The sequence below is a fragment of the Podarcis liolepis genome (assembly GCF_965112155.1).
Source record: "Podarcis liolepis genome assembly, chromosome: 6".
NCBI lineage: Eukaryota > Metazoa > Chordata > Lepidosauria > Squamata > Lacertidae > Podarcis > Podarcis liolepis.
This window is the reverse complement of record NC_139559.1, coordinates 1,960,490-2,103,862: the sequence shown is the minus strand read 5'-3', so window position 1 is coordinate 2,103,862 and position 143,373 is coordinate 1,960,490. Positions and strand designations below refer to the sequence as shown.

The 143,373-nt window shown below is 49.4% G+C and overlaps 1 protein-coding gene across 1 annotated transcript; it reads right to left on the bottom strand.

The window, feature by feature from the left end:
* Positions 1-23,491: 23,491 nt before the first annotated feature.
* On the bottom strand, positions 23,492-111,427 carry CTNNBL1 (catenin beta like 1). Its single transcript, XM_083507432.1, has 16 exons — positions 111,277-111,427; positions 92,735-92,920; positions 91,951-92,057; positions 87,943-88,082; positions 82,084-82,181; positions 78,442-78,535; positions 76,834-76,925; positions 74,803-74,875; positions 74,439-74,497; positions 73,042-73,190; positions 62,293-62,474; positions 40,627-40,724; positions 38,401-38,481; positions 31,778-31,915; positions 29,142-29,214; positions 23,492-23,731 (listed from the first exon to the last, which is right to left on the bottom strand). Exons 1-16 carry the CDS (start codon positions 111,304-111,306, stop codon positions 23,643-23,645), a joined length of 1,689 nt encoding a protein of 562 aa, XP_083363558.1. The 5' UTR covers positions 111,307-111,427; the 3' UTR covers positions 23,492-23,642.
* Between the last annotated feature and the right edge of the window lie 31,946 nt (positions 111,428-143,373).

The following is a 143,373-nucleotide window of genomic DNA, read 5'->3' as shown; positions in this document are numbered from 1 at the left end:
AGCCTGCAGGATCAGGCCAATGGCCCATTTAATCCAGCATCCTCTTCTCACGGGGCCAGCCAGATGCCTGTGTGAAACCTGCAATCAGGATTCGAACACAAGAGCAGCCCTCTCCCCTCCTGGGGTTTCCAGCAACTGGTATCGTTATAAGAATTTTAAGGTCTTAGATATATAATAAATGTTCATAAATGTACCAAGCAAACACGTACATAAATATATAAACCGCATGTCTGAAAACCCCACAGAAAAAAAGTCCTGAACAAATTGGCCTCAAATATTTCTCTGCAAGGTCAAAGTGGGAAACCTCCCCATTGTCTCTTTCCTCACAAATCCTGTCTTAAGGGCACATTTAAGATATGAATCATTACAAAAGACTGGCCAGGCTCCGCAGGGTATCCAGTCAAGTAAGCATTAACAGGTAACCTGCCAGACAGGAGATAAACAACAACAGGAGATAAACAACGCACTCAGATTTCTGCTGTAGACCGCCCTTTCTGTGATGTAGGTATGATGTGTCTGGGGGGTGGTCTTGAGCTACACCCCTTCTGTGATGTGGGTATGATGTTTCTGGGGGTAGTCTTGGACTCCAGGGTGGGCAATTTAAAATGTCTATATAAGGGCAGACACACCTAGGTTCTGGGTCCTCCTCCTTTCCTGCGTGTGAGGGGAGCACCCTCTTGCAATAGATCAATAAAGATCAGGCTTACTAGCTGCTTTGCTTCTCAAAATTCTCTGGTTGGCCTCTTTTATTTTCTCCTACCAATAGGGAACCTATGTAAGGACTCTATATGGGCTCTTGGATACCCCATAAGGGGAAAGGGGGCAGATTTTTGTTTCCAACAGTATCCAGAAGCATTGCTGCCTCCAACTGTGAAGGCACAGCACAGCCATCTATAACCTAATTCTCCTCCATGAATTTGTCAAATGGTCTTTTAAAGCCATCTAGGTCGGTGGCCATCATTGCCTCCTGAGGAAGCGAGTTCTGCAGTTTAACTGTGAGCTGCGTGAATAAGTTGCCACATTCAAGTTGCCTCTAAAAGTTGCCCCTAAGCTTGGGCTGCCACCGTTCCCACTTGCCTCCTGCCCTGGGTGGGTTTCTGTGTCAGGCTCTGCCTGCCTAGCAGCTGTGCCACGCAGAGGTAGCAGACGTATTAATGATCTATCTCTGGGATCCCGGTGCCGATGTTGCATAATTACATTTAAATGGCTGAAACCTGCTAAGAACTTTTATTGCATAATCAAATGTGCTTAAATCATGCTAGGTGGGAGCAGAGGAGGGCATAAATCGCGCACAAAGTTAGGAGCGTCTCCAGGTGGGGAGCAGGCCTGCTCCCCATCCATCTCCGTCTCCAGAAGATTTCTGCCTCCCCAGCCAGAGGGCAAATGGGCCCGTAAGTCATCCATGGAGGGTTGACTCGGAGGCTACGGCAGCCAGGCAGGCGGCTGCAGAGCTCAGCATCCTCTGCCCAGTGATGAAGACCTTCTGTCATCCCCTCCTATCATACGAGGGAATGGGATTCTGCAGAAGGGGAGGATTCTGTCCTCTTGGAAGCATGCAGGGGTTTCATTCACCCTGTGAAGAGGCAGAGGGCTTGTGCTTGCAGACAGTCCTGGGGGTTATATTCAGAGTGAATTCAGAATGACACTGATGCAGAAGGACAGGACACCCCCACACCCCCACACTTCCAGGAGCTTGTGCATTTGCAAGAACATAAGGAGAGTCTGCTGGAAACTGCAGACTATTGTTCTCCTTCCTAGCAGCTAGGGATGTGAGATGGGGGGAGGCCACCCCCATTTCTTCTATGGCACAGAGCAACTTCTTTGGTGTACAAATCTGTAGGCGCAGACCAACCCCCGACTCAAACTAGTTCGTTAAGAAAAACCCAAAACTCGGTTCAATGGGTGACTCTGGGTCATCTCTCTGCAGTAGCTTATCTTAAAGTTTTAAAGTGTCTATACACTTATCGCATTTATAAAATTTAAATTTATTGTTGTACATTGTTTTAATTGTTTGTTTTCCTTCTGGGACTGTACCCCCAAGTGTGTTTTATAAGCTGGTGTCTGACCATAATAAATTATCTATCTATCCATCTATCTATCTATCTTGACAAACCTAGACAGCATCTTGAAAAGCAGAGACATCACCTTGCCAACAAAGGCCCATACAGTTCAAGCTATGGTTTTCCCAGTAGTGATGTATGGAAGTGAGAGCTGGACCATCAAGAAGGCTGATCACTGAAGAATGGATGCTTTTGAATTATGGTGCTGGAGGAGACTCTTGAGAGTCCCATGGACTGCAAGAAGATCAAACACACCCATTCTTAAGGAAATCAGCCCCGAGTGCTCACTGGAAGGACAGATCCTGAAGCTGAGGCTCCAATTCTTTGGCCACCTCATGAGAAGAGAAGACTCCTTGGAAAAGACCCTGATGTTGGGAAAGATGGAGGGCACAAGGAGAAGGGGACGACAGAGGACGAGATGGTGGGACAGTGTTCTCAAGGCTACTAACATGAGTTTGACCAAACTGCGGGAGGCAGTGGAAGACAGGAGGGCCTGGCATGCTCTGGTCCAGGGGGTCATGAAGAGTCGGACACGACTAAACAACTAAACAACAACAACAATAGATCTATCTATCTATCTATCTATCTATCTATCTATCTATCATCACCTATCTATATCTATCTATCATCTTCTTTGGTTCTTCCAATCACATTGGAGCAGCAAGTGTGAGTTTTACCTTTGCACAGCAGGTTGCTTTCCTCACATGCAACCTGACACCCTTGCCTGTCCTGCAGACAAGCGAGAAGGATGCGTTGTCAGAGGCCAAGGTCCGATTCCAGCCCCAAAGGTGGGTGTGAAGTGAGACTGGCAAGGGGGGGTGGCCTGGGGAGAGACGGTGTGGCTGGGAAAGGGGTGAGGCCCCAGGAACAGCCCCAAGGGCCTGACGGAGAGGCCTGGAGCGCTGCATTTGGCCCCCAGGGCTTAAGCTTCCAAATCCTGACTTAACAAGACCCTCATGAGATGACAGTTCTGTGCTGGATGCCTTGAAGAACTGGTCTGGATGCTGAACCAGGTTTGTAGGGGAAGCGATACGAATTTTGCAGAAGTTATACAAGACAAATCCTGTTTGCCTCTTTTGGGTCCCCATCTGCTTTTCTAGGACAATAAATCCAGTCTCTGCTCCTCTTGCCCTGCTGTGTTGGGGTGTGTGAAATGATTAGATGAACCAGGGAACGAGCTGAGCTGGTTGGGAGGCCCAGGCATTTTTATTTATTTATTTATTATTTTTTACAAGACCTCTTTAGAGATGTCCACAGCCTTGGCTGATCATCTAAGGAGCAAAGATTGTCTCCCCAAGCCTCCTGCTTCCTCTCTGCAAGCCCAGAGTCTCCAGGGAGAGGTTTGGTGGCAGCGACAGCTTGAGGAACCTTATGCAAAGCAGCCTAAATGCCTTCCTAATGGGTTCTGGGAAAAGCTCAGTTTGGGCAATGCAAGCGCTCCGGTTTTGATGTCCCACCAGCTGCCGGGAGCTGGTGAGAGGGTCCCCCGTGGGGCAGCTTCACCGAGGTGCGTATCTGCTCATCTCCTCTTCTGATCCCACCTGAGCGATGCTCTGGAGCCTCGGAGCAAGGAGGAAAACGAGCCGAAATCAGGAGTGAAGAATAATTTTTGGCAGCCTTCGGACGGGGAGAGGAGCAGGGCCAAATGCAAAGAGACAACCGTCGCATTTGGGGGACGGAGGGGAGCGCAGGTTTGCAAAAGCACAAATACTCCCTTCTCCTGCCATTGCTTCCCCTCTGCTTAAGATCTCCGTGGCAAGGAATGCTTTATCCGAGGCCGAGGCAAATAAAACAAAGCGAGGCAAATCGGGCGATTCCTTTCAGGTTTTTGATTCCTGCCCCCTGAAAAATCGATATGTGAAATCGTCACAGAAATAATTCTGATCTGCGGTAATGGGGCATCTTCCGCAGGGAGGCTGGCAGCGAAATACAATGCAGCGGAACCAGCTAAATAAAGGGAAGCGAGGGGGGCAAATTATTCAAAGCAAACAATCTTTTCACAGAGAAGCAGCTTCGACGAAAAGAAAAGGGGTGTTGGGGGGGGGCACAGTGAGCTCAGTAGGTGTCTTTGCCGCATCAGATATTATCCACACAAAGCATGAGATAAGCTTCATCCCGCAGATGTCCTTTGCCCACAAATACTTTCAGCTTGCAGATTCTAAAACTCATAGGATTGTAGAGCTGGAGGGAACCCCAAGGCTCATCTAGTCCAACCCCCTGCAATGCAACCCTTTCTCTCCATCTCTGTGCAACTCCACACCTGCCATTCTGTTGTTCTCCTCTCACAGAACTCAGTTTCCGTCTTGGGCGAGAAAAGGCTGTCCTCTTTAGGCATTCTGGTTGTCACCCTCATTTACCTAACAAAGAGGATATCCTGCGCCTGGCTAGGGATATAAATAAAAAAAAATTAAAAAATACCCAGTAGCATCTTAGAGACCAACTAAGTTTGTTCTGGGTACAGTGGTACCTCGGCTTCAGGTTACAGGCTCCGCTAACCCAGAAATAGTACCTCGGGTTAAGAACTTTGCTTCAGGATGAGAACAGAAATTGTGCAGCGGCAGCAGGAGGCCTCATTAGCTAAAGTGGTACCTCAGGTTAAGAACAGTTTCAGGTTAAGAACAGACCTCCAGAACGAATTAAGTTCTTAAACAGAGGTACCGCTGTATAAACTTTTGTGTGCATGCACACTTCTTCAGATACACTGAAACTGAAGTCACCAGACCAGGGGTCTGCAACCTTTAAGACAAAAAGAGCCACTTGGACCCGTTTCCAAAGAAAAAAAACCTGGGAGCCGCAAAACCGGGAAGGTGACGTCGGGACGGTGCGTGACTAACACACGCACTGCCCCCATGCAATGTCACAGCCATACAGCGCCCGCCACAGTGGGGAGTGTTGGGGCGCACAATGCGCCTCATCCCCTCGCTAGTATGCGCCCCGGAGCCGCGGCAAAGGTGTAAAAGAGCCACATGCGGCCCCGGAGCCGCGGGTTGAAGACCCCTGCACCAGACCCTTATATATAGTGGGAGAGTGGGGTGGGGTTTGGGGCTAGGGAGATGTAATTGTTGGGAAGAACTGGTTTGGCCCTCTTTTTTCTCCAGACCCCAGAAGGCATCCATCTCCCCTCCAACCCTTAACAGACTGTTTCCAGATGTTTCTCCCACTCTTAAGGGTGCCTGCCTAGCCATGATGTGGGAATCAGCCCTGAGTTGTCTGAACTCTTCAGTGGTTCAGTACAAGGAGCTGCTACCTGAGGATTCTTCTCAGAGGTCCAACTAGTCCATACTCCTCTCTCCCAGGTTCTGCAGCAAAGGTATTTTCTCCCAGACCTGCTGCATCTGCTTCTGGTTTGGGGTTCCTTCTGTAAACATTAGCAGTTAATTCCTTCAATGTACAGATTGCCACATCCACTCACAGGCCCTAGGAGATGCCTTGACTTATATCTAGGGTACCAAGAGCCCCTTCCCCACCCAGCTGGATCTCTGCCTCAGCCCAGACACCCCCTCCTCATCTCAGTTCCTTAACTTACAGAATGAGAAGGAAATCTGTGCCTGTCACAGTGCAGGTGTGAAAGACGACAGACAAACACACAAACTCACGCACACACACAAAACTGCAAATACATTTGCCGATGAAACACTTTACATAAATGAAAGGAGCTGGCATTGGCCACTTCCTGCAATAGCACTGAGGATGGAATCAAAGAACGGAATTACATTGCAGGGGGTTGCGTGGCAGGGAGGCTGGACTAGATGACCGTTGAGGTCCCTTCCAACTACAGCTCTAGGATTCTATGAGTCTAGGGCAGGGGACAGAGAAGCAAGGAAGAAGCCAAAGTTTCCGGGGCCTTTGAGGAAATACATGGCATCCCATCACAGCAAACTAACCCAAGAGAAGGTGATTGCAAGTTCATTTGACGTTGTCATTGTCAAGAGCATAGCAGCATAAGAGGTTCCTACTGGATTAGACCATCTAGCCCCTCATCCTCTTCTCACAGTTGCTGAGCAGTTGCCTGTGGAAAACCAGCAATCAGGATTCGAACACAAGACCAACTATCTCCCCTCCTGCAGTTTCCAGCAACTGTGATTCAGAAGCATCCCTGTCTCCAGCTGTGGAGTCAGAGCAGTGCCACCCTGGCAAGGAGCCTTTGACAGGTCTTTCCCTTCACCTTTCCCCCCAGCAGCTCAAGGTGATCTACGTGGTTCTGCCAGTCTTCATTCTATCCTCACAACAATCCTGTAAGATAGGTTAGGCTGCGTTATAAGTGGCACTTTATATCAGCACATGGGACGCGGGTGGCGCTGTGGGTTAAACCACAGAGCCTAGGACTTGCCGATCAGAAGGCCAGAGGTTCGAATCCCCGTGACGGGTTGACCTCCCGTTGCTTGGTCCCTGCTCCTGCCAACCTAGGAGTCCGAAAGCACATCAAAGTGCAAGTAGATAAATATGTACCACTCCAGCGGGAAGGTAAACGGCGTTTCCGTTCGCTGCTCTGGTTCGCCAGAAGCGGCTTAGTCATGCTGGCCACATGACCCAGAAGCTGTACGCCGGCTCCCTTGGCCAGTAAAGCGAGATGAGCGCCACAACCCCAGAGTTGGCCACGACTGAACCTAATGGTCAGGGGTCCCATTACCTTTTATATATCAGCACCAGGAAAATCCAGGCCTCTGCCTCCAAGGAGCTTACAGTTTACATTTCAACGGTGGAGTGAGAGGGAAGGGAGGCAGAGGTAAGAAGCCTCTGTGGTTTCCGTGTCCTTGGGCTTCTATCGCAAGCGCACAATTTCCTCTCCCCCTCCCCCGCCCCTCCAGCCCCCCTTTCCCGAAGTCACCCAATCCCACCAGCGTTTAAATCCATCTCCAGCCCGGCATTATTTCTCCCATTGAATAAATAGGGCAGCTCTCCCTGCTAGCGCTGCCATAAATCCTTGGCACAGCCTTCCTTTTGATTATTCCTTTTATATCTAAAATCTGCCCTTAGCTGTCTCCATGGAGCTGTTATCGTTCTTGTAACATGCTTGTGTAATAAAACGCTGCCTTTTGTTTGATCGCTGGCTGCTGGTAATGCCATCTTGTGATGCACACAGATCTCTGGGAACAAGAGGGGGGAGGGGGACACCCCCCGCTTTGGGTGCAAATGCTGGGGGGGGGGGAGAGTGTCATTCAGTAAGATGAGGGCGGGTGGCATCAGGTCAGACATCTACAGTCACGACAACTTGCCCTTGGTGTCTCGAAGAGGCAGAAAGAGCATTAGCTGGACATGAGGGGCAGCAAAAGGTTGGCGCCCTCTTGGACTGCAGCTCCTTATCTGCACAGGCCCAAGGAGCAGACCACAGCCTTCCCCATCCTGGTGCCCTCCAGATGCTCAGGGCTGCTGCAGCTCCCTCCAGTATCAGCCTCCACAGTCGTGCTGGCTGGGGCTGATGGTGGGAATTCTGGTCCAAAATTTAAATGGGCAGAAATATCAGGTTCTGCACTTAGGCAGGAAGAACCAGATGCACAAATATAAGATGTGCTTGCTAGCAGCACATGTGAAAAGGATCCAGGGGTCTTGGTGGACCACAAGCTTAAAGGTAAAGGTAAAGGGACCCCTAACCATTAGGTCCAGTTGTGGACAAGTCTGTGGTTGCAACGCTCATCTTGCTTTATTGGCTTAGGGAGCTGGCGTACAGCTTCCAGGTCACGTGGCCAGCATGACTAAGCCACTTCTGGCGAACCAGAGCAGCACACGGAAACACCGTTTACCTTCCCACTGGAGCGGTACCTATTGATCTACTTGCACTTTGATGTGCTTTCGAACTGCTAGGTTGGCAGGAGCAGGGGCCGAGCAGCAGGAGCTCACCCCGTCGTGGGGATTCGAACTGCCGACCTTCTGATTGGCAAGTCCTAGGATCTGTGGTTTAACGCACAGCGCCACCCGTGTCCCTGGACCACAAGCTTAATATGAATTAAAAGCATGATGCAGCAGCAGCAGCAAAAAAAGCTAACACTATTCTGTGCTTCGTCAACAGAAGTCTAGTGTCCAGATCAAGGGAAGTCATAGTCCCACTCTATTCTGCCTTGGTCAGACCACACCTGGAATACTGTGTCCATTTCTGGGTGCCACAATTTAAGAAAGATGCTTACAAGCTGAAAAGTGCAGAGGAGGGCAACCAAGATGATCAAGGGTCTGGAAACCAATCCTTACAAGGGGCACTTGAAGGAGCTGGGTGTGTTTAGCCTGGAAAAGAGGAGACTGAGAGGAGATATGATAGACATCTTCAGATATCTTAAGGGCTGTCACATGGAAGAGGGAACAGGCTTGTTTTCTCCTGCTCTGGAGGGTAGGACTTGAACCCAAGGAGATTCTGACTAAACATTCAGGAAAAAAATTCTGACAGTAAGTGTTGTTTGACAGACCCCTTTGGGAGGTTGTGGCCTCTCCTTCCTTGGAGGTTTCTAAGCAGAGGTTGGATGGACATCTGTCAGGGATTCTTTAGCTCTCATTCCTGCAGTGCTTGGACTAGATGACCCTTTAGGATTATGACTACCATGTCCCCAAAGGCCATGTCTGTATGTCAAAAAATAAGAATGTTACAGCCATTTTCATTTCACAATGCAAGACAATGGAATTTCTTGGTGATTTGCAAAACTTAGATCTGCATCTGGTCAGATCAGGTCCAGAATGGTCCTGAACCAGATTTACAAATTGGAGCCACAAACTGGATCAGTGTCTCTGCATTCATGTGGATAGGGAAAATTCTGGAGTTAGAGACTACTCAGCAGCCCAGCTCGTGGGGGTACCAGTCCCCCACGGGTCCATGTGGTCAGTAAAAGAAGGAAATTCCTGCTAAGCAATTTGAAGCAAAACAGCAGTCAGTAGACTTAGATCCTTTATCGTTGCACAACAGGTTCAACAACAGCGAGTGAACCCAGAGCATGGGGTGACACTGACTTTTAAAACTTCCCACCACATCCCAGAATACAGTTCGCACAGCATCATTGATACATCATCTTTACATCACTGACATGTCACAAAAAGGGGAGGGGTAGACAGGGACTACACTAGTTCAACCTTGGCAAACATGTCAGACAAGTCCTTGGTGCATAAGCAGACATGTCAGGGCAAGACCCAGGTATAAGATGAGCAGAGGCAAAGACCTCTGAAGTCCCACCACCCAAAGTACCATAGAACTTCCTTTGCATGTCTGGCCCCTAGGCAAGTCCAGTGATGGGATTAGGCTTTCCTTGGCCAACAATCAGCTCAGCAATTGTCATCTCTGGGCACTTCCTTCCTGGGGTAGGAGGTGTGTATACATGTCTTCATGCTTGGGGAGGTGGCAGGGAAAAGAGTCCTTTTTCCAAGGGAAAAATAGTGCTGAAATGGAGGAAACTGGCAAAGGAGTTGATTTTATATGATTTATAAAGCTAGGTATCTTCCCTGAGCTGCCAAGTCGAAAGGATACATTCAGGCATAATATTTGTAACATTTAACAACTTTAATTTCCATAACAGCGTGTTTGTGTGTGAGCACACAGGCCTCTTATTTGTCGCTTTAGGCCTAAATTTGTGGCTTACTCAAGAAAAGGGCAGGAACTCCTAGAGGCTGCCTGTTTTGGATCCAAGCCCTTCCAGAACCACCCACTCAGTGTTTAGTCTAGACCCGGCAGACAGGCCCTCTGTTCGAGAGTCTGGCACTGGAAAGGAGGGAGAAGTGTCGTCTGTAGCTGCCTCTGCTCCTGCAAAACAGAGCTAAGCCTTCCTTTGCTGACAGAGAGGCTTCGCTAAGCCAGTTTGCCATGGAGATTGGAACGCGCTGTTCCACAAACGTTCAGAGCTGGAGAAGGAGATTCGAGCATCCGATTGGGGCCAAAGGATACAGAATCGTAGGACTGTAGAGTTGGAACAGACCCAGTCCAACTCCCTGCAACAGGACGGAAGGAGTTAATAATTTGTCCTTTGATGCTTTTTGGCAAGCAGAGTTTCCTTGGTGAAAAGCAACCACAAAGTGTGGCCCATCACCTCCTTACAAGAGAAGGCTAAAAGCAGTGACAAGGCAAATACTCAGAAATACTCTGTTCGGGCTTGTTTTTAATTTTCTCAAGGCTGTATGATGATCACAGAGTCAATTTTTGTGACTTGCTCAAAGACCACCAAAGTCCCACCTATCCAAAGGCCAAACCAGCTACCCTCATTAACCAATCTAACATCTCTCTCTCTCTCTCTCTCTCTCTCTCTCTCTCTCTCACACACACACACACACACAGAGAGAGAGAGAGAGAGAGAGAGCGCGCCTAGGCAGCGTTTCTCAACCTGTAGGTCCCCAGATGTTGTTGAACTACAACTCCCATCACCCCTAGCTAGCAAGGCCAGAGCTCAGGGATGATGGGAATTGTAGTCGAACAACATCTGGGGACCCATAGGTTGAGAACCGCTGGCCTAGAGTAAGATCCCACGGTGCTGAGGAACAAGGGAGGGGTAGGAGTGAGGGGCATCTTTGGCCAGCCTTTCCTGACCTGTTGCCCTCTGGAAATTGTTGGATTATAGCTCCTATCTGCCTTGGCCAATGTGCTAAGCATTGATGGGAGCTATAGTCAGACCACAGCTTGCTGTGGACTTTTGCTAACCCTGGTCACTGCCCAAGAAAGATGGAGGCTGGAACATGAGGGGAGCCCCATGCCATCCATTCCATGGATAGGCATGCAAGACTGAAAATCCAGCAGTGTCTGCATGTGTTCCCCTTGAGCTAATTTTTTTAATGGGACAGTCATGTTATAAAGGGACGCGGGTGGCACTGTGGGTTAAACCACAGAGCCTAGGACTTGCAGATCAGAAGGTCAGCGGTTCGAATCCCTGCGACGGGGCGAGCTCCTGTTGCTCAGTCCCTGCTCCTGCCAACCTAGCAGTTCAAAAGCATGTCAAAGTGCAAGTAGATAAATAGGTACTGCTCCAGCGGGTAAGGTAAACAGCGTTTCCATGAGCTGCTCTGGTTCGCCAGAAGCAGCTTAGTCATGCTGGCCACATGAGCCAGAAGCTGCACGCCGGCTCCCTCAGCCAATAAAGCGAGATGAGCGCCACAACCCCAGAGTCATCCGCGACTGGACCTAACGGTCAGGGGTCCCTTTAACTTTACCTTTTACATGTTATAAATGTGATCATTTACAAGCAGCAAGAGCTGGGATTTTGCAGCCCCTCTTGCATTCTGCATACTGGAGCCCTTTTTCTCCTCCTCCTCTTCTCCCATCGCTTCACAGAGGGAGGGTCTGCAACAAGAGGGTTTCCAAATGCCCCCCATTGCCCCCCAAGCAAGCACAACAGCTGCTGTGCAAATGGGCAGGAGCAGCAACAGTGGCCAGGCCACTTCCCTCCCTCCCTTGCCTTCCGCTTCCACACCCCTCGCCTCCAAGTGCTTTGATCAATCATGCTTCCACTAATTAACTTCTAATTTACCTCTTTAGTCAAATCTGCTTACAAGTGGAGACAAGAAAATATGGCCCCAAACAAAGAGGCAATAAATTGGCTCCTTCCCTTTCTCCAGTCCAAGCCCTGCAGGGAAATGGAAGGAGATGGAAGGGGCTCAAGTCAGAGCCGGGCTCTGCCCCTCCCTTGAATTTCTGTCATTCGCAGGATTTGCTTTTCGAAGTGAGAAACCTCCTTCGAAGGAGGGCAGACTTGTGTGCACCTGAACACTTAAAAGACACCTGCATCCGTGCCCCAAATTGGCATCCCTTGAAGATGCTAAATAAGAATGAAAGATTGTTGTCCCTGGAGAACCTCAAAGTATTGTGACCTGCCACCCCAATCTTTGAGCAGTGAGAGACTCCAGGGGTTCCAGGCACTTACCCAGGTTGTGTGGGATGTGAAACACAAGAGCAATCAAGTACAACATTCCTAATAATAATAATAATAATAATAATAATAATAATAATAATTCATTATTTGTACCCCGCCCATCTGGCTGGGTTTCCCCAGGCACTCTGGGCGGCTTCCAACAAAGATGAAAAATACACTAAAATGTCACATATTAAAAACTTCCCTGAACAGGGCTGCCTTCAGATGTCTTCTGAATGTCAGGTAGTTGTTTATCGCTTTGACATCTGATGGGAGGGCGTTCCACAGGGCGGGCGCCACAACCGAGAAGGCCCTCTGCCTGGTTCCTAGAGTGAACATGTTTACACATGGGGAGGAAGGTTTGTCCAGCCAGCAGGTAAACTTCCTGTTTCCTTCTGGGCTGGGACAGACTTCCTCTGCGTGTGACTAGAGGTGGGCGTGGCCTCACTTGTGCAGGTAACGACAAAAGCACAGGGCAGGGCAGTCATCTCTCTCTCTTTGACTACATGCATTGAAGAAGCAACATCTGCTTAGCCAAAGATGCTTCCAGCCGAGAGAGAACAAAGAGACTGTCTCCTGATTAGATAGTTTCTAGGTATATGTTACTTTTCTAAGCTAAGTCTGCCTTCTGGGATCCTATTGTGAACAGAATGATGTGTGAGTAAACCTTTTTATACTTTTATAGAAGACAGTGTCTTATCTTTTATGAGGAAATAAGGGGAAAATACCAGAATAGAGGCTTTAGTGAGCCTGAGCAAACACATCCGCTGCAAGTTTAAAAAGGGGAATGTTACTCTGCTAAATTGTGAACTTGTTAACACAAGTTGGAAAGGCTATAATCAGAGAATATATCCTCTCCTGCATCCCTGAACATTCCCACAGGTTGGAGCGAAGGTCAGTGGAGACTGCGGTGTCTTCAAAATAGATGGTTTTATTTGCAACCTGAGTATATAATAATTTATTATTTGTACCCCGCCCATCTGGCTGAGTTTCCCCAGCCACTCTGGATGGCTCCCAATCGAGTGTTAAAAAACAATACAGCATTAAACATTAAAAGCTTCCCTAAACAGGGCTGCCTTCAGATGTCTTCTAAAAGTCTGGTAGTTGTTCTCTTTGATATCTGATGGGAGGGCGTTCCACAAGGCGGGTGCCACCACAGAGAAGGCCCTCTGCCTGGTTCCCTGTAACCTAACTTCTCTCAATGAGGGAACCGCCAAAAGGCCATCGGCGCTGGACCTCAGTGTCCGGGCAGAACGATGGGGGTGGAGACGTTCCTTCAGGTATACTCTCTACAGGAAGCACTCAAAGAGGGAAGAAATTCCTAGAGACATATAATCACTGTGTAGGAAGGGACCCCTGAGTGTCATCTATTCCACCCCCTGTCAGAAAGGACATCCTCATGCCCAGCTGCAATCTCTTTTCTAAAAATTTGAATCCATTAGTTCAGGCCCTCCCCTCTGGAGCAGGAGAAAACCAGCTTGCTCCATCTTCTATGTGACACCCCTTTGGAGAGTCAAAGATGGTTCTCTCGTCACCTCTCAGTCTCCTCTTTGCCAGGCTAAACATACCCATCTCCTAAAACCAGCTCTGCTGGCTGTTGGCTTCTGGGGCTTGTGCCAGGTCACATTTGACTGAAAAGGTTTCTTTTCCCGGCAAACTGTGCTGTGCTTGTTAGATAACCGAGCATTGTTTGCTGGACGGATTCACATTCCGAACCGGAATCTCATTGCAAATGCAGGCAAGAGCTCTAGTCAGAACATCGGAGCAGGAGATCGCCCCGTTTCCCCAGCAAACCCTCCTCCCCACTGGATGCAAGGCAGCAGATCTTCGCTTGGAATAACTTGCTCTGGGGCCTTTGCTTAATGAACTTGCTGGGGAATTAGGCAGACCAAGCCGGCATGCTTGCCCCAGCGGGGGAGAGGAAAGCTTGGCTCAGCCGCCTTCCCTTCTCCATGCTCAATTAGCAGCAGAAACAGCCAGTGGAGGAGGAGGCACAGCAAAGGCCTCTCCATTCGGCGGGTGCCGTTGCCTGGCGGGGTGCCAAGGAGACAGCCTAGCTGTGGAGAGGCAACAAACACAGAATTCAAATAATGGAATTGTAGAGCTGAAAGGGACCCACCGGGGTCATCTAGCCCAACCCCCTGCAATGCAGGAATCCCAGCCAAAGCATCCTTGACAGAGGACCGTCCAACCTCTGCTTGGAAACCTCCAAGGAAGGAAAATCCACAAACTCCAGAGGGAGACAGTTCCACTGTCCAACGGCTCTCGCTGTCAGAAACTCTACCCTTCTGCAATTTGATGAAATTGCTTTAAGGATTTTAAGTCTCTAAGGATTGGAGAATCTTTAAAGAATATTTAGAAAACTATGGAATAAAAGGAAACATCTTGGCAGAATTAGACTGATCCCTGTATTGTATAAACATAGGTTTGTAGGGAGTTAAAAAGAAATTACATAAGAAATATGTAACTGTGCAGTATAAAGTAATACATAGACAAAGTACAGTGAAATTAATTGGAAGTCAGTTTTAAATTTCTTTTCTATAAATTTTATAATTCTGTTCAATACCAGGAGTATATATGATGATAATTATATTAATCTTCTTATATCTTATAGTGTGTGGTTTGTTTGATTTTCCTGTTATTTGTTTGTTTGATTGTATGTTTGTTTACTTGTATGTACGTCTGTTTTTCATAAGTGTATTTTACATTAATAAAGATATATATTTTAAAAAATAGAATCTACATGGCATGGCTTCAAGCTACAAGAAAGGAGATTCAGACTGAACATCAGGGGGAATTTCTGACAGTAAGAGCTTTAAAAGAGCATCACACACATTTGTGGAGGAGGAGACGGCGATCAATGGCTACTAGCCAGAATGGCTCTGCTCTGCCTCGGAGGAAGATATGCTTCCAGTCCTGAAAGACCTGCATTGGCTCCCAGTATGTTTCCAAGCACAATTCAAAGTGTTGCTGCTGACCTATAAAGCCCTAAACGGCCTAAAGCCCAGTACACCTGAAGGAGCGTCTTCACCCCCATCGTTCTGCCCGGACACTGAGGTCCAGCTCCAAGGGCCTTCTGGCGGTTCCCTCCCTGTGAGAAGCAACATCACAGGGAACCAGGTAGAGGGCCTTCTCGGTAGTGGCTCCCATCATATGCAATGCCCTCCCATTAGATGTCAAGGAGATAAACAACTATCTGACTTTTTGAATACATCTGAAGGCAGCCCTGTTTAGGGAAGTTTTTAAATGTTTGATGTTTTATTGTTTTTAATATTCTGTTGGGAGCCACGCAGAGTGGCTGGGGAAACCCAGGCAGGTATGCAGGGTATGTATGTATGTATGTATATAGAGTCATACCTCGGGTTACAGACGCTTTGGGTTGCACGATTTTGGATTGTGCACGGCGCCGAACCTGGAAGTACCGGAATGGGTTACTTCTGGGTTTCGGCACTTGCACATGCGCAGAAGTGCTAAATTGTGCTTTGCACATGCATAGAAGCGCCAAATTGCAATCCATGCGTGCGCAGATGCGGCACTGCGGGTTGCGGACACTGCGGGTTGCAAATGTGCTTCCCGCACGGACCACGTTCACAACCCTAAGCGTCCACTGTATGTATGTATGCATAAATAAATAAATAAATAAGATGATGATGATGACAAATGTCAGCTCTCTCCAGGACGGGAGAGTTGTTCTTGTGCTCGGATCCTGTTTGCTGGTTTCCCAACAGAGGCATCTTCTTGGCCACTGTGAGAACAGGATGCTGGCCTGGCCTGATCCAGCACTCTTCTTTTATTTTTATGGGGTGGGTCAGAGATTCCGACCAAGAGAGGCCTTGGGAAGGAGACTGTGTGCAGATGCCTCTATACAGAGTTTTCTTGGAGGTGGCGCATGCTCTTTGTAGAATGGCCCTGCGATGCGGCTGGTTTTGTTGCCCTTGCCCACTGGCTGGGCTGCAGCTTCTTCCTTGCACTATTGCACAAGCGAACAGGCAGTGGAGGATCCTCTCCCCCCCCACCTGCCTTTCCAGAAAGCCCACTTTCCCCTCCACTCTGAAGGGATGGCAGGTGTTCAGCCCTTGCTATGGGTTTAAAGGCTTTAATCCTCCCAAGTCAGTCTTCTGCATTCATCCACTAATAGGTTTAAGAGGAATTACACACAAAACTTGCTCCATGCATACAGGGGATCTTCCTCTCTTGGCAGGGGAGGAGGAGGCTGGATTGGGACCTGCGAAGGAGGGCAGAAGAGGGGCCAGGCAGACCTGGCCACGAGCGCCCACTCTGGCGTTCTCCTTCTCCACCAGCCCTGCTGGAATAACAGGAGGATAGAATAGTAGAGTTGGAAGGGACCCCTGAATGTCCTCTAGTCTAACCACTGCAATACAGGAATAGCTGCTGAAAAATCCCTGTTGGATGGATCAGTGTGCATATGATACCCAGCTGTAACTCTTTCAAATCATAACCAGTGAAGGCGGTGAAGGTCCTGTGTGAGTGTCTGGAGGCGGTTGGAGGATGGATGGTGGCTAACAGATTGAGCTTGAATCCTGACAAGACAGAAGTACTGTTTTTGGGGGACAGGAGGTGGGCAGGTGTGGAGGACTCCCTGGTCCTGAATGGGGTAACTGTGCCCTGAAGGACCAGGTGCGCAGCCTGAGAGTCATTCTGGACTCACAGCTGTTCATGGAGGCGCAGATCCATTCTGTGTCGAGGGCGGCTGTCTACCAGCTCCATCTGGTACGCAGGCTGAGACCCTATCTGCCCACAGACTGTCTCGCCAGAGTGGTGCATGCTCTAGTTATCTCCCGCTTGGACTACTGCAATGCGCTCTACGTGGGGCTGCCTTTGAAGGTGACCCGGAAACTGCAATTAATCCAGAATGCGGCAGCTAGACTAGTGACTGGGAGTGGCTACTGAGACCATATAACGCATGTCCTGAAAGACTTACATTGGCTCCCAGGACGTTTCCAAGCACAATTCAAAGTGTTGGTGTTGACCTTTAAAGCCCTAAACTGCCTCGGTCCTGTATAGCTGAAGGAGCATCTCCACCCCCATCGTTCTGCCCGGACACTGAGGTCCAGCACCGAGGGCCTTCTGGTGGTTCCCTCATTGCAAGAAGTAATGTAACAGGGAACCAGACATAGGGCCTTCTTGGTAGTGGCGCCTGCCCTGTGGAGCACCCTCCCACCAGATGTCAAGGAAATAAGCAGTTATCTTATCTTGAAAAGACATCTGAAGGCAGCCCTGTTTAGGGAAGTTTTTAATATTTAATGCTGTATTGTTTTTAACATTCGATTGGGAGCTGCCCAGAGTGGCTGGGGAAACTCAGCCAGATGGGTGGGGTATAAATAATAAATTATTATTATTATTATTATTATTATTATTATTATTATTATTCCCCCTCTCTTTAAAAACATCCAGTAAGAGCTGCTCAAAAGTGGATTGGGCTCCCCGGGAAGGTGGTGGGTGGTTGTTAAACAGGGTACTCTCTGTCAGGGATTCTCTAGTTGTGATTCCCGCATGGCAGAGGGTTGGACTAGATGGCTTCTTGGGGTCCCTCTATGAGCCAGAGCCACGCTTCCCCGCTGGAGGTCGAGGGGATGCCACGGCAGGTGGTGGCTCTGCCCCGAGACCCAGGCAAGGGCCCAAGGATGAGGCCCGCGGAGGCAGCGAGGCAGGCAGCCGGCCCCCGAAGCAGCCTGGCCGGAGATTTATGGCCCTCGCGCTGCTGGAACGCTGCAGCTTCCTTTCCTAATGAATTTTTACTGCATGTGGGAAGGAGACGCCAGCCCAGCCCAGGCACTGTCCCTATTTAGTGATTACCGTTATTTATGGGCTGGCAGCTCCAGGACTGCCTTGCCAGACACACGCTCAGCCACACTGCTCTTTCCGGAGCATCTCTCTCCCTCCTTCCCTCCTTCATGTCCTGCTCAAGACCCTTTCGGTGGAGGAAAAAGGCCTCTTCTCTCTCAATATTCACAAGCTCCTGCATTACTGGCCTGCCTGCACCTTCAGCTGGCAAAGGTGGCTGGGGCGCAGTGGTGTGGCGCAGTGGTTAGAGTCGGACGAGGACCTGGGAGAGAGCAGGGTTCAAATCCCCTCTCAGCCATGAGGTTCCCAGGGTGTGGCCTTGGGCCAAGCACTCCCTCTCAGCCTAACCTACCTCTCAGGGTTGTCGTGCGGATTCAATGAGGCGGCGAAACCCTGTATGGCACCTTGAGCTCCTCAGAGAGAAAAGCGAGGCTTATAAATGCAATACATGAACAAAATAGCAATAAATAAGTTTGGAAAGCGTTGGAAGGCACTCCCTCTCAGCCTAACCTACTTCGCAGAGTTGTTGTGAGGATAAAATGGGAAGGAGGAAGACTGCGCACGCCACCTTGGAGGAAAGGACCTCTTTCCCCCATAACAGCACCCAACACGGGGCAAATGCTGAAATTGCTCTAGCAGGAAAGGAGCAGCAGAGTCTCCTCTGAGTCTGCTGAACGCGACCAATGCAGGTGAAGCTGGAACAGGCTTAACAGTTTCGGGGGGGGGGTGCCTTCCTTGGAGGTCTTTAAAGAGAGGTTGGGTCTGTGGGGGAATGCTTTAGCTGCGATTCCTGCAACGCAGGGGGTTGGTCTAGATGACCTTTGGGATTCCTCCCAACCCTGCAGTTCTGCGATATTTAGCATCCGATTGCACTGAGTATTTAGCATCCGATTGCACTGAGTATTTTGCTGGAGACCCCAGGAGGGGAGAGTGTGGCTCTTGCACCCGGGTCTTGCTTGGGGATGTCATGTTGGCCCCTGTGAGAACAGGATGCTGGACTGAATGGGCCCCCATGGGCCTGATCCAGCAGATGCTCTGCTTATATTCCTATTGCTTTTTCAATTTTTTGAACTGTGATGAAGTGGCGGATGAACATAAATCATTCAGCAAACAGATGCTAAATCTATGCTGGAGCAGGGATAGATTTGCTCGCAGCCTGAACTCTGTGACCCGACTGGTCTCGCCTGTTTCCAGGGCTTGTAGTCAACCGCTTGTCCCCTGTTCCTCCCCTCCAGGGTGGCCTAGTGGTTAGAGTGTAGGACTAGAACCTGGGGGGCAGGGTTCAAATCCCCCCCTCATAGGCCATAAAGTTCCCAGGGTGTGACCTTGCTCTGCTCACTGCCTCCCAGCCTAACCTACCTCTCAGGGTCGTTGTGCTGATTCAATGAGGAGGCGAAACGCTGTATGCCACCTTGAGCTCCTCAGAGAGAAAAAGGTGGGTTATAAATGCGATGCATGAACAAAATAGCAATAAATAAGTTTGGAAGGCATTGGGATTGCAGGAATTTAGCAGCGTTGGTTAGTGACAGCCAGTCCTGGCCCAGATAACAGGAATTGTGTGCTTAATGCCTGCAACATATGGAGCCTCGTTGAGCATCCATCACAGGGACGAGATACCAAGATTGCTTTGTACTCCGATAAGCTATGGCATTTCAGGGTTTTTTTATAATCCCCTCAAACATTTCTTTCATTTGGGAGAAGAAACGCAGAGAGGGGGCGAGGAGGAAGACAACAAGCAAGAATTATCTTTGCAGGCTTTGGGCGGGGGGAGCTCCCGCTGTTCTTTAGAGCCTCCTTCAATGCGAAGGGAAGCACTTTCATCTTGAAAGGTCGGTGCAAAGCACTCTGTGTCCAGAGATCTCGTGTGTGAACTCCAAGGGTCAGAGCAGGTTCTTGACTCATCCTTTCCATTGCAGGGGGTTGGACTAGATGGCCCTTGGAACCCCTTCCGACTCTGCGATTCCATGACTCATTGGAGTTTCTTTAAACAGGTTAGATGGCCACCTGGCAGGGCTTCCTGAACTGTGATTCCTGCACTGCAGGGGGTTGGACTAGATGACCCCCAGGGTCCCTTCCATGATCCCTAATGAAAGCACATGTGTCAAGGAGGTCCCATTCCATAGAACTGGGCTGTGGGGCAGCCCTTTCCTCTGAAAACCTGCCAGGAATCTCCCAGTGGTCCAGAGGCCGACACATCTGTCTCACCAACTTCCAGGAGCAGCTGCACGGTTCCTTTACCTGCAGCTCAAGAGAGCAGCAAGCAACACATGCATGTGGGTGGTTTTTTTTTTCTCCTGGGGTGTGTGTGTGTGTGTGTTGTCAGTCTGGATGATGCCCTGAGTCCTTTCCAGTTCTTGGGGTCCTGTGCCCACTGAGGGTTAGAATCCAATAGAGGGTTCTGTTGTTGAGCTGGTCAGGCAAGTCTCTTTGTGAGACAATGGCCTTAAAGGTAAAGGGACCCCTGACCATTAGGTCCAGTTGTGGCTGACTCTGGGGTTGCGGCGCTCATCTCGCTTTATTGGCCAAGGGAGCCGGCGTACAGCTCCCGGGTCATGTGGCCAGCATGACTAAGCCGCTTCTGGCGAACCAGAGCAGCGCACGGAAACGCCGTTTACCTTCTGCTAGGTTGGCAGGAGCAGGGACCGAGCAACGGGAGCTCACCCTGTCGCGGGGATTCGAACCGCCGACCTTCTGATTGGCAAGTCCTAGGCTCTGTGGTTTAACCCTCAGCGCCACCCAGTTAAGTGTCCTCATCAGCATCCCAAAAGAACGAGCTAGGCTGCAGGAGCTGCAACCCAGTTAGCAAGGTCCTAGTGGCTGGTGCTGATGGGAGTTGTAGTCCAAAGCATCTCGAGGGCACCAGGTTGGGGAATGCCAAATCCAATTTCTATGTGTGCCTTAGGGCATTTTCAGCTATTTGATCTCCAAATATCCCTTAGCTTGGAGAGAAGTTGGAAAAAATGCAGTATGGCCACATCTTACACAGGGGTTTATGTTGCAGATGGCGCATATGCTCAAACTGCCCTCACGGGAGCATCCCTAGTGTGCTGGAGACGGTGGCACGAGAAAGACTTGCCCCCCCCCCCAATCCCTGGACCAGAGAGCTCAAAAGCTCCTTTTGCGCCAGGTTTTCCTGGCAGGAAAAGCGCTTTTAAGCTCCCTGCCTTGCTTGCATTTAGCTGGTGGAATTTCAAGCATTCCTGCTGCTAATGGTTGAAATCAAGTGAGCTTAATGCACTTAAGATGCAATTGTTCTGAACAATACTCTGTCTCTCTCTCACACAAACACAGGTACTCATTCCATATTAATCAGTATTTTGCTTTTCTGGACGCTGCTGCTTGACATGTCTGCAACATCTCCGAGTGGGCAAGACGCAACCCACGCAGAAATGCACAATACGGGTCCACACCTCCCCACCATCTGGTTTTCTCGTGGTTCTGGAAGGAAATGAGTTGCCTGTGGCCTCATTCAACATGGTCCCAGGTTCTTTTGGAGCAGCTTGCAGCTGCCAGTAAACAGCACTGCGTGGGGAGGCCACGGGGGTCTCTCGCATGGACTCCCTCCAGCGCTCCAAAGAATGGAGGGAGGTTATTTGTACAGAAAGAGGAAGGAGAGAGGCAAAGGCCCCGAGGGCCTCCTTGGAAATGCTTCCACTGCTTTTCTCCAGCCAGTGGACTCTGCAGATCCCAGGCTGGTGACCAAAATAACAGCCTCCCGGCCTGCGATGCCAACAGGCGCCTCTAAGCTTCCCTGACAAGGCGTTTTTTTGCAGATAAGGAACAAATGCTGCCAGCATGTAAATCTCTCCAAATGAGGCCCAGCCCAGGTCCACGGGAGATGGACAGGGACAACGCCGAGAGAGCGGAGGCAGAGCAGCTGCGGCAAATCCCCTCTGCCCCACAGGGGCACCTTGAAGGGAAAGGCACAGGAGGACCCACACCCAGGAAGGAGGCCCACATCAGGAGCAGGGCTCTTTCCCTACCCTGGAGGAAACAGGGCAGGATCAGAAGCACAGGCTGGACAGGAAGGTCAAAGCTCTGGGAGGGAAAGAGAACGCTCTATGGCATGTGTAAGCAAACTAAGGCCTGGGGGCTGGATCCGGCCCAATCACCTTCTTAATCCGGCCCGCAGATGGTCCGGGAATCAGCGTGTTTTTACATGAGTAGAACGTGTGCTTTTATTTAAAATGCATCTCTGGGTTATTTGTGGGGCATAGGAATTCATTCATATTCTTTTTCAAAATACAGTCTGGCCCCCCACAAGGTCTGAGGGAAGGTGGACCAGCCGCCTGCTGAAAAAGTTTGCTGACCCCTGCTCTACGGGGACGGCACGAGCATTGGGGGGTGGAAAGCGACTCCAGAAAAACCAACCGCAGCAGGAGAAAAAGTTGGTTTGGGCTCTGATCCTTAAGGACGTTTGAATCATAAGAGTCAGAAGGGACCCCCAAGGAACATCCTAGTCTAAGCAGCTATAACCAAAGGAGCAACAGACACATCTTATGTTCAGCATATGCATGAAAAGTGTGTGTGCCAAGACCCTTGGAGCTTCCCCCGTGGCCAGTGGGGAGAGAGAAACCTCCATACTTCAGGAGTCCACATACCAAGCAGGCCTTGCAAGCTCTTTTTGCCAGGTCTGGTCGGGGTTAACCAGCGCGTAAAGAGCCTTAAGGCTCTCTGCTTTCCAGGGAGTGGGGTGGGCAAGGCTCGCTCCGCATGGTGGCTAGGTGATGCTTTCGCTGGACCTTGCCAGGGCCATATCCAACTTCTCGGACGGCATACCAGGGCAGCCCTTGCCCGCACCAGGAATGCAGAGAGCTTAAAAGCTCTTTCTGTGCTCAACCGGCCACTCCAACCAGCAGAAATGGTGCTGCTACAGAGGCCACACAACATGTATTCCACTTCTGTACATTTTGATCATTTAGTGTGGCAGCGCCTGCACTTTGGAACTCCCTGCCTATTGAAATAAGTGTTCATTTTGGCACCTGCTAAAAACATTCTCGTTTAGACAAGCCTACCCAAATGATAAGAAAGTTAAGGTAATTTGTATATGTTTTAGTATTTCATATTTTGTAAGCTTTTAAGTAGGGTTGTACATTTTTTATTTTACTGTTTTCTCTTTTGTAAACCACTTGGGAGATTTTTTTTCAGAATCAAGCCATGAATAAATTTTATGAAATGAATAAATATTGTTTACTGATTGTTTAGCAGCTGGTTTTGCCTTGTGCAGTTTTGATTTTAGAAATGCATAGGTTATTTATTTGTTGCATTTATATTCCGCTTCCCCTCCCGCCCGCCCCAGGGCCTCAGAGTGGCATAGCACGTGGCTCTCTTCCTCCCCACTTAATCCCCACAACCGCCCTGCGACGTAAGTTAAGCTGAGAGGCAGTGGCTGGGCCCCACGGCCACCCCCAGTGAACATCATGGCTGAGTAGAGTTTTGAACCCTGGTCTCTCACCCAGGCCCTAGTCCAATGCTCTAACCACTACACCACACTGGCTCTGTTCACAGCTCTGAGCTCCCGTGGGAGAAAGGAGAGTATAAAATGGAATCAGTCAACCCATAGGCACCCTGGGCTCCATACTGGGGTAAGGAAACTGGGACTGCAGAGCAGCCACCATCACAAGATCTAATGGATGCTGCAAAGGACCATCAAATAGCATCAAGAACCCCTCAACTTTTAGCCTGCCCCAAACCTGGAAATAAAGTGGGACATAACAGATGCAGACATGGTTCACTATGACCCAAAGCAATCCATTCCACTTCAAAGAGGTGGGCCTCATCCTGTGCTCCCACAGCAGAGACTCAGTCGGGAAACGTAAGGAAAAAACCAAAACAAAATATCCTTTAATATCTCAAAAAGCCGCCCATAGGCTTATTTCCTCCAGCAAGTCCTTTCTGTGGCTCCAGAGTTGCAGCATGAGGTCACGGGGTCCTGAAAGGGGTGGTGCTGCAGCCGCTGAGTGGGGGACCCTCAGAAATTCTCCAGCAGCTCCACAATCCGCTTCTGCTCGCTCTCCCGGAATTCGGGGTTCTTCCCGTCCCCGATGTTCTCCGCATACTCTGCAGGAAGACAAGAGGTGGCGCTCAGCAGAAGAAGCCGCGGCTGTAGCTCCACAACCCCCCCCCCCCAGCAACTGAAATCCAGGTAAGATGGGAACAGAAAGGGAGAAGCTTTGTCTTCTGAGCTTCAATTAGGAGGTAAGGGGCCCTATTAAGCAATGCCTCACCCCACCCCCCACCCCTTGAAATCAGCAGACATACTTGGTGCCATGTTTGGCCGCTACTTATGGGGGTGGGGTGGGGATATTCATTATGGGAAGGAGGGCAGCTGAGGGGAAGCAGAGGGGGGCAGCCAGGAGCTGAGCAGGGCATGGCAAACCGGCCCTTCCTGTGACCACATAAGAACTCAAGCAGATTCTGCTGGATCAGGCCAGTGGGCCATCTAGGCCAGCATCCTGTTCTCACAGCAGCCACCCAGATACCTGTGGAAAACCTGCCATTCTCCCAGTAATTCCAGAGGTGCCTCAGAGGGGAAAGGAGCAGCTTTCTCCGTTCCTGTGCAGGGTGCCACCCGGTCTCCAAAACAGAGCCGTAACAGCTTGCGGGGCAAAGGGCTCCCATTAATACAGGGCAGGGGGGTCTGTGAGCCCCCTAATGCATGGGGACGCTGCTCCCCCCTCACCTCAAGCAGCACACACAAACAACGCTGCTCTGCTGCCGCCTCTGCCAGGGCTCCTGGGAGGAGAGCCTTGAATATGCATGAAGCCCAAGCCTGGCAGCAGCTGCTGCAATGGGGGCTGTGCCCTCCATGGCTCGACTTGCTCCAACAGGCAGGGCAGGCTCTGCTCCTCACTTCCAGAGACTGCGGGGAGGAGGGGAACCGAGCGGGAGAAGTCACAGCAGCAAGCAGCAGCTGCCCCTCTGGGCTTATGTGAAAGAGAGGGGAGACCTGCCTTTTGCAGGGTGGAGGGGGCAGAGCAATGGCCTCAAAGCTAGGCTTAAATCCCTGGACCATTTGCACATCTCCCCCCCCCCCCAGTAACTGGGGCACTGTAAGCACAAAAGGGGCAAGAACTGCAAAACACCTTGCTAGTAAGTGGTGTATTGATTCTACAAACCAGCCCCCCAATCTAGGCTTGCTCATCCCTGCTTCTCCAAACAGCGCCTTCTCGCCTCTGGTCTTGTTCCACCACAGCCTCCCCCTGCTTGACCCCCTGCAGATGTTTCGAACCAGCACTCCAGTCAGTCCCAACCAGCAGGGCTGGAGTCCAAAAGGTCAGCAAGACACCAGGCCAGGAAAAGCCCTTCTTGGCTGGGAGTCCTGGGAGACTTGCTCCCTGCCTTGCAGGCCTTTTCCATCTGGCATGAGAAGTGGGTCTGGGACTGACTCCAGCTGCAGAAGCTGAAGCTGCTGAACAGACTCTCCCGAAGGGGTCTTGTTTGGGGATTTTTGTTTCAGGTTGTTGCTGCTGCTGCTGCTATCAGTATTAATTTGTTGTATCTTTAGATTTTATTATGCCATATGTGGAAATCGTTCAGTTTGGTTGCATACTTTTTGATGTTTTACTTATTGTTTCTGCTTATGGTTATGTTTGTAATTGTGTGTTTTTTTCATGCTGATGCAGGTTGTGGGATGCCAGTGGGAAGTGGGGGCAGGGACTGGCTCAGAAGAAGTCCGGGCTGAAATCTGCTCCTTTGCAATTCTTTCTCCCTCTCTGTCTGCCTTCTCCTACCACACAGGGCTGCTGCATGGATAAGTAAGAGTTTCAAAGCATTTTGCAGACAACCGGTACTAGAGACGTTATTTTTGCATGAGCCGATTCTGGCATTTCTCTTACTCTGCTTGGAACTCAGACAGGAGGCTCTCCTATCACGCTCAGAAGAAATGCTACAGCCACCATTTCCTAAGGTGTGAGTCTCATCCCCCTTCCCGTTTGGCCAGAGAAAAGCCTTTGCCCAGTGCTGCTCTGTGCCAAACAAAAGCATCAGCGACCGAGAGCACACCTGGCAAGATGTGTCAAACTGCAGGCCCATCACTCAACTCCTGGAGAGCCGATTCTGGCCTTACACGCCCCACGAACCATATCCACGAGTCCTGAGCACAACGAGGCTCCATTAGGGAGAGAAATGGCTTCTCCGCATCACTTGCGAAGGCACCTCAAGGTCACTGCTCTCCCCCCCCCCCTGCATCTTCAGTGCTGGGCTGCCGAGATGCCATTAGCCACCTAAGGAGGCTAAACTGGAAGACGCAGACAAGCGAGCCAACACTCTTCTCAACCAACCGCCAGGAGGCCACTCTTTTGGGGTGGCAAATTCTGCAGCAGCAGCAGCAAGTCAAGCATTCTTCTGGAGAAGGTGGGAAGGCCTGCGGGCTTCTGATGCCTAGGGAAGTTAAGGTGGAGGTGGAAATGGGAGGGCTACTCCTTGCTCTGTCTGGTGGGATGTGCCTCTCCCATGTTCCCCTCCCCCCTGGGAAGTGAGCCCACACCAAGGCACCCAAAAGGAAATCTGCTCCCACACTTTGATCTTAGGCAGGATCTACACACAGCCAAACTGATTAACCTGCACTGTTCAAATGACTATGTGTCCCAGGGAGTGAACGAGACACAGAAGAGGCAGGAAGTGTCTACAGGCAAGGAACAATTTAATGCATTCAAGCTCAAGCAAATAAGCAGAGGTCAATATATGAGAACAAGAGAAAAGCCTCCTGGATCAGGCCCTGGGCCCATTAGTCCAGCATCCTCTTCTCACAGCAGTCAAAGAGATGGGAACGGCAATTTCATCTGGCTCTCTTTTTCTCATTCTTTTAAGTAACAGATAGGTAGCCGTGTTGGTCTGCCATAGTCAAAATAAAAAAATTCCTTCCAGTAGCACCTTAAAGACCAACTAAGTTAGTTCTTGGTATGAGCTTTCGTGTGCATGCACACTTCTTCAGATACACTGAAACAGAAGTTGCCAGATCCTTCTATATAGTGAGAAGGTGGGGAGGGGTATTACTCAGAAGGGTGGTGGGAATGGGAGATTGGCAGGTAGCTGAGATGAGCCTGTTGACGACTCTTAACGACTGCAATAGGTCTTACAGGAAAAGGCAAGGGGTGAGAAGGTGAGAAATGGCTTAGTCATGTATAATGAGATAGGAATCCAATGTCTCTGTTCAGACCAGGTCTCTCCATGGTTTTAAGTTTGGTAATGAGTTGCAATTCAGCAGCTTCTCTTTCCAGTCTATTTCTGAAATTCCTTTGTAGTAAAACAGCTACTTTGAGATCTTGTATAGAATGTCCTGGGAGATTGAAGTGTTCTCCTACTGGTTTCTCTGTTTTGTGATTCTTGATGTCAGATTCTTTTAAAATGTCTACTTTTTTTTTGTTAACTCTGCTGACTCAAATGTGCATTTTGTGGTTGACCTGTTTTGCAATGTTTTATTTTGAAAATTTTAAGATAGCATTTTAGTTTCCTGTTAATTCCTGCTCTGAATGTGTACTTTATTCAGCAATGTTTCGTTGTAGATTGTTTTAATGTGTTGTAGACTGCTTTGATATAAAGTGGTATAGGAATGCTAATGCTAACAACGATGTTATCTAGCTTGGTGGTCACCACTCCCATCAATATAGCTTTAACAAATCCCAATAAACAGGACCCCATACATGGCACTCAGAGAGAGGGAGAAGGAGCTAAACCTATCGCCAACACTTGCTTCAACAGTTATTGGATCTCTCACACCCCAAAGTCCCCTGCCTCAGTGGGGCACCCAGGGTGGTCTGTCTCTCCACCAAGGTAGCTGCACCCCCACCTCCAAAATTTCTCCCCAAAGCCCAGCCTGGTCAGCCATCAGAGAGGAGCCTTAATGAGGCTGCTGCCCCTCCCTGCTTGCCTCCATCCCCACTTAAAATAAATGGAGAGACCAATTTCTCTCTCCCTTTGCATCCAAAGCAATTCTTGGCCCTCCCCAGGGACCCATCAGCTGTCAGGCTGCCAGAGAAACAGGGAAAATATGTAGGCCATAAAAATCAAACTAAGAAACAGGCTTCCAATTAGCATGCAAAAAAGCAGGAGAGAGAAGGGGACCAGAGCCCTGAATGCAAAGCGGGAAAAGGGAAGGAGGCAGAAGATGCTGAATTAGCTGAGCCTCCGCTGGTGGAGTGGGGAGGGAGCGGCTTCTGCTGCTGCTTGGGTGCTCCTGCCACTCCCCACCACCATCTGGCTCCAAGCCCCAAGGAAACCCCCTCCCTCAAGAAGAACCTGTCTTCTTCCTGCAGCAAGAATGGCTTACGACTCCAGCTGTGCGAGGCTCAAGGTGAGCAGAATCCCACACTGGTGGAGAAAAGCAGGAATCCAGCTCTGCGCCCCCCCTACACAGGGGGAGGGGGGTGGCTACCTGGAGCCTGATGGGGGACTTGAGGAAGCCCCACTTGCCCCGGACCCTCCTAAGGTGGGTCAGAGCACCTGGGTGCTGTTGTAACCTCACGTGTGCCGGTTCAGGTCAGAAGGTGAACTGTGCATTTCTCAGGGAGACTCAGGACCCTGCAGTGGGAGATCTAGGGCTGGGAGGCTAGAGGTGGTGGAAGAGGAGCCAGGGCTTTATCGGCTGCGGCTCCAATCTGGTGGAACGCTCTGTCACAAGAGACTAGAGCCCTGCAGGACCTGACATCTTTCCACAGGGCCTGCAAGACAGAGTTGTTCCACCAGGCCTTTGGTCAGGGCGCAGCCTGACTCCCTCCTCCGGCAACCTGCACAGAATTTGCTTAACGGTTGCCATAAATTTGATTTTAATTAATTTTTATAATGAAATGTTTTTAGAATGTTGGATTATTTGATTGTTTGATTATTTGATTGTTGTTAGCCGCCCTGAGCCCGACTTCGGCTGGGGAGGGCGGGATATAAATAAAATTTATTATTATTATTATTATTATTATTAATTTTGTTTTTAGTTATTTATTGCATTAAGAGTCGGACCTTCTAACCACTACACCACACTCGTTCTCTCCCCAAGCCTTGCCTAGCAGGCCTGCCATCAAAGCATCCTGCATCTAAATTTAGGGGTCTCCTAAATGCCACCGCTCCTCTTCAGTGCAGAAGCATAGCTGTCAACTTTTCCCTTTTCTTGCGAGGAATCCTATTCGGAATAAGGGGACTTCCCTTTTTAAAAAAGGGAAACGTTGACAGCTATGTGCAGAAGCCCACAGGTCAGGAGCCACAGAGGCCAGCCCAGACCTTGCTGCTGGCGACGGCTTTGAACCAAACATTTACTTTCGACAATCTCGTAGGCAGCACAATGGGGCTGGAAGGCAGGGTCTGCCCAAAGGGTCACGGCGGCTGGATGAATAGGCAGAGAGGCGGTCTCTTGCCCGGCTCCATGTGCTTGAGTCTGAGAGGCTGGCTCCCTGCTTTCTGCTGGGGCTGCTGACCAAACAGGAGCCTGAGTGGGACCTCAGAAGAAGCCGTTCCCCCACTCCAGGGCTCAAAGACTCACCTTTGATGATGTGCCGAACTATTTTGATGGAGCTTCCCCTCATGTTCAGGATCTGATGGACTCGCTGACGAATCTGGCCAGGGAATGAAAAACAAGAGAGGGTGGGAGCAAAAGAGAGAGAGAGAGAGAGAGAGAGAGAGAGAGAGAGAGAGAGAGAAATCTGCAGTAATTGTAATGGAAACAGAGAACAAAAAACCCACAGGAGAGTTGGGTTTTTTCCCCAGTGAGGCAGCTTGGTTGAATTGTGCCAGGATCTTGACACAGCACACTCACACGGCCCCAAAATGGCCAGAAATGAAAGTGCCTTTATATGTGCGAGCAGGAATGAGCAGCCCTGCATATCTGGCCTTGTATGTATGCTGATGACCTAGTACTTGTATCTAGAACCCAGGTGGGCCTGAGACGGCTGCTTGCAAAACTAAGTTCATATTGCACGAGGAATGCTTTATCTATAAACTATGATAAGATGCAAGTCATTGTATTTGGGAAGCGTTCTAAAAAGCATGTTTGGCACCTGGATGAACACATCATAAACCAAGTAAATACGTTTAAATATCTGGGATTGATTTATTCAGAAACGGCCTCTTGGAATACACAGCTATCCAATATTAAATTGTAAGCCTTTAAATCAGCAAAAGCCATTCTGAAATTTGCTGCCTGTAAAGGTGGAAATCTGGTCAACCCAGCTCTATCTGTGTATAAAGCAAAAACAATGGCCCATATTTTATATGGTGCAGAGGTTTGGGGTACCTCAAAGGTCTCCGGTCTGGAACCCCCACAGAATTATTTTTTAAGAGTTCTTTTAGGTTTACCCAAAGACGTGCAATCTGCCATGGTCAGGTTGAAAACTCGCATGTTGAGCATAGAGAGCCAAATAGATAAAAGAATTCTCTGTTACTGGTTAAGAGTTCAACAGATGGACAACACTAGGCTACCAAAAAAATGCCTGATTGAGCTCTCAAATGGATTACCCTTTAAAAACTGGGTACATCATGCTGCCCAACTGATGGGCAAATATGACCTCTCAGTGACTGAGATTAAAGAACTCCCCTTATATTCACAGAAAAATATTTTTAAACGAACCATAAGGGCAGTGGCAACTAAAAACGATCTAAACTCTATGTGCACATCTACATGCGCCCCATTGTATTTTAAACTTAGAGAGGTCAATGAACACATATCTTATTTTAATGAATTGACTTTTGCACAGCTTCGAAAAGCTTTTACAGAGCTACGACTAAATACAATAAGCTTTGCTTATAGAGATGGGAGACATAGAGGCATACCAAAAAACGAACGTGTTTGCATTAGGGGATGTTCTGAAGTAGAGGACCTTATGCATTATATCTTGCACTGTCCATTATATAATGATGCAAGAAAAAGATTTTTGGTACCTATAATGACAGGGTCCCCTGGCCAGAACCCCCTTGATATGATGTTATATCTCCTTGCAGACACAGATAAGTATGTGATCTGGCGGGTAGCACTTTTTGCAACTGCTGCTAGGAAAATTAGAGCAAATTATATAGCCAAGGTAGCCATTAACTGTAAAGGAGATGAATTTATTTGATCCTATCTATCTACCTCAGGCTATGCTCTATCTTTGTCACCAAACTCTGAGTATAAATTGCACACTGTATTAATTGATATTGTTTTTAACATTAGTGACCATGTGATGATTTTAGCTTATGAATTGTATTGTTTAATGTTTTTATTTGTACATTGGGGTACTTTTATAGCTTTGTTTATAGCTTTGAGAGCCAGTGTGGTGTAGTGGTTAAGAGCGGTAGTCACGTAGTCTGGGTAACCGGGTTCGCGTCTCCGCTCCTCCACATGCAGCTGCTGGGTGACCTTGGGCCAGTCACACTTCTTTGAAATCTCTCAGCCCCACTCACCTCACAGAGTGTTTGTTGTGGGGGAGGAAGGGAAAGGAGATTGTTAGCCGCTTTGAGACTCCTGAAGGGGAGTGAAAGGCGGGATATCAAATCCAAACTCTTCTTCTTCTCTTCTTTGTTTAGAGTATGTAATGTTTTAATAATATAAATGTTTTAAGTCTTTTTTTACCAATTCAGTATATTTTCTTTTAATTGTCAAATAATTCTGTGTACATTGCGGCAGCCTTTGGCTATGTGCAATAAAACTGACTGAGACTGAGACACAGCACACTCACACGGCCCCAAAATGGCCAGAAATGAAAGTGCCTTTATATGTGCAAGCAGGAATGAGCAGCCCTGCATATCTGGCCTTGGGATCAGGGCATTGCAGAGGGTTGGAGTAGAGAACCCTTTGGTTGGAAGCCTTCCAATTCCATGATTCTGCATGTGGCAGGAAGCAGCCCATGTGGACAAAGGAAAACCTTGCTGAATCCCTCTCTCCCCCCACCCAGGTGTGTTAGCCCAAGGAGGGGAGGGGAAACAGGGACACCCACCTTCTAGAAAGGCTGCCACCTTCATCCCTAGCCAAAGGGAAATTAAAAAAGGGGTTGCAGCATAAAATGTGTGACCAAGCACCCCCTTATGCAGATGCGCTGAGATCTGGGTCCTCCCTGGTACAGAAGCAAAGACACAGTCCAGCGGGGGCCCTCAGAGCATGAACACTGGGGGTGCGGGGTTACGCGGCAGCCGTGCTGCCCTCACCTGGGGAATGCTGGCATTGCAGATCTCCGCCATGATGTAGCAGATGAGCTGGAGGACGAAGAGGCCGGCGTCCAGGCGGCGGAGGTAGAACTCATCCTCCATGTCATCATCAATGATCTCTCCCCGGCGGACCATGTCCTGGAATCACAGAATCACAGAGTTGGAAAGGTCCCCTAGGGTCCCCTGGGACGCGGGTGGTGCTGTGGGTTAAACCACAGAGCCTAGGGCTTGCCGATCAGAAGGTTGGCGGTTCGAATCCCCACGATGGGGTGAGCTCCCATTGCTCGGTCCCTGCTCCTGCCAACCTAGCAGTTCGAAAGCACGTCAAAGTGCAAGTAGATAAATAGGTACCGCACCGGCGGGAAGGTAAACGGCGTTTCCGTGCGCTGCTCTGGTTCACCAGAAGCGGCTTAGTCCTGCTGGCCACATGACCTGGAAGCTGTACGCCGGCTCCCTCGGCCAATAAAGCGAGATGAGCGCCGCAACCCCAGAGCCGGCCATGACTGGACCTAATGGTCAGGGTTCCCTTTACCTTTACCTAGGGTCCCCTAGTCCAGCACCCCACAATTAAAGAGTCTCAACCAAAGCATCGCGCAAGACCTGGAAGAGAAGCACCAGGAGCAGCTCCGATTGCAAAGTCCACAGAAATCCCTCGTGCAGTGAAAGAGCCATTTGTTCCTGGGCAAAACATGTCCCTGCGGACCCCCCACTCCCAGCCCACCCTCCGCTTCCTGCTGGCCCTGCGCCAGCAGTAATGCTTGCCACACGTGACCTTTTGCTATCCTCACGCTGGAATTTTGTTTTGCCAACCCGCGAGCTCCCTGCTGCTGCTGTGATTTATTATATGGCGGCCCAGCAGGTGCATGGCAGTCCGCCGGAGCTATGTCTCCTCATTAGAGCCGGCACCCGCTGTACCTGCAAGACTTGGCAAGGAGGGACCCCCCCTCCTGTGTGTGTGTGTGTGTGTTGCAAGCAAAAACAGGGGAAAGGCAAGGCTGCGTGGCAGCGGCAAGCTCCTCTGGCTCCCCCAGCCAGCTGCCCAGCCCCAGACCTTCCTTCCCCAGAGCCCACACGAAGCAACAGAGGTCCCAGACTGAGGAAGGTCTGAAAGCAAACTGCTAGGCAAAGCAGCAGCCCACGGGAGGAGTCCAGGGGCAGCAGCAATGCTAAGAACCTAAGACCCTAAGAACAGCCTGCTGGATCCGGCAGAGCCCAGTCATGATGGCTAGGAGCCACTGAGAGCCCTTTCCTATGTGAAACTGTCTAAACCTCTTTTAAAGCCATCCATCCTGTAGCAGTGAGTTCCATAGTTTAACGAAGGGTATTATCAGGAGAGAATGGTTTCTATTTACCTATTTATTTATTAACTTTCACCCGAAGATCACAGGGTGGCTCGCAACAGAAAAATACAAAACGAGAACACAAAACACATAATAAAAACAAAAACAAACCAATAACCGCCCCCGCCCCCCAGCCAAACACACTGGAAAGGACACAGAATGTGAATCAGTCAAAGGCCTGGTGACAGAGAAACGTTTTTGCCTGGTGCCTAAAGATATGTAATGAAAGTGCGAGGTGAGCCTCCCTGGGGAGAGCATTCCACAATCAGGGAGCCACCGCAAAAAAGGCCCCGTTCTCATGTTGCTGCCCTCTGGAGCTCTCGTATTCCTATACTGTCCTCCGACTTCCACCCAACGGGCTTCTTTTGCCCACCTGACCAAGACCAAAATCCAAGCAGCACAGCGTAGGACTCGCCCAGCTTCATCTTGTGGTCTGCCAGGGCCTTGAAAACACCCCCTCTTTGTCAAGGCAGGTGACAAAAACAGGTGTGCTCCCCTTCCCCTGAGAGTTTGAGACTCAAAAAGGGACCCCCCTGTTCAGCTCCATTCCTGATTTTTCACTTCTTCCGCTTCCCTACTCCAGCTTTTGCAGAACCACACCTTGCAGTCTCGGTTTTGGACGTTCAAAAGCCGCCGCCTTTTGGCAAGCCACCCCACCCTTTTCTGGTTTGATAGTTTTAAGGAGAGGTTGGGTCGCCATCTGTCAGGGCCTCTTTAGGTGTGGCTCCCGAATGGCAGGGGGTTGGACTAGATGCCCCTTGCACCTCTACAGCTCTATGATTCTATGACCCAGACCCTTTGCTACAACAAGGACCTGCCCTCTTGTGACCAGGCACTGACCTGGCTTGTGGCGGCTGCCTCTCGGAGAATGCGCTGGAGCCTCAAAGACCCTTAAAATCCTGGCTCAGGATTAGCAGGAATGTCACTGGCAATCTACAAGCCCTGGCAGGAGGCTCTCCCCCCCCTTGCCTCTCCAGCTCCTAATTTCTGCCCTTCCGCCTTGACAACTCTTGATTTTTATTTTTTAGAAATGCGAATGGCAAGTGTTTTCGAAGCCATCAGCCGTGGCAGCTCAAGCTGACATCTGAGGCGCGAGACGCACGACACCTGCAATCCAGGATAACGAAGTGATTTGGAGGCCGGATCCGCTGATTGCGCAGGCGGAAACCGGGACGGCTCTTCTCTCGTGCAAGGCGGGGGCCTCTCCCTGCGGGGCTGGCAGCAAGACAAAAAACACGGCGAGCCCCGGGAAACTTAGCCAAAGCTGCTTGCCAGCGTGCAGGGAGCTGGTGCGTGGGTGGCTGCGGCACCACCATGCCATTTTTTTAAAGCCCTGTTCACAACCACCATTCCTCCCCCTCCAAACTGTTGTTGATCTTTTCCCCGTGCAAACACCAAACAGCCACTCTGCCTCTCTCCCCCCCCCCCAAACCCTGTGCAGCCGTCAAGATGCTAACCTCCAAATGAATGCTCAGGTGCCATTCCTTATCTGCCGCGAGATGCCCCATGCTGATGGGAGACGACAGCAATAAGATGGGCTCCTGTGAAACTGAAGCAAGCTCCCCTCACAGTAATGAGGCTGGACTGACAGTTGGGGAATGGCAAAATGACGATTGCCAAAGCCCAGCGGGGCCTGCTGCAGATTCAAGCAGGCAGGCTTCCTGATCCCAGCGGAGATTCTGCCCCTGCTCCTCTCCTCTCAGCCACCCCGGCCTGCCACAACGGGTGGCAGGATTCTGGGTGCTGGAAAATCAAGCATCAAGGCCATTTCCCTTGGGTACTCCGCGGGTGTGCAAGGGGACAGGAAGTGGCTGGCTGCTTTATTGGGGCTTAGGAAGGATCTTCCTTCTGGTCCTCTGCCAGGGGGTCCAGGAATAATAATAATAATAATAATAATAATAATAATAATAATAATAATAATAATAATAATTTATTCCCCGCCCATCTGGCTGGGTTTCCCCAGCCACTCTGGGCAGCTTCCAACAAAACACTACAATACAATAACCTATTAAACATTAAAAGCTTCCCTAAAGAGGGCTGCCTTCAGATGTCTTCTAAAAGTCTGGTAGTTGTTGTTCTCTTTGACATCTGGTGGGAGGGCGTCCCACAGGGCGGGTGCCACCACTGAGAAGGCCCTCTGCCTGGTTCCCTGTAACTTGGCTTCTCACAGTGAGGGAACCGCCAGAAGGCCCTCGGCGCTGGACCTCAGTGTCCAGGCAGAACGATGGGGGTGGAGACGCTCCTTCAGGTCTACTGGGCCTTTGAGGCCGTTTAGGGCTTTAGAGGTCAGCAGCAACACTTTGAATTGTGCCCGGAAACGTCCTCGGAAGGCTACTTTGCTGCTTCTTCCACTGCTTAAAAATGAAAGAGGATTGTGCTGGATCAGGCCTGTGGCCCATCTAGTCCAGCACCTTGTTCTCCCAGTGGCCAACCAGGTGTCTGTGGGAAACCCACAAGCGGGATATGAGCACAAAAGCCTTCCTGTCTTCAGCAATTCCCAGCAACTGATATTCATAAGCATTGCTGCCTCCAACTGTCCATAGTCTCCTTCACAAATTTGTCTCGTCCCCTTTCAAAGCTCAAGTTGGTGGCTGTCACTGCCTCCTGGAGGAGCAACTTCTGCAGGACGCGGCTCGGTGGCACATGCCCTGTTGGCACACCTTTTTGCGGCCAGGGGGCACAGCAGCGCAGACCGCTCCGGCTGCTCTGTGCAAGGTAAGCACGAGTGTCAGGCTAGATTATCTCTTCCCGCTTCCCAATTAAAATCAGCTGTCAGGGTGACAGACAGGTTGGGACAGCCCGTCAGGCCAGCTGGGGCGTGAGGAGCAACTGCGGCGAAGCTGAGCAAAGGCTGATGAAGGAGGCTGGCAGAGGCAAGATCTTCCTGCTTCCACCAGCTGGGGCTGCTGGAAGAGGGGAAGAGGCCGAGGGGGCCAACTCAAATCTATGCCAGGTGGGGAGGGAGGAGGACTGATCCTTGAAGGCCAGCACACACACACACACACACCGGCCCCATAAAGGGGCGCTCAAACCAAGGGAGGCGAAAACACTGGACTGAAGGCCTGATTTCTCTCTCCAGCTTTCAGAGTTGGCACTGAAGGGGCATTTATGTAACAGCTGCAGCCTCAAGAAGGAAGGCTCAAAACTTCCTTTAGAGGCTCAAGCGTGGGGGAGAGCTGCAAGTTTGGCACCAGATGTGAGACCCGACACTTGCAGGGCAAAATGATAAGCAATGCAAAACGCACACAAATGTAGAACCCCTGAAGGAGGAGTCGGTGTTGGGCTAATGGGAGGGACAACGTTGCTTGTTGCTAGTCACGTTTGCAGGAGAACATAAGGAGAGCCTGCAGGATCAGGCCTGTGGCCAATCTAGCAAAGTGTTCCCTGTGAGCTGAGTTGTCCCATATAAAACAGGTGCAGGCCTTGCAAGTTTTTTCACTCTGTTTGGGATGAGACATCATGGGGCTTTTAGGGTCGGCAGCTGTGCTCTCAGCCGGCAACGGATGTAAAGGGCTTCAGCTCAGAGCCCAGGTGAGGAAGGTCTGAGCAGCTGAGGAAGTTCAGCTGGGCTGCGGAGCCTCCGGCAAACGCTGCTGTTCCTCACGCTCCGCATTAACCCCTTTCATGATCACCCTCTCGCAAGGCACTTCTGTGCAATTCAAGCCATTTGCTGCCCCACTCAAATGCCAGGTTAATTCCAAAACCCCATTTAGGCTATCAAAGCCCACGGAAGCCGATTCTCCCTTTCAAGGATGGAATGACTTAACAGTGGCACAATTAGCATCTAATTTGTAAGTCGTTATGGCGCGAAGTATCCGGCGAGAGCGCTTTTATTGAATAAACCTGCTGAGCATAATTTCCTCGCAGAACTAAGAAGAAATGCATTAAGTCATCACCTGCCTTTGCCTCCCTTTCTGCAGAGATCACCGCTGAGGCTCTATAATTGCGCCTCGTCTCTGAGGGAGTTAAAGAGCTGTGGTGGCTCGCCACTTTTTTTCTCAAATAAAACATGAAATGGACTGGGGAAGAGGGGAGACTTGTTCGCCACAACCTGACACATTGAGATTTTCTGAGCGGCAGCATTCCTTGGGGTCCTTGCCATGTCCTGCCTGCAGGGACACCTGCTTCCTCACCTGTGACTCTACTGTGTTTCAGAGCTCCAATGCACAGGGACGGATGCCTTCTCCACGGGACAATGTGGAATCTGGCTTCCCTAAGTCCTCTACCAACCAAATATAAAGCCGCTCTTGGATACACTGTGCTGCTTTTTTGGCTATTATTTTTGAATGGATTTGACAGACTTCGATAAAATATTTTTTAAAAAACTTTAAAAACCAAACTCGTGGTAGGTATTGTTATTACTAATCTTATTACTACAGTGGACCCTCTGGATATGCATTTAATTTGTTCCTGGGGTCCAAGCGCCCCCCGAAAAATTCGTGCCCAGAGGCGCCGCTTCCGTGCATGCGCAGCGGCGAAACTCAGAAAAAGAATTCCAGGTTTGCTGCGTTCACAACCTGAAGTTTATGTTACTCGAGAGTAACGTAACCTGAGGGTCTACTGTATTATTATTTGAATTTATAAACCACCCTATAACTGCAGGTTTTTTGCAAATTATTCTCCAGTGCTGAACTGAATGGAGAACAACACACGCATGCCCCCTTGCTTAAGCTGGGCAGCAGGCCTTCGTGTCTGGAGGACGCTTTTGGTGAGCTCGCAGGCAGTGGGGCAGGAAGCAAGCGAGCCCTTGAGCAAACCGCAGCTGTCTCTTTAAGAACCTAAAAATTATTAATACCATTATTTATTATTAATAATATTCATTAAATGTGTTAGGCACTTTACCTTGCCCGAAGCAACTCAATGCACTAAAAGCACAAAGAGGTAAAAGGAAACCTGACATATGCATCAAATGGGGGGGGGGGGGTTACATTAAAAACATCCAACCCACTTCTAAAAGGCCACTGATAGTTAAAGGCTGAAGGCCTGGTTACAGAGCAAAATTTAAGCTAGTGCCCAAAGATAATGTAATGACAGCGCCTAGCAAGCCTCCCTGGGAGAGCGTTCCACAAAGGGGGAGCCAACGCAGAAAAGGCCCTGTTCTCGTGTTGGCGTCCTCTGGATCTCTCACCGGGGGGGGGGGGCACACGAAGTAGGGCCTCGAATAACGGCCGCAGGGTCTGGGTTGGTTCATATGGGGAGCTTTTAGCATTTCAGGGAACTTGCAGGCATCATTTCATAATGAATTGACAGGAGGGGGGTGGGGTGGGGGGTGATGATACCTACATGCTTTTCTCCTTCGATCTTCTTATCGGCTGCTTGCATTGCATCCAGGTACTTGAAATATAACTCCATCAGTCTGTCAACCTGCCGGCCGGGGGGGGGGGGGAGAGAGAAGAAGAGTGGAAAAGGTTTGAACTCATCACACAGCCATCCCACCCTAATAATAATAATAATAATATTAAAATGTCACACATTAAAAACTTCCCTGAACAGGGCTGCCTTCAGATGTCTTCTAAATGTCAGGTAGTTGTTTATCTCTTTGACATCTGAAGGGACGGTGTTCCACAGGGTGGGTGCCACCACCGAGAAGGCCCTCTGCCTGGTTCCCTGTAACTTGGCTTCTCGCAGCGAGGTAACCGCCAGAAGGCCCTTGGTGCTGGATCTCAGTGTCCAGGCAGAACAATGGGGGTGGAGACGCTCCTTCAGCTACCCTAGCAAGACGAAGGGCCCATGGATAGCGAGGCGCCTCTGCACTGAATAAGTTGGGCTTTTAAAGCCGGGGTGCCACATCCGTACTGAACGGGACAGGTCCTGCAGATTCCCTGCTCACAGAATGCACGGCACCCAACAGCCCCAGATGCTCTGAAATCGCACTGATTCTGCTTACCTCAGCACCCAATTCCCTTCCCGCCCCCTTGATCATTGCTCCTCTAAGCTGGCCTGACCTAGGGGCTCCCTTTACACCATTCTCCATCTTGCCAAAGCAGCTGCATCCGCGTCTCCCGAGAGGCAAGATTTCCAAGGCCGAAAGGGGAGAAATCAGCACTAGGCTCCCAGGCAGGTGCTGCCAGGAAACCCACAAGGAGGGCACAGGAGCAACCTCCCTGCCTCTGCCCCTCGTTGACAGCTATCTTGGCCAGCAGCCGTTGCCAGACCTGCTCTCCCACATATATTTCAGGGTGGGTGCGTGCGGAGACGGCAGATTTTATTCCAACGGCAGACGTCTGAAGCTCTCAGGATGCATTAGCGGCTGCTCTTTGCAGAAGAAAACCAACAGCAGCCCCTGGGGACCCACTTGGCAAGTCCCACCAGAAGCGCAGGCTTGCACAGGCCCTCCCCTCCAGCGGGACATCCCTGCTTCCCTCTCCGCTCCACTAATTGATTTCCAAGGAAGATACAGGTCCTCAGAGCCAATATCAATTTTCAGGAGCACTGAGAGCACTAACCATTTCCTTAGCTTGAAATGCTGGTGGTTGAAACTGCAGGTTTCCCCGGAGAAGCCGGGGGTTAAGGACTCCGGCCCACCCTATCCATGCAGCCGGGGCAGGGCTGCGCTCCAAGGGGTTGGTGGTCTCAAGAAGGGTCCCTGCAGGAAGCCTATGCCACTACAGTCATACCTCACGTTACGTCCGCTTCATGTTATGTTCTTTCAGGTTACCTCCTGCGGAGATCCGGAAGTACCGGAAGGGTTACTTCCGGGTTTCACCACTCGCGCATGTGCAGAAGCGCAAAATGATGTCATGTGCAGAAGCGGTGAATCGCAACCCGCGCATGCACAGGCGCGACGCTGCGATTTGCGCTCTTTTCATGTTGCGAATGGGCCTCCGGAACGGATCCCATTCGCAACGAGAGGTACCACTGATTTCATGCCACAGGACACCCACGCAGCACACACCTGGCAGTGAGGGGGAGCCATGAAGCCATGGCCCTGCCATGAATCCGGCAGAGGGGTTGGCAGGATGTGGGCAGCAGTGTTGCACCACGGGGCACAAGCCCCACTGAAATAGGAAAGGGGCAACAGCACGGTGGGTCTTGTGCAAGGGAACTCCTTTGGAGGATTGTCATAGAATCACAGAATTGAGCAGCTGGAAGGGACCCTCAGGGGTCATCTGGTCCAACCCCCCCTGCAATGCAGGAATCACAACTCAAGCATCCATGACAGGTGGAACACTGTGCCAAATGTTAGCAGAACTTGTGGGGGCAGGAAAAAAGATAACTGGTTGAACTAAAGGTGGCATGCAAGGGGGTCCCCACATTTAATCCCAGCCTGAGAGGCAGTGTTTGCCCGCTCACCTGGTGAGCTTTTTATGGCTGAGTGGGGAATTTGAACCCAGGTCTCCCAGGTCCTGGTAGTCCAACACTCTAACCACTACACCACACTGCCTCTCACCACCCTGGTTACCATTTGGACAGTATCACTGAGGCAGTGCCCAATTTCTCCCGCCCCCACCAGGCTCTGAACCCCGTCTCCTGTTCCCAGCTCCCCAACACTGCCCCCCCGTCTCTCACCTTCTCGCTGTCGTTCTCCGTGAACTTGTTGAGCAGCCGAGTTCTCTGCTGTCCCCTCAGATTCCTCAGGAGGGAAGCCAAGATGGAGCAGATGTGCTCTGGGGGAAGAGAAAGAGATGCACACACTCAGGTCGGGTAGCTAAGGCTGCCCCCCCCCATCTCTTTGCCAAAGGGCAGAGGAGTCAGCGGCTTCCTGCGCAGCTGAGTGTGACGGAATCATAGAGTTGAAAGGGACCCCCGGAAGTCATCTAGTCCAACACCCTGCAGTGCAGTATGAAGAGAAGCAACTCGAGAGAGGCTTGCCCCTTCTCCTGAACAAGTTCCCATTGAAGGGATGGCAATTGGGACATGACAGGAACAAACGACTCCTGACCGCGGAGCCTGATTTAGCTGCAGCGGGAGCGGATTCTGCAACTAGGCTTGCATCTATTCACAGAAAGGCCATTGTGCCGAACACGGAGTTAGGCACAAAGGCTGCCCAAAATAATGAGCTTTCTCTTGCCTGCTTTGCAGCCTCTCAGATTTTGCTGACGGGTCAAGTTCAAGGCAGCACAAGTCTTGGGGAAAGAGGGAGAGCAGAAGCCCCAAAAGGAAACTACTATTCTTCTGCTTCTGCTGCTGCCTCCACTGGGCTCTTGCTGGCACCAAGACCAACACTTCCACTCGAAATCTCCATCCTGCACCTTCACAGGCCTGATTCTGAAGGGCCCAAGGCGAAGTCATCCTTCAGCGAAATGGGAATTTAGAAATGGAAGAAGAGCCCTGCTGGATCAGACCGGCATCCTGCTCTCCCAGTGGCCAACCAGATGCCCCTTGTGGGAAACCAGCAAGCAGGATTTGAGCACAGAGTCCCCTGCCCTCCTGCAAGTGGTATTCAGAAGCATTGCTGCCTCTGACCCTGAAAGCAGAGCACAGTCCCCGATAGCCGCCTCTCCTCCTCCATGAATTTGCCTAATCCTCTTTTAAAGCCAGCTGGGCTGCTAGCCATCACTGCCTCCTGCAGGTCGGAGTTCCACAGGTTAACCATGTGCTGTGTGAAGAAGTCCTTTCTTTAATCTGCCCTGAATCTTCCAACAACACTTTGCTTCCTTGGGTTCAGCTGCAAGCAGTGGGGCCAGCAGCTACGGCTAGCAGTTGCTTATATGGCCCCAGCAGTGGCCTCTGCTAACCTGGTGCCCTCCTGGGGTGCCAGCTCACATCGCCAGACAGCACTGCTGTTGGCAATGACAGGCAGCCATGGTCTAGAGGCACCAAGTACTGAACAGTCAACATAACAAGCAACACCAGGGTGCAAAATTGTTCCAGGTTTTGCATGACAAGGGCCCAGTCGGCTACTGTTCCAAGCCTGCGGATTGGTTTGCTAGACCCTAAAAGGGAACACTGAACGCTCACTGCTGTGAACACCTTGTGTCTGTCTTCACTGTAAAAGAGAAGCAGAGCTGTCCACTTTTGCACCGAGGGAGCCCAAGCACAAATTCTCTTGCCAAGGCAGGTGCGGCTGCTCCCTCCTGCGCTCAGAGCCGGCCTCGCCTTGCAGGCATTTCAGAGCAAATGCAATTCCAACCTCTCCACGCCACCTTTGCTTTAATCCCGCCGATTAAGATTGATGAGGCAAGGGGGGCCATAAAATTTGCCTCTATTGGCTTGCCGGAGGAGAGGGGTGTCAGAATCTGTTATTTTTCAGAGAGGAAAATGCAATGTACGGAGAAGAGGGATCATCTCCTCATTGCTGTCAAGACAGATTAACATGAGTTTCCACAGCTCTGCCTTAGCCCGGGGGCCTGAGAGAAGCCGCGATCAATTGCTCATGGAATAGGAGCGACAGGCACCTCTTTGCAAGGGGCTTTCAATAAACCGGTGTCTCGGCCTTTTGCGGGAAGGGCTCTGCAACAGGCATGGGGGATCCCAAGTGACAGAGGAGACCCTCTCTCGTGCTGGGGATCCCACACTCCGCACCTGGGCAGCGCAGGGCGACAAGCAAAAGGAGAGCCTGCTGGGCGAACAGGTTTTCTAAGCCGCTAATAAATGTTCCTCCTTCAGCAACAGATTTCAACTTGAGGGGGTGTCAATTTTTCATGCACCAAGGAGATTGGTGGAGGGGAGAGAGGAGCTGACAGCAGGAACAGGAGAGGCGATAAACCTGTTATCTGGTGGGCAGCCCGGCTCAGTGGCTCCATTACTCCGACGGAGCAAGATGGAGGTGAGCTGGAGAGACACCAACGCACAACCTGTTTGAGCAAAGCGTACAGTGGCAAGCAACCACACTGTAACACATGCGTGCGCGCGCACACACAGTCTCTCTATCAAATCAGAACCTTCTGCTCTAAAGGAGTGTGGGGAGAGAAATTCAGAACCCCCCCAGGCAAGGCTATTTGCAAAGAATACCAGTCCCGGGAGTTCTTGCCTTTATGTGGAGAGATGCAAGGGTGCATTGCCAACGTGACTTTGGTTCATGCCAAAAAACTGAAGATAATCCCCTTTCCCCATGAAAGACAACAGCAAAAGGGAATTTTGCACTTTCTTTTTAAAGCACAGACACCAACAGCCTAGGAAATGCTGAGGCAGGACCAAATGCCGGGTGTTGACATGGCTCAAGAATTGGCCCACCTTCCCTAAGAAAGGTTCCCTCCTAGCCAAACCTGAGATCCTGCTGTTTTCGCAGCATCTGTGGGGAGGGAGAAAGGGGGAGACGGAGCCACAGCTCTCTCTCTCCTTGCTCCATGCCTGGCCAATCTGCTGCACATTTGGTTTGCTTTGTATTAGCAGCGCCAGCCGCAGGGGAAAGGGGAACAACCAGAGGGGTGCTCCTGCCATTTTGGTACCCGCTGTTGTGGTACCGTCACCAAACTAAGCACACTCAAAAGAAACGCACCCAGCACCAGGCTCAGCTCTCAGCCGGATGCGAGACGGGCCGAAGGCGCCAGCGCACACTTTGAGCTCAGTACAAAGCGAGGCGCCTGCAGCAGATCGCATTTGATCCCCCCCCCCCCACTGTGGGGCCAGTTTCAGCATTCTGCAGACTACTGACAGGCCTTGGGGCGACACTCCAGGCATCGCAATTGAGAGCCTGCAGTTTTGCAAAGGAAGCTCCCAGACAGCGGCAGCGACACAAACAATAAAGTTAACTTTCCCAGCCTCTTAAGTCCCAGGGCGGGATGGAGGAGACAAGAGTTCTGAGCCAGCTAAGTGGGCTGCCATAGGCCTCCGCTTAACAGAAAGGCAGTCGATAATTCCCCGTGGAGCTCTGATCTCTGTCTCCAGCCTTTTGGCAGGGTCCACCTGTGCTAGACCACTGGGCTCCACCTAGCTCTGTGTAGATCCTACTCTGACTGGCAGCAGATCTCGAGGGTTTCCAGGCAGGCAGTGTTTTGCAGCCCTACCTGGAAATGTTGCCTGGGATTGAACCCGGGACCTTCTGCACTCCAAGCACGTGCTCTGCCCCTTCCCCCAATTAAAGCACGAAACCAAACCCCACACAGATCCACAGCCCCATGAGCATCTCTCCAACGACCACTGTTCTCCTCAGATAAGAGGGGTGTTCTGCAAGTGCGGATCAGGCGCCAGGAAGCCGGCTGCCCTGCTTTGCCATTGGAACCAGGGTGCTGGATGTCTTCCCCACTCTACCCTGTGGCGATTGTGCTCAGGCCAGTTCCAAGCTGTCCACCCCTGGGCAAGCGGATGGGGCTGGGCTGGGGAGAGACTTTGGGATGCAGGAAGTGTCGAAAACATCCTAATGAGATTGATCTTGACTTTGGCGGCTGAGCGGCGGAATGCAGATGAGTCTATTCCGTGGCTGGCGTGCTGGCAGCTGCAGGAGGTCCCGTCAAACCGTGCCTCAACCCGGCAGCGTTGTTCTGCCTTTGTTGTTGTTGTTTTCCCCCTTCTTCCCACCCCCTTTTGCACTGCGTTATAATGGACATCTGCCCAGCAGGGGAGGCGAAAGGCAGCAGGCCGAGTGGAAGCCTGTGCACACTCGGGCAGAATACTGATGCCGGCTCGGAAGAAAACACACAGCCCCCTCGGAAAAACCAACACGGCAACACACAAAGCGCTGCAGATCCTCGCAAAGGGAGGGTGTTGTGGACTTCTTAGAGCAGATCCAAGATAAAACGCGGCAAGACAGAGGGTGGAGGGAGCTGGGAGGACAGTTTCCTCGCTAACAAGCTCAGGAAGGGGAGTGGAGCGAAGCCACAGGAGCCGCCTGAAGACCCTCTCCAGATCCTGGCTTGATTTCTGATGAGGAGAAGAAAGGGAGGAGAGGAGCTGGGCTTCGTGCCCTCCATGCCAATCGGCTTTGTCCGTTTGCTGTGTTTCCCAGGATGGAACAAGGTGTTCGCAGAGGCTCCAGAGAGCTGCTCCTCACCGCCTGTTGTTGTCCCCCCCCCCCCGAAAAAGAGGGTCAGGCTGCCTCTTTCGGGCAAAGTGCTTCCCGGATCCACAGCTGAGCTGCTAGAACGGAAGGAGCCCCCCACAAAGGTGCTTTGCATTTGCCAGAGACTGTCCCCCCAAGCCACCCCCCATCTCCACAACAGGCAGAGGCTCCCTCCGTGCCACAGGCATCAGTCTGTCTTGAAAAGCAATGGTCAGATCACTGGCTTTACCATGCAGACACAGAGATGAGAGCAGCTTTTGACAAGGGCATGGAATGCTCCCTTAAAGGAAAAGCTCGCTGCAGCCCGCACTTCACCCCAGGTGTTGGAAATCAAAGCCAGGCCAGCAAGAACGTCTGCCTTCTTTATATTTCGCTATAAAGACAGCAGTGGCAGTGTCTGCCTGATATTTAAGGGGAGGGCATTCCAAAGGCACGAAGTGCCACAGAATTGAAGACCTGGTCCCTATTTCATGGGGAATGAACCTCCTGAAAAGATATCTGCAGAGCACAGTGATCTATAAGGTACACAAGGGGTATGAGACCAGGTATCCTGGTCCCAAGATGTATAGGACTCTGTACACCAACGTTGCTACCTTGAACTTGGCCCAGTAGCTAACTGGAAGCCAGGGCAATTCTTTCCACAGTGGGGTGGCATGTTGGGGGTACCCTACCCCAGTGGGCACTCAAACCACTGCATTTTGCACCGTTTCAAACAATCAGCTACTTTTAAAATGCATTTGCACAATATCAACACTCTCAACAGATGCCTTTGTGAGGTGCTGCAGGAATCACAGAATTGTGAAGTTGGAAGGGACCCCAACGGTCATCTAGTCCAACCCCCTGCAATGCAGGCGCAAAGGTAGTACGGGGTGACTTACAATGCAAAAGAGGCAAAGTCGCCACTCATCGCCTACAGGTGAGGATGATCTCTGGGGCAAGCAAAGTCATGGTGGTCCTAACTGAATTTGAGGCTGTCAAGTGTCCCGCCCTCCGGTGTGGCTGCTCCTTGGGCTTGGCCACAGAACCCTGGCATGCTGACTCTTTTGCAAGATCACAAACAAGGGCCCAGTTCTATAAAAGTGCTGCAAGGCGCACGTGGCTGCAGCAATATATTGATAATGAGCCCGTAGTTTTCAATAAAAGTATCATTACAACTGCAAAGTGCGCATTTCAGCAAGGTTGACAAAGAACCATACAGCACAAAAATTATTATTATAGCAAAGAATGCTTCAAGCAGCTGACAACAGACAGCCTTCCAGATAAGGTCCTGTCTGGAATATCTTCCTCGGATGATAACGCCTTAAAAGCATTTCAAGGCCCTGATTGCGGTTTTCACTACTGGGGTGGACTTCAGGAGTGCTTCTCTCTCTGAAGAAGTTACCAGATTCCAAGAGGATAATGACACTGCAAGACTCAAAAACCATAGGCAGGCATGTGTGTGTGTACACAGACAGAGACTCTTGTGACTGTAAGGAAACACAGCATCCTGGCAACAGCCTAGAATGTGGAGCCGTGCTGGACTGAGAGGGAGCTGGTGTGATGGCAGCCTTGAGACACGTTGCACATTGCCTCTGTGTGCAAAAAAACAAAACAAAACAAAGCCCCCCTCTTGGTTCTCAGAGCATTGTCAACAGCCGTAGATGTGCTAAAGGGATCTTGTTAAGGTATTATGAAGCTGAAGAGACTGAAAATATTTGCACTGTCAATTAACCATGGTGCAGTGTGGGAGGGGAAAGAGCTTCCATGTAAGACTCGCTGAAACAAACAGGGGCTGCAGCAGAGCTCAGCTGTGCTTTCCGCCCCCAGGCTGGCACAGAAGCTCCAGCTGAGGCACAAGAAAGACTGTTTCCAAAGGACCACATGAAACGCAACTGTGGATTTAGGATCTGGCTCCCTGATAAGATCCACCCCTGTCTGAAAACCTGCCAGGGAGTGTTTGGGATTCAGCTGATGCACTTATTTGAAAGAGATCCTTCCATATTTCCCCAAAGGCTCAGGGCAGGCAACACCTCGGAGCGTGTAATAAATGCAGCGTCTGCCCAAAACAGGCTTGTCTCCAGCCCCAAATGCTGGCCCAAATAAGCAATATTTTGCATCTGCTTAGGGAACCATTTCAGGCTGTGCAGGAAAGGAATGTGGAAACTAGGGAGCAGCCGCCAGGAATGCCTTGCTGTGTGACTTTGCAAATTTTGTGTATGGAAGGGAACCCCCTCAATTGTCCGAAGACATCTCGGTGGGATACAGAGAAGGAGGCAGATGCAGAGAAGGGGTCTGACTCGCTGATGGACCAGTGAGCTCTTCAGCCTAGCTTGGAAATGTGCATTTGAGAAAGCCTGTCGGCAACTCCAACATGGTGCCAACTCCCAGAGCACAAACCGTTCACCCGTGGATCTGACTCCCACACCTGCGAAGACAGAAGACACACCCAAGATCCGTGGGGTGAAAGAAGCGGATATTGAGGCATTCCACCACAGCTTGCTTGCTGAGAAATGTATTTGTTACATTTATATCCTGCCTTTCCATGCTTTCTCACTTCCTGGAATAAATAGAGCCTTCTGGATCAGGCCAGAGGCCCACCCAGTCCAGCATCCTGTTCTCACAGTAGCCGCCCAGACGCCCATTATGGGAAACCCATAACCAGGATCCAAGCACAAGAGCAACTCTCCCCCTCCTGTGGTTTTCAGGAACTGGGATTCAGAAGCTCGGAGACAGCAACTCTGGAGGGCCGAGTAGAGCCATCCTGGCTAGGAGCCACCAATAGTCCTCTCTTCCATGAATTTGTTTAATCCCCTTTTAAAGCAGTCTAGGTTGATTGGCACCACTGCCTCCTGTGGCAGCGAGTTCCACAGTCTAACTTTGTGATGCATGAAAAACTAGCACAGAATGGCTTTGTTTATGCCCAGCTGCTGGCTTGTTATGGGCGCTGCTCAGACCCAGAACAATTCCATAGCCTGCAATCTTGTGCTGGCTGCTTGGAGGGGCACCCAAGCCTCTTCCGAGGTGGTGATTTTATTATTCTGATCACACAGCCGCCTCCATTTTCCGCCTCCTGCCAGGGCTCAGTAACAGCAATGAGGTCACAGTTTGCCTCCTACTTGAGCGTTTCCAAGTCTTCACTTTTATATTACCCCGAGTCTGAGTATGCAGGCAATTAACAAATTCATTTTCTTCAAGCTACTTGACACTTTGATTCATTACTTTCGTGATGCTGCAAGTGAGATGCATGTTTTGGTGGCGAGGCGATTTACACATTTGACGCTGGATGTCAGCTTAGCTTGTCACAGGGAAAGTTAAACAGGCAGCTGATTGAAGCTCAGAAGCACCGCAGCTCTGGGGCCCAAGGACATCTGGCACGGCCGGGCTCTGAAGCTAGCTGAGAAAGGAGGATTCAGGAGCAGGACCGCTTTGTGACACCAATTATCCTGGGACAAATCCCTCCACACGCAGAGAACCAATGAATTGTAGAGCTGGAAGGGACCACAAGGGCCATCTAGTCCACCCGCCCTGGCAAGACAGGCATTACAACCAACAAATCCATGACATCTAGCCACCCAACCTGTTTAAAAACCTCCAAGGAAGGAGAGTCCACCATCTTCTAAGGTGGTCCATTCCACTTTCAAATAGCTCCTACTGTGAGAAAGAGCATCCTATTGTTTAATTGGAATTTCCTTTATTGTCCTCTGGAGCAGCAGAAAACAAGTCTGCTCGCTCTTCCAGGGGACAGCCCTTCAGATATTTGAAGATGGCTATCACCTCTCAGTCTTCTTTTCTCCAGGTTAAACATACCTAATTCCCTCAACGTTTTCTCATAAGGCTTGGTTTCCAGGCCCTTGATCATCTTGCTTGTCCTCCTCTGCACATAGTTCCAGCTTGTCAACATCCTTCTAAAATTGTAGTACCCAGAACTGGAGGCATATCGACTTGGAATGTGTTTCCACGTCCCCCAAGCATATCCGTGCATGAAGTGAGATGAAAAGCGATCCATGGCCACTGGAAAGCTCAAAAAGGGTTTTTTTCACTAGCTCCTCTTTCATCTGTTTTACAGATACCACACAAAGAGCTCTACGAATGGCCCAGGTGGGTGCCTGAAATATCTTTTTGCATGCACTGGAGTGCTTGTCAACTCTTCATTTTACCTGTGATTGCAAATTCTGAGTGAACCAGCCTTCAAACCCCACCACCTGTGAGAATGAAAGTGCTGTTTCATAGAACTGTAGAGTTGGAAGGGACGCCGAGGTTCATGTAGTCCAATCCCCTGCAACGCAGGAATCTCAACTAGGTGGCCATCCAACCTCTGCTGAAAAAAACCTCCAAGAAAAGAGAGTCTCATCCCCATCAAGAGCCAAAGGCTTCCTCTTGACAGGCGATGGAAGTCACTTGCTCCAAGAAGGAGGCCTCAACTCGGGATGGGGCTGCCTCTTGCCACATGCACGACTCTGAACATTCTTGTGTATCTGTTGCCGATCCACAAATCTCAGGTGCAACCATACCTCCACATGTGGTGGGAGTGCCCCAAAAACCAACTATTCTGGACAACAGCCATACAAGAAATATGTAAAATAACTAAGCAAGTATTAGACACCACCCCAGAATTGGCCCTACTAAACATCTTCCAAGACAACAATGCCAATTTACACCACAAAGAACTCATAACCCACCTACTTTCAGCAGCCAGAAACACCATAACCAGACACTGGAGAGACCTGTCAGGAGTAAGCATGGACCAATGGTACCAAATAGTATGGGAAACAGCCTTACTAGAAAAATTAACCAATAAACTGAAACTGACACGGGGGCAAATAGAAAAAGACGCCTTTACCCCGGTATGGCTCCCCTTTATCACATACACAGCCCAACAAGACAATGACAATAACCCACCAACAGAATACAAATCAATATGAATAACCTGATCCAAAACACCCACCCACCCCACTCACACACGAAAACAAAGATCACCACAGCCAATCACAAACAACCACACCATAGGCCAACCCCAACCTCTCTCAACACCAAAGAAACACAAATGAACAGCCGAGAACCTGCACGAGCAACGCTGACATGGAACCCTACATACATTAAGCAAATTAGAAACATTGCCACCCGACCCCACCCCACCCCTCTTCCCCCCTCCACCCTCCCAATGTCTCAACAAATGAAACTGATTTGTAAAAATGTTACATGGAAAAAATACGAGAGACATTACAAATACTTCTGTAAAACAAGAAAATCTTTAATAAAATTTAAAAAGAAAAAAAAATCTCAGGTGCAACTATTTCCTCAGAGCCACAAGATGTAGGCGGGAGTTCACGCAAGATGCCGGGCCTAAGATCTGAGCACAGGTGTGCTCTTTGCAGGAGCAGACATCTCCCATCAATGGGAAAGGGAAGGAGCAAGAGCCTCGGCTCCCAGCATCAGCCTTGGCTCTTAGCACCAACAAAGGGCTCTCTCTCTCTCTCTCTCTCTCTCTCTCTCTCTCTCTCTCTCTCCAAGCAGCTGACCATCGAAGGCATGAAGACATCTCCAGCCTGTATACAAAATACAGTGCATCACTTGGCTTCAGGAGAGCCTCCCGCAGCCACTGGTTTGTCAAGCATTTTTCTAGTCCCCGCTGGAAGAGAGAAGAGTTTCAGATGCTGAAGAAGCTGGCTTTGGTTGGCCCTCTGGGCACAGTTTGCCTCTCCCACCGCTGAGGAGGAAGTGCCCACTAATGCCTCCAGGGGGCACGCTTCCTTTCAGAGGCCAGCTGTGCCCTGTGCCAATGGAGCCAAGAGCAAGGGCCGCTACCCTCAGCCACAAAACTTCTGCTGAGCTGTCTGGATTAGCTGCCTGCCTGGGAAAGGTCACTCCCTCCAAGCGCGGCGCCGCAATGCACATTGTGCGCGGCGCTCCGTCGGCTCCTGGGAGGCTTGCCTGGCTTATGCTTCTAAAGGGATCATAATCCTTAATCAAGAAGATTACAACAAGCAGCTAATCCCAAAACAAACAGCCCCAGCGCCGGGCAGAATTAAACTTTTTGGTCGACGCTAATTTCAGTCATTAATGTGACATCACTGGAAGCAATTCCCTGTGCGGCCCCCTCCTCCCTCTGGGCAACGTGTTGTGGGGGGTGGCTAACGGGTTTCATTAACGCTAAAGGCTGCTTTTAATGTATGATACAGGGCAAACCTGGATTTGCTGCTGTGCCAGTAGATCTTGCCTCCCAGGTGAGCATACCTGTATCATGTGATACAGGCTGCAGAGAGCCGCAACAGAGGCTCTCTGATTGTGATGGGCACTTCAAAAGTATATGAAGCCAAGAGATGTGTTCGCCACTAAATGATCACATCGAGCTGAGGCTACTGGTTGGGTTTCTGTTCTCGCGGCAGCGTCTGTTTCGCCTTGGTGTGATTTTCCTCCTCCTCTTCCTCCCTCTTGAGAGCCAGTGTGGTGTGGTGGTTAAGAGCGGTGGACTTGTAATCTGGTGAACCGGGTTCGCTTCCCCACTCCTCCACATGCAGCTGCTGGGTGACTTTGGGCCAGTCACATTTCTCTGAAGTCTCTCAGCCCCACTCACCTCACAGAGTGTTTGTTGTGGGGGAGGAAGGGAAAGGAGAATGTTAGCTGCTTTGAGACTCTTTTGGGTAGTGATAAAGCGGGATATCAAATCCAAACTCCTCCTCCTCCTCCTCTTCTTCTTCTCCTCCTCTTGGCCCAGCTTGCCTTGGCTGCCCATGTGTGATTTTGTCAACAAGTGACTGTGCTCAGGGCAGGTGGCGTTGCCAGAAAAATCACCCAAAGCAGTGGCACCGACTGGGTTGAATGGCAGTGAGAGCCTCACCTGAGGCAGAGGAAGTGGAGGAAAATGGCGCTAAGAAGAGCACCTGAAACAGGGCAAGGCGTGTTTCGCACTGAGGGCAAGGTCAGTAGAGATCAGAAGCAGTTTGCAACCGCCTTGGCAAAGAACACAAAAATGAGGCTGACAGTTTAGGGTCATAGCCTAGGTCTACACTTACTGGAAGGCGCAAGTACAAACGCAGTGTTTTAGAGCAACCTGTTTTGGGGAGACCACTAGACGAAATAGTAACTTTAGCCGACATCTGCAATCTGCCCACCCCTGTGAAAACATTTGCTAGATTGTCCACTGCTTGCAGCATCTTCTCATCTAGAAAGGACAGCATTTCCAGGGAAATGAAGGTATTTCAGGCCTGCTAAAACCATGACCCAGCCTCTCTTGACCAAAGTTTGATTTGACCCATAGCTCACCTGCACCCGGTAGGCAGATTCCCCCTGCTGCCCTCAACTGAGCAAAGTTAACAGAGTCAAGCACATTTTCTGCCAACATGAATGTTGTCACGACACAAGGAGACAGTGGAAGGCATCTTTGGTTCTCCTCGATGTGTTTCCAGATACATGACTACCCTCAAAACTATACGGCAGTCTCTACAGGGGCAGGCAAAGGGAAAAAGCAGCTCTCCCTTTTTGACATTTGAAAAGGCTCGGGCAGCTGCAGCTCCAAGCCACTTCGTTATCAAGATTTTAGTGCCACCTGCGGACCTCATGAATAGCAATTAAATTCTAGATTTTGTCGGCTGCCAATCTTTGCTGCCCTCCATAACCTCGGAGGTTCTGGGTACAGAAATCCAGCTCATCGGGAGTGCAAAAGGTGGCAGGATTCATGAGGCTTTGTTGCAATCTTCAAACACTCCCAAGTTCACCTCGATTAAATTTATACTCCCTATCTCTGCCGCACAGCCAGGAGATTAGGGCGCATGCTGCGGCCTCCGGGCTGAGGCAGCAAAGGCAAGCAAATAATCTCTCCTATCAAAAGAAGTTTTGTTTGTACATACAAGATCAGAAGGGGGCATAAACAACAGGCAGGCTCTCCAAGCTGCAGCGTTATCGCAGGAGCAGATAAGAGCAATAATTAAAAATTTATAGGAGGAAAAATTGGCTGCTTTCTCTGGATGGAGCAGGTGGGGGGTCCTAGCAGAGATCCTTCCCATGCCGGTGTGCTCACTTGTAACCCGGAGGCTGGAAAAGAGGCAGTCGAGTCGGTTCTGGGTGTCAAAAGACCTAGCTCAGACCTCCTGAATCAGAGAACAAGGGACCCCAAGGGTCATCTAGCCCAACCCCCTGCAATGCAGGAATCTCAACTAGGTCATAATAGATGCGGAGAAGGCCTTCGATAACGTATCGTGGAATTATTTTGAAAAAATCTATAGAAGAAACAGGACTTGGTGAAAACCTTGAACACTTTTGGCCTATCCCAGAATGGCCTGAGGGGACTAGGAGCCTGGAGGTGTCAGTCATCCCCTTTCTTCACAAAACCTCTCCAGAAGAACTTGCAAAGAACATGCAAAGAGCATCTGCTGGATCAGGCCAATGGCTCTCCTAGGCCAGGATCCTGTTCTCACAGTGGCCAACCAGATGCCTATATGGGAAACCCTCAAGTAGGGTTTTAGCATCACTGCCTCTGACAGTGGAGTCACAGCATAGCCATTGTAGCTAGGAGACATTGACAGCCCTCTCCTGCAAGAATTTGTCTAATCCTCTTTAAAAGCCTTCTAGGTTGGTGGCCCTCACTGCTTTCTGTGGGAGGGAGTTCCACAGTTTTAACTATGCACTGCTACTTACAGAAAAGTATTTCTCATTAAAGTATTAAAAATCTAAGTGGTATGGTGGCAAATAGGAGAATAAAAGAGTTCCGCAGAAATTGTTCCATTGTGAGGCATTGATACCGCACCATAAACTTCCCAGAGATAAATAGCTTTAAAATTTCTCCCCTGTAATATACTTTAATGAGGGCCCATGGAATTCCGTAACAAAAGGAAAGCTGCCCAAGCCACCTTGATGAAATAATACATGCCGGCAGTAGGGGGAAGAGCTTTGGCTAAGAGGATCAATGTTATTCTACACATAATCCGACATGAAGTGCAGGAGGGCTCAGTTGCGTTCCATCTTGTCGAGTGTGATGCCAGGGTGGGCACCCCTTGTGGGAGCTCCAGGATAAGGAGGAAAAGGCACTGCCACCCCGCCTTCCAAGTGGGGCTCCTCTCTGCCCATGGAGACATCTGCCGTGGGAGCTGTATTGCCTTCATAAAACTCCGGGCAGGTGAAAAAGACGCCCCGTCCCTTAAGGGCAACGCCATCTCTCTGCCCTTGGGCTGTCACAGAATGGTAGGGTTGTTGGGGGCTCCAGGGCTCATCTGTGGAGCAAGAGTGTCTTCTGTTGCTCCACAGGGTGGGATCTGGACCAATGGCTTCAAGTTACAAAAAAAGGAGATTCCAATTAAACATCAAGAAAAGCTTTCTGACAGTAAGAGCCTTTGACTGTGGAACGGAGAAGTTGGCAAGCTCTTCTTCATATGGGTTTTTTTAAACAGAGGTCGGGTGGCCATCTGTCACAGAGTCTTTTGCGGTGGTTCCTGTGTTTCAGGGGGTTGGACTAGATGACCCTTGGGGTTCCTTCCAGCTCTACAGTTCTATTACCTTGACAGGCAAACCATGTTTGGATTTGATCCACCTGCTGGACAGGTGTGCTCCTCTGTGCACATTGGATCTGACTCAGAGAAAGAACCAAGGGGTCATCACAGGAACAGCTAATTATCTGCAGCAACAGCCAGGAAAGCGCCCCCTTGTGAGCCACTGCCAGCAGACCTGCTTTTGTAAGACATCGTCCTCCGCTTAGCGCTTAAGGTGCCCCCTCCCTTCTGGGGAAATTTGCCCTGGGAGCGTGTGCGTCACAAGCAGATGCAACCAACACATTTTTCACTGGCAAAGCGTTTCAGGAAGGTTGTCATCTCAGCTGGCGTAATTAGACTTCTGAGTTAATGGGCCATAAAGGCGGACAAGGAGACGCGTGCCACACGCAGGGCTTGCAAAACGTCTGGCTGGCTGCCGCTTCGGCCCAAGGACGTGTCCTCCTTCCCGCCCCAGGCAAGCCCCACCCAGGTATCCGCTGTAGGCACCAACTGCCAGGAAGGTCTCCTGCACAAGGGAAGGGCAGGCAAAGAGGTGGGGGGATGGCGCTGAAGCATTTCCTCCTAGGACAGGGGTCTGCAACCCGCGGCTCCAGAGCCGCATGTGGCTCTTTTACACCTTTGCCATGGCTCCGGGGCGGATACTAGCGAAGGGAGGAGGCGCATTGTGTGCCCCGACACTCCCCACTGTGGCGGGCGCTGTACTGGCTGTGACGTCGCATGGGGGCGGTGCGTGCGTTAGTCACGCACCGTCCTGACGTCACCTTCCCGCCCGCTGTCAGATCGCGGCTCCGGAGATATATTTGTTTTAAATGTCGCAATGGTTTTGCGGCTCCCAGTTTTTTTTTCTTCGGAAACAGGTCCAAGTGGCTCTTTTTGTCTTAAAGGTTGCAGACCCCTGTCCTAGGATAAGAATGTGGAGTGCAAAGATCAAGAATTTTGCAAGGGAGGAGCCACAGCCTAGTGACAGAGCTTTGCATGCAGGAGGTTCCAGGTTCGTTCCCAGGCAGTGTCTGCAGTTAAAAAGATTGGATGATGACAGGTGATGGGAAAGAGAGGCAGAGAGACCACCGGCAAGAGCCGCTGCTGCTGGCCAGAGTAGACAAGGCAGGAATGGATGGATGGAGAAATAGTCTGACCTGCAACACGGCAGCTACCGGTTCTCCTAAGCAGAGATAAGAAGTGTCTGTTTCAGGATCTCAAGACCACTGACAGAAGAAGTTCCAAGTTTGCTTCTGCATTAGCCTTTCATGAGGATGTGCCTTTAGACCTCAAGGCTACTGCATAATCGGATGTTTGCAACCTCACATCTCTGCAAAGGGAGGCTATTGTTTTTCATTTGGGGGAAAGAGACGCTCATGAGAGGTGATAATCACCTCCCTAGGCCCAGAAAACAATGGAGGTGAAGCTGAAGAAGCTACTCCAGGAACCGGACGATTCTTCCCGTCTATTCCTCTCCTGCCTTTTCTAAATGGAAGTGGTTCTACATGGTCTTGTTCAGTCCTGGCTGAATTGGATCCTTTCAGCTGGAGGGGCCAGGAACTGCAACTAGCTCTCTCCACACGTACACACAAACACCCAATGGAGTCTACCCACTGTGTTTTGTAGCCCTTCTCCCAAGGACATGAACTTTCGAAGTTCAATATTCTGTACAGACCCAAATGCAAACCCCAAAGCACTAACCCACACAGAAAGAACACCGTGAACTGCCCCCAACAGACACATTTCTACACTCAAATTATGTATTGCCTTGACACCCCACCTTTCCACCCTAGCTCAACATGGCACACAGCGGTTCCCCTCTTTACTTAATCCCCACAACAATCCTGCGAGGTAGGTTATGCTGATCGGCAGTGACTGGTCCAAGGCACCCCAGTGGGTGAGTGGGGATTTGAACCTCAGTCTCCCAGATGCTGATTTTAATGTACAGATGTTAATGTCATGCTTGCATAGCAACACAGAAATATATATATATAAACAAGGGCGACAAAACTCAACTCTAGGGTAGCAACATTTTGAACCAAGCTATAGGGAAACCGACAGACTCTGATCTCCGTGCTGCACTTATTACCTCAGAAACAAACACAAACACTGCTAATAAGAAAGTAAAGCTAGTTCCAGACTTCAGTTCCCAGTGGCGCTATTTTTATGAAGTTTGCAGCAGCAAATATTACAGTTTCCAAGAGCCTAATGGAAATCACCATGGTTGATGATGACTTTGTGAAATCCCACCAGGGTATAGAATTGCAACTGCTTCTCTCTCTCTCTCTCTCTCTCTTTTACACGCACACTGTTCTCCATTAGTGCATCACTCTCTGCAAGTGTTCAATCCCAGAACTGCTGCCCTTCTTCCACCGACCTTGCACAATCCATTTCTTTCCACTATGGGCTCTTCGACCTGCTTCCAATCCAACTCATGCAGGCAACAGTTGGTGCACTGAAAAAGTCTGGAGCTGGTGGGCCACCTTCAATAATTGGCCGCTCTTTCCCTCCAGTGCTTGGGCTCAGCCGGACACTGAACCTGAACAAGACTCAAGGTGCATCGCTGCTATCCAAGGCAAGCTTGAGGAAATGCTCTTTGAGACACAAGCTCTTCTGCTACGGTCTGGCATTTCAGGTACTTCCCAAACTCCAAATCCCGGCCCTTGAGAAAGCGAGACCCGAACCTGAGCAGAAGGTTAAAAAGGAGGGAAAGAACCAGAAGCCATCTCTGAAGCAAAGTCAGATGCAGAAAGCAGTAGAAAGGAGAGGCAGAGTTTGGGAAAGGTTCAGAAAAGAGAAACCAAAATGATCAAGGGGATGGAGAAAGGCTGAGACGTTTGTGACTTTTCAGTTTAGAGGAAAGGTGACATTATTGCACAGCATGGAGAAATGGGATAGGGAAAATATTTTCTCTCCCTCTCCTAACTCGTGGGCATCCAATGAAGCTGAATGTTGGAAGATTCAGGACTGAGAAATGAAGGTCCTTCTTCACACATTGCATAGATAAAACTACAGATGGCTTTAAAAGAGGATGAGACAAGTTCACAGAGGAGGAGAGGGCTATGGGTGGCTCCTAACCCTGATGGCTCTGCTCTGCCTCCCCAGCTGGAGCCAGCAATGCTTCTGAATCCTAGTTGCTGGAAACCACAAGAGGTTCTTGCTTGCTGGTTTCCCATTGAGGCATCTGGTCAGCCACTGTGAGAACAAGATGCTGGACTAGATGGACCATTGGCTTGAGTCAGGAGGCACTTCTTACGTTCTTGCTCCACGTTGAAATGTATTTGAAGGAAGTATGCAAGGGCCAGAGGTCGATGGCTGAAGGTCTTGCCTTATTGTCTTCAGTCCACAACCTCAAGCATCTGCAGTAAGCAGGGATAGCCAAGCCCCTCTGAGCCTGAGATCCTGGAGAGCTGCTGGTGGTGAGAACAGACACTAATAGGCTTAGATGGACTAAGGGCCTGGCCTGGTCAACATCCCTTGCACGGCTCAAACTACGCACCAAGAAAAGCCAGCTTTCTGTAACCTGCAGAAAGCACATGCCTTGAAGCAAATGCAGGCGTATATTTTTTGTTCGTTTGAAAGAATAGTTTCTGCTTCTTACTGGTCCAAGGGTAGGGGGAATAGCTCTGAGCAACATGGAAGAGACATCCCTCCCCCCGCTGATGCCAGATCTTGCTGCTCAGCTGACCTACCTCATTTCTTCTTTTTTCCTTTCCTCACCTGCCCCCTCTTCCCCATCACGCTCTGATTTCTGCAAGGTATTCTCTGCCTGCACTTTGCCGCAGCTCCTGGGAACAGGCTTTCAAAAACATCAAGCGGCTGTTCTGAAGCAGAGTTTTCTTTCGGGTGCCGATTTCTGGGTCCACTTTCAAATTCTGCATTTTGCAGAATCACACCACGCAGGTCCCTAAGCGTGGAGGGTGTGGGCACAGGGGCTGGATGAATACTGGGCCCGTGGAGGGGTGGGGAGAGGTGCTTAGAGCCGGCAGGGATGCTGGAGGAATTTTGAAGCGAAGTAGATCCAAGCTCAGTGGTGAGATTTTGTAAACACCACCAAAAACCATCAAGACACACATTTTAATCCTTGTTTAACACAAAGTGCCTGTTAGTGAACGGCTTAATGCCATTCTTTAATTTAAATGGCATTGAGTGTTTAAGGCTTTATAGTCTGGCAGGAAAAAAAATCCTCTTTGGAGATTTCTGGCTCAGAAGGGTAGGTGGCATGCACACATGTATACGCACAAACACGTGCCTAGCACATGGAGGATTTTGCACCTCTCAGGGTCCAGCTAGGTGTTGCACGCAGGTACTATCCCAAAGGCTCTGATTAAGCAGGAAAAGCTGACTCCGAAGAGGAACAGCGATAAGGAGCGATGCCAGATTCAAGATGCCCACGTTGGGGTTTAAAGCCATAAACATCTCAGGCTCCAAATACCTGAAAGACCAGAGCACCCTCCCCACGTCATATAAATTCCTGGCGGATGCTGAGGATGACCTCTTTACAATGGCCTCCGACAGCCAAGGATTTGTGTTTTTAGGAGCCAGCCTATTCTTGTGATTGTAATTAGTTTTGAACTGTTTTTAATACAGCATTTTAAGAAAACTGCTGCTATCTGCTCTAGGGACTTAGAGTGAAGGGCAGGTGAGATATCTTCATAATAATGGCCTTACAAGCAGGCGGTGTTGCTAGCTGATTTTATAGACACAGAATCCTATCGAGCTGCCATTCATTCATCAAGGACCACCAACGCAGACCAATTCCTTTCCAAGACTAAGGCTTCAACAATAAGAGCAAGTACTGACTCTGAGTACCCTTTACCATATCTGAACCATGTCTTTTCTCAGTAACCACCTGTTTACCAACTTTTCAGACAAGGGTGGTGCCAAAAGCACAGTTTGAGCATGACTCAGGGTGACTTAAGATCTTAAATTCTGTACGAGAAGAACAGAAAGACGACATAGGAGGAAGGAGGCAATGAAGAGGGAAAAGGTGCTGCATTCTGTTCTTTAGTAATGTCCTCTGAAATTTGGGTGTTTCCTGACACCCATGAGGTCAGCAATGAACATCTACTAGGCGCAATGAGACTGAGGTTCATTATAGCATGCAACCCAGCAGGAATCCCTGGGTAAACCAGGACATCTGCCTTTGCAAGCAAATACCGTCAAGAATGCAAAAGGAAGGTTCTGGTGGATCTTTGGGAGTGGCATGAGATCTTGCATGCAAGAATCCTGCAGCTGGTCTTTTGAAGATGCTGTCTGGGAGGGTATGGGGGTCTGTGAGGGAGGGAGATTTTGTGGGCTGCGCTGTACAGTAATTCTGACGAGGACAGATGAGAGCAGACCAAAGCGGTTAAGTTGATGGACACGCCAAGGGACAAACTGAGCCCAGAGGTCTCTAATCAGCACGGAGGGCTCTCTGAGTGACATCTGCTGGAGGCAGGAGAACATTGGGCTTGATGGCCAGCTGGTTTGAGCTTGTAAATATGCTTGTACTGTAGCACAATTAGCCTTCCTTTTCATGCCCCCCCCCCCGATTTCACTAGGGCCGTTCTATTCCCTGTTACAGTATACAAGGGGGTCACATCTGAGCACTGGAGAGAAACCAGGTCAACCGGGGTTAACAGCTCCAGAGAATTCAGAGTTTTGCCTTCCCAAAATGGGCATTATTCTGATAGATTGCTCTTTCTTAACCACTAAGCTGGGCTGACCCCCAAACATCCAGTGTTAGTTGTATACAGTGGTACCTCTGGTTACAAACTCAATTCGTTCCGGAGGTCCGTTCTTAACCCAAAACTGTTCTTAACATGAGGTGCGCTTATGCTAATAATGGGGCCTCCTGCTGCTGCCACCGCGCAACTTCCACTCGCATCCCAGGGCAAAGTTCACAACCAGGAGCATCTACTTCCGGGTTAGCGGAGCTCGTTACCCGAAACGTTTGTAAGGAGGACGGTACGTAACCCGAGGTTCCGCTGTAACTTTTAAAGACAAAAATAGTTTGTGGACACTACAGGATCGCATACAAAGCAGGGGGCAAGCTCTGCATCCATTGCTTACATCAACTGAGTTGAAGATGGTCCAGCTGTAAATATAGGGCCCAGGGGAAAACAAGGGCCCAGCAGTGGCTCGTGTGGGGCACAGGATTCAGATTCAGAAACGGCTAGACCTAGAGACACTCTCAAGCCATCTATGCCTACAGCCCTGCCGGGTTGTCTGAGCACAAGGAGAAATCTAGCGTGGCTTGGGAAGGATGTGAAACTGCTGCACCACACACAAACACACACGTACACAGACACACACTCCTTCATCAGTATAGTGGCCAGCCAAGCTCTAGGGAGGCCGGTTAAACATCTCTATTAACTGGAATTGCTACAATCTCAACAACTCACCTGCCCAGCGATGCAAAACAAAGAAAACTGAACCCACTTTAAAAAAAAAATTCCACTATTTTAAGTCTATCAAGTCCACTCCTGGATTCTGTGAATCCTGCCCTGCTTACTTCCTGGGAACCTTAAGAGACAGGCAGGGCCTGGGAAACAAAACTAACCCATTCTCCCCTGTAACAACTTTCACCCATTGGACGCCCTCGTTCACCAACCAGGGTGGTGAACTGCATGCTGGGTGCAAGGAAAGCTGTACCCCTGCCAAGCCTCCCGTGGATCTATCCCACCCCATCTCAGAAGGAAGTGAAAATTCCACTTTGCCACACAGAATTGGCTGCCTCTGTGTGGCAAGCAGGCCTCCCTCCCCTTCCTACCTCAAAAGCTACCATCCATGATGGCAGCTTTCCAAACCCTCCTGGTGCTCTGCCTGGAGTCCTCTCTGCACCCGTTCCCAGCGGAGAATCCAGGGCGCAGAAGCTCAACTGGGCAGCTATTACAAGCCCTGTGAAAACGTGTCTTGCCAACCCATTGCCTTCATTAATATAACGTTATTGCGTTCCTAATGCTGGTGCTCTAAAGCAAATGTTCTGTTACCAGCTCACCCACTGGCACTTTTTCAGCAGGGAAACAGCTGCTCGCTGAACCAGTCACACACACCCGCCGCCCCTCGCCCTCAAGTGCAATCTTGTCAACAGCGCAGCACAGGCTTCTGCCCTCTCCTTTTCCAGCAGGCAGAAAAAACACACGTCTCTCAGCTTATGTTTTGCTCTGGAGAAGTAAGGAGGGTGGGGAAAAGACACCCCATCTCTCCATTTGGAATGTGCATTCCAGTGCGGTTTTCGCGGCACTCGTTTTTTCAATGCAACAAACAATACTGTCTACCTGGTTTGTGTGTGTGTTTAATAGATAATCCTCACTAGCCAGTGGTGAGTCATTTTCATTCGCCACTGCCTGCCACAGGAGGGTCGGCCTTTCCTGCCAGCGTCTCCACCCCCTGGCAGTAGCGGCAGCGACAGCGCCGAGACCAGCGGCAGATCAGGTTGGTGGGGCTTCTGGATCTCCTCCAGGGAGCGGGCGGCCGGGTGGTGGAAGGAAACCAAGAAAGGGGTGGAGGGGGAACACAGGAGAGTCACAAGCAGTTTGTGCCTGCGACGCCTGATGTTCACGTCACACTTCAGTGCGCGGAGCCAGGAAAAAACACGGCTTTGGAGGTGACATTTGCAGTTGGCTCATTACTCTTTTCAAAAGAGCCTGGCATCAAAGAGACAGCTTCAAACGGCAGGCTCACATGCACATATGCAGGAGCTAATTAACCGCCATGCTGGTAGCAGCCAGAGAGGTGGAGACGCTGGCAAGCGACTCAGCCTTACAAGCGCTTCCTGGCTGTGCAAGTCTATTGAGGCTGCACTACAAACTATGAGGCTGGCGAAGGGTTCGTGGTCAGCAAGGCAGCCTGTGTGGGATTAAATCCTACCTTCGTGCTCCTTCTCGGAGGTCCCAACCTTCTTTATTTTCTTGGGGGACTTCATGAAGAGCGGAAAGATGGTCCGAAGGCCGAGGATGTCAACAAACTTGTGGCAGTTGTCTGCTCCCTCGGGCCCAATCATGGCGTGGTCCAAAACCTTCAGGGCACTGCTCCGGGAGATTTTCTTCTCTCTGTAGAAGCAGAAGGACTTTTGTCAGTGAACTGGGCAATGCACTTTGCCACAAGGTACAGAAGGTTTTCCTCCGCCAGTAGGATGAGGCTGCACACAATGAACAAGCAACAAAGCTCAGTCTTAGTCCGCAGAAGAGAGAGGATCGGAGCACTCTCTACTTTGGGTTGGCCACTGAGACACAGTGAACTTCTCTGCCTCCTTTCCTCTTGCACCAACTGCAAAAGGGCACACTTGCTCTTTTAGGTCCACCGCATAAGTAAGCACCAATGAATGAGAAACTTGCTTGCACCTCAGTAGGCAAGAAACCAATCCAGTTAAAAGCCTTTCACACAGTTAGAATCAGAAATCTGCAAGTCGGAAGGGAGCCCCAAGATCAATCAAGTTCTTTTTTGGGGGGTAAATAATTTTATTGGTTTTTTTCAAGTTAATTTCCACAATTAACCACAAAAAACAAAAACAAAAATGCCCCCATACCCAAAAACATTTCAAAACCTTATATTTGATGTTCTTTAGACCTCATGACTTCTCTCCATTCTCTCTTCTGGTTCCTTATATTAACAAAATTCTGCATTTTCATACACATACTTCATCAGTTCTTCTTCTGATTCTAACAAAATTCTTCTGCATTTCCTAACGCATACAGTGGTACCTCAGGTTAAGTACTTAATTCGTTCTGGAGATCCATTCTTAACCTGAAACTGTTCTTAACCTGAAGCACCTCTTTAGCTAATGGGGCCTCCTGCTGCCACCACGCCGCCGGAGCACGATTTCTGTTCTCATCCTGAAGCAAAGTTCTTAACCCGAGGTATTATTTCTGGGTTAGCGGAGTCTGTAACCTGAAACGTATGTAACCTGAAACGTATGTAACCCAAGGTACCACTGTACTTGGTCAATTCTTCTTCTTCTAATTTTATCCAAATTTTGCTGATTGCAAGTGTGTAATCTGAGCCTGCCAGTGTATCAATTAATTTATTTTGCACATATATAATAACTGTTTCCCAATCTTTTTCCTAACTTTGGCATATTTAAATTTCACTGGAAGGCGACTATCAGTTAAGTCTAATTTAAAATCCTGCTCACCTTCCTCACAGTCTCCTCTTAGTCTCAGAGGCTGTAATTTCTGCCTCATTTCAGCCACCAAGGCATTCCCAAATATTTCCTGCCCACCCCCCATGACATCCATATATGCCCTTAGTGTCTCCGGGTATTTCTTCATATCAATCACAATTTCCAATTTTCTAAAAAAGTTCCTCCAGCCCTTGCATCAAGACCTCCACCGCTTCTGTTTCCTTTGTCACTGGTTCTATCTTAATAATCAGTTTTGTCACCATTTCGGTATTTTTGTCCAAGAGCAAGCAAGTTCAACCCCCTGTAATGCAGGAATCACAGCTGAAGAATCCCTGACAGATGGCCACCCAACCTCTGTTTAAAAACACTACTGATCATCATTTGGCACTTTCAATTTGGAGGATGGATGGCGGCTAACAGATTGAGGTTGAATCCTGACAAGACAGAAGTACTGTTTTGGGGGGACAGGAGGCGGGCAGGTGTGGGGGACTCCCTGGTCCTGAATGGGGTAACTGTGCCCCTGAAGGACCAGGTGCGCAGCCTGGGAGTCATTTTGGACTCACAGCTGTCCATGGAGGCGCAGGTCAATTCTGTATCCAGGGCGGCTGTCTACCAGCTCCATCTGGTACGCAGGATGAGACCCTACCTGCCCCAGACGGTCTTGCCAGAGTGTTGCATGCTCTGGTTATCTGCCACTTGGACTACTGCCATGCACTCTATGTGGGGCTACCTTTGAAGGTGACCTGGAAACTACAACTAATCCAGAATGCGGCAGCTAGACTGGCAACTGGGAGCAGCCACCGAGACCATGTAACACCGGTCTTGAAAGACCTACACTGTCTCCCAGTATGCTTCTGAGCACAATTCAAAGTGTTGGTGCTGACCTTTAAAGCCCTAAACAGTCTCGGTCCAGTATACCTGAAGGAGCGTCTCCACCTCCATCATTCTGCCTGGACACTGAGGTCTAGCTCCGAGGGCCTTCTGGCAGTTCCCTCGCTGCAAGAAGCCAAGTTACAGGGAACCAGGCAGAGGGCCTTCTCGGTAGTGGCACCCGCCCTGTGGAACGCCTCCCACCAGATGTCAAAGAGAACAACAACTACCAGACTTTAAGAAGACATCTGAATGCAGCCCTGTTTAAGGAAGCTTTTAATGTTTAACAGACCACTGTATTTTAATATTCTGTTGGAAGCCGCCCAGAGTGGCTGGAGAAACCCAGCCAGATGGGCAGGGTATAAATAATAAATTATTATTATTACTTAGTGCTTTACAGTCTTCATTGTGCTTGCAACCATAGGGCGGATCAATGCTCTACCCATTTCACAGATGTGGAAACTGAAGCTGAGAGAGTGACTAGACCAAGCCTGCACAACAACCACATGATGGAGACGGGACCCATGTCTCCCAGTTCCAAGTACAACTGTGTATATGGAAAACCAGAACAGCCCCCAACCATCTCAGTGCCTGAGTTGGAACCCTTTCAATTCCAAAGCTCGATTTCGTACACTACTCCAGCTTTCCTCAACCTGCTACCTGATCCAGATGGCTTGGTCTACAACTCCCATCAGCCCTAGCCGGAATCTGGAAGGCACAAGGTCAGGGAAGGCTAGGCTAACCTTTCGAGAGAACCTGGATTGTCAACTGCACACAACCTCCCTTTCTGAAGCCAAGAGAGATTCCTGTAAGCTGTATCCCCAGTACGGGGGAGGATGGAAGTCAGCCACGATTACAGTCTAATTCTCAAACTTGAAACAAGAGTGCAAATTTATTTCGCACAAGGTGTTCTTGTTGTTTTATTGACCTTTCGTACACGGGGACTGGGTCTCCGCTCTTACAGCTGTAACTAGCAAGAGGGATGAGGCGCAATGGATATGTCAAGGGGGGGAAGCACTCTCTACTCATAGCCATATTGATCCACTAATAATGTTTCATATTTCTTGTATGGCAGCTACATGTGTGTGCAAGGAAGCAGAAACGGGGAATGGAGGAAAGGAAAAAGCCACATTCAGACTCTTACACCTGCTCAATTCCCTTTCACATTTTCGTTTCAAACGTATACTTAAAGCATGCAATATGTGAAGTGGCCCTTTATAGGATGCCATCCTCTCACACCCACAGAACCCAGCAATTCACAATCGTTTACCAGCAACCAGCTTAATTATTTTAGGTGTATGTGTGTTTTTCTTCCCTGTGTTCAAGAGCAAAGCTGGAACTCAGCCCTCACTTTGGCCTGTGAATGCAGAACACCAGTAAGCAAATGAGCCAGGATTTTCTGCCTTTTTCCATGGCTGTTGCCAGCAGCAGGGAATGAAACAGGCACTTCGCAAAATGCTGCTGCAAAATGCCACTGCGGACGTATGTTTGAAATTCATGCCAGCAAAGAGAATGCAAGGAAGCGGGCGTTTGATTGCCGACACAGCTCCATTCAGCAAAGCGTAACTCCCAATTTGTTCGGGGCCGGGCGTCCGATTTGGAGAAACAAAAATCCTAAAGCAAAACCAAAAGAGAAGAACAGCCACCAAGATGCTTGAATTGGAACATGAGCAGATGAGAGGAAGGGAAGAAAGAGGATGAACAAATCTTGGCAGCTTCTTGTAAGTGAAAGCCAACTCCTTCCAACACGACGCTAAAAAGGCCAGCACAGCCTCACGCTGGGCCCAGCCAAGGAGGGTCAATTCCTTGCCTCCTTGATCCCAGAACACAGGGCTGCGTTGCCAAAGGCAGAGGCAGACGTCAGACATCCTGTTTGCCCTGTGCTGTGTAGGGAAGCCTCCAGGGAACCCAAGAAGGCGTAAGGAGGAAGAGGAGCAGGATTAAGATTGCACACATGGCAGCGGCAAAGAGCAGTGTCTTTAGGATTAATTCCACCACCACTGCCCTTCCATAATGCGCTGTCCAACTTGCCCATGCCCAGAGTGCCTTTCTGCCGTGTGTTTCACAGCCAGGGATGCAAATGATGCAAAAGAGGGGCTGGGAAATGCAAAATATGATGGCACAAAGAGTATGTGTTAGACTGCAGGTCTGCGGAATCATATGACTGTAGAGTTGGAAGGGACCCAAGGGTCATCTAGTCCAACCCCCCCTGCAACGCAGAAATCATAGCTAAAGAATCCCTGGCAGACGGCCATCCACCCAAGCAACCAACCAACCAACCAATCACAATTGCACCCTAGAGAAGGATCACACATCACACTCCATGACTCCATTTTATCCCGACAAAAATTCTTCAATGTAGGTGAAGCCACTTCTGAGATCTTAACTCCGAGAGGTAAATTATTGCAAATTAAGTGTGCAACCATATTGCCAGCTGCTTTATTAGAAGCCTGCCCTGATTCATCTATTAAGAATATTTCTACACCCCTTTTCACAAGATGTCTCAAAGGGGAGCACAATGTAAAGCAATACAGAAAGCTACCCAAGAAATCCGAACTTTGTACGGTGGAGCAGGCCAAGTGCGCTGATGCTTGGATAGAACGTCACTGTAAGACGAACCCATTTCACAGGCTACCCTTTTGAGTGCTCAGCAGGGCAGCACAGAGCGCTTACAGGAAGGAGCCTGCTGTGGAAAGTAATCCGCTCACCTCCTCCTCCCTCTCCTGCCCTTGCCACTTCCAGCTCTCCTTCACCTTGCAAGCGGCAATAATAAAAGGCTAAAAAATAAAGTTCAGGTTCGGCTGGAGAACTTCAGGACTCCTTTTTCGGGGGAAGTAATTGCATATTGATCAGCATTTAGGCAGGTTGCAGGGAGCTGATCTCTGGAATATTCATTGGGTTTAAGTTCAGGCTTGTAGAGATCAATAGCTGTTTGACTGGACTGTCTCAGGTTGATTTTATTTGAAATATTTATTCTACTAGAGGGCAAGCAGTTTATCTTAGTCTCATCTTGGGCTTATTGAAATCTCTCTTGGGTGAGAACTAATTCAGACACCACAGCCTGAGAGCCTCACCAAAGGAGCGACTGACCTGGACCTTAAAAAGACCAGGAACAAACTCATTGCACTGACAACTTCCTGGCACTGGAAACCCACCAGGCCAAGCACAACTCATGTGAAGGCTCAGAAAACCTCCTGGCTTTGCTACATGTCCAAAACTGAAAGAAATGGGGGTGGTGATATATTAAGCACCCAGCAGGTCACCAAGCACAGCTAGTGGGCTGCCTTTGGCTTGGTGAGTCACAAGTTGTGCAAGAAGACAGAAGGTGGATCAGCCTCCAAGATGGAGAAGAGGACAGCCACAGGGATGGCGATGGTGGCAGAGGGAGGCCGTCCGAAGAGCACTTCAAAAAGCATCCAGAAACCACTCTTGGCGGACTGTATGCTACATGCTCTGAAGCTGTTAGGAGTCAAGGGCAGCCCCTGTATGGCAGTCAAACCTCCAGAATTAGAGAGGTGAGAACGGCAGCTGCTGGGTCCAACCCCTCCTTCCCTCCCCAGATACCTTGAAATCCTGGCAATCTATGGAAGAATGACCAGAAGCACCCACAGGACACTGATGCCAAGTGACCAAGAACATATGAAGAGCTTACTAAGTCAAGCCAGTGGCCTCTGCCATCCAGCCTCCAAGTGGCCAACCGGATGCCCATTATGGGAAACCCACAAGCAGGATTCCACCACAAGAGCAGCCCTCTCCCCTCCTGTGGCCTCCAGCAACTGGTCTTCAGAAGCACTGCTGCCAATCCCTGCCCATCAGGCAACTCCCTTCCTTGTCCCTGTCAGGAAGGAAGACAAAAGGCCCCAAGAAACTCCCCCAAAGCAGGGGACCAGAAGCCAAAGTCACTTCACCAAAGGACTGTTATCGCAGGATGTTTGCAGAAGGGTGCGCATTAGGAAACAGTGGCGCGAGGCTCTGATTCTGCTAGATAAACACAGCGTGAGGCTGTGCTGAAAGGAAATTTCAGTAGATACACATTAATTTTCGGGTTTCCAAGGAGCTGATGTGACATGAAAACAAGAGACGTAATGAAATATTTTTGCAGGGGCTGCTGCAGTGCGTTCTGCATGCAAACGCACTCCTGACTTTCATGCGTTATTCCTGACTGGGCCCACAACCCTCTTGCAGCCAGCAAAGGTGGTCAAGGGAAGCGACCACAAATGGCTTTGCAAGAGATCCTCCCCACCCCACCCCGCCGATAAAAGCTTTACGAACCTTCTCCCCCACACAGAATATGTGTCTCCATTTCCCCTATGTGCTTCCTGGCACTTAAAAGTCAAGACAAGCTCATTCCCTGCTTGCTATAAATACAGGGTGAGGCCTTCCCAGGCAGCTGCTTGAGAGAAGGAGGGTTTCTCCTCCACACAAGAAGGGGTGTAATAAGTCTCGTGCCAATGCTCCCAAGGCACTTGACAATGCGATTCTCTCTCTCTCTCTCTCTGCAAGCCTCAGAAGGACACCTCACTTTCTCTCCTGGAAGCCTCAGGCAGCTCCCAATCTGGAGAAAGAAATTGAATTGTGCTTGGGGAGAGACCTTAATTGGATGTGACATTTCTAAACCTCCAGTTGGAGGCCACCAACTTGCAAACTGCATTTGCTCATTTGCAGCCAAGGCAAATACGCTCCCCACTGATGGAACGGAGTGCACACATGCAAGCAAGCAATCTCGCCTCCTCCCTGGCCTGGCCTTCTCTCCTCCTCCTCCTCGCGTGGGGCGCATCCAATTTACAGGAAGGTGGTCCGAGGGCAAAGGCCCTCCCCACGTCCCTTGCTGAATAAGCAAACAGGAATCCCACCCATGCAGACTCTTCACATTTGGACCAAAAATGATGCGGCTCCTTCCAGCGGCCTCCCCTTGCCCTTCACGGAGAGAACGTGCCCCATCTCCATACGGATGAGGCACTCCTAACTGCCCCGGCCCCCTTCAGTTCACAGGATCCACATTCACTCCAGAAAACATTGCTTTCTTGCCACTGAAACAAGCAACCTCAGTGCACTCTAGATGTTAGTAAAACCAGTGAAACTGGTATTCCAGCAATACCAGTTGCTGGAAACCACTTTGAGGGGGGTGTCCTTGTGCACGAATCCTGCCTGTGAATTAGCCACTGTGGGAACAGGATGCCCCAGCCTGGTCCAGCAGGGCTCTTATGTTCTTGTGCAGAGTCAGACTCATCAAGCTGTCTTCTCCAAGCGAGAGGAGCTCTCCTAGGCCATCTAGAAATGGTTCCTGCCCATGACCAGAGGCCAAAGATGCTTTCCGCTGGAGACGCCAGCGTATTAACCTGAGCCCTTCTGTGTGCAAAGCATGCATTTCACCACTAACCTATGGACCATTCCTCTGGCATGAAGGGAAGGATATATGCTGGAGTTTAATTCCTTCCCCTCTAGAACATCTTGCTGCACCAGGTCCAGCTCTAGCCAGTGGCAAAGTCTCTCATTGAAGCTAGTGGAGTTTGAGGAGGAGGTGAGGTTGGGTCAAGTTATACCATGATGATGATGATGATCTGCCCTTCATCACCAGGTCCAGGACAGGTCACAACCATTTAAAATTCAGATTTAAAATGAAACAGATTACAGGAAAAGGGTAGGTCCTGCAAACACGTATCTCAGGTGTCCAAGGTAGGGGTAGAGGTGCACTTTCAGCAGTCACCAAAAGCTGTAGGGTGAAGAAGCCAGATGCACCTCTGTGGAAAGGGAACGCCACAACTTAGGGACTGCTGCAGAGAATGCCTCTCCAAGACTAACTCCTCCCCAAACTTCTGAGGGAGCTGGAACTAACAATGGGGCTCTCCCTGCTGATCTCAAAACCCCAGAGGGTTTGCAGGGAAGGAGGCAGTCTCTAGGGTCCCTGGGGCTTAGCCCTTTAGGGCTTTGAACACTAGAGTGAGTGCCTTGAATTGAACGGGGCAACGAACTGGCAGACAATGTCACTGTCTTAGAACAGGAAATGCAGGGGTTCTGAAGGCAACCCAGTCAGCAATCGGACCGCTGCATCTTGGACCAGCTGGAAGTTTCAAGAGTCGTCTTCAAGGGCAACCCCAAGTACGCCACACTGCAATAATTTGGTCCAGATTCTGTGGGCTGCAACTGCAGTCAGTCCCAACCAACGGCCAAGTATGATGCAGCTGCAATCTATAGCATATGGAGGCACCATGTTGGCTGTGCCCTGGCCGTTAGTATTTGGAGGCCTCGACGCTGTGCCATCTGAAGACTCACGAATACAGCAATGGGAAATGGCTGCACATTCTGGGTTATGCATGACACACACACACACACACACACACACACCGCCACCGCCACGCCTAAGCCATCCCTATCAGGGAAAAAGACGTCCCACTCCATTCTATGGTGGAGGTAGAGGTGTTACAGCAGCAGCAGCAACAGATGGGGCTGCTGGTTTATTTACGCTTTGCCCTTCAGAGCTCCTTTTAAATGCAGCTGCGTCCAGGGAGACATTTTCTCCTTGTTGTTATTTGCCAGCTAGTACCAGGGAAGAGAAGGGTGGTGAACAGCACAGCCCCCTCCCCACTCCACCCAAAAAGGAAGGGAAGCCATTAAAAAAAATTAAAAATTAAAATGCAAGGTCCCACCCATATGGCTCAAGGACTCCAGGTGATTAGTTCTGCAAGGCTAGCCGTGCAAGCTTAGCGTTCAGAGGAGAAAAGGACGGGAAATCCAGGAGGCGGCCGGGGGGGGGGGGGAGAGAGAGAGAGAGAGAGAGAGAGAGAGAGAGAGAGAGAGAGAGAAAAGAGAGAAGCCTCCCTCTTGTTCAGGGTTTCAGAGCTTTGCAGCTTTGCTTTAATTAGCCTTAAGAAAACTCAGCACTCCGGTCTGAATAATAATCCACGTTCCTGGTTATTTATTCAGTTCCCTGCTGCTGCTGCCGTTGCACATTACCAGCCTTAGTCTGCAGGAATAGATCATTTCTTGCCAGCCAGCACTTGCCAGCCGCCTCTCTGCGCCGCTCAGCCCACCCAGGGAAAGCGAACGAGCGGGCGGGTGGGCAGGCAGGAAGCCCTGGGCAGGGCGCGGTTTGGGGACGGGCAAGGAGAGCTGGAAGCCAGAGGGGGCAAGGAAGGCATCGAGGCTGGGACTTGGGCACGCAAGGGGGAACAAAAAAATGGGAGGAGGGTCCAGAAGCTGTTTCATTAAAAAAAGCTCACTCTTAGCAGGGTTAACAGAAGGGGGGAGCGGGGAGAAAAAGGGAGGCAGAGCTTTTTATCTACCTCCACAGAATGTCTGTCCATAGCCACTCGTGGGACTGGCAAGAAACAATGATTGAGCGGCCAGCAAAAGCCTCCAGCACAAAGCCTGGTTGGTAGCACTTTGATTCCAGCTGTGAATTTTGGACATGCAAAAGACAAAGAAGTCTAACGTGAGAAGTGCGTGTCTTGTGCACGCCGAGAGGAAGTGGGCTGCCATTCAGACCCACCTCCCTCACAGACACCGCAAGGCTCCGAATACAGGCACATGTGGGGTGCCTTCAGTCCAGTACACCACCACCACCACCCCGCCCCAAAGCACAAGCCGTTTGCACAGATGCCTTTGCTGCTGTATATGAAAACATCTCTGGGAGAGCAGGAGCTGGCAGCAGAGGGAGGCGTCTCCAAATGGGCCTGCAGCCTTCAGTGACCACCATCAACATCTCAGGGTGCCACACAGGCCTTCAGTCTAGTACTTAAGAAGAACATCTGCTGGATGAGGCCAATGGCCCACCTAGTCCAGGATCCTGTCCTCACAGTGGACAACCAGATGCCCCAATGCGAAATGCACAAGTAGGATTGGAGCTCCAAAGCAACTCTTCCTTCCTGTGGCTTCTGACAGCTGGTATTCAGAAGCATCCCGCATCCCATCCTGGCTAGTCGGCCTCTCCATCGCCCTCTCCTCCATGCAGCTGTCTAATCCTCTTTCCAAGATATCCTCCTTGTCACAACAGCTCCACCAGCTATTGGTCAGTTTCCAGCACAATTCAAAGTGCTGGTTCTGACCTATAAAACCCTATATGGCTTAGGTCCATCTGAAGAACCGTAATATTCCGTATGAACCTGCTCGGGTTTTGAGATCTTTGGCAGAGGCCCTTCTCTCAGCCCTGCCACCTTCACAGGCATACTTGTTGGGGATGTGGAAGGGGGCCTTCTCGGTGGTGGCTGCTATCAGGAAACTTTGGAACTCCCTGCCTAGAGAAGATAGTCCTTTTGCTGGGAGCCGAAGGCTTTCTTGTTCCAACAGGCTTTGGGGAACTGACTGTTTTTAACAAAAGGCCTGGTCCTTTGCTGTTTTTATTCTAATGGTCTGTATATTCTAACAGGGCATACACACACAGGCACGTACTGTTAATGTTTAATTGTTTTTAAATGGTTGTTTTCTGCCCACTATGTTTTTATCTGTTTCTGTTTTAGCTGTGAGCAGCCTTGAGTCCCTGGTCAGGGAAAAAGAAGGGATTGAAATGAATATAATACTAGTACTAATACCCAACCCCTAGATATACTGGGGGGGGGAGGAGTTGTGGGGAGGAAGGTCTCGCTGCCACAAGGGGCCAGGCACCATGTCTCATGTCCGCCAGTTTTCACCTGAGCATGAGGTTCATCAGCTGCAGCCCCTCCCCCTTCAGGAAACGGTCCCGGTTGGAGCTCAGCATCAGCGAGGAGCAAAGGGAGTCAAAGAGGTTCTCCATCATCTCCTGCTCTTCTGCCGCACCGGGGTTGTGGCGCTTGAACACCTGCGTGGGGAGGAAGCCGGAAGGCTTTATTGTCTGTCTCGTCCCTCCTCGAAAAGCAACACCCCCCCAAAAAAACCTCATAAATATCAGCTGTATGTGTGCGCCCCCTAATTACTGACATCCGAGTGCAGTGAGGAAAATAAACTAGGGCAGCACAGGAAGACATAGGCAGGGGACCCACAAGGTCATATCCAGCTCTCACTGGGAGGTGGGGCTGGTCTGCTCATCGCCAGCACCACAAGGAGGTTCCTTAACAACCTGCATGCAGGAAGCTTTTTTAAAAAGGCATTCTGCGCTGACATGGTAGCCGAAACAAGGGATCACGGAGGCTTCCGGGAGCAGCCGTGGGTGGGTGGGTGGCAGTGAGGGTGGTGTAATAGTATCAGACTAGGACCTGGGAGGCCAGGGTTCAAATCCCCACCACTCGGCCATAAAGCTCCCTAGATGTGACCTTGGGGGCTACTCACTGCCTCTCTCAGCCTAGCCTACCTCCCAGGGTCATTGTGGGGATTAAATGAAGAGGGGGGGACCATGTGTGCACCACCTTGAACTCCTCGGAGAAAAGGGGATTTGGGTGGCGCTGTGGGTTAAACCACAGAGCCTAGGACTTGCCGATCAGAAGGTTGGCGGTTCGAATCCCTGCGATGGGGTGAGATCCTATTGCTCGGTCCCTGCTCCTGCCAACCTAGCAGCTTGAAAGCACGTCAAAGCGCAAGTAGATAAATAGGTACCGCTCCGGCGGGAAGGTAAACGGCGTTTCCGTGCGCTGCTCTGGTTCGCCAGAAGCGGCTTAGTCATGCTGGCCACATGACCCAGAAGCTGTACACCAGCTCCCTCGGCCAAGAAAGCGAGATGAGCACCGCAACCTCAGAGTTGGCCATGACTGGACCGAATGGTCAGGGGTCCCTTTACCCTTTACCTTTATAAATGCAATGAAATAAATAAAGCAAGTAATGACAAGGAGCCCCTGGTGACCAAATTCTCCATGAATGCCCCAGGAGGTTGGACCAGGCCCCTTCCAACTCTACAGTTCTATGGTTCTTTTAAAGTCATCCAAGCTGGCAGCAAGCAAATGGGGCTGTGCCCCCCTCAGGATGGCAGGCATGCGCCTGGAAGCGCATAGATGCTGTGAAGCACCTGCCGTTGCCACTGCTGGGAGTTGCTCTCTGCTCCTGCCCTTCCTCCCCGGTTCTAAAAGCCTGGCTCTGGGGCTCCCAATGGCAGGGAAGATGGCAGCGAATTACTCACAGATAACTGCTGAAGCAGCACATCGATTCCATCCAGTTCCCCGAGCAATTCCCTGTTGTCTACAGGAAGAGAGGGAGGGGGGGAGAATGAAGCCAACTGTCAGATTTTACAGCCATCTAACACCGATATATCAGCAAACAAAATCAATATGGCTTGACAGAGTACAGAAGCTGCGGAGAGAAAGAGGAGGGAAGGAGACAGAGAGTGAGCAGAAGGAAGGGGAAGCCAAAGGCAGGAGGGGCGAGGCACCGATGGGGAGGGAAACATAGAGGGAGAGTGAGCGAGTGCGGAAGCTGTCATGATCTGAAACAAGCCAGAGGCACAGCCCAGCAGAATACCAATCCGCCGAGGTCAGCTCTCTCACCGTCCTTATTCTGGAGGAGGATGGCCAGGACTTCGCTGCAGTACAGCTTGTTGGCGTCAAAGGGCATCTTTGCCTGTTGGAAGAGTCAGAGAAGAAGCCGGTCAGGTGAGAGCATCAGGAGAGCATCTGCTAGATCAGGCCCAGCACCCTGTTCTCTAATGGAGGCCAACTGTGGGAAACCAGTGAGCAGGATCCGGGCACGAGAGCACTCAGCCTTCCTGTGGCTTCCAGGAATTTCCTCTGTGAATTTGTCTAATCCTCTTTTAGGTGTAGTGGTTCAGAGCGGTGGACTCGTAATCTGGGGAACCGGGTTCGCGTCTCTGCTCCTCCACATGCAGCTGCTGGGTGACCTTGGGCCAGTCACACTTCTCTGAAGTCTCTCAGCCCCACTCACCTCACAGAGTCTTTGTTGTGAGGGAGGAAGGGAAAGGAGATTGTTAGCTGCTTTGAGACTCCTTCGGGTAGTGATAAAGCGGGATATCAAATCCAAACTCCTCCTCCTCCTCTTTTAAATCCTTCCAGGTTGGTGGCCATGGCTGCCTCCTGTGGCGAGGAGTTCCACCGCTTAACTATGGGCTGTGTGAAGGAGGACTTTCTTTTTTCTGTCCTAAACCTTCCAAAATTCAGCTTCACTGGACGTCCGTGAGTTCTTGTGTCATGGGAGAGGGAGGGAAACCTTTCCCGAGCCACTATCTCCATGCCATGCGTGATTTTATCCAGTTCTATCATGGTGCCTCTTACTCTCCCTTTCTCCAAACAGGGAGGAGAACCCTGGGAAGGTCACCAGATCACTGCCCCATGAACAGGCAAGCTCCCCATTAGTGATCCTCCTCTATACTGGGATGTCTCTGCCACCTGGTCACATTTCATCAAACCCAGTGGAACCCTCCAGTGTGGGAAGTAAGAGGGGAAAGGTGTGGATCCTGCACCGAGGACTGGGAATTTTAAAGGTGGCGAGGTGACGGTGGTGCCTAGAAATGGAGGAGCTGCAATGCGATTCCTAGATGCCCCAGTTTCTAAGACACTGAGTTAGCAGGATAATTACAAAGCAGAGACCAGTTTTATGCTCAAGACAGACTTGCCTAGAATAAAATTAGAATAGTGGGTTGGGGGGGGGGGAAAGAGAGCAGAAAACGTAAGTTCTGTTATCACCTGCAACCAGCAAATTACAAATTGCTTCTGCTAACAAGTGCATAGGGTCACAGAGGAACATTTATGGGTTTCTGCAGCAGGCGGCACATTCCTTACAGGAGTGCGCAAGGGGACCTGTGGCAGCCAGAGAGCAGGAGAAGATGGGAGGACAATGCCTCTGCTCAAACGAAAAACTGGGCCCTTGGGCATTCCTGGTTCAGCCAGCTTATCTGAAAGGAAAGGCATGAAGGACAAGGATAGCGCAGACTGGGGGCACACTGCCTTCATTTGCCTCCTCATCCTAAAAGAAAGCACTTCTTCACACAGCGCAGAGTTAAACTATGGAACTCCTTGCCACTGGAGGCAGGGATGGCCACCAACTCGGGTGGCTTTCAAAGAGGATTGGACAAGTTCATGGAATGGGAGAGGGCTGCTGATGGCTCCTAGCCAAGATGGCTCGGCTCTGCTCTCCACAGTTGGAGGCAGCACTGCTTTAGAACACATCTAAGTTCTAGGACCTCTCCTGATATCCATATGAAGTTGACCTGTAAGTCGGTAGTACCTAAGTCTTCCCCCTTTTTAAAGACGGGGACAACATTTGCCTGCCTCCAGTCTGCAGGGACTCCGCCTGTTCTCCAAGAATTCTCAAATATTATCGACTCTGAGAATAAATCTGCAAGCTCCTTTAGTACCCTTGGGTGCAGCTCATCAGGCCCTGGAGATCCGAAGTCATTTAAAGGAGGTGGGAGAAGAGCTGGCAAGGAAAGACCTGTCTTGGGCCGCAGCTCCCTCCTTGCACCACAGGCTGAGAGCTAGCCAGGGGGAGCAATAAAAAGGGAGGACAAGAGGCGCTAAAATCAGTGTCTGGCACATGAATCAGGAGCGGCCTGGGTGACTTGCCTTCAGCCTCTTGAGGAGCCACTGCATGAGGCCCTGCTGGGCAGCGTCTGAGCACATCTCTGGCCGGAACTCTGCCATGTTCTCAATGATAGCTTTGGAAGGAAGGGCGGGGAAGGGACAGGTAAGAAAAAGAAAGTTACGGCACGGTTTTATTTCTTCTACAGATATTAAGGCACATGGTGACTCAGTGCTGTCACAGTACATGCAAATTTCTGGCTCATTTAATACCATATAGAAACTTTATTCTAAATTATGATAGAACCCACAGATGAAGAACACTTTCATATTTTATAAATCTTTATTTGTAAAGGGAATCTCTGTATGAATTAATACTTTGCTATCCCTCTTTGGAGTTGCTCTTTATATTTGAACTATTTGCCTCCGGAGCTGGGAGACTTTATGGTTTAAACTTTTGATTCTTGGTGTGGGGAGGGGTTTCATCTCGTTAAGATTGCACTCGCCACCTTTTAAAAATTTAAAAATCAAATTAAATTAAATTAAATTAAATTAAAATTAAAAATTAAAATTAAAATTAAAAAGAAAATAAATATCCAGGCTTAAACCAGAATTCATAATTATGAACACACACACCCTACCCAACCCCCCCCCCCAAACCACCAGCTGCTCTTCTTGAATTGGTAAAAAGCCTTACATAGCAGAGGGTCTTTTGTTTTTGTGAAGTTTTTTTCTCTGTTGACAAACCAACCAGCTCTGACACAAGGGCCATTACTTTGGGGTCATTCTTTGCAATGTCGCCCAGGAAGAGCAATTCTGTGTCTGGAAAAGGCATTTCTTGGTTGCTGCTTGCTCTGTTTATGGGGAGAAGCAACTTCCTTTTCCAGCATCCAAATAAAGTGAAGAACTCTCCATACACACAGAGAGAGAGAGAGAACCTCAAGTCCCTGCACCCCCCCCCCGCTACTCCCCCAGCTACAAAACTCAATTTTCATCTATCTACATCTACACCTCAATAGCTATTGCACCCAGAAGGAATTTCAGATTCCCAGACTCCAGCACCAAGTCTTCAGACATTTTCCTTCCCTCTTATCTCCTCTACAGGTATATCTAGTCAGCAAAATATCAACCTTTTTTTTTTAAACTGAGTGGAAGATGACAGATTCAGAGGGGCTGCTGGCCATTATATTGTGGTGGAGCCGATTTAAGAGATTGCTCCGAGGAAACAGGGCGCTTAAGTGGATTGTCATCTGATTCCAGCACCCGGCTGCGAGGGAAACATCAGTGTGAATGAAAGCAGGGTAGTCGCAGATACACCTCAACTCATTATTTCCACTCAATAATGGATGGCTGAAGGTATGTCCCTACATTCCTAATGTTACGTGGAAGCCCTCGCTATGGAACAAGGTGAGCAATGGAGTTGTTATTCAGCTGATTGCCTTCAAATATACTGCTAAGAGATAGCACAGCTGACATTTTAAAGGCCTGGCTGCACTCTAAGACCTGCTCCCAGACCCCGACACCAGCAGGTACATCTGCTCTCAAATGAGATCCACCACGTGGAGCTCTATGAACATTATAAAACAGTGACACACATCTGTGTCCTTGCCGACTGGGTCCACGACGAGAGGTTGTCCGTCAAGCCCTCCTTACCCAGAGTGTTATGGACACCATCTGCCTCCTCCTTGACACTTTCATCCAAGCGCTCCAGATTCTGGACCAGCAAGGCAACCACCTGCCCATCAACCTGAGCCACAAAAGAGGGAGACAAAAGAGGTTAGGAGAGGGGTTCCTAAGGGAGTGGGGGTGGCAGAAATCAGTGCAAAGCAGAGGAGTTGGCGGAAAGTCAGAAGTCAAAACATAATAATAATAATTATAACAACAACCAACACTGCAGTGAGATGCGCTCTGATAAGGGAACAAGCTGGCTCTCAAAGCTCCCCTCCCCCCTTAAACTCCACTGCAGTGTTTCCCCCGTAATTAATTGGACAACTTTCCTACGTCAGACACAACAGAAAAACACCTGAAGAATGTGGACCTTGTCACAAGTCTGCTATTCCCTAAATCACGCCTTGATTGACTTATAATCTCCCCGAATTCCAAAGTGCCAAGCGGAACAACCCAACTGGGCATCAGCTGCCTGTCAGCCTTGAAAGCAATTGCCAGTTGCGGATGGAGCAGGATTCCAGCCCTGCTCGCCTGCGGAGGGCAGAATCCAAGGGCCAGCAATTACGCATAATGAAAGCCTTAGGGAAGAAATGCCGCCTTTTCAAAAGGGGGAGGGGGAGGAAACTCACACCAAGCAATCACTCCCTGCCTTTTATGATGTAGCCCACACAACGAATGCAGCTGACGGCAACTTTATCTGATTAAAATTATCTTTGGACACGAACAACATTCACTCTGAGCACAATTTAGCAAGCCAAGACATCTGCTATTATGCTGCAACCGATTTCACTGAGCTGGTTCTCATTGTTTATTTCTATTATTTACTGGATTTAAGAATGTAAGAAGAGCCGGCTGGGGTAGACCAAAGGGGGCCCATCTACCCAGCATCCTATTCTCACAGGGGCCAACCAGATGCCCCAGTGGGAAGCCCACAAGCGGGATTCAAGCGCGAGAGCCCTCTCCCCTCCTGCAGTTCCAACAATTGGTACTGAGAAGCTCTGCTGCCTCCAACTGTGGCTAGGAGCCATTGACAGCCCTGCGGGCAAACATTAGGGTGGGGAAACCTAAACACAATGTCTTTAGGCTCCGCAAGGACGATCCATAGGACCCTGAGTTCTTAGGTGGGTAGGAGTCCACAGGATGGACCTGAAGCAAGGAGGGTCAGTAATGGTGTGGGGGGTTCGTGTCAGACTAAGACTTGGGAGACTGTCAAGGTCCGGTCTACGGGCGATTGAAGTCCCAGCTGAGGACGTCGGGACTGGGGGCAAGATGGCGGGGTGAGAGCAGGAATGAGAGTCCAGAAGCCAGGGGTCAGAGGGTCAGGAAGCAGGGAGTCACAAAGTCAAGGGTCCGAGGGTCGAGAAGCAAGGAGTCAAGAAGCCACGGTTCAAGGATCAGGAAGCAAGAAGCCAAACGCAGCAAGGTAGGAAGCATGTTGCTGTGGCAAAGAGCCAAAGGGAAATGCGGACCTTATATCCCTTCCCAGCTCTTGCCACCAGGTGCTGTGAGTTACCAAGCGGCCTCACCTGTGCGGCCGTGCCTTGCCTCCCCAGAACAAACTCAGGAAGGCCCCAATACTGCAAAGCCCTACTAGTCCCAGGGCCTGGCTCCTGCACACACTCCTGGCAGAGACCAGGGTTCAAATCCCCACTCATCCATGAATCTCCCTGGGTGTGACCTTGGCCCAGTCGCTGCCTCTCAGTCTAACCTGCCTCACAGGGTTGTTGTGGGGATTAAATGAAGGGTGGGAGAACCATGCCCACCCCCTTGAGCTCCTCGGAGGAAAAGGTGGGGTATAAATTCAATAAATAAATGCAGTAAGTAATGAGTTTCCTTGATGCTCCATCCTGAAGATTTGCTGGCACAAGAATCGTTCAAGAAAGTATCCCCTGGAATCTAACCATGTGGACAGAGCTGAGCATGACCAACTCCTGCCCTTCCAGCAGATCTGACTAGATGGTCCGTTAAGATACCCTATCCAGTTCCACGGACCAGAGCACCCTCACAATTTGATGTCAGAACACCACAACACTCGTGGGGTGTGAAATCACGTTAGCGGGCAATCCAGTGACCTTGGCTCAAATGTCCAGAAAGTAATTATTCCCGTAAAATAAAGGGGAGTCATTCAGAAGTCAACCGTGACCCATTTCGCTCAAGGTAGACAATAAAGCACTCTCAAAACCTGGCTATTGTCAGTAGGCTTGGAAGAAAGGAGCAGGCACAAAAGGAGCTTTTGTCCAGGGTTTATTGCTTCTCTGCGCAACAGATTCAGAACACAGCCTCAGCACCTACTTCTGGTCTCCCCACCCCCACCCCCACCCAGCCTCGCCATCTCATTCATTCGGCCGGCTCTTGAAACGAAGAGCCGGTAATTAAAAAAGCTCAGAGGCCAGCCAGAAGAACTCATTTGGGGCAACGGTAATTAACCTCTGGAAGGTAACATCACAAACGGAGAGGCAGGAGAGATTGTGGGGGAGAAGGCTGCAGCCGCTGCTCTGCTCCTCCAAACTGACAGCTCCCTGCCCTCTCCACCCCCGCAGAGCAGCCAAAAGGCCACAGAGCAGCCCAGGTGTTTCACTAGCGCAGCAACCCCTTCCCCTTGAAACGGGGGGTGGAAAGGCTCACATTGAGATGTTCGCACTAGCGCTGACAGCTGGCCTGGCCTCCCTTCCAGCACAGCCCCATACAGCCCGCTCAGCTCGGCAGTTCTGATCAGCTAAACTTCAATAATTCTCCCCAGGAAAAGGCGAGCTTCTGATTAGGGCATGGATGCATTTCCCGCAGTGGAGGAGGAGCGCCCTTCAACTATGTCAGCCACTTTGCCTACCATCGCTTGCTGCGAAACGAGAGGGGCTGGAAGAGAGAGGTGGAAGGGGAGCTCAGCAGGGAAGAAACGGAAGTTTAGGAGGAAGAAGGGAACGTCAGAAGCGCCTTCTGGATGAGGCCAATGGGCCACCCAGCCCAGCATCCTGTTCTCACAGGGGCCAGCCAGATGCCCCAAAGGGAAACCCACAAGCAGGAATTGAGCACAAGAGCAGCCCTCTCCCTTCTGTGGTTTCCAGTAAGTGGTATTCGGAAGCATGGATGTCTCTAACCAAGGATATTCTCTCCTCTTGTTCTTATTCCCATTTAGTCCTTTCTGTCCCCAGATTTCCCATGGAGAAACCATTTTTCAAAAGGGGAAGCGCATCCGTGGCTGCTAGACACAATGGTTGAGCTTCTCCACCTGCTGTTCAGAGCGTATTCAGATGCTGTGCTCCCTTCCAGGTTGCTTGGGATCACGAGAGAGGAGAGGAGTGTTGCACTCAGGGCCAACCAGGTCCAGCTGTTGGCTGAGAGACCAGGATGCTGGACTAGGTGGGTTCTTGGCCTCACCCTGCGAGGCTTTTGGCATGCTCTCACAAGAACATCAAATGGCAATGCACACTGGCCCTGACCCTCTTCTTTCAAGCTGAGTGCTTGCCTTTGAAAGCACTGTTCGTCTCTCAACAGTCGCAACCAAACAGATGGCTGTGTATGGCCGTGGTAAGAAAATCCTGGCTTGGTGTTACAAGGAAATGCAAGCCAAGAGCCAACCCCAGGGGGCTCTCACCCAGGCAGGTGGTCTGGCCAGAAGGGGCTACTCACCAGCGCGTCTATGAGGACCTCAGCTCCTTCCTCACTTTCATGAAGGGTGTCGATGTCTGTAAGCTCCTGCAGAAGATCCACCACAGCTATAGACACATGTACAGAACGTTAAGGAACGCCAGGTTTTACAAGTAGGCAAGGCTGCTTGCAGCAGCAATGAAGACACCCCTTTTCCGCTGTGCGCACACAGACACTGCAACCACAACAACCGGATCCCTTGCAAAACGAGATTCCAGTACTTAAGTTAGTTAGTCAGTAACCAACATGGCAATTGCTTTATTTGGTGGTGTATGTTTTGACATGCTTTTTCTTCATTGCCTGTGGTTGCTTTTGTTATATTTTTGTAATTAGGCAAATCTTTTCATGTAGTAAGCTGCCTCAAACAGAGTTTCAACGATGGAAAAGCGGCATACAAATCAAAGGTTCTGGAGATGATGAAAGAAGTGATGTCAAGGGTGACACCTGGCTAGGAAGTGGTGCTGGGGAGCCTGGGAGTGCCAGGTGCTGCCTGCAGTAATTGCATCTGAAAGTGATCGTCAGCCAATTTAGATTAATCTTTTTAGCTGTGGCTTGGAAGCAGTGGCTGAACATTTTGTTTGTGGCTAGAGTTTATCTGCAATCCCACCTGGCTCTCTAATTTCTTTGACTCCCGCTTTTCTCAGGAGACAGCCCAGACTCTTTGCAAGGACCATGACATCTATGGCTCTACCCAACACCACTCGGCTGCTCCTGGGGCTACGACCTGCCCTAGACTTGATAGTCCCATTTATCTTCAACACCAGTCCATGGAGCAGCAGGGGGCCGAGGTACGAGGACCCATGTTTGAATTAGCTGACAGCAAGCTAGACCATTTGGGTATGGCTGCAGGGCATGTCACACAGGCAGAGTAGAATCATAGAATTTAGTATGGGCAGCAGCCCTAATTTTATTGACAAGGAAGGGAGGTGATCTGACAGCCAAGGCATCCTGCAAAATTCAAAGCTTCTGGGGTCAACCCATTCCTGTTCCCCTGTTTTTCGCTATCTTACTTGGGAATAATTTCAAAGACTGCAAAAATCCAATCTGTGGATGTCATGCTGCCATTGCGAACCTGAAAGCAAACAGACTCCTAATGAGGCTGCCGTGCTCAACTGGGCCAGGATGCTGCTGCCCACAAAAACTTCTGGTTTCTTGTTCCCAAACCTGTAACTCGGGGCTTATGTAACAGATAGATCCTTTAAACCGCAGTGCAGCTCCGTCAGAAACATTCCCGCTCGTTAGGCCCACTTGACTATTCTCCAATACGCGACGATCATGTTCAGTTTCTGTTAATTGGTTCTCGTGGGAAACTTGCAGATTCTAGCTTCACCAATTAACTCAAGCTGGTGTCAATTTACTCTTGGCAGAAAGCCCAGGTCTGCTTGACCTAGAAACTACTCACTCTGATTGGTTAACGAGCAGCACTCAACTCTGTTATCAAGGGATTGTTAGCTCAGTTTGAGTTGAGATGTGTTAGGAGTTAGAAGTGCTGTGTATGGTTTTGAGAGAGAGAAAGAGAGGATTTATTTTGCTTTTATTTGTATGCAGAAACTCTGCTGGTTTTATTTTTTCCTTTTTTTAATAAATCCTGTAAATAGTTATTCTGAGTCTAGCTGACTAGTCATTACTGCCGCAACTAGCTTCCTCGCTGTGCAGGAAAACTCTGCTACGTTTGGGCTAAAGCCAATAGGGCTATGCCTGACACTTCGAAGTTCCATGAGATCAATCCTGACCTATTCTCTGCACATCACAAAAGGCAACCCACATTTTGAGGTGTCCTACGTAGAGGCCTCCTGAAGTAACTTCCCAGGGCAGCAGAGAAAGCTCACTGCCTTCATCTCGTGCTCCTCCTTTCCCTCCTTCTGGAATGCATAGTTGGACTCCAAGGCCAGGCTCCCCAACATAGCACAGCATCAGAGTTGTCGCTTCTCCACAGAAGATTGAAGCTGCTTGCAGCAGAAAAAAAATGCCCTGCTGAATGTCGAGCCCACAAAGCCTATTTCATAAATGTTGAAAACTTTCTCTGGCCCACCAGGAAAGAGGAGTTGTAGCTGTTGTTCATTAGATATGTTGCTGTTGGCCCTCTACAATGGGGTCCCAGAGAGGACTACAACTATTTAAAAGTAGTGTAAATCAGTTACCGTATTTTTTGTCCCATATGACGCTCCGTCCCATAGGACGCACCTAGTTTTTTTTGGGGGGGGGGGGAATAAAGGGGGAGAAATTCCATTCCCCCCCCAAAAAAAACAGGTCGGGGGAACCGAACCAGGTCGAGGAACAGCGGGATGGCGGCGCTGCGCCTCCCTGCTGTCCCCCGAGCTTGTGGGGCTGGCCGATGTCTGCCCAGCGTGAGGGCCGCCCTGAAGCAGAGCGCCCCTCGCGCCGGGTGACAGGCTGCTATCCATAGCGTGGGGAGCCCTGCGAGGAACTCCTGCAGGGCTCCCCACGCTGCGGATGTCTGCCCGGCGTGAGGGGTGCCCTGCTTCAGGGTGCCACTTGCGCCGGGCGGCAGCCTGCTATCCGCAGCGTGGGGAGCCCTGCGGGGAATTCCCGCAGGGCTGCCTAGGCTGCGGATGTCTTCCTGAAGCCTAGAGAGCGAGAGGGGTCGGTGCGCACCGACCCCTCTCGCTCTCCAAGCTTCAGCAAAAGCCTGCATTCGCCCCATAGGACGCACCCAGATTTCCCCTTCATTTTTGGAGGGGAAAAAGTGTGTCCTATAGGGCGAAAAATACGGTAAATCAATTAGGTGTCAGAAGCAAATCTGTGAGGAGAGGGCTCCACAGTTTAGAGGCTGCCACAGAGAACACCCTGGCTGTGCTTTCTGGGGCAGGGGGAGGTAGAAATTCCAAGACAAAAAGTGTGATAGAAATGCGATAAACAAATAAAATACATTATATGCTGGAGTGATGGCTCCGCCAGCAGCCTCCCAGCCCACTCAAAGGTCCCACTGGGATCACCAGGAGGGTTCTATCGATCAAATAAACAGCATACCAAAGAGGCAAGTCATGGGCTCATGTGTATCCTGAAACTTGCTCCATCATGTAACAAACTCTCTTCCACTCTTGCACACCTCCCTCACTTTTGTTAAGACAAGCATCTGAAAGCTGGCTTTCTAGTGAATGGGGGCAAGTACGATGGGAGAAGGGATATTTAGCTTGCAGTCCTTATCTGGGTGGATCAGAGAGTGCGGCTTAGTGTCAAGATTTATCAGGGTGGGGGCTTAACTTATCATTGTAAACTGCGGCCCTTGAGGGATGCAGCAGGATAAATATCTTTGTGCACAGCTCTGCAGGTAGGGAATCAAGAAGATGCTGAAGTCCCTGTGCCGTTAATTCATCTTGGAAAGGCCAAAGGGGGAGAAAAGGAGGGGATAAGGAAAGCAGGATTTGTCTCTGTCAGCCATGCCCTCAAGCCTCAGCTTGGCTACACACAGAGAGAGAGAGAGACAGAGAGAGAGAGAGAGAGAGCTCTCTTCTGCGTTCCAGTTGCCATCGCTGCAAAATAAAATTTCAAGCTCACACAAGGCCTGTTTCAAGTCTGCAATCCCTCTCCATTAAGAGGCAGCTTTTTTCAGAATCAACTTGCTGCAGATGTTGCCAGCTGGGCTGAAGAGGTCTGGAGAAGGAAGCAGCTTCTCTTCCCAGGAGGCTCTCAGCCTTTGCTAATTTAAGCCACCACCTGAGCATTACCGCTTCCTCGCATCCTTGGCTCTGGTTCAGCAGAAGAGCTGCCTTGTCCACAAATTAATTTTATCGCTGGGGATTTTATCCACCTCGCCTCTCCGTCCTCCTCCTGCCAAAGCACCAACCTTAAATCAAGTGTGAAGAGCCAGCTCAGTTTAGCACTCCTTTCGGGGGGGGCGGGGGGGGGAGCCTTCAAAACATCTCTCTGGTCTCCCTTTCCACAAAGCCGCATTTGCCCAGGTACTTCACCTCAAATGATCCTTGCATTCTCACTTCTGCTAAAACGCAGCGTTTCAAGTCTAAGGATTCGGTTTGCTCTCTACTGCTTTGCCTTCCAACATTTCAGAGGAGCTCCAGCAGCTCTTGGCAACGGCGCCTTCCCCAGGGGGCGTGCAGGTCACCAGCCGAGCCTCTGCCCCCAATCTAAATGACAGATACAGGATGACCCCGCTTTGCTCAATGCAGGGCTGAGCGATGGATATTCTGACAAGTCGTCAGCAGTGGCCGTCACTCCCAGGCATTAGCTTCTCAAGGCTGGAGAGACACAACACTTTGTATTCCTTCCTCTGAAAGGTCACCGCAAGCAAGACCACCAAGTCCCAGCCAAACCCCCCACTGTTTGTGTTTTTCCCCGAGAATGACAAATCCATGCTGACCTTTGGGTACAAAATGCCACTCTCAAGCTGCCCGCAAACCTCGTCTCCGGCCAAAGCTTTGCACTGCCACGAACTAAGGTGACAGAGATGGCGAGGCACAGCAGGCGCTTCCTGCTTTGCTGCACTCACTGGGCTTTAATACTCGTTCATTGTTCTGGTAACCTGCTCTTCCTGCAACTGGAGCACAGGGGGGCTAACGTAAATTGAATCAAGTGAAGCAGCAGAACAGTACGACACAATTAAAACCACAAACCCACAAGCCTTAACAGAGTGCAACTGACACAATCATCTCCAGCACCACTGAAAAAGCATTTTTCTCCAAACCGTATATCTGGACAAATAAAGATGTATTTAGCCTTTATCTACAGCTTTCTCCTGCAGGGTTATTTGATGTTATTGTTAAGCAACCAGGGGAGGTGGGGAGTTCTGTGAGCACCGGCACCACCACCAAGAATGCCCCGTCTCCTGTGACTGGCCCACTCACCACTCCAGCCAGCGGGACCAAAGACAACTGACTTCACAATTTTTCCACTCCAGACCAGGGAGAAGATGAGCAGCGGGGTTTGATCTGCAGAACGTTGTTCTCTGCAGTGGCGAGCAAGCAGCAAAAAGCCTAATACAGAATCCTGCTAAACCCAGGAGAAAAGGGTTTGTCTTGCTCTGAATGCCAGGTGAGAAAGTCACAGGTTGGAGAGCTGCAGCTCACGGGAAAAGCTCTCCACAAAAACCACGTACATTTTCATGGAGGAATCTGGCCTGCACCTTTTGGACACACACTGCCCAACTTGCGATTAAACATTCCCACTGCAACAGGGTCATCCTTAAATGACTCAGAACTTTGGAAAATCCTTATAAACAAGTCGTGTGTGTGTGTGTGTGTGTGTGTGTGTGTGTGTGTGTGTGTATTTAGCCTGCCTGCTCATTTGCAGTCCTTTTGCCATGGCACTTCTGTGCCTAGCAGACCAAGCTCGTTTCATTTGATGTGGGATGTGGGGGGAAAGGGGGTAGTACTTCTGATGAAGGACATGCCGTGCTCCTTCTGGGGTCCTTTGTCCACCTTTGGTCCCCATCCTGCACTCAACTCTCACCTGTGGCTCCTAGCAGCTGTCAGCATGTGTCTGCACCTTCTGAGAAACACTGTGCTCTCTGCAGCCTTGAATTACTATTCCCAGTCTCACCTGCTCCCAAGACGTGGTCTGCTTTTTCTTCTGCTGCTTTTCCCAGACTGGGTTCCTCCCCTGCCAAGACTGACCTCTGCAACATCAATCCTATCAGCACAGCTCACGCCCCCTCTAGCCCAAGGTCCCCCCGCTGGCTTTGAGGCCGAGTGACAATGCCACAGCATGCTGCTCTGAGCATGCATGCCTGGCTTCAGACTCTCACGAGAATCCCAATTGCGCTGTGAGTGGTAATACACAGAGAGGGGCAGCGGCAGGAAACCAGAACTGCGGGGGGGGGGGCACTGACAGCAGAGCCTGGCTCCTCCACCCCAGAAAGGATATCGGTGTTGTCGTGGCCAAGCAGCCCGAGGAGGGAGTGCACAGCGTTGAGCTCCACCAGCAGGTGGTACAGGTCCGGCATGGTCGCGATGACGTGCATCTCCTGGATGATGTCGTTGAGATCCAGCTCGGACTCCATGAACCTGCAGGAGGAAGCAGGGCAAAGTTCAGCAGGGCCAGCAAAGGTCCATGCCCCACCGGCCAGCTAAGTGCCCCCTGGGGCAGATATGGCTGCTGCCATCTCACTGGCCATAGGAAACCCCAAAGAAAAGAAGAAAGCAGGAAGGGGCTGAGGGAAGGCCAGCCTGTTGTGCATATAGCACCATGTTCTCACCTCTTCCCCTAAGGCTTAATATATGCTTAATAAATAGGCAGCATTCTGCAGCCCAGGACTAGCCAACGTGGTGCGAATTCCCTTTGGGGGCTCATGTACAGAGATGCACACCAAGTTCCCAGCTGCTCAGACTTTATTCAGGAATGCATTACAGGGCAGAATCCAAAGAGAGCTCTCCATGGCTAGTCTCCATTAGAATGCAAACTGTATAGGCAAGATTTGTGTCCCCTTGGCTGTTTCATCTTCTTCTCAAACACCTTCTGCCGGGCCCATCGCTCGTCCAACCACAATCCTTAGAAACACTTACTCAACCCTTTTTTCCCTTACTGTACATATCAGAACCCTCCTTGTACCTTATTTGAAATTGTTTTTTCACTCTAGCATTTAGCTGTTAGGTTACTCCTTAACTGGCTCTTACTGGTTTTGTGGTCAGACCATACTCTTGCACATTAGAACTTGGCCTCATTGATAATGGGTTTTGCTGGTGCTTCCAAGGCTTCTTTGCTTTCCTTCACCCATTTTCCTGACCCTTGCCTTCCTCATTTCTCTAGACCTAACCCTGCTCAGACTTACATTCTAGACTGTAAGCAGTGACAAGTGGAGCCAGATGTATGTTAGGTGCCCACACTGCCACCATCTCGCCTGCAGGAGTTCCCTTCCTATCAAGGCCAAAGACACTCCCCAAATCCCAAACCCAGCAGATCCTGTTTATGCAGACCCTGGAATCCTCCCCCCACTCCACCCCCATCCACCCACACAGCCACCAGACTACCTTGAGGGCTCTTCTGTGTTCCAGCAATCCCCAAAATTTAATTTATAACTCTGTCATTTAGAAGAGAAAGCATGCAAGAAGGATCCAGGCATTTTGTGAAATTGAAAGCTACAGGACTGTGGCGAAGACCTGATCAGCCAAAACTGCGCACATCAGCATAACTGCCCATATCAGGGCACCAAGTGCCAAGGCACTGAATAGAGAACACTGCTGCTGCTGACGACTGATCAGTAAGTTACATGCAGTGCACGTTCTATTAACTTCAATTGGAAAGTAAAGGAGACAGGGCGCAGAACTTCTCAAAGGCCATTTCAATATTGCAAAAAGCAAAGCAGAGTTTGGAGGAAGATTTTGCTGGGTTTTCATTTTGCCGGGACCCAGAAAAAACGTTATGTTGTTCTTTCACAAGACTGCATACTTAGAGCTGTAAAAACACCCACCGAAAATGATGGCACATATTCAGCTCATCCTGGGCGTTCCTAAGAGAGTGGCTTCAGATGTAAATTAATTATACAAATTCCAAATGCATCCAGTTTATACCATGGGGTTGTGAACTGGAAATCCAAACGGCTCAGCCCAGCTCTTTTGTGTGGATGCCGGCAGGTCCAACGCTTTGGGCTATTATGATATTGATCCGCAGGAGATGTTTGTGCACAAACAAAAGGAAGGACCCTCCTCTCACTGCATGTTTTCAGAACTGCCTTCTACCACAAACAGGACTGCGAAGTCCAAGCCTGCTATTTTGGGGACACTGACTGCCTTGGAGAGCGTCCAGTTAAAATGTGATTATTTTTCCATGCAGTATTTTAACAACATTTTTTTAAAAAAACACCATCCATCTCCCCTGTGTGCTTTGGCGCCATTATACTTGCCAAACAAAAAGTCCTGTTTGAAATTCAGAAAGTAAGGCTTGCAAACACACCGCTGGCAGAGACTAAATTTGAACCAGATACAATATTGTGATTCTGCCCACGGAGCAAAGGGGGGTTTCGTTTTGTTTTTCCACACTGCCTTTAACTCGCCCACTGGGACCCTATCAATTCCGTCCAAGGCGTTCTGCTAAGCAGCTTTTTCTCCACACTTGAAGGAAACTCTGCCCTCCAGAAAGGCTCAGGGTGCCCTGGGGGATCCGGCATGGATCGACTGCTTGCAATTCACCAGCTGGGAGGAAGAGCCGAAGCAGGGAGCTGCAGCTCAGCCTCAGCACACCCGCCTGATGCTCTCGGGGGACACAAACACGGCCTGATGGGCCGCGAGAGATCTGGATTCTCACTGGGCTCTGGAACTGAGAAAGAGCAAGTGCCAGCAGAGGCTGAGCAGGGTAGCAGGCAGCCAAGATAACCAGCAGGGCTGATGAACGGTGACAGCAGCTGCGGGAAGGAAGAGCTAGCAATGCAAGAGCCCCAAAGAAGGGGAAACGGTTCCTGGTCCGTAAGAAACTGCCACTCAAAAAGGTCTGCAGCAGAGTGGCAAAACCCATTCCTGCCACTGAATGGAGAGCTCCTCCTCCCTTCCTCCCTGGGTGCAGCATCCAATGGCTTTCATGAACCAACAGTCAGCTGCAGCTGGAAGTGCCATTCAGGCAACCTGGCAAGTCCTGAGTACATTCTAAAAAAATGATGGGAACCTGGTACAGGTGAAAAAGCAGGCCTGCACCTGGCAGGCAACAAAAGTCATCCTAGGCTGAGCTTACGAGGAGTGTAGCAGGCTTGTCAGAGGCTAGAGTGGAGATGCAGGATGCAAAAAGACATGGACCCTGGAGCACAGGAGATGTTGGGGCATCTAAGGGGTAAGAGACCAAGCTACAAATCAGGAAATCCCAGATTCAAATCTCACCTCTGCTATGTCACTAGTTGGTGGCCTTGGGGAAACAGCTCTTGCAGCCTCAGTTTCCCCATCTGTAATATGGGGGTGATAATAACTGACTTGCCATTTAAGGTTGTTTTAGGATTACAAGAAGATATTGAGTAGGCAGAGATCTTTGAAAGCTCAGAAACACTACATGAATTCTTTAAAGGGAAAATAAAAGAATAATTGACTGAGAGGAGGTGGACAGAGAGAAAACTGAGCTGTAAGCAAGCATGAGCTCAAAAGTGTTCAAGGAGGAAGAAGGAGCAAGCTGGTTTTTGGTACCCAATCCATACAGGAAAGAAGATTCCGACTAAACCTTAGGAAGAAATTCCTGATGGTAAGAGCTGTTCCAACAGTGGAACGGACTCCCTGGGAAGGTGGTGGGCTCTCCTTCCTTGGAGGTTTTTAAGTAGAGGTTGTACAGCCATCTGTCTAACTACCAATGCTTCAAAATGGAGCCATAGTGTTTTGCCCCGATGCTCAGCCGGTTTCTGTACTAGCTCATGCCACTTTCTGCCTTATATAGCTTTCTTAAGTGCTACTTGAGCTTCAGTGAAGCCCCTCCTGCTACTTTCAAACGCTGTTTCTGAGCTATATCTGGCATGATGAGAATGTAAAGCAAAGCACATCCCTCTGGTCAGGTCTGTTTCCTTGACACCAAGCGACAGCAGGGCAGAGCCTCGCTGTACAGATTTGCACTGAATAACAGCTTGCCAGATCATGTGCAAGAACAGAAGCTGACCTATCGAATTCACAAGCCACTGGATCCGCGAGAAATTGCTGAGAGCTTTGTTTCTGAACCAAGGAGCCGCCTGACTTTGAAGGCTTATTTCCAAAGTATAAAGAGGTCTCAGTTAAAAGCCTGTGAGTGCCTGGCTCTTATTCTGCAAAATAGGTTTCTCTGCAGTAAAAAGCAACAAAGATTTATCCACCAGCTGAAGTCTCTCTCGGCCGGACCTTTTGTTAACAGGGAACTCGAGTTAGTAACCTGAGTATGTTGGACGAAGCAAAAAAAAAGAAAAGGGGGAAAAAGCCAAATCATTCCAAGACTTACTTCTCTGGGTTATCAGGGAACTTGATCCGAAGTTCCTGGTTCTTGTAAGACCTCTTCTCAAAAGTGAGGATCATCTTCTTCACGGAGCTTTCGTCCAGAGGTTCCTCCTGGCCAAACACACAAATTAGCTCATCGTACGAGACTGCATGATTTCCTCGGCTCTCACAACCCAACAGCTGTGAATTGGTTCTAAGTTGTGCAGTCTCCCCACCTGCCCACCTCCCTTTACGACCCTTACACAGAAGCAAGCTTGCTAAATGTCTCTCCTCAACCCCCAAGCCTCGTTCTGTCCCCTGCCAAACCTTCAACAGAAAGGGCAGGCCTCCATGAATGTTTGGATCACCCAGGCCTATTAACTGCTACACAAATAGAGTGGGATCAGCTCCCAAGCCCCATGGAATATCTTGCTCCTGCTGCGGGGGTGGTGGGGGGGAGAAGAGGAGAGGAAGAAGTACGCTTGTGGGTCCAGAAGGAAGGATTTCCAGAAGGAAATTCTATCTCCTCCACATATGCACAAAACGCTGTTCAACCGTAGAGGAAATTCAGCATCCGCAAAAAAAGTGGGTATTTACTAAGCCGAAAACTGAAGGGCACAAATTCCTGCATTGGGGTTCCTTCCAACTCTACAGTTCTGTAATTCTACAAAATAATCCTGTCCAGCTATCCGGGAAATTCTTCCCATGCTGCTGCAGACCACAAACCATTGTACACTGAATTCACGTGCCTTTGCTTTCCAGAGAAAGAGGGGCAGAGGGGCAGCACAGCCTCCTCATGAGAAAAGTACCTCTTCCTCTTCCTCCTCGCCCTTCTCAATGATGTGAAGGACCTTTTTCCTCTCGTCCTCCGTCTCCTCCGTCACAGGTGCCTCCTCTTCCCGGTGACGGCCACGCTCCCGCGCCCCGCCCTGCTTGTGCCGCACTTTGAGATCATCTTCCTCATCTTCACGAGGCCGTTTTGTCCCTCTGTTCGGCTGCGGACAGGGGAAAAAAATATATATAATGATCCAAGAGATCCCACTTCCATCCCTTTCCCTCACACAGGCAAAAGTAATAAAAACAAATGGTTATTTCTTTTAAGGGTTGCTCTTGACACATTGGCACGCTTTATAATGTCCAGATACATACAAGAGATCCTCCCTCTAGTAAGCAGGCACCCAGATTTCTTAATGTTTACTTCACATTTAAATGTATTTATACATTGCTGCAATGTCATCACAATCAATTTTATAAATGTATGTGAACATTTGTAGCAGTAATCTAAAAAGTAACCAACAAAAGCACCAGCTGCAGCTCCAATCCTACCATACAGGTAGAGGTGGGAATTGCTGGGATAGGGGAATCAAGTGGAACGCAGACACAAAGCTCCCCCCCCCCCCACTTGTTCAGAATCCTCCAGCGGGATGCAGGGCAAGTCGAGATGCCTGGGCAATCCAGCTACAAAGGATGAAGCTGCTGAACAGGCCAGAGGCCATCTTTGCTGTGCGTCTCACAGGACCTCCTGGCTCACGGTGCCCAGAGACTCTTGGGTGGGGTTTCCTTCAGGGGTTTTTGGCTGGAGTCAATAATTCATTTTGGAGGTGCTTACCTTTTGCTGCTATTGGTACTGATTTCTTGCATCTCTATTGTTAGGCCTTAACATGACATATGGAGATTTTGTCTTTTTACTGAGCGCTTATTGAGACATTTTATTTACTGCTTATGATTACTTTCGTTATATTTTTGTAATTATGTATTTTTTTCCACATTGAGTGTGGTTTAACTATGGAAAGGCAGTTACAGGTAGGTAGCCGTGTTGGTCTGCCATAGTTGAAACAAAATAAAAAAAATCCTTCCAGTAGCACCTTGGAGAGCAACTAAGTTTGTTATGGGTATGAGCTTTCATTTGCATGTACACTTCTTCAGATACCTGCATGCACACGAAAGCTCATACCAATAACAAATAGGCAAACTAAGGCCTGGGTCAAGCCCAATCGCCTTCTAAATCTGGCCCACGGATGGTCCAGGAATCAGCGTGTTTTTACAAGACTAGAATGTGTCCTTTTATCCAAAATGCACCTCTGGGTTATTTGTGGGGCATAGGAATTCAATAATATTTTTTTCCTTCAAAATATAGTCCAGCCCCCCACAAGGTCTGAGGGACAATGGACCGGCCCTGTGCTGAAAAGGTCTGCTGATCCCTGCACTAGACCCTTTCAGTGGCAGGGATTGGCATGAAGCGGAGCAGATCAAGGCACATTACATTGCAGCTGAAGGGGGGGAACACCCCACATTCAGTCCCAGAAACCACAGCTGTCTGGAAGTGCTGTGGGGAAGCACTGTTTGCAACCCAGCACTGCCTTTGTGATTAGAGACGCTCTTGGCCTACAAGGAAAACAGACGAGGTTCAGTTTACGGTGCCCCAAAAGGAGGTGTGCCAAGACTGGAGGTGCACATTAGTCTAGCGTTACAAAGCAAACCTGGCATTTGCCTCGGAATGAGAAAAAGAGGGGAAGGGTCCAGCTGGAGAGCAAAAGGTCTTGTGGGCGGGAGGAGGGGCTTAGCAGCAAAAATAGGAAGGTGTAGGAAAGGTCAAGCAAGCACCTCCTGCTGCCAGTTAAATGCCCCTCTTTCCCTGCATGCACTTTACTTGGGCAAACAGAAGTCTGGAAATAAGCACTTAATGGAAGCAACATGTAATTCCGCCCTCACTCAGCTCCACTTAAGGGGCGAAAAAACATTCTGGCAAAGATGCCCCGCTAAGCTCCGCTTCCTTGAGAAGGAACGGCTCTCGCACCCAGCTTGAAATTGCAAGTTGAAAGTTCTGAAATGGCTATGAGCGTTTGCTTTCGACTCTGCCTATCAAGGCAGCGTGCAATCTAAGGCTGCCGGTTCCTGTTTTTCTCCCTCCATTTTTTTTTTAATTAAAAAGCAATGAGACTGCAGCCGTAATGAGGGGCTAGGGGAGCACACCGTTTGGTTGGACGCAAAGTAATGTACCATAGAAGAGGGCTACATCACCAGAACAATTGCTAAATTAAAACTCCACTACAAAGCCAACTTCATTTCCTCCGAGCCTGCAATCGATGTCATTATCGGCAGTTACGATCTGCTTCGACCTCAATTGGGGAAGGCGGGGGGAGAAATCTCCTCTAATATGCAGTAACGGAGTCATTAGGATAAATTATGAAAGTGCCTCGAGTGTAATTATTAATGCTGCCAACCCACTGGCACCCGAACGTCACTGGATTCCTAGACAAAAACTATGATGCGCAGATCCCAAGGCGCATGGGAGGAGTCTTCCACTTCAAATAACTCTACGACAACCTTCCCCAACCTGGTGCCCTCCAGATGTTTTGACCTACAACTACCAGCAGACTCAGCAACATACAGCCGTGCCGGTTGGGAGTGATGTGGGCGGCAGTGATGGAAGTTGCAATCTGAAATTTCTGGACGGCACCAGGTCAAGGAAGTATCAAATGATCACCAACAGGAAGTCAAACCATGTCCAAGTAAAACAGCCATCAATACTGCAACAGGGAGATGAGTGATCAGGTCACCAATACTGTCTCAAAGAACAAACCTTCCATATTCAAGGGCAATACACCTCTGAATGCCAGGGAATGTTGGGGAGAAACAAGAGGGGAAAGATGCTATTTCTCTGTCCTACCCATCCCCCCAGCCTCCCAAAAGCACCCGGCTGGTTGCTATGAGAGATCATTGGGGCGGGGGGGGGGGCAGACTTTGGGATCCTCCTTTTCATATCCTCGAAAAGAGAAGGAAGAGTGCTTTCATCCTGACCATCAGGCTGAGGTTCTTCTGGAAACCCATTTAACAGATTGTTCCTCGCCCCCCACAAGAGGTTCCATACATTTCTAATTAATAAACTTTTAAAGCACCCAGCATGCTATTAGAGACGGGCAATTTTGTGAGGGCCTGGGACATCCACCCAATTTTTCAGCTGGGGAGCGGGTGTCCAGGAAAGGGTTGTGCTCTCCTAGCCACAGCATCAACACAGAACTTATCTATACATATTGTGGCATTTCAATGGCTTTTTGGAAAAGCAGGCTCTTTGGAAGCCTCGCAAATGCTTCTCTGGCTGATCTGCTGCAGCTGCAACTTGCCGCAGGTGACCAGACAAGGGCCTGTTGACAGCAGCACTGGCTCCCCGAATCAGTTCTTTTCGGAGAAGTCCGCCTTCCCTAGCTCCTTCCAGTGGAAGAGTGAATTGAGGAGCTTAGCTCTAGTGACTGGCAGGCCTTCATCAGCAACTTGGTGTGATTGGAAATGGAGAATAAAAAGCCGGGGGGGGGAGAGAGAAGGGGAGGGGGAGAAGAATCTGGGAATGAATTAATAAAGTCTGCTTAATAAAAGCAAAGTGCCTGCTTTGCATGGTGCAAAAGCAAAATAACCTTGTTACCGTGGAGCTCAGAAATCATTTGTTAAAAGAAATGTGAAATGAATCTCTGGAAGTGAAAGGGCTCCCTTTGTGCGTGGATCTCTGCCGGTTGAATATAGCTGGAAAGAGCCATCAAGAAGAACTACCTATTAGCTGTCAATTTAGAGAGACTTCAGGAAGCGAGCCTCAAATCTCCAGCGATATCTTTCCAACCTCTTAATCTTTTTTCTAACACCTGTGTTAAGCCAGCCTGCCTTCAATCCTGCTTTTCTCTAGTGCATCTCAAAAGCAATAAGCAGTGTCAGGTAGAGCAGGAGCTAAACACTTCCCCCCCCCCACCCTTTCGTTTTAGGAAATTAAGCTGCCTTGCAGAGGAAAATTCATGGGCATTTCTAAAGGGTACATTTCATACTAGCTAACAAGTGAGCACAGAGACAAGAAATTGCATGCATACAGCTCTGTCTGCACGGAGAGACTAGGATTCTCACCGCCATAAACTCCGAAGGGATGAACCTGCCCATTCTCCATAATGGGGGCAGGCTGGCGCAAAGAGAGTGGGCCAAAAGCCTCAAGGTGCCCTGGGGCCTGCAATGGCTCCCCACTGCCCCATAAGCACAATTCAAGATAATACAGTGGGGGGGGGGGAGTATTTGATTCCCTGCTAAATTTGCCTGTTTGCCCTCTGACAAAGAAATGACCAGTCCATAATTTTAATGGTAGGTTTATTGTAGCTGTGAGAGACAGAATAACAACAGGAAACCCCCCGGAAACCCAGAAGACAAAAGTCAGAGATCGATGTGCATTATAATGAGTGAAATAAGTATTTGATCCCTTTGCAAAAGATGACTTAGTACTTGGTGGCAAAACCCTTGTTGGCAATTACAGAGGTCGGACGTTTCTTGTAGGTGGCCACCAGGTTTGCACACATCTCAGGAGGTATATTGTAATTGCCAACAAGGGTTTTATTGACTTTATATATTTTTTTATTGCTTTGCTGGTAGGCAGTGTAATATGAGTATAAATTGCATAATCCTGGCCAGACCAGATGGATGCTGCCGGTTGCAAATTCTACTAATCTGGTAAAGAGACACAAACTATTTGGAAGAGGGTTGTACTTCTTCTGAACGAACAAATACACAGCTCAAGGGTACTCCTGGATCCAGGATTAACCTTAGATGCTGAGATGGTATAAGCAGCTAGGAGCCCCTCCGCCAGGATGCTGGCCAGGGCATTTCACAATGAGGGTTCTCCACTTTGGCACACTGCATTTGCTGCGTAACTGTTCCATTGTCTTCCGGCAAGCACAGCAACCCCAAACTTTCCGACAAACCTTGGAGCTACAGGAGAAGGTGAGACAGTCAGCTGAAAAAAGGGGTTCCTCCTTACACCATCTTCCCATTTGTTCCATTTTGGAAAGCAACGCAAGGAGGCATAACAAGGGAGCAAGTGCAGGTGCAGAGGGAGCAAACTGCCCCCCCCCCAGGCCACAGAGAAGCAGGAGCAGCCACTTTTGGTACACCCAGCACTGCTTGGAAGTTCTGCTTTGGCCATCTGGGCCATAATGGAGGCAATAAGCAGACTGGCAGAGCTGGAGAGGAGCAGCACCAGAATTCCTGCAGATCAGACGCTCCACATCAAAGTCTGTCAAGACAGCTTTTCCTGTTGCCTCCGGAGACATGAGAAAGCAGACAAGCATCCACTTTGCGAATGTGAAACAGATTAAAGAACCAGGCGACGCTCAAGATTTCCCTGCCTGGCATTTTGCTGAAGGGGTGTGTGTGTGTGTGTGCGCGCCATTCTTGTTTTATTTGCCAAGACAGCAAAAAGAGAGCTTTTGACAGCAGCCCTCTCAACAAATGCCTTCGGCTGCAAGAGCCACCGGATCCTATTCCAGCACCGCTCATTTCCAGTGGGGGCAAAAACACACACTTGCAGGTGGCCCTTTTACAGGTTAGGAGGGTGAGCCTCAACTAAGCTGAACGTTTCTCAGAGTCGCTATATAATCAACAGACTAGAACCGTTCATGAGAGCCCACAGCTGATGGAAATGTTAAAAAAAAATGTTGGTGTTTAGGAAACGACCTAGACCACTGCTGCCTGGATGAATACAGACAATAGGAAATTAAAATACAGAGCAGATCTATGGATTCCTGACATACTAATGTAGGAACTGCAACAAAATATTGTGGCTAATAATCCTGCAGGACACTCCCGGCTGTAACTCTGTCAGGGTCTCAAGGTGGTTAGTTCACACCCGTCCCCAGTCGTCCATTTTTATCTTCTAGCCAGCACTCAATGCTCTGTGGCTTCTGGAGACCACTGAGCATGCTCAGCCCTCCCTGGGATTTTTTTATTTATGATTCCTATTAATTAAATGTATACAGTTACACACACACACCCCTTTCATCCAAAGATCACAAGGTGGCCAGTTTACAGTACAAAACATAAAATGCGTAACGTAACAACAACCCGCCTCCCACGGATACATTTAAAAGGCTATAGATTGCTTCATTGGTCAAAGGTCTAGAAGAGGAACGTTTTTTCCTGGCACCTAACAATATGCAGTGAAGGCTCCAGGTAAGCCTCCTTGGGGAGAGGATCCCACCAGTGGGGAGCCACTACTGACAAGGCCCGGCCTCGTGTCACCGTCGTCCAGACCTCTCATGGAGGAAGAACACAAGGAAGGGCGCCAGATGAGGATCAAAGGGTTGGGGTAAATGGGGGGGGGCAGTCTTTTAGGTACTGCAGTCCATTAAGGCTTTATAGGTCAATATTTTGTTCTTCATGGGGGTGCCCTTGTTTATATCTCTGCATCCCCTGGGGTTCACCCTACCATACTGAAATCTCCCTTTTTTCCACCCCTATGGTTCCACTGGGCCTCCAAGTCCAGCAACACACAGAGTCTGCTATTCGAGGGAATGAAAACTGAATTTAAAAAATCAGTTCTGGCATGTTTTAGAACTCTGTAACTTCAGGCAAAGGAAGTGGCTGAGCTTTCCACTACCCAGGCCCCTCTCCTCATCTCCTGGGTGGCTCTTTGAGGAGTGAGCAGGGCAGAACTCTCCCAAGGAATCCCACTAGAAAATGGCCTCTCAACTGTGGGGAACATGGGAAGGCTGTGAGGGAAGGGGCTTGCAAGAAGGCTGCGTCTTGTCAAACTGGCTGCCCCTGGCATCTAGTGGGCTCGCTACAGGCAGATTTATAGCCTGTTGCCTACCAGAGCAGTCTCAATCGCTTTTGCACCGCCGCCGGCAACAGGCAGAGCCCACGATCCATCCTTGTCTTGCCTCTCTCAGCTGTCCTCAAGCATCACGCAGGCATTCTGTTCCGAGGCCCAAAAGTGGCAACTGGGAATTGACTGACTGCAGCAGCACAAATCAGCTTTTGGCAATCGTGACAATTGCTTTCCCCTCTGCTCTCCCGAGATGGATTGGAAGAGGAACCCTTGGAAATAGCTGGACTTGGCTGCGACCCCTTAATTACCCAAAGTAATCAGAAACCAGACACATGGGGTATGGGCACAGCCTTTCTGGGCAAAACAGCAGCAATATTTAATCATCAGTTTAGGCCATCTGCAACTGTTTTGCTGCGCTGTGTAAAAGTTTATGGGTTCCTGAGCTCTTTGCAAACCGACAGGTGCTGTACTCAGTGCAATTGTTGCAGGCGGGGCCCTCCTTCCCTCCCTCCCCTGACCAAATGTTTGGTGCCGAATTAAGAGGCACGGTGCCCAGCGTCGCCCAAGCCAAACCTGGCACGAAGGCAGAGCCGCTGTTTGATGGAGCACAGCATAGATTAAATGTTTAGAGAAGAGAAATCCAGGACAATCAAAATGGGAAAGCAATTAGTCGAGCTGGCTCAGAAAAGGGGGGAGCCGTGTTCCTAAGGACCTCGGCAACCCAATCACGAAGGGCCAAGGGAGCCGTCCAAATGGCACTCTGCACAACCACCAATCCACTTCCGTGTCGGGACCAAAAGCCTTGCCTGGAGCAAACACATTACACCTGGAAGCAAACTCTCCAAGCCTCTGCAACAGAATTAACTGGCCTCAGACTGGGAACACAACAATACAAAGCTGGCTTCCATTTAATCGGGCTGCTGGCAACGTCAGCAAAACCACGCAGGGCTCCTCCCCTGACCCACACCTGGTGCCAACGAATAGCTCACCGCCAGCTGCTGACAGCGGTGCAGACACAGCATTCTGTCCTCCGGTCCGGAGGGTGCAAACAAATCACCATCTTTCCCCTTGACTCCGTGGAATGAAGATCATAAGCACACTCAACGCAGCCCAACATTGCCTCAAGCGCAGAAAAACAGAGGAAACAAGGGCATGCACGCCATTAACTGCCACTTTAAGATAATGTGTTCAACAATTGCCTCAACACAGATAGCCCAGAGTCTTTGTTTTCAAATAACTCTTTCAATGGCATCGGAGGAGGAATGAACGCAAGGCCGGAGGATGTCCATGGAGGCGGTGCTGAAGCTTCCCCACTTGGGGGCCTGGGCGCAAGCTGATCCATGGGACTCAGCCCCCCAGGGGGCCTTGCCATCCAAATGCAAGACAAGCGGCAGCATCAGCATCTGAAGGGCACGCACACATAAAAACCCTGTTTTCTATTGCACCCCACTTCAAAAACATTTGTTCCACTAAATAAGTAAATAATTGCGGATCTTACAAGAAGGGGGAGAATCCAAACCTTAGACCAGTCGTCCTCAAACTTTTTTCCTCTGGGCCACACTTTCAGAACATAAATTTGCTCACGCCACACCGAATTTTTTATTGGTAAGAAATGCACTGGAAAACGCAACTAGGATTGTGCTTGGTATCACCTGATGCTCTTGCTCTCGTTTTGAAAAGGCACCTATCTATACTCTACAAAATAATAATAATGATGATATTTTAATACTATACTGCACTATACTACACAGAGCTGTGTAAATGTTTCTTTGATTGTCCTTGAATCTTCCTGCCACCCTTACCATCCTCTGATGCCACACCCTTTAGAGAACCTCTGCCTTAGACCGTCTTCCTTCAGGGATGTTTTCACATCTCTCTATAATCATCAAATATATTGCGAGTCTGGTAGGAAGAAGGTGGCCGCAAGCCTCCCTGCTCACAGACTCAGCCTCCGTAATCCCCACAGGTCATGCGTGGCACCAGCACCAAGTGGGAGTGAACAGGATGCATCCCCAGAAGGGATATCACCAGACAACAGGCAAGTAAACCAAGCCTCGCACAACTCCCCGGGGGATGAATGAATGACAGCGTTCTGATGTGATGGGGCCATTTCATTGAAAGCGGCAGGCGGGTCACCCAAGCGCAGCGCAGGGCAATGCCTGAGGGGGGGTGAGAAGCGGAAGGGGGAGGGAAAATGGGCAGAGGCTGACTCCTAAGTAATACCCAGACTATGCTTTGAAAACAGGCAAACAAATAAGGAAATGAATGTTTATTTTCCCCAACCTTGCTTGCAGAAGCCTCATCTCACTGGGAAATGTGGAGCTTGGGGGGGGGGGGAGAAGAAGGGGGGGAAATGTTGCAGGGATTTGAAATATGCCTGAATAGATGCAGGCCCCCCTTTCCTTTCACTGCGGGAGCCTTTCATTTCTAAAACCGGGAAGAAAAAATATGAGCAAAATCAATCTTCTTTTCCAGACGAGCTGTTGAAACAAGCGGTGCTCGATGAAATACAGCGCAGCATTACATTTTCTAATGTCTTCTGTGCCACATGCAAATTGCATCAAAAATACTTAGAATTAAATAAGAGGGTAATAAATAATAACGAAACCCATGAAAACTGGAGAGACAACGACAGGCGAAAAATGAATGTTTTCACTTGGGATTAGAAGCAAGATGAAGAATTTGTACAATGTGTGGAATGTACAGGAGTCAGGTTGGGGGCGCGGAGATGGTGGGGAGAGGGAATTATATCAGGAACCTGTGAAGATCCAAGCACTGCACAGAGGGAGAAGGGATTGTGGCAAAGATCAGCCAGAGAAAGGCAATTCAGAAATGTTTCCAGGAAATCCAAAGTATACTCAGAAATGAAGCTGTCGGGAGTTGAGAAGTGTCCTTGCAGTTCCTAGAGGGAAACTCTAAAGCATGGGTAGGCAAACTAAGGCCCAGGGGCCGAATCCAGCCCAATAGCCTAAATCCGGCCCGTGGGTGGTCTGGGAATCAGCGTGTTTTTACATGAGTAGAATGTGTACTTTTATTTAAAATGCACCTCTGGGTTATTTGTGGGGCCTGCCTGGTGTTTTTACATGAGTGGAATGTGTGCTTTTATTTAAAATGCATCTCCGGGTTATTTGTGGGGCATAGGAATTCATTCATTCCCCCCCCCTTCAAAATATAGTCTGGCCCCCCACAAGGTCTGAGGGACAGTGGACCGGCCCCCTGCTGAAAAAGTATGCTGACCCCTGCCCTAAAGCATCCTTTGCCTACCTGGCGCCACCCAGATGTTTTGAACTAACACTCCCATCAGTCCCAGCCAGTGTGGCCACATAATGCTGCAGCTGGTGGGAGCTGCAGTCCAGAACATCAGGAAGGTGCAAGGGTTTTTCGGCTGAGGTAGTTGGGCATGTTTAGCCTGGAGAGGAGAAGACTGAGAGGTGGCATGATATATCCATCTTCAAATATCTCAAGGGCTGTCGCATGAAAGATAGAGTAAGTTTGTTTTCTCCTGCTTTGGAGGGTAGGGCTCAAACCATGGGATTCAAGCTGTACAAGAAAGGAAACTGGACTAAACATTAGGAAGAATTCAATGATAGTTAAGAGCTGTTAGACCAGCCTTTCTCAACCTTGGGTCCCCAGATGTTTTTGGCCTACAACTCCCATCATCCCTAGCTAGCAAGGGCAGAGCTCAGGGATGATGGGAGTCATAGTCCAACAACATCTGGGGACCCAAGGTTGAGAAACACTGTGTTAGACAGTGGAATGGACTCCCTTGGGAGGTGGTGGACTCTCCTTCATTGAAGGTTTTTAAAGAGAGGTTGGGTGGCCATCTGCCAGGGAATCTTTAGCTGTGATTCCTGCATTGCAGGGGGCTGGACTAGACAATCCTTTGGGGTCTCCTCCAACTGTACAACTCTATGATTCTGACGCAAAGAAGGTATCGCCCCAACAAGCCTATGCAAAAGGAGCCACACAGGGTGAGCGCTTCCCATTATACTCTAAAAGCAGCAGACTCGCACCCATCTACTCCCAGCCGCTGCCACTGCTGTGAAGAAGATAAAGCATCTTCACGAGTGCGATTGCAGCCGAAGCAAGGTTACCAACAGAAGCTGCTCCCAAGACATCTCCAACTGCTAGACTCTGAGGAAATCAATCTAGCTGAACCTCCCTTAAATGAGAATGTCCCTCTGTAATGACTCCGGCTAATGCTTTAACTGCTTTTTGGCTTCCCACTGAATTGTCAGATGAAGAATAAGCTTGTTGGAGCATGAAACTCCGGGCCCTGCGCAAATAAATGGATCAGAACACTGTTATAAAAACATCAGTCAAATTTAGCGAGTCTGCATTCGGCTGCCCTTGCAGGGTTATTCTGGCAAGGGGAGGGAAAATCAACAGTTGGCCACAGATTCCTAGAAAACTATCCCTGAGCACTTAAACAGGTTGCCAAGGATGCCAGCCAGCAAAAAAAAAAAAATCACACCATGGGGCAGTTGTTGGCCTGCTGCCCGTCAATGGAGCCATTTCCCCAAAAGGCTCTTAAAAATGCTTTTCACATTTTTGTGTGTATCAGAATGATAAGCACTGCTTCTATTTGCACACTCTTAATGCCATCAGCTCCAGAGTTGAAAAGGCTACAGCAGAAGGCAGAGTACGGATTGCCACAGAAGAAAGGGCGTCATGAAGACCCTATCGATTAACGGGAACAGAAAGCACCAACCCACTGCCACATTTCTAGGGGATATCACATGCACAGCCAACCTTTCTGATAACTGTTTTCACATTTCAAACACCCATGCAGGCGGCTTGGAAATAAATTCCATTTGCCACATGAAGAGAGCTCAGTGAAATGTGCTTAAGATACAGATTTCAGTTTCACAAATGCCACGTCAAGGGTGGTAGTGAAGTGACGCACGGAGGATATCATTATAAAGGCATGGCTGTAATGCAAAGGGGTGTGGAACACATGCGGGGGGGGGGGGGAGATGTCCAGATGCCGCTGAACTAGGACTCCCAACATCCTGGACTGCTGGCCATGCTGGGACTTGGAAGCCAAAAACATCTAGAGGGCTCCAGGTTCCCCATCCCAGATACAGTGGCACCTCGGGTTAAGAACTTAATTCGTTCTGGAGGTCCATTCTTAACCTGAAACTGTTCTTAACCTGGGTACCACTTTAGCTAATGGGGCCTCCTGCTGCCATCACCTGATTTCTGTTCTCATCCTGAAGCAAAGTTCTTCACCTGAGGTACTTTTTCTGGGTTAGCGGAGTCTGCAACCTGAAGTGTCTGTAACCCGAGGTACCACTGTATAGCAGTGCGGCATTTTTAGAACTGGGGAAGGAAGGGGAGAATTATATGAACCTAACTATAAGTGTTATTCCCATTTCAGACGGGACACTGAGATGATCGGATTGCTTGAGGCTACACAATAGGGGGGCAGCAACTTTTCAGCAAAACAGCATGTGCTCTAAGAGTCGCAAGACAGAGTCCCTTGCAACTACAGGCGCCCCAAGAGCTATTCCTCAGTATCCTCTGCAGAACTGCAAGGAATCCCAAGGTGCAACGACTGGGATCAGACGTCACTTTCTGGGCACCTCCAAAAGAACTTTCCCTCAAGGGGCTGCTCGCGCTTGCAGAGCAGAAATGATAGGCCCCCTGGGCATTGTAGCTAAGAGATTTTTTTAGAAGGGGGGGCTGGAGGCAACTTAAGATTCAGTAACAAACCTTCCTCTTTCCCAGCACAAGCAGCTGCTCCCCACAGCCTGAAAAGTGTTGGGCCCAATACAATAAAGAGGGCAGACAGCTAGATTAGATAGGTTAGAAGAGATTAGATAGATTTCATTCTTTTATATAAGTTGCCTTGGGACCCCTGAATCAACTCAGCTGCCTTGGTTGTGGGTGGGGGGACCACTTTGTGGTGGTTCTAATTGCTTTTGGATGAAAGATGTGCTTGTGGGGGGTGTTCCAATATGGAATTCTACAGCGGCTGATCCTACTCCCCATGCCACTTAACATCTGTACGAAACGGCTACGTGGGGTCACCTGAATATTTGTTTTGCAATGTCATCAATATGCTGATGACATGCAGCACTATTTCTGCTTTGTACCTCTACAGGTCTGGCAAGAGCCGATAAACTGGAGCTCAATCCAAGCCAGGCTGAGGCACTGTTAGTGGGTGGATGGGAGCCAACCTGTTCTGGATAGTGATGCACTCCTTGGATCCCAAGAAAGACAAAATGCTGCAGGCTCAGCTGTTCAATTCCAATCTGTTACCTCCAAGGATGTGGACAGGCTGCTTGGACGAGTGAAACCAACCACCAGTCTCCTTGATCCTTGCCCATCCTGGCTTATAAAAGCTAGCTGGGAAGGGCTGGGCGATGGGCTTTGCAGGGTGGTGAATGCTTCTCTCTGTGAGGGAGTCTTCCCAGACCCGCTGAAAGAGGTGGTTATTAAACCACTTCTTAAAAAACCACGATGGCCAACTATCGCCCAGTCTCAAATCTTCCATTCTTAGGCAAGGTGATTGAGCAAGTGGTTGCTGAACAACTCCAGGCACGCCTGGAAGAAACGGGACCATTTGGATCCCTTCCAGTTGGGATTCAGGCCTTATCATGGGACTGAAACTGCCTTGGTCGCACTGGTTGATGATCTCCGGCCGGCTAGGGACAAAGGTGAGAGCTGTTTCCTAGTTCTGCTGGATCTCTCAGTGGCTTTTGACACCATTGACCATAACCTCCTTCTGGACCGTCTATAGGAGCTGGGAGATGGGGCACTGTTATACAGTGGTTCGTGTTCAGAAAGTGGTGGTGGGAGATGAGTGTTCAGACCCCTGGGCCCTCACTTGTGGGGTACTTCAGGGTTCTGTCCTCTCCCCCATGCTTTTCAACATCTACATGCAGCCGCTGGGAGAGATCATCAGGGGGTTTGGGCTGGGTGTTCATCAGTATGCGGATGATACCCAGCTCTACCTCTCTTTTAAATCAGAACCAGTGAAGGCGGTGAAGGTCTTGTGTGAGTGTCTGGAGGCGGTTGGAGGATGGATGGCGGCTAACAGATTGAGGTTAAATCCCGACAAAGCAGAAGTACTGTTTTTGGGGGACAGGAGGCGGGCAGGTGTGGAGGACTCCCTGGTCCTGAATGGGGTAACTGTGCCCCTGAAGGACCAGGTGCGTGGCCTGGGAGTCATTTTGGACTCACAGCTGACCATGGAGGCGCAGGTCAATTCTGTGTCCAGGGCAGCTGTTTACCAGCTCCATCTGGTACATAGGCTGAGATGCTATCTGTCCGTGGACTGTGTTGCCAGAGTGGTGCATGCTCTGGTTATCTCTCGCTTGGATTACTGCAATGCGCTCTATGTGGGGCTACCTTTGAAGGTGACCCAGAAACTACAACTAATCCAGAATGTGGCAGCTAGACTGGTGACTGGGAGCACCCACCAAGACCACATAACACAGGTCTTGAAAGATCTTCATTGGCTCCCAGTACGTTTCCGAGCACAATTCAAAGTGTTGGTGCTGACCTTTAAAGCCCTAAATGGCCTCGGTCCAGTATACCTGAAGGAGCGTCTTCACCCCCATCGTTCTACCCAGACACTGAGGTCCAGCGCCGAGGGCCTTCTGGTGGTTCCCTCACTGCGAAAGCCAAGTTACAGGGAACCAGGCAGAGGGCCTTCTCGGTAGTGGCACCCACCCTGTGGAACGCCCTCCCACCAGATCTCAAAGAGAAAAACAACTACTAGACTTTTAGAAGACATCTGAAGGCAGCCCTGTTTAGGGAAGCTTTTAATGTTTAACAGACCACTGTATTTTAATATTTTGTTGGAAGCCGCCCAGAGTGGCTGGGGAAACCCAGCCAGATGGGCGGTGTATAAATAAATTATTGTTGTTGTTGTCGTCGTCGTTGTATTCCCAAATATTATTGCCTTGCAGCAGCACAAAACAAGGATAGGGAACCTCTGGCCCTCCAGGTGTGCCTGCTTCACAGCAGGGGATCTGCAGGTGGTCCTTGTGAGAAGAGGAAGGGAGAGTCCCTAAAACTCACCTAGCAGGGACCCAGGACTAGAAGCTTGGAAAGGAAGGGGCCGGGGGGGTGGAGGGAGTAAGTGGGGGAGGAACAACATAAAAAAATTGGAAAGGGGCGAGACGGAGCATCAAATTGGTTCTCAAAATCACCTATTTTTGTTACATGGAAACTGGAAAAGCAAATGAGGTGCAACTTTAATTTAACCCATTTCAAATACCTTCAGTCTTGAGAAATTATTCAACTGTTAAATAGAAGCAAAGCTGCATCTCCTCTTAGCTTTCCATGGATAGAATTGCATCTCCAAGCATGACTAGAAACTGTCACGGAGCTATTTATTTCAAATGCACCTCCCAGGTCTGCCTCCTACAGTTTTCCTGCTATTGGTACAACCTTCTCTCTTTTGCATGTTCTGCTTCATTTGAGCACTGAGCTTTAACAGGGGAACCTGAGGCCTTCCAGATGGGTGCTGGACCCCCAACTCCCACCAGCCCCAGCCAGCGTGGTGAGGAATGCTGGGAACCACACAGCAGCACAGATCTCCCATCACTGCTCCATGGCACCTTAAGTGATTGATATTTATGAGGTGGGCATTAGAATGAATGCAAAAGGGTACGTGCCTACCACCAAAGCCCACACCACCCGCATTTCAAGAACACGAAAGTGACAAAGTGTAAGAAAGAATCCAAAAATGATAGCTAGAGGCATCATCATTCTCAGCTACAGCAGCCCTAATGGCTTCCTCCCCCCCCCCCAACTGGTAAAAATCTTAATACTGTAACTGTAAAAATCAAACAACAAACTCAAAAATAGAGTTTTCAGAAAATAGAGAAATCAATTCTGAAGGTAGCTTAGCTTGGTGCAAGATATGAATTCAAGTGCACACCTGTGTGATGGTGAAGCCACTCTCTGGAAAGCGGCAGAGCCAAGTACCTGCAATCAGCACATGTACAATCCAGGTGCAAGAGAGACACACCTGGCTGCTCCCCAAGAGAGACTTTGTTTCTCCAGCCATCTTCAGCCACCCATGGAACCCTTTCTCCAGAGTTACTTGTCTTTCCCCGTTCTCTTCCCCAAAGCTGGAAGTGGAGCCCAGAGAGGCCACACGAGGCTTCCTCACAGAACACAAGCCCTGAAGGTGGATCAGACGAAGGCAGGCCACTCAGTGCAGCAGCATCCTGCTGCCCAGTGTGGCCAACCAGAAGCCACTTGAGAAGCCCATACATGGCACCTGGAGGCAACAGTACTTCCTCAGCTACGCCTTCCCAGCAAATGGTATTCAATGGATGGAGGGCATCATTGGTTCTAGTATTATGGTGAGACAGGAAGAAAAAACTGGCATCTACCCAAGGCCTTATGTGAGTCCTTCCTAGTCCTGATGACACCTGTGGTCCTTTGAACATGGAGATGCTAAGCCCTGAACCTAGGAACTTCTACACGCAAAGCTGGTGCTTCTATCCACCAAGCCACAGGTTGTCTCTCTTTCTCCAATGTTTATTACTTTTTAAGAGACTTATACAGTCATACCTCGGGTTCAATATGCTTCAGGTTGAGCGCTTTTGGGTTGCGCTCCGAGGCAACCCGGAAATAACGGAGCGCATTACTTCCAGGTTTCGCCGCTTGCGCATTTGCAGACACTCAAAATGACATCACGCGTATGCGCGGAAGCGGCAAAACGCGCCATCGCGTCTTATGTTCCATTCAGGATGCGAACGGGGCTCCGGAATGGATCCCGTTCGCATCCCGAGGTACCACTGTATACTGCTTTACACTGTAAAATTACCCAACTGGTACAAGAATAAAACAGCACAATAAAATTGCATCAAACTACATGCAGAGACAAGAAAACAGCGAGCAAAGGACAATTAAGTCAACATTTTAAACCGCTTTGAGTTTGTTTTTTTACAATCAAGCAGTGTATAAATTTTATGAAATAAACACCAATGGCCAGTAAATGCTTATGGGAATAAAAACGTTTTATATATTTAATAACAAAATATTATTATTCTATAGTATTCTAATGATTGATGAATGTTACTTTATTTGATGTAGGTTGCTTATTTTAAAGTTATGCTTTATTATCACATTTTTGTATTGCATTAGGTTGTTATGGTGGCGCTGTGGTCTAAACCACTGAGCCTAGGGCTTGCCGATCAGAAGGTCGGTGATTCAAATCCCCGTGATGGGCTGAGCTCCCGTTGCTCGGTGCCTGCTCCTGCCAACCTAGCAGTTCAAAAGCATGTCAAAGTGCAAGCAGATAAATAGGTACCGCTCTGGCGGGAAGGTAAACGGCGTTTCCGTGCGCTGCTCTGGTTCGCCAGAAGTGGCATAAGTCATGCTGGCCACATGACCCGGAAAAACTGTGGACAAACGTCGGCTCCCTCGGCCAGTAAAGCAAGATGAGCGCCGCAACCCCAGAGTCGGCCGCGACTGGACCTTAATGGTCAGGGGTCCCTTTACCTAGGTTGTTATAAGGTGTGCATTCTTTGTTTCTTCAGCTTGGGTGTTGTAAGATAGAAAGACGGTATACAAATTACAGGTAGGAAGCCGTGTTGGTCTGCCATAGTCAAAACAAAATTAAAAAATTCCTTCCAGTAGCACCTTAGAGACCCACTAAGTTTGTTAATGGTATGAGCTTTCGTGTGCATGCACACTTCTTCAGATACACTGAGACAAAAGTCACCAGACCCTTAAACAGTGGTACCTTGGGTTAAGTACTTACCGTATTTTTTGCACCATAACACTCACTTTTTTCCTCCTAGAAAGTAAGGGGAAATGTCTGTGCGTGTTATGGAGGGTATGCCTACGGGTGGCATGCCTATGGATTTTCCTCCTCTAAAAACTATGTGTGTGTTATGGTCGGGTGCGTGTTATAGAGTGAAAAATACGGTAATTCGTTCCGGAGGTCTGTTCTTAACCGGAAACAGTTCTTAACCTGAAGCACCACTTTAGCTAATGGGGCTTCCAGCTGCTGCCGCGCTGCCAGAGCCCGATTTCTGTTCTCATGCTGAAGCAAAGTTCATAACCTGAAGCACTATTTCTGGGTTAGCGGTGTCTGTAACCTGAAGCATCTGTAACCTGAAGCGTATGTAACCCGAGGTACCACTGTATATAGTGAGAGGGTGGGGAGGGGTTTTTCTCAGAAGGGGGTTGGGAATGGGTGATTGACTCAGTGGGTATGATAAACCTGTTGGTGATTGTTAAGGACTGCAATTGGTCTTACAGGAAAAAGCAAGGGGTGGGGTGGCTAAAAATAGCTTTATCCTGTATAATGAGATAAGAATCCAATGTCTCTATTCAGACCAGGACTCTCCATGGTAATAAGTTGCAATTCAGCAAAATCTCTTTCCAGTCTATTTCTGAAATTCTTTTCTGAAGTATCTGAAGAAGTGTGCTTGCACCCGAAAGCTCATACCAAGAACTAACTTAGCTGGTCTCTAAGGCGCTACTGGAAGATATACAAATTAAAAGTGATGGTGATGAAGATGATGATGATGATGATGATTTCCATGTCGTGAGCCGCCCTGTGCGATCTTCGGGCGAAAGGCGGTCTTACACGCACACATTTAACAAGTGAGAGCAACCATGGGGGGGGGGAGGGTCAGGGCTCCCCCCGGGCCCCTCCCCCACCCCGAAACAACAACAAACAACAAGACATGATGCGGCCCCCCTCCCCCCGCCGGTAACCATGGCGACACCTCAGGCGCCTCCTCGCCCCGGGGCGGGGAGGGGGTGGGGATCCCTCCCCCCCTCCCCGCCCCCGCTGACCTGGTAGCTGAGCAGCTCCCCGACGTCCATGCCGCCGGCGCCCCTTCCCCGCCGCGAACCGGCGCTTCTCTCTCCCTGCGCCGCCTTCTTCTTCCGGACTGTCGCAAAAGGCCGCGAAGTTGCCGCAAAGCGCGCGGAAGGGGCGGGGGAGAAAGAAGAGGGGCTACGGCGGCCGTAAAGCGCGCGCGCCGCACGTGGAGGCGTCGCTCGGCCGAAGAAGGAGCTGCTGCGGCGGCGGCGGCTATTGCGTCTGGCGCCCCTGGCGGCCGGGCTGGGAATCGGCGGCTTTGCTCGCGGCTTTCCTTCCCCCCGCCCTCCTTGCGAGGGAGGCAGGGTCGCGCAGCGGTTAGAGCGGCGGCTCCCAAGCTTTTTTTTCGTCCCCATCTTAATAATTATGATTATTTTCTTATCCTGCGTCTTGTTTAGGTGGTTTTGTTGGGTGGCAGGAGGCTGCTGCCGCTGATTTTAATCTTTTCTATCATTATTTTAGTTCTTCTTATGATGTATATTGAAATCTGTTGTGTGCCTGTTGGTGTTTTATTTATTGTTTATGGCTACTTCTGTTATGTGCGTAATTATGCGCGTTTTTTCATGTTGTAAGCTGCCTACGGTGTGGTTTTTAACTATGGAAGGGCAGCATCCAAATAAAATGATGTGTGCATGCATTAAATTTGTTGGCTGCTTGTCACCCAAAGGGGAGAAACAAAAACAGAAGGAGATGAAGGGGAAAGAGGGGGTGTCATATGATACATCAATATTTCATAACACCTATGAAAAAATAAAAAGCACACACCCGCTTTATAAATAATAAAGCTACACATTAAAATTCAGCAACGATAGGGTGGGGGTGATGCCTCCCTTGATAGGTGGGGGGGGGGCTTCTGTATATGCAGATGTTGTGTCTAGATGTTGTGTCTAGCACACTTTGCATGTAGAAAATCCCAGGTGTGGAAGTTCCATCCAGAGAGGAATGGCTGATGAAGATGATGGATTATGCCAAAATGGTGAAACTGACTGGGAAAATCGGAAACCAGGAAGAGAAGAACTTTAAGAAGGAATGGGGGGGTCTATAATGTATTTAAGAGAAATACATTATATTTCTCCATCTTTCCTCCATCTTTCTAAACATCAGGGTCTTTTCCAGGGAGTTTTCTCTTCTCATGAGGTGGCCAAAGTATTGGAGCCTCAGCTTCAGGATCTGTCCTTCCAGTGAGCACTCAGGGCTGATTTCCTTCAGAATGGAGAGGTTGGATCTTCTTGCAGTCCATGGGACTCTCAAGAGTCTCCTCCAGCACCAGAATTCAAAAGCATCCATTCTTCGGCGATCAGCCTTCTTTATGGTCCAGCTCTCACTTCCATACATCACTACTGGGAAAACCATAGCTTTAACTATACGGACCTTGGTCGGCAAGGTGATGTATCTGCTTTTTAAGAAGCTGTCTAGGTTTGTCATTGCTCCAACATGGCTATCTACCTGAATTTTCAAAAAAAAAAGGTGTCGTTGTAGTGATTTCCACCACTTTAACTACATGCTTTAGGGACGCGGGTGGCGCTGTGGGTTAAACCACAGAGCCTAGGACTTGCCGATCAGAAGGTCGGCGGTTCGAATCCCCGAGACAGTGAGCTCCTGTTGCTCGGTCCCAGCTCCTGCCAACCTAGCAGTTCAGGAGCACGTCAAAGTGCAAGTAGATAAATAGGTACTGCTCTGGCGGGAAGGTAAACGGCGTTTCCGTGCACCAGAAGCAGCTTAGTCATGCTGGCCACATGACCCGGAAGCTGTATGCCAGCTCCCTTGGCCAGTAAAGCGAGATGAGCGCTGCAACCCCAGAGTCGGCCATGACTGGACCTAATGGTCAGGGGTCCCTTTACCTTTACTAACTACATGCTGCGTGAAGAAACTTGTTGTTTTATCCAACCTGACTCTTCCTACATTCAGCTTCACTGAATGTCCACAAGTTCTAATGCTATGACAGAGGGAGAAAAACTTTTTCTTATCCACTTTCTCCAGATTTGCAAATAAACCCCACTACTATTTCTTGCAAAAGTGTGCTATGTGTTCTCTGCTGGAAAATGATTCTGCAGACCGCTACGCTGAGAACCCCCTCATTGCTCAAGGAAAGTGGAGAAAAACTCCTCCGTTAAACCAAAGATGTGATGCATGTATTTCATTTGCAGGAGATCTGAAGTAGTGAAAAGCAAAAACTGCCAGCACAAATTGGAAAAGAAAGCTAATTGCACGGAATCCTGCAAAACATTGTGTAGTGTGTCTTTTTCTCCCACCCCCTTTAGGAAAACGAACAAACAAACAGCCAAACTCCTGTATCATTAACAGCAGAGTACGCACAGTTATCTCTGTGGGAGTTTTCTTGAAAGATAGGCCTGAAATTAAAAACATATATAATTTTTTGACAGACGCCTTTAGCCAGCGCCTCAGTCGTTTCAGTGTAGCTGACGACGAACCAGTCAGGATGAAATTAACTCCACAAATCTCTGCTCTAAAGAAGAGATAAATGGCACATAATTATTGCATCATCCTTTTTATTGAGCATCCAGATAGAGCCAGCTGTGACCAAGGGACGCGAGTGCAGTTACGCTGCGGAGATCAGTGTATTCTTGGGAATGTTGAAGAGTTACTGGGAAGCTTGATGACTAGCGCTGAGCAAGAAGGCACAATAATTTGTACACAAATAAATAGAGAATAAACACTTGACAGCACAAGCCTGCGCATGATGTGCTCAGACCCATGTCCTGTTCAGTTAAGGTAAGTGGACCCTGCTATTGCTTCCAAGTCCCAGTTGCTGGAAACCACGGGAAGAAAGAGGGCTCTCGCGCTCGGATCCTGCCTGCAGGTTTCCCACAATGGGCATCTATCTGGTTGTCCACTTCTGATGCTGGAGTTGATGGGCCATTGGCCCTGATCCAGCAGGCTCTTCTTCTCTTTTCTTAGAATGGCCACCTAGGAAATGTAAAAGAGGCATTGCACAAGAGTAAAAAGGGAAAGAGTTACAGTGGTCCCTTGGTTCTCAAAATTAATCCATCCCGGAAGTCCGTTCCAAAACCAAAGCGTTCCAAAACCAAGGCATGCTTTCCCATAGAAAGTCATGCAAAACAGATTAATCCGTCCCAGACTTAAAAAACAACCCTAAAGCAGCATTTTAACATGATTTTTTCCTATCTAACCAGACCCTTGCTCCATAAAATGAAAGCAATAAGCAATGTACTGCAGTCACAAAATCAATTAATCATTAGATGAACTGAACTGGGTTCCACACAGTCACAAAAACAAAACATAAAATAGCCACGAAAAACACAAAATAAATAGCAAAAAGAGACAGACCTCAGCATAACACTCGAAACAGAAGTGTGGCACTCAAAACGGAGCACGTTCAGCTCCCGAAAAAAAGTTCGCAAACCAGAACACTTAGTTCTGGGTTTGCACTGTTTGGGTTCCAAGTTGTTTGAGTACCAAGGTGTTTGAGAACCAAGGTCTGTACTGCAAAACAGAACCGAAAGCCCAGCAGATGTAACACCACAAGCAAAAGAATCAATTGACCCATCTGAGTGGATGTTTCTGTGATAGCTCCTCTAGTTCATAGAATCTTAGAGCTGGAAGGGACCCCTGATGGTCATCTAGTCCAACCCCCTGCAATGCAGGAATCTCAGCAAAAGCATCCATGACAGATGGCCACCCAACCTCCACTTAAAAACCTCCAAGGAAGGAGAGTGCACCACCTCCCGGCGGAGACCACCACTATGGATCCATCAAGGCTGAAGTCCCTTATCGTTATTATCACTCTAGTATTATATCTGTTAAATTTGTATGCAACCATTGGCAGCGCCAGATAGCAGCCTCCTGTGTCGTCCACAGAATCTGGCCTCGAATCTGCCGCCTGGACCAGGCAAGTGATGCCACCCAAATGCACAGCATTGCCCAGCAACTCATCACCAGGAACCCACCTGGGCCCTTGCAGGTCTGCTGGCTGGCATCCCTCTTTGGAAAAACAATTCAGGTTTCTCCTGCAGCTGCCGAGCTGAAATTTGTGCACAGCCTGGGGGCGGATTTGTAGTGGGACCTTTGAGTGGAGGCTTCAAATGAGCCAGGGTTCTGGGGGGCATTTGCAGATGTCTTCAGCCACAGAGAGGGGGGTGTATTTGTGTGTGTTGAGCACATGGAAGGAATGAGGGGAACTCTGACACCTCCTAAGGTAAAGGTAAAGGTAAAGGGACCATGAGGTCCAGTCGTGGCCGACTCTGGGGTTGCGGCGCTCATCTCGCTTTATTGGCCGAGGGAGCCGGCGTACAGCTTCCGGGTCATGTGGCCAGCATGGTGAACCAGAGCAGCGCACGGAAATGCCGTTTACCTTCCTGCCTGGGTGGTACCTATTTATCTACTTGCACTTTGACGTCCTTTTGAACTGCTAGGTTCGCAGGAGCAGGGACCGAGAAATGAGAGCTCACGCCGTCAAGGGGATTCGAACCAACGACCTTCTGATCGGCAAGCCAAGAGGCTCTGTGGTTTAACCCACAGCGCCACACCTCCTGGATATACACTAATCGCCACATTGTTCTCCTTTATTTATTGATATTTAAATGATTTTTTTTATTGACAGCTTCTCTGTCTTTACGGATGCGTTTCTTTGCCTTTTCGGTTTTAATTGTTGCATAGGCATTTTTCTTTTAAAAGATCATCTTGCTGTGTTTTATGCAAACCGCTTAGGGATTTTGCATATTAAGCAGTATATAAATATTTTTGATGATGGCTACAATGAATAAAATGGGTGTGGGCTGGAATCCTCAAACAAGTTATCACTGAGGTTGGAGAAGGCTGTCTCCGATGGCTCTTTGCTGCTTTCTCAATTTGCTAACTTGAGAAAAACAGACAAGACCTTGCAGAGGTCTGGCTTTCCCAGAAGCCCCTGGGGCTCCTCTCTCGCACACCTCCGAACCGTAGCGCCGTTCCTGGCCTCCAAAGACTCCAATCCGGCTTTATTGCTGCCTGGGAAACTAAATTCTCTCCCCCACGATTGCGAGGGAGGATTCAATAACAGAGCAGTGTTATCCAATAAAGGGAGATGGAGCATGGGGACAAAATATTGAATTAAAGGCAAATACAGAAAGCAAACGAAGACGAGGAGAATCTGGAGAAAACAGGAGGGGCGGCTGGGAGCAGGTTGCAGGCTGGCTGACTGCTAGGGTGGAACTGTAGCCTCAGGTAAAAAGGAGGCGATGGGGGGGGCACCAAGCAACCACATGTCCGCTCTCATTAAATCATTTTTTAAACACATAGAGCCTGATATAGCACAGAGAGAAGTGTAAATGTAAGAAGAAAACACGAATTAAAGTATCTTGCACAAGTTTTCCAGGCGCTTGGGGTTTGGGAGGGGTCAGTCTGAATGGTGCCCTGAGCTCCTTCCAGTTCTTAGGGTTCTGTATCCAGTGGGGGTGGGAATCAAATGGAGGACTTTGCTGAACTGGTCAGACAAATCTCTAAGGCTGAAATATACTCGGAGTCGAGAGTAGATTTCCTGCTCTTTATTCATAGTGGTGAGGAGGAATGGAAGTTCCCCTAGAATGTCTGCTTTATATTCATTATTTACATAATGGGCCCCACGTGATTGGCTAATTCCGGGATTCTCCTGTAGGCCAATCAGATTTTGGATTCACTTCCACCTGGAGCTGGACTGGGTGGCTCCTGTGGACCAATCAGACTGCTGCATTCTGGGTCCTATTGTTCTAGGACCAATCAGACTGCTGCATTCTGGACCCTATTGTTCTAAGACCAATCAGACTGCTGCATTCTGGGTCCTATTGTTCTAGGACCAATCAGACTGCTGCATTCTGGACCCTATTGTTCTAAGACCAATCAGACTGCTGCATTCTGGGTCCTATTGTTCTAGGACCAATCAGACTGCTGCATTCTGGGTCCTATTGTTCTAGGACCAATCAGACTACTGCATTCTGAATCCTATTGTTCTAGGACCAATCAGACTGCTGCCTTCTGGATCCTATTCAACTCAGTACATAACAAAGGCAGTGACCTTAGGTGGCCACTTTAGGGTCCTCATCAGCACCCCAAAATAATGAGCTAAGGCTGCAGGAGCTACAACTAAGAGATTGGGCCCTCCCCTCCCCCAGCTGCTAGGTAGGAGAACAAGAGCCCAACAGGTGTGAGAGAGCTGGGCTGGAAGCAAAGGTGGAATCTGGAGACCCAGAGATCTGCTGGCTCTGTGCTGGAACCAAAGCTGTAACTAATGGAGAAGCGAGATCTCCTGGGGTCTTAACCATAGCTGTCAACTTACAGATTTGAAAATAAGGGACCAGCAGCCAAAATAAGGGACCTGCAGCCTCACCTGTTCCAGGCACTCCAGTCTTCCTGTCCTCCTGCAGTCTGGTCAAACTCATGCTGGTAGCTTCGAGAACACTGTCTAACCAACTTTGTAACCAGAGGTTCAACTGAATAGAATCTGAATCACATGCACCACGAGGCCTAGGCAGCCTCAACTTAAGATGGCTCCCCGGCCTGGCTTTGCACTGCAAAGTTTGCAGCAGCACGTGCAACAAAATGGCGTCCAGCATTCAAAAACCTCCTCAGCTTGCATTATTTAGCCACACACAAGGCATGCAAGCTCCACCCCCCAGTCGTTCTTAGACTTCTTATTGGGTGAACAACACAGCCAAACAACACAGTTGGAGCCTCCCTCCTCCCTAGCCGACAGGGAGGGAAGGAGGGAGAGGAGCTGCTTCCTTTGAAATTTAAGGGACATTTAAGGGACATCCATCAATAAGGGACAGCAGCGGGACATGGTGCTGGAATAAGGGACTGTCCCTTCAAATAAGGGACACTTGACAGCTATGGTCTTAACGCTTTGGACTTTGGCTTGGTTACAGTTGGATGTGAGGTGGTTTCGGTTTAGCCCAGCGGTTCCCAAATTGGGTGGCAACACCCGATGGGGGGCAGTTGCGTGGCTGGGGGGGCGCTAAGGGGGAGGGGCGGGGGCGGTGAAGCTGTAAATGACCAACAGGCTTTGAAAACCTAGTATCGCTGGATCGAGTCCATCAGTTTTGTTGAATTAACTGAACTCATTTTACTGGATGTGCAATTGTTGCTATTTTGCATTTTATTCCTCAGTGGGTTGTTAACTATTCTTTTTATAGGGTGAGGTGAAACTCACTAAGTGGCAGTCTGTGCAACTGAGAGCGCATTGACCTGAAAAAGTTTGGTAACCACTGGTATAGATAGATGATAGATGAACGGGATGTGGGTAGCGCTGTGGGTTAAACCACAGAGCCTAGGGCTTGCTGATCAGAAGGTCGGCGGTTCGAATCCCCATGACGGGGTGAGCTCCCGTTGCTCGGTCCCTGCTCCTGCCAACCTAGAAGTTTGAAAGCACATCAAAGTGCAAGTAGATAAATAGGCACCACTTCGGCAGGAAGGTAAACGGCATTTCCGTGCGCTGCTCTGGTTCGCCAGAAGCGGCTTAGTCATGCTGGCCACATGACCTGGAAGCTGTGCACTGGCTCCCTTGGCCAATAAAGCGAGATGAGCGCTGCAACTCCAGAGTCGGCCACGACTGGACCTAATGGTCAGGGGTCCCTTTACCTTTAACCTTAGATTATAGATATTAGATAGATAGATAGATTAGATAGATAGATAGATAGATAGATGATAGATATAGATAGGATCATGTTATCCCAATTTAGATAAGTTGGATTTGCAAGGCGCCATATCAACGCTGCTTTCCTTTGTGCAAACTGCAACCATTGTCTTCTCTTTCTCTCTCACCCCCCAGCTCATTTTTCAGCTGCAAGGTTGCTCCGCTGTGCCGATGACGAGCCACGCAGGGGATGCGCCTCGCAGGCTGCTTCTGGCCCATCCATCAAACCCCCGACAAAGCGCTCGTCTCCCACAAATAAAGTTATGACAAGAGCCCCCAACCCCTGGCTCCTCTCCCTGCCGTTGCCTCCACAACTCCATCATTGGCGGCATTATGAAGCAGCCGCGAAGCTGTTTGTCAGGGCCTCTGACAATCCCCAGTGAGCGACTGGAAGCAGTGCGGGGGCAGCCATGGTGCTGGAATTGGGGGGGGGGCTCGGTACTGAGAGGCTCCCCCCATGTAATGCATGCCAGGAAAGAGAGGCCCAGACGCGGCTGCCTGGAAACAGCTTCCAATGAAGCCCAAAATTAGCTCGCCTGGAAGCAGAACATCATTCAAAAGCTGCCCTTGCAACTCAAAAGGCATATTCCCTCCCAGGATCGCCCTATAGCCGTCTTCACTCCCCCACCCCGATTTTCTGGGGTGCTTATCCTGCTTCTATATTCTGGGATCACCCACATTCTGGAGCTTGAGAGGGAGGCAGTGTGGTGCAGTGGTTAGAGTGCTGGACGAGGGCCTGGGAGATTCAGAACAGATCAAAGGAAGTCCTCCTTCACGCAGTTAAACTATGGCACTCCCTCCCACAAGAGGCAGTGATGACCACCAACTTGGAAGGCTTTCAAAGAGAATTGGACGAATTCATGGAGGAGGAGATGGCTATCGATGGCAACTGGCCAGGATAGCTCTGCTCTGCCCCCACAGCCTGAAGGGCCCTGCCCTGCTTCTCTCCCCCTGGCTTGAGGCGAGGCCTGACAGGTTCCATAAAGGAGTGCTGCTGCTGCTGCTGCTGGGCAGAGAGGGCTCCATTTTCCCCCCCTCCTTGTTTTCAAATTGCTTTTATTTTTTATCTATGTCATTTTAAATTTTGATTGATATTAATACTGTACAGTCATACCTCGGGTTACAGGCGCTTCAGGTTGCGCGATTTCAGGTTGCGCACTGCGCCAAACCTGGAAGTACCAGAATGGGTTACTTCCGGGTTTTGATGCTTGCGCATGTGTAGAAGCATCGAATCAGAACCCACGCATGAGCAGACGTGGTGCTGCGGGTTGCGAATGCTGCGGGTTGTGAACGTGCTTCCCGCACAGATCACGTTTGCAACCTGAGCATCCACTGTATTCTTAGTTTTAGATTTTATTATTTATGTGGGAATTGTTTTCCATTTGGTTGTGTGCTTTTGATGTGTTTTATTTATTGTTTATGACTTTTGTTATGTTGGTAATTATGTAAATCTTCTCATGCTGTAAGCCGCCTTGAGTATTATTTTAACAATGGAAAGGTGGCATACAAATAAAATGATGATGATAACTTGAACAGTTGGCATCCATCTGTCCCGGGAGACAACGGAGGAGTGCTCCTTCAAGGGAGAAGTCACATTGGTGAAAGGCTGCATCGCCTGCTGTGGCTCTAGAGACTGATATGGGAGAGACATGTTTAGTTGCAGCTGGGGCAGAGGAAGGCATCCGGTTGTGCTGCTGTAGATGTACCAGGGCGCTTCTTCTCTTTGCGCTCCTCCCAGCGGTCATTCCTCCTCTGGTCACTGCAATGGAAGCAGGACCTGTCTCCAGGCACTGTGGTCCTTTGCAAGGCATTCCCACAGGGCAAAGTTGATGTTGCAAGGCCTAAAATCATGTTTGCAGAAATTGCCAGTTGCTGGAAACCACAGGGGGAAAGAGTCTTGCTCTTGTGCTTCCTGGTTTCCCACAGGCATCAGGCTGGCCACTGTGAGTATCAAAAAAAACCCCCCCTGTGTTGCAAAAGAGAACGTTGACAATGTTTAGGCAACACGATGACCATATACATACGTAATAGACAATCTTATTACATGAGCCCTGCTCCACAGCATTTGATATTTTCATTCACATATATTCATTCGAAATAAGATGGGTTCATGAAACAATTCTACATTCTCCCACCACGCTGACGAAGATCTACGAAACAGCAGTCAATATCCGGAATCTCTGTTCAGTGTCGGACATTATATTTGCTGAATACACAAAGCTCTACAGCTTATCTTTCGTAATTCAAAGTTTGGTACCTCACTTCATTTAAAGATTTTCATAGACTTTGAGACTAAGATTTCATTTTGAACTTGTTATGTTTGCAGTCAGAGATTTTACTTTCTTGGGCTCCATGATCACTGCAGATGGTGACAGCAGTCACGAAATTAAAAGACGTCTGCTTCTTGGGAGAAAAGCAATGACAAACCTAGACAGCATCTTAAAAAGCAGAGACATCACCTTGCCAACAAAGGTCCGTATAGTTAAAGCTCTGGTTTTCCCAGTAGTGATGTATGGAAGTGAGAGCTGGACCATAAAGAAGGCTGATCGCCGAAGAATGGATGCTTTTGAATTCTGGTGCTGGAGGAGACTCTTGAGAGTCCCATGGACTGCAAGAAGATCAAACCTATCCATTCTGAAGGAAATCAGGCCTGAGCGCTCACTGGAAGGACAGATCCTGAAGCTGAGGCTCCAAGACTTTGGCCACCTCATGAGAAGAGAAGACTCCCTGGAAAAGACCCTGATGTTGGGAAAGATGGAGGGCACAAGGAGAAGGGGACGACAGAGGACGAGATGGTGGGACAGTGTTTGCGAAGCTACCAGCATGAGTTTGACCAAACTGCGGGAGGCAGTGGAAGACAGGAGTGCCTGGCGTGCTCTGGTCCAGGGGGTCACAAAGAGTCGGACACGACCAAAGGACTAAACAACAACAACTCCCATAGAGACTACCTTACTCTGCGTTTAAAACCAAAATTGCATTTGGATAGAAACTGTTTCTCAGGCGGACACCACTAAATGACTAAACAACAACAACATGGTCATCGTGTTGCCTAAACATTGTTGGCCACTGTGAGAACAGGATGCTGGACTGGACGAGCCATCGGCCTGACCCAAGAAGGCTCTCCTTTTCTTTTCCTGTTCCCAACCTCAAGGGGAGGACTGTGCACCTAAGCCACCTGGCCACCCCCTATAGTCGCCAGTGTGGTGTAGTGGTTAAGAGCGGTAGTCACGTAATCTGGGAAACCGGGTTTGTGTCTCCGCTCCTCTACATGCAGCTGCTGGGTGACCTTGGGCCAGTCACACTCCTTTGAAGTCTCTCAGCCCCACTCACCTCACAGAGGGTTTGTTGTGGGGGAGGAAGGGAAAGGAGAATGTTAGCCGCTTTGAGACTCCTGAAGGGGAGTGAAAGGCGGGATATCAAATCCAAACTCTTCTTCTTCTTCTTACCTGGACGTTTGCTTGCAGCTGCGCGTTGCGTCCAAAGGGCTGTAGGGACGGGGAGGACTCCCCACTTCTTACCACAAAACTGCCGGCAGGGAAACAGAGGCTTTTCTCTCCAGCCCTTCCCGGGGACCAGGCGAGGTGCCTGCAGGGATGAGGCGGAGAATCCCCCTTTTTTCCTGCATTGTATTCCTCGGGTCCTTTCGCAATGCCGATGCCTCCAGATCTCATTCCGAATAAATAATTGTACTGAGCCACCCAGGTCCCCCGGTGATTAACTAAACACACGGAGGCTCGGCGAAATTGAATTAGTGGTGTGCACTCAGCCGGCGTGGCCCTCCCCACGTCATGAATATTAATGAGGGGTTATTAAGAAATGTAAATGATGCCTCAGGGGGCTGGGAGTCGGAGTGGGGCGGGGGGGGCGCTCTCTCTCTCTCTGGGAGCTGCTGCTTGATATGACAAACCATTAGGAAAACAGCCTGATCGAAGCCACTTTTTAATTATGTCAGATCTGCCGTTTTCCCGGGCACCGCGGCGTTTCCGGATGCTTTCGTTTTTATTAAAACGAGAAAATGCGAGCCGCTTATAATTGAAGAGTGAAATTAGCATGAGCAAAGGCAGCAAATCTGCAACAGCAGCAAGCAGCAGCAGCAGAAGCGGTGTTTGGAGAGGCCACGGGCGCGCCTTGGGCTTGGACATCGCCGGCCGGCCGGGCGCGCGCAAGCCGGGCGGGTTTTGCGCTTCGACGGCATAGTCCCTTGGCAGGGATTTCCTCCTGTGCGCAAAGACGCGCGGCTGAGCGGAGAGGCAGGCAGGCGCCTTAGCAAATCGTGGCAGCGCTTTGCTCGCCGGCTGGAACAACCCCCACTCGATCGCTGTTTGCACAGATCCCTCCGTGTGCTGTCCTCTCTCTTTTGAACTTTATTAAGTAATCGAAATGTTCTATAAAATGATGGAACTCCTATTTGGGGACCCCCCTGGCTTTTTTCTCCCCCACGTAGGACCAGTCTGGATAGTTGGCCTTGGTGAAGATTTGTCGTTTTCATCCCCAAAAAGTTTTTGATTTGAGTTTCCACTGAAATGAGGCTGTATTTTAATGTTGTATTTCAATCTTGTTTTTAAGTTGTATTTTAATCAATTGTTTTTATATCGGGTGTTAGCCGCCCTGAGCCCGGTCTTGGCTGGGGAGGGTGGGGTATAAATGATTTTTTAAATTATAATTATTGTTATTATTATTGCCATCTTTGAATGTTGATGACAAACCTAGCCTGGCATGGATATTCATTGCTCTGCCTTCAATCTCAGACATTCCCTATAAAACTCCTCTGCAAAATTTATGTACAGATTTGCAGGTCCACCACATGTGGAGGTTTGGCCCCCTGTCAGTGCATCCCCTCCCTCAAGGTGGACTAGATCAGTGTTTCTCAATGTACTATCTGATGTGGAGAACCAAAAATTCTTTTCGCCACAACCGGTACCATATTTGGTCTTTGAAGCATCCCACCCAACCTGGGTTGTGGTGGGGTTCTTGTGGGCCAGCAGTCAATTCTTGGTGGACTGGCACAGGTCTCTGGGCCACCGCTCTGAGTAGTTGCTGCACTGGATGACGGTGAAGCTTCTTTGTTTCAGCCACACAACAGGAAGAGGAAAATAACCACAACTGCCTCCTGTTTTCTTGCACCGGAAGAAAGGAAACCATTGTTACATGCAGTCCTGATTTCTGAGTGGTGTGAGATCCCTGGGGTTCCAGGCACTTACTCAGGGTCTATGTTTCCTTTTAGAAGTGAGGCACAGCAGAGACTGTGTGTCTTTATGAAACAGTGGCACCTCGGTTTTCGAACAACTTAGTTCCCGAACAACTTGGAACCTGAACGCTGCAAACCTGGAAATAGGTGTTCCAGTTTTTGAACTTTGCCCCGGAAGCCGAACATGCTCCTGAGCTTCCATTTTCACTGTTGCACACTTAATTTGAGCCCCCCACATAGTAATTAAGGCTTCTCCCCTCCCGTTTAACACTGAAGCAGCAAATTTAAGTCCTCCCCATCATAATTAAAGCCTTCCGTTTCTGATTGCGGTGTTCTGAGGTGATATTTGGTGCTCTTGTTTTTGCTATTTTTTGCATTTTTGTTTGTGTGGCTTTTTCATTTTTGTGTCTGTGGCTTGTTTTTTGTTTTATGATTGATTGATTGATTGTGTGGCTGCAGAAATGGATAAAAAACCCCCATCCAAACAATGACTATAATCAATGCACGTAAGAATTTTTTTTTTTAATCATCTACAATATTGTCTTATTTATTTTATAGTACAGTACATTGATTATTACTTTCATTTGATGGATCAATGGTCTCGTTAGATAGTAAAATTCATGTTAAATTGCTGTTTTAGGGGTTGCTTTTAAAAGTCTGGAACGGATTAATCTGTTTTGCATTACTTTCTATGGGAAAGCGCTCCCTGGTTTTGGAACGTTTTGGTTTTGGAATGGCCTTCCGGAACGGATTAAGTTTGAGAACCAAGGTACCACTGCATATTGTTTATTTACGCATATATGCAATCTGAGCCTCCTGCAGAGGGGCTCACAGCATTGACACACCACAAGGGTCTCACTTTTCCCCTAGACATGGCCTAAGATTTCAACGGAGATCGAATGTGGCTCTGATCTTCTCTCCAGCTTGCTGACTTTTACAGACTGCAACCTTTCTGCAAAAACTCAATCCTAAACTCTCTCTGAAACTTTGGCCTTTTGTCTTCTCACTTCCCCTGAGCTGAAGGAGCCTTCCCTCCTCTCTGACAAGATTCCTAATGGCTCATCACTTTCCTTTTGTTAAAATCATAATACAATTATTATGATTGTTGGAAGGGTCCTTGAGGGTCATCAAGACCAACCCCTTGCAAGGTTCTTCTGAATGACCCACCCCAGGCATTCTCCTAAGCAAGCTAAGCCAGGCAGGCTTCATTTGAACATGCTAAATTTAGTGTCTGGCACCAGGCATTAGAATAGGAGTCCAGGTACCCCACAAACTCATAACATTATAATTGGAAAAGAGCACCCAGGACAGATATTCTGAGTAAATGCTAACTTTGGAAAAGAGCACTCTGAGCAACTATTTTGAGAAAGGGAGCATGGAGAAGGCCAACTCTGGAAAAGGGCACTTTGTGCTACTGTTTCTACTCAGGAGGACCAGAATAGTCCCGTTCTGCTCTAAACAGGACCTTCCGTACTGTCTCAATGAGGCCACAGCAGACAGCCATGAAAAACACTAGTCAACTTTCAACACTGATTTTGCACAAAACTTCAGCTGGTCAGAGAAGAACACAGCAGTCCGAGGGAGTGCATCTATTATGAATAGAGAATCATAGAACTGTAGAGTTCTATGCAGGGATGCCAAAATGTCATGTAGTCCAGCCCCCTGCAATGCAGAAGTCACAGCAAAGAACCCATGACAGATGGCCATCCAATCTCTGCTTTAAAACCTCCAGTGAAGGAGAGCCCACCATTTTCCAAGGTAGTCTGTTCAGCAGGTCCAGCAGGTCTCAGCCTTCAGAAAGTTCTTCCCAATGTTTAGCCTCCTCCTCTCCAGGCTAAACAGACCCAGCTCCCCCAATCGTTCCTCATTACGATACGATAATCTTTATTGTCATTGTCTCATTCAAAATTCAAAAAATCTACATCAGACATTCAAAAACCAACAAGCCTGCTATCCCAGCTATCCCAGCCTGGTTAACCCCATAAAAACTCTGATACCCCATAATTAAATACAATATGCTCCCATAGATGCTTTTGAATTCTGGTGCTGGAGGAGACTCTTGAGAGTCCCATGGATTGCAAGAAGATCCAACCTCTCCATTCTTAAGGAAATCAGCCCTGAGTGCTCACTGGAAGGACAGATCCTGAAGCTGAGGCTCCAATACTTTGGCCACCGCATGAGAAGAGAAGACTCCTTGGAAAAGACCCTGATGTTGGGAAAGATGGAGGGCACAAGGAGAAGGGGACGACAGAGGATGAGATGGTGGGACAGTGTTCTCAAAGCTACCAGCATGAGTTTGACCAAACTGCGGGAGGCAGTGGAAGACAGGAGTGCCTGGCATGCTGTGGTCCAGGGGGTCACGAAGAGGCGGACACGACCAAAGGACTAAACAACAACAACTCCCATAGAGACTACCTTACTCTGCGTTTAAAACCAAACTTGCATTTGGATAGAAACTGTTTCTCAGGCGGCTAGTCCTAGCCTTTATAACGCTGTACCTTCTTCCAGAAGGCAGAAGCTGAAAAAGATCGTTTCCGGGGTGCGCACTATCCTGCACTTGGTTAGGCTTGGTTTCCAGACTTTTTTATCACGACTTAGCTTCCAGGGCAAAATGGAGTCTATCAATAGTCCTACAGAGGACTTTTCCTCCTATTCGCACTCTTGGTCTCCCTGGCTCTTTCTGGCTAATGCTGCCCTGCCCAGCGCATGTGCGTACATGCACACGGGCACACACACCTTGAGTTTGCAGCCGCAGCCCCACAAAGCTGCTTCTGGCAGCCGTGCTGCCTCTCCCTTTGGGCATGATGAAAAGCTTCCTGGGAGAACGCAGATAACAACGTACAAGCTCAGGTCAGCCGAGGCCCCTGTAACCCATCCATCAGGCATGGGGGTGGCTCCGCGCGCCTCTCCCTTTGCCACCATCTGATGCGCGTTATCCGGCACAAATGTGTTTCTTCCTCCAAGGTTAAATGGATGAGTGAGGTTTAGGCGGTGACAGCTCCGCTTCTGAGCTGCGACAATAAATGAGCGAAGGAGGCCTGAAAGAGGGAGGAGGGGGAATGGTCCTTCATCGCCAGCGCTTCCCACCTGCTGTGCTTTGCCAGGTTGCGGGGGCTGCGTGGTCCCACCCACCCGCCTCGCGCTGCCACCGCGGTTTGGTCGGCTGAAGGCAGAGGTGGCACTTCCAAGGCAGAAAGGCTGGTGGCTCCAGAGGCAGGATTCGCAGCCAGACCCCTTGGAGCAAATGAATATGGCTGCCCCGAGAGTTTAGTTGAAGGGCAGGGCAGGAATCTTCAGGACAGACAGACAGACAGACAGACAGACAGACAAGTTGGCTGGTTGGCTGGCCATCCCATGAAGCTAAATGCTGGATGAATGATGCTTTGAAGGGTTAAAGAAAGAGAAAAATGGTGTAAAAAGTATAAAGATAAAAGTAATCTACATTAGACACAACAACTTAGAAAGAGTAAAAATTTCGAGGTGTTAGAACAAAGGAAGGAAGCCAGTATGTGTACATGTATGTAATGACTAGATTAGAATGATGATATGGTTTCATTTGTAGATGTGTGTTTTTGTGTTTTGTTGTTTTTTCTTTTTTCTTTTGTGTTCTTTTTTTTTCTTGTTTGTACTGTTTTATTTTGGATTCAGTGTTTGTAATTTTTGTTGTAATTTTGCGTTGAAAATATTTTTTTTTAAAAAAAAAAAGAAGTAGAATGCTGGAAGATTCAGGACAGATAAAGCACTTCTTAACGCAGTGGGTAGTTGAAATGTGGAACTCCCTCCCACGGGAGGCAGAGAGGGCCACCAAGGTGGAAGTCAGTAAAAATGGATTGGACTAATTCATGGAGAAGGAGAGGTGCATCTATAGCTACAAGCCAGGTTGGCTATGCTTTGCCTCCACATTTGGAGGAAGTGATGCTTCTGAATACAAATAGCTGGAAACCACAGGAGAGGAGAGGGCTGCTCTTGTGTTCAAATCCTGCTTGCTGGTTTCCAACAATAGGCGTCAGGCTGGCCACTGTGAGAAGAGGACGCTGGGCTGGGTGGGCCACTGGCCTGATTCAGAAGGCTCCTCTTATTTTAAGATATAGACTGATAGATGATAGAGCAGGCCCAGGGAGGTTAGTCAAGACTGACAGCTTTTCCTCTGTGCCTGAGAGTCATGAATTCAATAGCCGTATCTTTCCGCAGTCTTACATCTGTATGCCTGTCAGTACTTCACCTGTTGAACTTCAACCGCTTGTAGCCAAGAGTTCTCCTTCTACTACCCGCAGGATCTGATTTCTTTCTGCAGGGCCTGTAAAACAGAGTTGTTCCGCCTGGCCTTTGGCTTGGAGTCAATTTGATTCCCTCCCCCTCTTTCTTTCTCCTTTCTCCTCCTGTGATGAGGCTGCATTTTAATTGTTTTAATGTTGTATTTTAATCTTGTTTTTAAGTTGTATTCATTCAACTCATTTTTATTATTGTTTGTTAGCTGCCCTGAGCTCAGCCTTGGCTGGGGAGGGCGGGGTATAAATAAAATACCGTATTTTTCGCTCTATAACACGCGCCCGACCATAATACGCACATAGTTTTTAGAGGAGGAAAATCCGTAGGCATGCCACCCGTAGGCATACCCTCCATAACACGCACAGACATTTCCCCTTACTTTCTAGGAGGAAAAAAGTGAGTGTTATGGTGCAAAAAATACGGTAATTATTATTATTATTATTATTATTATTATTATTATTATTATTATTACTGCTACAGCTCTGCAGGAATTTCCAGAGGCAGCCCCACCCAAAGCATATTACAGTAGTCAGTTTCAAAGCTACACAGGCATGAACCTGAGTAAACCACCCAGTGATATTCAGATGAAATTAGTAAATAATAACCATCATGACTAGACCAGGCTTATCTAGAAAAAAGATGGAGCTGATGGTCCACCAGCCTAAGAAAGGGAAAGGGAAACTTTGGCCATCGCCTGATCATTCAGCAGCAATGCCAAAAGTCCAAGAGCTTCCCAGAAATCCGGGGAGGGGGAGGCGGGTGGAAGCAAAGCAAGCAAGAGCATCGCTTGGTCCAATTTCCTCTCTCCGCGCCACTCTAAGTTTCACAAGCCTTGCTATCAGGCAGCCCCTCGTTCTTCTAAGCTAAGAAGCGCCCCCCCCCCTGCATAAGCCTCCTTTTGTCCCAGAGGGACCTCATCCCTGGCAAGCCTTGGGCAAGGGAAGGCTTCTCGGGGGCCTCTCTCCAGAGCCTGCGAGCCTCAGCCGTGGCAGTAATGGGATCTCTCTAAGCCCCGGCAGGATTAATGAGGGCAAGCGCCAGGCAGCAAGGCAGGCCAGCCACCGAGTTTGCTCTGCATCTGAGCACATGGCGCTGATGACCCAGTCTGGTTTGCAGCAGATAAGGGCCGCACAAAGGAGGATCTCAGCAAATCGCCTTTGGGGCGAAGAGTCCATGTGCCTATGTGTAGAGAGCCTAGGGCTTGGCCTCTTTAGAGAGGCGCTCAGCGCTGGCCAGGAATCAGCAGTGCGCAGCATTGGACACAGGCATTTGCCTTTCAAAAGCAAAAGAAAACAAATTTGGCTTCTCCTTGGTAGCCTCTTCGTCCTGCAAGGATGCAAGTCTTTTGTACAGCGGTTGTGATAGGAATTTTGAGGTCTTAGTTATATGTTAAATGTTCATAAGTGTACCAACCAAGCGCATACATAGATCAGCACAGGAAGACCGACCTGGAACCATTTTGATTCCTAAACTGAGCAAATGTTTTCTCTGCAAGGTCAAAGTGGGAAACCTCCCCATTGTCTCTTTCCTCACAAATCCTGTCTTAAGGGCACATTTAATATATGAATAGGGCAGTGTTTCCCAACCACTGTTCCGCGGCACACTAGTGTGCCGCGAGATGTTGCCTGGTGTGCCGCGGGAAAAATTAAAAAATTCGAAAGATTTTTTTTTTTAAGTCAAATTTTCGATTGGGGCGCCGTCACTAGATGACCCCTGGGGTTCCCTCCCTCCCTCCCGCTCTGCGCCTCCCTCCTCCTCCTCCTCCGGGGAGGCCCTTCCTGGCTCTCGGCCAAGGCTTGGCGGCTGCCACTCACTCACTCGCTCGCCCACCCGTCCCTCCATCCCTGCACCCGGCCTCTCCCCCTCCGTCCCCGGCGCGGGGGCTGCCGGGATCCGTAGTCCCCTCGCCCTTGGGCTCTGCGCCCGCGCGGGGTGCACGAACTACGTTTCCCAGCGTGGCCTGGCGGGCCGGGCGTTTTGTTTGAAGCGCTCTTCTCCCGGCCATGGAATGAGCGCAGCGGCGGCCGGGCGGGCAGGGGCTCTTCCGCGCAGACCCCGGGCAGCCTGCCTGCGCCCCCGCGGAGATCGGGCGGCAGGATGGAGCCCGGGGATCCCCGCGGAGGCGGAGCGGCGGAGGCGGAGGCTGCCCCCCAGGTAGGGCTGCGTCGGGGGGGTGTTTATTTTTGCAATGCTGCATCTGCGCCGGAGGGGACGCATCGGACCGCGGGGAGACCCCTTGGCGGGCGTGCAAGGCAATGCATGCGTGCAGGCGTTGCATGGAGTGCAGTGCAATGCAATGGCAACGCGGCGCCCTGCATGCATGCATGCAACTTCCACCGGCGCTCCGGACTTGGCAGGTGAGGGGGGTCCCCAGTGGGCGGCAGAGAGAGCCGGGAGGGCGAAGGGGAGCCAGGGGGGAGCAGCGCTGCTCCCCGAGCCGAGCCCGGGGGGAAACTTCGGCGTCGTTGCGCCGGGTGTTGGAAGCGGAGGCTGGCGGGGGCCCCTCACCTGCAAAACCTGGTCGCCTCTCATATATTTCGTGCATTGCATTCATCGCCCACTTTCTCCTCCAAGGAGCTCCCGGGGGCGCGCGTGGTTCTCCCCGTGTTATCCTCGCAACAACAGCCCTGCGAGGTGGGTCAGGCCAGTGGCCCAAGGGAGCACCCAGGGATTGTCCTGGCCAGGTGGGGTGATTTGAACGCTGCTCTCTGCCCGGTCTTCATCCTCATTTAGCCCCCACATGTGCATGACTGTGCATGACTGAGGTTTCCCCCCCTCGTCTTGGCTATGGTGTGAGTCTGTGCTGTTAATTAATGGGGTTCTGCCTTCGGAGAAGATGAGCCAGCCCTCAAGGAGGTGATTATGTAATTTGCTAGCAATTCATGTCCCTCCCGGCGTGACGCTGCGCGCTGACGTCACGGGGCTGTAATGGTGGTGTGCCTCGAGATTTTTTTCATGAAACAAGTGTGCCTTTGCCCAAAAAAGGTTGGGAAACACTGGAATAGGGTGTGAGCCTGTGACCTGGCTCAGGAACTAAGTATTTATCATTACAAAAGTCTGGCCAGGCTCCCCAGGCAATCCAATCAAGTAACCTGCCAGACAGGAGATAAACAAGGACAGGAGAAAAACAACATTCAAATTTCTGTTTTAGACCGCCTTTTCTGTGATGTAGGTATGATGTATCTGAAGGGTGGTCTTAGGTTACAACCCTTCTGTGATGTATGTATGATGTTTCTGGGGGTGGTCTTGATCTACAGGGTGGCAATTTCAAAAGTCTTTATAAGGCCTTGCACGCCATTGTTCTGGGTTCTTCCTCCTCTCCTGTGTGTGAGGGGAGCACCCTCTTGCAACAGTTCAATAAAGATAAGGCTTACTAGCTGCTTTGCTTCTCAATATTCTCTGGTTGGCCTCTGTTATTTTCTCCTACCGATAGAGAACCTATGTAAGGACTCTATATGGGCTCTTGGATACCCCATAAGGGAAAAGGACAATTTTTGTTTACAACACGGTTCTCAGGAGAACATAAGAACATAAGGAGAGCCTGCTGGATGAGGCCAAAGGCCCATCTATTCCAGCATCTTGTTCTCACAGTGACCGATCAGATGACTCATTCGGAAACCGCCAAGCAGAACAAGAAAGAGCAGCAATCTCCCTTTCTGTGCTTCCCCGCAGCTGGTATTCAAAAGCAACTGGTATTCAAGCCACCACATTCATGGGTTTTCCATGCTCTTGCCTCCCAACCCGTCAGTGCTGGCCTGCTTAAGCAGAGCATGAGACTCTTAATCTCGGTTGTGGGTTCGAGCCCCACATCGCGCAAAAAAAATCCGGCATTGCAGGGGGTTGGACTAGATGACCCCCAAGGTCCCTTCCAACTATACAATCCTACGATTCTGTATTCCAGCTGCCGCTCTCCCAATATCCATCTGTTTGGACCAAGCTCCAGAAGAGACACATGTCAGACCTTTGGGCAAACACACAGAATCTATTCTTTTCTCTGACGGGGACTCAAGGCGGTTTGCAGCTAAAGTAGCTGAAAACAAAGCCACAATAACCAGCACTTTGAATTGCGTTTGGATGGAGAAATGAAGAAAAGAGCGTTTTGCATCGCAGGCAGCAGTCCCGCTTCTGCTCTGCTTCCTGCAAATGTTACCTCTAACAGCTTAGGACCTGCTGGAAGGCTGTTCCTACACTTGCCTGCTCAGTAGTGTTGGCAAACTCTGAGTTCGAAGTACCGGTAGGCTCTCTTTTTTTGCATGCCAGATTCCCCCAGGGCTGCATCAGTTCCCTGGATTGACACCTTTTGTTCTTAAGGCAAATAAAATTAAAAACCAGCCTCTCGCCATTTTGCTTGCGGACCTATAAGGGAACAAGCATTCCAGATTTAACGCTGTGAAATCCTTTTACACATGCAGTATTAGGCCTGCAGTGTTTACTTGGGTTCTGGCTGTTCTGCTGGGATCCCTGCTATGCCCCCCTGCCCCCCCCCCCCCGCATGGTGGAGGGAGGTGCATAGCTGTCAACTTTTCCTTTTTCTTGTGAGGAATCCTATTTGGAATAAGGGAATTTCCCTTAAAAAAAGGAAAACTTGACAGCTATGCTCCGGGAGGTGTTTCGGTTTCTGCAACATTTCTGCCTTCAACTTGCCAAAAGGTCCAGCCTGTTAGGGTTCATCGCTTAATTGGTGTGGATGAGGTTGCAAGGGGGTCAAGAAGGGAGGAGATCCGTGTGCGAGAGACGGGGAGAGAGGAGGGTGAGGGTGTGTTTGTGTGTGGGGGGGAGAGATGAGGTTCATTGCTCCCACCATCTGGTAGCTTTTGATAGCAGGCAAATCCATTCATTTCCTTGGCACTACCCCCCTTGGCCTAACCCATCCAAATGCAGAAGGTTAATTGCACCAATGATTTAAGCGGGGGGGGGGGGGGAGAGATTTCTGGGAAGCACAAGAGGGGAGGGTCTCTTGTGTTTGGGTGCCACTATTTATTTTTTTTACTTATTTTGCAAAAATTATATGCCGCTTGATTGTAAACAGCCTCAAAGCGGTTTACAAGAAGATCAAACAATAAAACTGGGGGGGGGGGGGAATTCACGACCGTACTTAAAAACATACAAAAAGTTGAAATACTAAAAATTGCCTCAACTTCCTAAGCATCTGATTGGGCTTGTCTTGTTTTCAGCAGGCACTGAACAGAGTACAGTATAGGCACCTGCTTCATCTCAGTTGGCATGGAGCTCCAAAGTTTAGGTGCCAAGTTCTTACAAATGTGGAGCAGGTATTATGTGGCACTTGTAAAATTCTACCAGTCGGTTGAGTGGGCACATGTGGCGTCAAGGCAGCCTCGCAGGTCAACTGGTCCCAAGTTGTTAAGGGCTATATATACTAATAGCAACACCTTGAACTTGGCCCAGTGGCAAATCAGCAACCAGGGCAGATTTCTGGGCACAGGTGTTGAAGGATGATAAGGTCTCCCTGCTGTCAGCAGTTGTGCTGCAGCATTCTGCATTAACTGCAGTTTCTAAATCAAGTGCAAGGGAAGCCCGACCTAGAGAGCACTGCAGTAATCCAGTCTGCTTATGAGATTCCCATGGGGGCAAATGGTCCGCCACTGTCAGAGCAGGATACTGGACTAGGTGGGCCATTGTGTTAGGATCGCCCTACTCTTGTGTAGGACCTTGATAGAGACACATGCCCGACTGGCATGTTCTCTCCCTCCTGGTCGGTCATTCGGGAAGCTTTCTTCAGCCTGAACATCACAGCGACTGATGCCAAGAAGCATCAGCATGCTTAGATCCTGCAGAGTATTGGCAGTTCACGTAACAGACTCAATAGCTCAGTGTCTTGGCTAATCTACTTTATTTACATATAATACGCTCGGAGCATTATGCTTTAGCTGCTTCCTCTTTCTCATCCGACAGCAAAGAGAAAGAAACAAAAGACAATAATCCCACATCACGGAACACAGTAACACAAAACATCCCATCTAAGTCACTTTCCACACTGTGGAATGAAAACATACACTGTCATGTGATAGACAACAATCCCATGACTGCAAACATGGAGCAAGAATCCTAACACATTGGCCTAAACCAGCAGGACTCTTCTGAAGTTATGATGATGATGATGATGATTTATATACTGCCCTTTATCAAAAGATCCCAGGGTGGAGGAACATATTTTACTGAGCATAATAATATAAAGAAGGCTGATCGACGAAGAATTGATGCTTTTGAATTCTGGTGCTGGAGGAGACTCTTGAGAGTCCCATGGACTGCAAGAAGATCCAACCTCTCCATTCTGAAGGAAATCAGCCCTGAGTGCTCACTGGAAGGACAGATCCTGAAGCTGAGGCTCCAATACTTTGGCCACCTCATGAGAAGAGAAGACTCCCTGGAAAAGACCCTGATGTTGGGAAAGATGGAGGGCACAAGGAGAAGGGGATGACAGAGGACGAGATGGTGGGACAGTGTTCTCGAAGCTACCAGCATGAGTTTGACCAAACTGCGGGAGGCAGTGGAAGACAAGAGTTCCTGGCGTGCTCTGGTCCGGGGGGTCACGAAGAGTCGGACACGACTAAACGACTAAACAACAAAAAATAATATAAACATAATAAAATAGTAATAGATAGCATAATAATAGATAGCATAATGATGAAATAATAATTACAACCCGCCATAGATTAGTTAATGGCCAGAGGCCACGTTGAGCCTCCTTTGGCCTCAGCCAGTGAGTCTTGCACTCTTCTGGCGTTCTTCATCCGCACCACATTTCCCCGGGTTTCGTACAGGAAGCCTACATGGCCCCCGCTTGACCTCCCCCAAATGCCCCTGCCCCCCTCCCCCTCCCCTCCCCGCCTGCTGCCTGCCTTTGCCCTCGCTCAATGTCACACTCGGAGTCTGTCAACTTGAAAAAAGGTTTGCATCCGATAAGCGATCGGCCTGTCAGGCGCCGAGTGTCGCTTGCCCGTGATTTACTGCAGCGCCGCTAACGGAGCACAGATTTTTCTTAATCTAAATTGAAAACTGCTCAAGTAGAAAAATAATTTCATTGCTTCATCTTAAAAGGAAGGTGGGGGGGGAGATGGGGGCAGGTGAAGGGGGAGACATGTGTCAGCTCTGGGCTCACTCAGAGAAGAAGCAGAGACCACAGCCAAGCAGCAGCGTCCCACAGCCCAGCACCGGGGCGGCCTCATCCTGCCATGCCCAGGAGGAGGAGGAGGAGGCAAAAGGCCTGCGGGGACAGGCGATGCTTTGGGGCAGGTGGCAGCTGGAGGGAGGCCAGGGAGATCTTGAGAATATCCATGGAGCAGCACGAGGCCCAGAATTTGGCAGAAGGAGGAGGGAGAGGAAGGGGGCAGAATAGAATCAGGGTTCCCCTTTGCCCCTTGATCACAGACCTAAGATCTGGAGAATGTTTGTGTGATGCAGCTGCCCTGGCTCAGACCCTTCATGCTCAAGAAGTCCGTCATCCAGCTCTGTCCCACCCCTAGCTATGGGTAAAAGGCTCTTCTGGGGTAAGAGGCTTGGCTAATAATAAAAATAAAAATAATTTTTTATTTATATGCCGCCCTCCCCAGCCGAAGCCGGGCTCAGAGCGGCTAACAACAATAAAAGTAACACAGCATTCTAAAATCAATTCATTCTAAAATCAGTTCAGAGTCAAATTAATGGCAACCACTGGGGTGTGAGGATTGCCAAAGGAGGGGGTCAGACTGTGCCTTGGCCAAAGGTCTGGTGGAACAGCTCCGTCTTGCAAGCCCTGCGGAAAGATGTCAAGTCCCGCAGGGCCCTAGTCTCTTGGGACAGAGTGCTCCACCAGATCGGGGCCACGGCCGAAAAAGCCCTGGCTCTGGTTGAGGCCAGCCTAACCTCCCTGTGGCCCGGGACCTCCAAGACCTTACGGGACCGTACGGTCCTCCATGGGACATACCAGGAGAGGCGGCTCCATAGGTACCGTGGGCTACAGTGCTATACCGGATGTGGCCGCATCAGCAGAAGTCTAGTGTGTTCAGATCAAGGGAAGTCATAGTCCCACTCTATTCTGCCTTGGTCAGACCACACCTGGAGTCCTGTGTCCAGTTCTGGGCGCCACAATTTAAGAAAGATGTTGACAAGCTGGAACCTGTGCAGAGCAGGGCAACCAAGATGATCAATGGTCTGCAGACCAAGCCTTGTGAGGAACAGTTGAAGGAACTGGAAAAGAGAGCATGAGAGGCGACATTATAGTTTTCTTCAGATATCTGGAGGGCCGCCACATGGAAGACGGAGCAAGCTTGGTTTCTGCTGCTCCAGAGAGGAGGATCTGAATCAATGGATTCAAGTTACAAGAAGGGAGATTCTGACTGAAGATTAGGAGGAACTTTCTGAAAAGACTTTTAAAATTCGTACTTTGTAACATGGAAATATATATTTGTGTGCAAGTACAGATTAAAAACTATTGTTTATGGTAAATATTTTTCTATTGTCTAATCTTTCTTTTTTCTTCCTTTTCTTCTTCTTTTCTACACATTGCTTGAAATATGTAAATAATTATGTATATATGCATATGACTGAAATTTGTTTTTTATTTCTTTTTTTGACATTCTTGTATTATTTAATAAAATAAAAAAGGGGGGAGGAGAAACTTTCTGACAGTAAAAGCTCTTTGACAGTGGAAGAAACTCCCTCAGAAGGTGGTGGACCCTCGTTTGTGGAAGTTTTTTAAGCAAAGATTTGGTGGCCATTTGTCAGGGATTCTTCAGCGGTGATTCTACACTGGAGGGGGCTGGACTACATGATCCCTGGGGTCCCTTCCAACCCTACAATTGTATTATTCTATGATGACCAATAAATACACGTTAAAAAAGAATACAATAAAATATAACCCAGAAAACAGCAGAGATACAAAAATCACCCCCCACTTTGCAGAATCAGTTGCCTGGAGCTCACGGGCGCTGTGGTCCCAAAGTTTTCGAGAGCACCAGGTTGGCAAAGGCTAAAGGGACAGAGTAGTTTAGGCATGGCAGGGCAGCCTACGAGAGCAGGGCTGCTCAGAGACGGTCTCCCCACTCCCAGGGCCTCCCCACCAGAAACCCCACGCCATGCCGCGGGCCAGAGGGGCGACGGCCGACACTTAAAATGGTAATTTCCGAAAGGCAGCGGATGGCGGGCGCCTTTGCTGAGCTGGTAATGACGTGCCCACTGAGCTGCATCGCAACGGCGTCGCCACCAAATTAAAGAAATTCTTTTTCCCGTTTAATTTGAAAGCCACCGCTGGGAAATCTCCCGTGGCTTCGGCGATGATTTCCCCCCAGGCTGGCTTTCTGGAGAAATCTTTAATTTTGATTGTCACACTTTGCGGAGTTTTAAATCAAAGGGAGCGGAGCCATAAATAAAAACCGCCAGCTCAGGAAGCAGAAAAACAGAACGGCAGCCGCCGAGGTGCGCAGCTGCTGCAGCAGAAAGCCACAGGTCTCGCTCCACGGATGGGCGCAGGCTCAGGATGGGCGCAGAGACCTTTGCCGGGGCCTGGCACTGCGGAGTTCATAGAGAAGCACCGTTGACTTTGAAAGCACTTATTTCATTTATAGAAATATTTCCAGGCCACTAATTCATGAGGGCGAGGGGAAATATCAGAGCGGTGCAGGAAGCCACAGAACATTCAAAGAGTTAAAATCAGAAACCAGATAACTATTGTGGAGAGATGTGTCCTTCGTTCCCTGTGCAGGCTTGGCAGAAGAGAAAAGTTTTCAGCAGGCATTTAAAGATTGAAAACAGAAGGCGACTGCAGGATCTCTTTTGGCAGAGCATTCCACCGGGGATATCAGGGGGAGGTGGGAACCATTGCTATTTCTGTTATTATTGTTGTTGATGTTCGTTTATCATAAACATATGTGCAAACTAGCACATAACCATAAACACAATAACCACACACGGATTATATTCAGTAAAAAAAGCCATCACTAATTCTGAGGAATCTGAAATTTGGACTTGGTTGTTTCTAATGGCTCCTTCCTTGTCCCTCCACTGGCAAACAGAGACCTTTTTTCTCCATCTGGCTTTTGGGAACCGAGAGCTTTTAATGAAACGGCTGGTGCTATCCTTCTTTTTATCGTAATTATTTGTATATTTTAAGCAGATCATATATTTGTATTTAGTTTAAATTTTATCAATGTTTAAACACATTGTTAACAATCATTTTGTTAAAAATGATTGTTTCCCCCCTCTGTTTTTCGTGATTCTTCTTTTTATCTGTATGCTGCCTCGAGTTCCATCAGGGGAAAAGATGGAGGGTAAATACCGTATTTTTCGCTCTATAACACGCACTCGACCATAACACGCATGTAGTTTTTAGAGGAGAAAAATCTGTAGGCATGCCACCCGTAGGCATTTCCTCCATAACACGCACAGACATTTCCCCTTACTTTTTAGGAGGAAAAAAGTGAGTGTTATGGTGCAAAAAATACGGTAATTATAACAACAGACCCCGTTGTTTTATGGAGCTTTTACCAGACATATATAGACCCTTGAGAGCAACTAAACTAAAACAAAACATCTCCCCAATATAATGAAAATGCCACCAGACTCTTGCCCTTTCTTTTTCTCTGGGGACTTGCATGCCACACTCCACAAAAAGCCAGGCTATTTTACTGCAATCCCATCAGCAGATCCCTCTCTTGGAATTCTCCCAGCCCCTTGTTTTAAGAACCCTCAGTTCTACTGAATTAACTTCAACCTGTTGTCCATAACCAGGTCCCCCAATTTCCGTCTGCCTGGAAGACAATCCTTCTTCCAACTGTTACACGTCCCCCCCAAGTTTGGTTTCCTTGGAATGAAGGTCAACGGAGACTGTGGTGTCCTTAGGAAATACGGTTTCATTTACACATCTCTAACACCCCAACCGATCTTGCTTCTCCATTTAGTCCAAGCTTTGGATCTGGCACAGAGCAAGCAGCTCCCTGTACCTCCAGCTCCCAGCTCAGCCCACACATCTACCCAGGTCATGGTTCTCCTACCTAGCAGCTGGGGGATTGGGCCGTGGGGTGGAAGAAAGGCTCACAGATGAGTCTGCAGGGTCACGTCACTTAAATTTGCCTGACTTGTTCGGTGACCTCTTTTCTTTGATTCTAACCCTCCCCAGGCACAGGAGCCCAATAATTGGAAGCAACTCAGGGTGTCCTTCAGACTGACCTGCTAAACCCAAAGTTTTCTTTTCCTTTTTTTTTTGCTACAGTTCTACAGCTCTTTTCCAATATTTTCACCACCAGTTTGCCCAATAAAAACGCTGCTGTGTTTCTTCCTCTTCCCCCTCCCTTCCCCCTCTTTTCCTATATAATAGTGTTAATCTGCAATAACAGAGGCGCTTTTTAACTCTCCTGTAATGAAGACCTTGGAAAGGGATCACTTCTCAGCTCTATTAGCAATTAAAATAATGAGGGGGGGGGGGAGAGACGAAAACTCCCAGTGCCGGCCTGTGTATGAGGCCCCTTCTCCCCCCTCCCAGACGGCAGTTCCAGTAGTGAACTCCGGAAAGGTTACCACTGATTTGCATTTTACTCTTCAGTAATTTCCACACTTCAGGGTGCAATTAGATAGAAGGCTGGAGTTATGAATCTGTCGGCGTGGAGAGACCTGAATGCTAACTGACTCGATTTATCCGTGATAAAACCGCAATAATGCCGGCAGATCTTTCCACCGGCCGCTGTAATGGACCTTGACTGCATTAAATGCACATTTTTTAATTTAATTTAATTTATTTTTTTTAGCATATCTGATGGCCTGGTCTTCTGTGAGGCATTTCATTCAGTGGAGGGGTCTAGTTGATAGGAGCAGCTGATAGCAGGAGTGAGAGAGAGGCCATGTACACATTAGCAGCTTGAAAAGCAGCAAGGTCACCTGTCCAGCCCTGAACAAACATTTCCAGTTGCATTTGCGCAGTGCTGTGCACCCCAGAGATGGGGAGGGGGTGTCTTCACCCCAGGCACATTACTGGATTTGTTTCCCAGCGTCTGCTACACCCCCCCGTCTCCTAAACGCCTCTTCAGGAAAGCTGCAATATGCACATGTGCAATGGATTTCTGAACTGTGCACAGTTCAGCTTGACCATGGCTTCCCTCTCCAAATCTGACGGAAGGCGGTTTGAGGGGAAATGCCTCAAACAGGAGTATTTTTCAAGAAGCTACAGAACTGCGGCTAAGGTCACGCATACACAGCTGCAACGACCCGCTGACAATATTCTCAGAGGACCCAAGCTTCAGGGACAGGCTTCCTTTTCCTTCGCGAAGCACACAACCCAGCTGATTCCACCCCCCCCCCCAGCAGGAGAGGGCTGTCCCTTTAAGTTCCGTCACAATTTAGCTGGATCTTTCTGATCTCCAGTCGCATGATTTTCTCTCTCTTTCTTTGCCCCCATCAATTTGGCCTGAGATTTCTTTCTTTCCCTCTATTATCCGCCCTGATTAACTCAACTGCACCTGTCAGCTTTTATTCCACAGAGCGGGGAGCAGGAGCGAGAGCCTGTTAAAATGCATGAGTTTTTATCACATTTGCGGTTTCCCGGATGGCAACGCTGAACCAGAAGCGGGCAAAGGGGAAGGAGGCAGCCACCCTGGGCTCACGGCTCCACTGGAGAGCAACCTCTCAGGCTGGCAAAACAAACTTGCCACTTCCAAGCGGCTGAAGGGGCCCGGGAAGTTCAGTTCTCACTCCAGGAAAAGAGACAGCCTGGCTCTTCCAGAAGAAAGCAAGCTCTCTCTGAGCTGCGCTTCACACAGCCAATGCAGTCCTCTCACAGTGTGGACCATTTCGCTTCCCAGCTAGGTTCATTTTTCCTTCTTTTCATTCCTAGGAACATCAGAGGGGCCTAAGGGATCAGCTCAATGGCCCATCTAGTCCAGCATTTTGTCCTCACAGTAGCTGACAAGATCCCTCAAGCAGGATCTGAGCACAAGATCCCTCTGTGCCTCCTGTGGTCTCCAGGACTGGCATTCATAAGCACTGCTGTCCCCAAAAATGGAGGGCAGAGAACAGTCATTGTGGCTGGTGGCCACTGATAGCCACATCTGCTGTGAATTTGTCTAGTCCTATGTTAAAGTACAGAGTGTAGAAGTTGGGAGAGAGTTCTAAAATGTAAAGGGACCCCTGACCATTAGGTCCAGTCGTGGCCGACTCTGGGGTTGCGGCGCTCATCTCGCTTTACTGGCTAAGGGAACCAGCGTACAGCTTCCGGGTCATGTGGCCAGCATGACTAAGCCGCTTCTGGAGAACCAGAGCAGTGCACGGAAACGCCGTTTACCTTCCCGCCGGAGCGGTACCTATTTATCTACTTGCACTTTGACGTGCTTTTAAACTGCTAGGTTGGCTGGAGCTGTGGTTTAACCCACAGTGCCACCTGCGTACCTGAGAGAGTTCTAACATGGTCTTAGAAGGTCCACAAAATCCCCAATGAAACTCATTACTAAGTGTGAGCTTTACATTTTTTTTGGTTAGGCGTTCTTATTTCCAGAGCAAAACATTGGAAAGTAGGAGGGTGTTTGCTGTCTTCTTTTTACTGGAACTTAAGGTTGTAAAGCATGCAATAACCAGGCCAGATTAAGATTGGTTGAAGCCTTTAAGCTGTTCTAATTTCACAGAAGCATAGAATTGTAGGTTCATTTCATCCAATGCAGGAATCACAGCTAAAGAATCCCTTACGAGCAGCCGTCCAAGCTCTGCTTAAAAACCTCCAAGGACAGAGAAGCCACCACCTTCTGAGGGAGTCAGTTCTCCTGTTACCATCAAAAGTTGGTCAGACCTCACTTGGAGTCCTGTGTCCAGTTCTGGGCACCACAGTTCAGTAATGATCTTGAGAAGCTGGAAGGCGTGCAGAGGAGGGTGACCAAGACGATCAAGTACCTGGAAGCAATGCCTTGTGAGGAATGGTTGAGGGAGCTGAGTATGTTTAGCCTGGAGAAGAGAAGATGGTGAGGTGATATGAGAGCCACTATGAAATATCTAAAAGGCTGTCACACAGAAGATGGAGAGGGCTTGTTTTCTGCTGCTCCAGAGGGCAGGACCCAAAATAATGGATTGAAATGACAAGAAGGGAGATTCCGACTAAACATTAGGAATAACTTCCTGAGGGTAAGAGCTGTGTGACAGTGGGATGGATGAGCTCATAAGATGGTGGACTCTCCTTCAAACACACCTTAGAGTCGGCAGGTACCCCCTCAGGTGGGTGCTGTCGAGAGAGCAAAGTGACAACCAGGAAGGATTCCTTTTCTCTCTTCAGAGATTCCTGCATCTGCTTTGGCTGGAAAGAGGTAGTCATTTCTGCCACCGAAAAGGCAGAGTGAAGTTTGTAAGAAGGACCATGGCTTGCAGTTTGCATGCAATCCCACCCTTGCCTTTGGTCATCAAACTGGCCTTTGCTGTATTGGAAGGTGTCCCTAGAGGGGACAAAAGGGCTTGACCACACTGGAGCTTGTTGTGTGCTTGCATCTGTTTGGGTTCCCATTTAATTAGAGTTCCCATTTAATTTCCATATGATATTATTACAATTATTATATATATTAATAATAATATTTTGTACCCCACCCATCTGACTGGGCTGCCACAGCTATTCTGAGCAGCTTCTCACAAGGTATAGAAAAACACAACAACAACAGAACAGATTAAAAGAACGCAGATACAGGGCTGCCTTCAGGTGTCTAGAGAAAGTCCTATAGTTATTTATCTCTTAGACATCTGACAAGAAGGTGCTCCACTACTGAGAAGGCCCTCTGCCTGGTTCCTTGTAACTTCACTTCTTGCAATGAGGGAAATGACACAAATCTCCACATTTACCCCCTAGGAATTTAGGTTCGCCTGATGTGGGAATAATCTGATAAGCTCTCAACCACTCCACTCAGGGCCACATGCAATTTGTTTGGCTATTTTTGAATGGGTGGATCAATGGCTACTTCGCTTTCAATGCTCACTGCTTCTTCCTGAGCTCTTTTGCTCCTTTTCAGGCAGTGAATACATACATACATA

Coding starts and splice junctions, on each gene's coding strand:
- CTNNBL1 (XM_083507432.1), bottom strand. CDS start 111,306: ATGGACGTCGGGGAGCTGCTCAGCTACCAG. Junction 74,498..74,802: donor CCTCCTCCAGAATAAGGACG/GTGAGAGAGCTG, acceptor CTCTTCCTGTAG/ACAACAGGGAATTGCTCGGG. Junction 29,215..31,777: donor GCAATGCCAGCATTCCCCAG/GTGAGGGCAGCA, acceptor TTCCCTGGCCAG/ATTCGTCAGCGAGTCCATCA.